At 33.0% G+C, this 142,738-nt stretch overlaps 15 protein-coding genes, 1 long non-coding RNA gene and 1 pseudogene across 45 annotated transcripts in view; 12 read left to right on the top strand and 5 right to left on the bottom strand.

Moving 5' to 3' along the window:
- The window catches only part of LOC107621325 (aluminum-activated malate transporter 8-like), a 2,169-nt gene extending 813 nt beyond the window's left edge, over nt 1–1,356 (top strand). Inside the window, exons 3-5 of the mRNA XM_088485016.1 lie at nt 1–336; nt 403–546; nt 630–1,356. The exon at nt 1–336 is cut by the window's left edge and continues 44 nt beyond it. Of these exons, the coding sequence (XP_088341142.1) occupies nt 1–336; nt 403–546; nt 630–1,211 (1,062 nt within the window). The 3' untranslated portion in view covers nt 1,212–1,356. The remainder of the gene's footprint in view (nt 337–402; nt 547–629) is intronic.
- A 3,840-nt stretch (nt 1,357–5,196) lies between these two features.
- DGD1 (UDP-Glycosyltransferase superfamily protein) lies at nt 5,197–11,577 on the bottom strand. 2 transcript variants are annotated; one of them, XM_088485011.1, is made up of 8 exons: nt 11,390–11,577; nt 10,063–11,310; nt 9,388–9,420; nt 8,800–8,887; nt 7,158–7,636; nt 6,803–7,069; nt 6,315–6,664; nt 5,197–6,076 (listed from the first exon to the last, which is right to left on the bottom strand). In XM_088485011.1, the coding sequence occupies exons 2-8, from the start codon at nt 10,708–10,710 to the stop codon at nt 5,545–5,547; spliced, it is 2,397 nt and encodes a 798-aa protein (XP_088341137.1). In that variant the 5' UTR covers nt 10,711–11,310; nt 11,390–11,577; the 3' UTR covers nt 5,197–5,544. The 2 variants fall into 2 exon arrangements, with proteins under 2 accessions (XP_088341137.1, XP_016180009.1); XM_016324523.3 differs by having other exon boundaries at nt 10,063–11,436.
- A 20,695-nt stretch (nt 11,578–32,272) lies between these two features.
- LOC107622272 (receptor protein kinase TMK1) lies at nt 32,273–36,182 on the top strand. The gene is made up of 2 exons (XM_016324141.3): nt 32,273–35,030; nt 35,378–36,182. The coding sequence occupies exons 1-2, from the start codon at nt 32,678–32,680 to the stop codon at nt 35,884–35,886; spliced, it is 2,862 nt and encodes a 953-aa protein (XP_016179627.1). The 5' UTR covers nt 32,273–32,677; the 3' UTR covers nt 35,887–36,182.
- Nucleotides 36,183–42,171: 5,989 nt separating this feature from the next.
- Nucleotides 42,172–45,341, bottom strand: LOC107622273 (mediator of RNA polymerase II transcription subunit). 2 transcript variants are annotated; one of them, XM_016324143.3, is made up of 8 exons: nt 45,008–45,341; nt 44,681–44,846; nt 43,841–44,288; nt 43,563–43,622; nt 43,402–43,470; nt 43,254–43,297; nt 42,968–43,163; nt 42,172–42,875 (listed from the first exon to the last, which is right to left on the bottom strand). In XM_016324143.3, exons 1-7 carry the CDS (start codon nt 45,297–45,299, stop codon nt 42,989–42,991), a joined length of 1,254 nt encoding a protein of 417 aa, XP_016179629.1. In that variant the 5' UTR covers nt 45,300–45,341; the 3' UTR covers nt 42,172–42,875; nt 42,968–42,988. The 2 variants fall into 2 exon arrangements, with proteins under 2 accessions (XP_016179629.1, XP_016179628.1); XM_016324142.3 differs by having other exon boundaries at nt 42,172–42,861; nt 45,008–45,335.
- A 141-nt stretch (nt 45,342–45,482) lies between these two features.
- Nucleotides 45,483–53,786, top strand: LOC107621326 (uncharacterized). Of its 2 annotated transcripts, none has more exons than XM_088484997.1 (18): nt 45,483–45,898; nt 46,504–46,673; nt 46,801–46,950; nt 47,526–47,669; nt 48,388–48,448; nt 48,600–48,910; nt 49,480–49,611; nt 49,694–49,813; nt 50,516–50,602; nt 50,734–50,865; nt 51,014–51,137; nt 51,221–51,346; nt 51,535–51,669; nt 51,985–52,124; nt 52,269–52,409; nt 52,723–53,049; nt 53,178–53,363; nt 53,492–53,786. In XM_088484997.1, the coding sequence occupies exons 1-17, from the start codon at nt 45,652–45,654 to the stop codon at nt 53,259–53,261; spliced, it is 2,631 nt and encodes an 876-aa protein (XP_088341123.1). In that variant the 5' UTR covers nt 45,483–45,651; the 3' UTR covers nt 53,262–53,363; nt 53,492–53,786. The 2 variants fall into 2 exon arrangements, with proteins under 2 accessions (XP_088341123.1, XP_088341121.1); XM_088484995.1 differs by having other exon boundaries at nt 53,178–53,370.
- Nucleotides 53,787–59,452: 5,666 nt separating this feature from the next.
- LOC107621328 (uncharacterized) lies at nt 59,453–62,367 on the bottom strand. Its single transcript, XM_016323358.1, has 4 exons — nt 62,171–62,367; nt 61,599–61,683; nt 60,710–61,505; nt 59,453–60,618 (listed from the first exon to the last, which is right to left on the bottom strand). Exons 1-4 carry the CDS (start codon nt 62,365–62,367, stop codon nt 59,453–59,455), a joined length of 2,244 nt encoding a protein of 747 aa, XP_016178844.1.
- On the top strand, nt 61,996–67,759 carry LOC107621981 (thioredoxin domain-containing protein PLP3B-like; annotated as a pseudogene). Its single transcript, XR_015898298.1, has 7 exons — nt 61,996–62,557; nt 63,634–63,717; nt 63,960–64,007; nt 64,102–64,339; nt 64,515–64,576; nt 67,242–67,339; nt 67,407–67,759. The product of XR_015898298.1 is annotated as a thioredoxin domain-containing protein PLP3B-like (transcript).
- A 1,487-nt stretch (nt 67,760–69,246) lies between these two features.
- On the top strand, nt 69,247–71,847 carry CTF7 (protein). Its single transcript, XM_016323839.3, has 5 exons — nt 69,247–69,709; nt 69,786–69,881; nt 69,968–70,036; nt 70,369–70,703; nt 71,573–71,847. Exons 1-5 carry the CDS (start codon nt 69,290–69,292, stop codon nt 71,760–71,762), a joined length of 1,110 nt encoding a protein of 369 aa, XP_016179325.1. The 5' UTR covers nt 69,247–69,289; the 3' UTR covers nt 71,763–71,847.
- Nucleotides 71,848–77,237: 5,390 nt separating this feature from the next.
- LOC148582003 (uncharacterized) lies at nt 77,238–78,568 on the top strand. The gene has a single exon (XM_088497713.1). The coding sequence runs from the start codon at nt 77,341–77,343 to the stop codon at nt 77,980–77,982; it is 642 nt and encodes a 213-aa protein (XP_088353839.1). The 5' UTR covers nt 77,238–77,340; the 3' UTR covers nt 77,983–78,568.
- Nucleotides 78,569–81,808: 3,240 nt separating this feature from the next.
- LOC107621329 (uncharacterized) lies at nt 81,809–85,803 on the top strand. The gene is made up of 4 exons (XM_016323359.3): nt 81,809–81,927; nt 82,056–82,298; nt 83,554–83,713; nt 85,500–85,803. Exons 1-4 carry the CDS (start codon nt 81,829–81,831, stop codon nt 85,622–85,624), a joined length of 627 nt encoding a protein of 208 aa, XP_016178845.2. The 5' UTR covers nt 81,809–81,828; the 3' UTR covers nt 85,625–85,803.
- Nucleotides 85,804–86,487: 684 nt separating this feature from the next.
- Nucleotides 86,488–87,409, top strand: LOC148582002 (uncharacterized). The gene has a single exon (XM_088497712.1). The coding sequence runs from the start codon at nt 86,529–86,531 to the stop codon at nt 87,312–87,314; it is 786 nt and encodes a 261-aa protein (XP_088353838.1). The 5' UTR covers nt 86,488–86,528; the 3' UTR covers nt 87,315–87,409.
- Nucleotides 87,410–93,486: 6,077 nt separating this feature from the next.
- LOC107621330 (hydroxyproline-rich glycoprotein family protein) lies at nt 93,487–94,713 on the top strand. The gene has a single exon (XM_016323360.3). The coding sequence runs from the start codon at nt 93,616–93,618 to the stop codon at nt 94,498–94,500; it is 885 nt and encodes a 294-aa protein (XP_016178846.1). The 5' UTR covers nt 93,487–93,615; the 3' UTR covers nt 94,501–94,713.
- A 5,547-nt stretch (nt 94,714–100,260) lies between these two features.
- LOC107623665 (uncharacterized) lies at nt 100,261–104,747 on the top strand. 23 transcript variants are annotated; one of them, XR_015881034.1, is made up of 12 exons: nt 100,261–100,405; nt 100,512–100,853; nt 100,944–101,095; nt 102,025–102,049; nt 102,330–102,359; nt 102,513–103,042; nt 103,324–103,374; nt 103,486–103,592; nt 103,709–103,779; nt 103,931–104,031; nt 104,109–104,400; nt 104,505–104,747. It is a non-coding gene; the product is annotated as an uncharacterized LOC107623665 (long non-coding RNA). The 23 variants fall into 23 exon arrangements; XR_015881030.1 differs by lacking the exon at nt 102,025–102,049; XR_015881033.1 differs by lacking the exon at nt 102,330–102,359.
- A 4,003-nt stretch (nt 104,748–108,750) lies between these two features.
- On the top strand, nt 108,751–111,493 carry LOC107624199 (syntaxin-121). Its single transcript, XM_016326682.3, has 2 exons — nt 108,751–109,406; nt 110,689–111,493. Exons 1-2 carry the CDS (start codon nt 108,878–108,880, stop codon nt 111,042–111,044), a joined length of 885 nt encoding a protein of 294 aa, XP_016182168.1. The 5' UTR covers nt 108,751–108,877; the 3' UTR covers nt 111,045–111,493.
- Nucleotides 111,494–126,858: 15,365 nt separating this feature from the next.
- LOC107623674 (TatD related DNase) lies at nt 126,859–131,108 on the top strand. 2 transcript variants are annotated; one of them, XM_016326020.3, is made up of 12 exons: nt 127,652–127,789; nt 127,869–127,889; nt 127,973–128,073; nt 128,358–128,415; nt 128,498–128,541; nt 128,625–128,705; nt 128,986–129,056; nt 129,176–129,286; nt 129,663–129,745; nt 130,023–130,239; nt 130,419–130,502; nt 130,732–131,108. In XM_016326020.3, exons 1-12 carry the CDS (start codon nt 127,768–127,770, stop codon nt 130,796–130,798), a joined length of 960 nt encoding a protein of 319 aa, XP_016181506.1. In that variant the 5' UTR covers nt 127,652–127,767; the 3' UTR covers nt 130,799–131,108. The 2 variants fall into 2 exon arrangements, with proteins under 2 accessions (XP_088341079.1, XP_016181506.1); XM_088484953.1 differs by lacking the exon at nt 127,869–127,889 and having other exon boundaries at nt 126,859–127,789; nt 127,957–128,073.
- A 398-nt stretch (nt 131,109–131,506) lies between these two features.
- Nucleotides 131,507–133,665, bottom strand: CP33 (chloroplast RNA-binding protein 33). The gene is made up of 4 exons (XM_016326209.3): nt 132,934–133,665; nt 132,732–132,833; nt 131,964–132,272; nt 131,507–131,866 (listed from the first exon to the last, which is right to left on the bottom strand). The coding sequence occupies exons 1-4, from the start codon at nt 133,339–133,341 to the stop codon at nt 131,756–131,758; spliced, it is 930 nt and encodes a 309-aa protein (XP_016181695.1). The 5' UTR covers nt 133,342–133,665; the 3' UTR covers nt 131,507–131,755.
- Nucleotides 133,666–135,355: 1,690 nt separating this feature from the next.
- On the bottom strand, nt 135,356–139,449 carry LOC107623411 (nuclear transcription factor Y subunit A-10). Of its 3 annotated transcripts, none has more exons than XM_016325658.3 (6): nt 139,257–139,449; nt 138,348–138,615; nt 137,214–137,323; nt 137,058–137,126; nt 136,784–136,924; nt 135,356–136,235 (listed from the first exon to the last, which is right to left on the bottom strand). In XM_016325658.3, exons 2-6 carry the CDS (start codon nt 138,580–138,582, stop codon nt 135,813–135,815), a joined length of 978 nt encoding a protein of 325 aa, XP_016181144.1. In that variant the 5' UTR covers nt 138,583–138,615; nt 139,257–139,449; the 3' UTR covers nt 135,356–135,812. The 3 variants fall into 3 exon arrangements, with proteins under 3 accessions (XP_016181144.1, XP_016181143.1, XP_016181145.1); XM_016325657.3 differs by having other exon boundaries at nt 139,090–139,356; XM_016325659.3 differs by lacking the exon at nt 139,257–139,449 and adding an exon at nt 138,777–138,908.
- Nucleotides 139,450–142,738: the final 3,289 nt, after the last annotated feature.

Below are 142,738 nucleotides of genomic sequence, written 5' to 3'. Positions count from 1 at the left end.
AGATATGACTATGGAGTGGTGATATTTATATTGACGTTCAGTTTAGTAACAGTGTCAGGATTCAGAGTGAATGAGATATTGGAGCTTGCTGAGCAGAGACTCTTAACAATCTTGATTGGTGGAGCCACTTGCATGGTTGTCTCAATATTGGTTTGTCCAGTTTGGGCGGGTCAAGAGCTTCATAACTTGGTTGCTTCCAACATACAAAAGCTTGCCAATTACCTTGAAGGATTTCAAGCAGAATATTTTCACTGCATACAAGACAAACAAAAATCTAAGTCATCTCTTCAAGGATATAAAAGTGTTCTTGGTTCTAAAGCATCTGAAGAGTCCTTGGTGAGCATGAAATATTCTTTTTCTTTTTCTTTTCATTCAACATTATTGTGATCAAATATTCCACAGGGGAATTTGGCCAGGTGGGAGCCTGGACATGGCGGTTTTCGTCTTCGTCATCCATGGAAGCAGTACTTGAAGCTTGGTGCACTTGCTAGAGAATGTGCTTACAAAATTGAAACTCTCAACACCTATCTTAACCCTGAAATCCAAGTAATAATAAATTGTTATTTTTCTTTTTTAATTTTTAGTAGCAAAAATGCTAGAAGCTAACTAATTGGTTGAATATATTTCAGGAATGTATGGAATTAAAGTGTAAATTTGAAGAACCATGCAAAATAATGAGTTCAGAATCAAGCAAGGCACTGAAGGCAATATCTTCATCAATGAAAACAATGACGGCTCCTTCCGCCGCTAAATGCCACATAGAAAATTCTAAAACTGCCACTAAATTACTCAAAGTTGCACTGGAAACAATTTCACTAGAGGATGCTCAACTCAGAGCTATAATCCCAGTCGCCACCATTGCATCAATACTAGAAGAAATCACTAAGACAGTTGAAAAGGTTTATGATTCGGCTTCCGAGCTTTCTAATTTAGCGCATTTCAAGAATGTTGAATCAAATGTCTCGCCGGAGAAGCAGCCACCGCACCTACTCCACCGTGGCATGGTAAACCCTCTTGTGGTGGACATTGCTAATAATAATAATAACAATAATAATAATAATAAGAATAATATTGACCAAATTGAAATAAATATCCATGACATAATAAGTTCTGAATCACCTGAAAAAGTAGAAAATGCACCACCAAAATCTTGTGCAGAAAATGCACAATCAAACTCTTGTGCAGTTGTAAATATAATTGTATGTCATTAATTAACTACTTGAGTGAATAGCATCCAACGAAAAATTTTACCCTTGTAATATATAATGCTTATTGTATCAAGGGGAAGAGGATTTTCATATTCTTCCCCTTTTATTTGTAGATTTCTTCTTTTTTGCTGTTTTTATGTTAATTTTTTAGCCCCACTAAAATTCGACTTTTTTCAATTAATATATATTAGCTAACTTTTAGATTTTTTTTAATTTTTAAATTCTAAATTTTAAATTTGTATTTTAACTGCTAAATCATAATCCTAAATACTAAATTTTCTAAAAAAAAAAAATTATAATAAAAAATTGACTAATATTAATTAATTAAAAATGAATTTTCTATCCTTATTCTTAATTTTAATGGTGTGTTTTGTTGTATTGGGTTATAGCAACCTACCATCATTTTTTGTTTAGTTTAATTAACTAAATTAAAGTATACGGTTAAAAGAGCAGTGATGTTATATATGACTAAGTCATTTTGATAATTAAATTAGTCCAATAACTTGTTGATAACCAAAAATTTAGTTGAAGAAAAAGAAAAAAACATATTAAAAAAAAAAGACTTCATTAGATTTACTTACAAAAATAATTTGTTTACTTGGCATTTTTTATTGAACAAGAAAAAGAAGAAGCAGCAGCTAATGGCTGGCTATGATCTCAGCCACATTTTAGTGCTTTGCTTTTCATGTTGTATGAGAAGACTTTTGTTTATGTATTTGTTTTGTGCCATTTGACAATATTTTTCATTAAAAAGTCACAAACAAAAGTGCATCAAATCAAGAAGTTGAAACAAGTTGAGAAAAAGGGTGGGGAAAATGAAAGGGTAAAAGGGAACAAAAGTATATTTGCGAGTTAAAGCCTTAAAGGAGATCCACTAATTAAGAACCGTATGGAGTTACGTACGTTGGACAGAATACGAATATGTATGATAAATGTACGTACGAATTAATTAATGATGCAAGTATGTTAATTTAACAGCATACCAAAAAAAAAAAAAATCGATGCTGTTTTAGATGCTTAGCTAAATTGGGTATATATGGCCAAAGTTAGAGAGAAATGTTTTTGGAACATTACAATCATCCTTGTATATTTACTAAACTCAATCTATTAATTATGAGAAAGTCTCACGGACCTGTATTTTCATTAAAATTTAGTCAACATTTAATTATAAAGAAAAGAATGTATAATTTCACACTATTAGATGTAATCTCATACTATTAAAATACGAGGAGGGTCAGTAATTTTTGTGTTTTGTAACCATCAATTAGCCATCAATAATCTTTTTAATGGTGTGAGATTACATCTAATGGTAGGAGATCACTCACTTTTCTTTTGATGGTTAAGTGCTGGCCACAAAATATAAAAATTGCTGGCCCTCTAGACTTTTCCTTAAAATACTAATGATGACTATAAATCACAAAATGTGCTGACTCCTCCTTAGCATTGCTTATTAATTATTTTGGTCATTTTTAATTTGTTCTTTTTGACTAATATGTTAAACTCTTCTTTATCACTTTAAAGTGAATTGGTTGTAATAAGCATCTATTTTTTAGTGTATAGATGATAACATATCTTGATCTCATGACTAGTGGATTTTACAATTTACATGGCCATTGTGATTTTGCCTTATTATGCGTAAAAAAGAATAAAAATAAAAAAGTGCTAGTAGAGTAGTAGTAGTGTAGTACATTATTGTGTTCTGTCTTCCAATAACAGAGACAAGCAGCGCAGGGAATAGAATAATACAAGAGCTAAAGACATGTCAAAAGCCGAACATTCTCCTGTTACTAAATCACTTGGATCTTAAAAAACGACGTGGAAACCTTAAAAACATTAATATAATAAGAAAAGGTAATTAAATGCATGAATTTCCCAAAAGTATATTCGGAAAAGATGCTCCAAGTTCAGTACAGCTTTTGACCCCTTTCCCCCCCTCATATAATTTGCTAGAAATCGGAAATCAAAGAGACAATGTTGACTTTGGCAGTTTCTTTTCACAGTTTTAATGATTCTCTTTATGCTAGCTTGCAAGAGCATGAGCATGACCATCTAGTAGGGTTCAGTATATAACTATATATAGGCGAGTGAATAACCAATCCATTGTATCCTTATATATGCATGTATGTAGACACTACAACAAATTAGGGCTGTCAAACGGGCTAGCCCGGCCCATTTAGATCCGGTCCGTTAAGCCCGTGGGTTAAACGGGTTGGCCCGTTTAAGTCCGATTTATTCGCGGGCCAGAATTTTTTAGTCCGGACTGTTTATAGTCATCAGTTCAATGAGTTAAACGGGTCATTCCATTTATCATTTTATTTTATTTTTTTAAAAATATTTTTGACAAAAAATATTATTTTTAGGCCAAAAACCATTAAAAAATAATATTTTTTAATTGATGGGTCGGATCGGGTGAAATATTAGCTAAAAGTGCAACTCTTTTAAAAAAATGTAAAAAAAAATAAACGGGCCACCCGTTTAGCCCGCGGACTAGCCCGTTTAACCCGTCATTTTTTTCGGGTTAATCGGGTTCAACCCGTTTAGTACAAAATTTAAACGGGCTTAATTTTAGAGACAAAACCCGCCCATTTAAACGGGTAAACGGGCTGGCCCAATGGGTTTAGCCCATTTTGACAGCCCTACAACAAATTATACATAACATTTGATTCGTATTATTATTATTAGGAGAAAATTCACATGCATTTGTCTTTACGTAGAAAACCGTTGATTGATTTAATAGATTTGACTAAATTAAATTTAAAAGTTCTCCACCATCAACTTCACATAAACACATTCGAATACACACTAATATAATTGAACATTGAAGTGTCTTTAACAGGTACACACGCTGTCTCTATATGGATGAATGCTTCAGTTTCTATAATTTATTGGACAAAATATGTTTCTATAAACACACATAGATCACCAACTTTGATTAGTTGCCATCCCTCTAGCTAATAAGAGTAAAAACTAAAGAGACTGCTAAAAAAAGTAGTGCATGCGTTTATTTCTGTACAGAAACACTTACTAGTACAGAGTAGCAGAAGCAAGTATGGGCAAATAATAATAATAATAACAGATTATTAGTCCCAACCATAAAGTATTAGAGGATTCCAGTACATACCTGATACGAACCATACCAAGGTGGAAGAAGTTATCTTGAAGGAAATTAACCTAAATTGTTAGTTAGACTTGACCAATGGGAACCACATGCATGCACCATAAAATTAATTGAGCAGTCATTATTTATTATTCCCTCTCTCTTAGAACTTAGAAGAATGAGTATTTTAATATGTTTGATTTTGAAAAAGAAAATAAATAATAAATATACTTTGCATGCACGTGCACCGCACGCTATTTAATGGTGGGATGTGAAAGTTTTTTTTTTTTTTTTAATGTATATATACATAAAGGTAACTTTGTCATTGGCATGCATAATAACTTCAATGTATGTACTTAGCCATCGGCAAAAATGAAGTCTCTTTTTTAATTTCTGAGAGTATGTTATGTGCATTAGTCATGATTTGCTCAGATGGTATATAATATAATATAAGATGTCAACTTGACATTTCACAAAGAATATCTTGCTGGTCACTGGTCAAAAGTTAATTAGCTAAAGGAACAAATTAATTAACGGACTTGTTCTCATCAGATAATAATAATTAAAAAAAGTTATTGTAAATAATGACTAAATGGTAGCCTGTGAATTTGCCTGGGCTAGATATCCTAGACTAGTAGACTCCAGCTTGATTATCATTGATTTACTTTCAGCTCCAATCGCGTAAAGAAATTTTCAATTACATTAAAAAATAAAAAATTAAAAATCATTGAATAGTTGAGATTTTTATCCTTGTTCCATACTTCCATGGCCTGAACATAACATCATAAAGTTTACCAAAAAAAAAAAAAAAGGAACAACAAATCCTTGTTCCTTCTCAAATCCTCAAAAGCTATAAGACCAGTTTCATATTCGTGAATCTGAGTCGTAACATTTTACTTCGTATTACGTGGGAGACGTTCTTCTTGCCATTTCATGGTGCAAAGTACAAACATAGATTAGCATTCTACATATTATTTGTTTGTAATGAACTACATCACTTAACAAAAAAGAAAAAAACAAATAAGTTACAAAATTAAGGACCCAAGACTTACAGGCTTCTAATTACAAACAAACAGAAACTACAGATTCAAGCTACTAAACCTATTGACCAGACATTCATAAAATTTTCTACCTACAGCCAAGAGATATGAACCCTTTTTTACAGTACTGCTTATCATAATCTAGCGTCTCTAATATTCCTCCTCCTCCTCCTCCTCAAATTCGAACTAGCCAGTTTATTCACCAGCCATAGATAGGATTTTCTACCTGTGGAGGCAAGAGATTCAGGTCTTTACAATGCTGCTTGTCATAGTCGCGTGTCCCAGGTATTGCTCCGGTACATAATCTCAGGAATTCATTTCCTGTGAGACAGTAGTGAGCGAATGCTAAGCCACCATCTACTGCAGCCGACAGATTAGGCAGTGACATGGACTTAGCCATCATTCTCTTATCTGTACTTGAGTTTGCCCCATCCTTTTCCTTGTTCAGGATTTTGTCAAGCTCAGAATATTCCATAAATCTATGAGTAGCAGCCTCCCAAGAAAGTTGATATCTTTGCTCAGGTGTCAGAGGATGAGGCTCATTTTCCAATGCTTCTTTTACTTTTGCAACGAAGTCTTCTGATGTCTTGTAAGTCAAACAGTTGGGGAATGACCTGAAGAACTCGTTTGACGGATGATCCGCACAAACTACAAATTTCCCCATGGCAAGTGCCTCAGCCGTAGCAGTGCATAGCACATCGCTAATGCTTGGATTTATGAACACTTTGTACCTTCAAGAAAGTAAATAAAGTGTCAAAGAAGAACCGATTTCATAAAAGCAAGTTCGCTATCAGCATCTGCTTGCATGAAGCATGATGATGGAAAAGATAAAATATATCTCATGTCCATGTTGCAACAGATGCAACTAAAAAGTTATTATTCGCCCCATTTAATTCAGAAATTCACATAACATTCAGCTTTCCAGTTAACTTATTATTAAATGAATCACAATTTTCAAATAATTCTTACCCATGAAGAGTGTCATCTGCATGGTCTCTTCCTCTCTGGAAGTTGAGGTTCAAGCTTAACCTTCTAGCTGCACTCTGCACTTCAGTAGCATCCTCACCATTTCCAAATACATCCAACTTGAAGCCATCAAGGTCAGTCTTATGTTTTGCCAATAAATCTATCAACTCCTTATATCCCTTCGCCCATACCATCTTTCCCAAGAAATATGCTCCTTTTGTAAAGGCTTTTTGCCCTAGCTCCCTTTCTGCAGCAATCTTTTCTCCAATTTTTAAGAACTTGGGATTCACGCCATGAACATTGCAAATTATAGACTTGGGCATATCCTGAGTGGCAGCTGAGAGACGAAGAACCTGAATATAACATAATTTGGTTCCTTAGGTTTAGTTTAATTCTCTCTTGATACTAACAAGTTCATCATGAGAAATGCCAAAATTATTTCTAGTTATCATCAAAGTTTATCCAGTCTAACTGGATGAAAAGTATTATACCTTGTTGCAGTACGCTCTGGCAACCCAGTTGTTTATGTGTTTTACAAAGAAAGCTTGGAGCGCTCCATTTTTCTCCCTCTTGATATATTCTAAATAATTTGTATGGACAACACCAACAACATGGTTGAATTTGTCTGTCCAACGCTTACCATGATGATACCAATTCAAATGTTCCGGTTCTTCCAAGATAGCAATATCGGCATCCCTGGATGGTATAAATTGAGAAGTATCTCCGGCAGGAATAATACTTCGTCTTGCTTTTGAAAACTATGCACAAGTAGGAAGTGTAAGAATTGTAAGAATTGACAGTAATAATACAAAATCTGATAGAAAACTAACTTGATGAAAATGTTACCTTCCCAGGATAAAAAGAAATTTTGAAGTCTGGCCGAAAACCAATCCTTTCCTCAAGCCAGCTACGTATATAAACTTCTTGCTCTTCTGGTGAAGAAAAAGTGAGATTGCTGGGATAAACAAGTTCTTGATCTGATTTACAAAGCCAAGGAACCAGCAAAGTAACTTTCTGCTTTGCAGATTGTGATAAATATGCGGCTCGAAACAGTGGATTTACAGCTGTTCCAGTCATCCAAGGAAGACTAGCAGTTGTGACTATTGCAACATGTCTTTCATTGTCCAATGGTTTTCCACGGTCTGTCCACAATCCACCATCATACCGGTGACCTGTGCTCTGAAGGACACTTGCTATTCGCAAATCCAACTCGTCATTTATGTTTCCATTCTCAAGAACAGAAGATTCATCCCCAGAAAGAGACTGAAACAGAAGTTGGTTCTTGCGTTTGCTATACAAGCTTTCCACTATCTTGTCACATATGTCTGAAATGCAATCATATTTGGACAAATCATCAAAATTAAGTGGCAGATAAGATCAAACATACCATAGCAAAATAACATATTTGATATATCTTAGTTTCTAGAGCTAGAACACTATAACCAATAAAGCAAACATATAATTCTGCCTACCCATGCAACATTGATCTGGCCCCAAAATATTACAACATTTAAGTAACTAAAAGAATGTAATCAAGCAATATATATTTTCATTTACAAAATCATGTGACAAAGTATTTTAATTTTAATGGAGGAAAATGGAGTTTCGTAGTAGAAACAGTATGGATTAACGAAATTTTATATCCATGGTAAGTGGATCTACGTTTTCAACTTGATAGTGGTTCTGTACAGTAATACTAAATGATTTTGAGAAATCAAATCATTGACAAATAACTAATTAAATAATCATCTGGATCTAACATGATTGATGTCACTTGAAAAGTATGTTTCCTACATTATATTAGGGTTACAAACTGGTATGCAACCTTCTGAAATTACTTCTAAACAAAGTTAATTGTGGTTTTTTAGTGTCCTTGAGTATGGTCTCCATCTACTCACCAAGTACACGCCCCTTGTTAGAAAGTTGCACCAAATGAGTGACTATGCTAATTCACATTGTTGAATAATTAAGCAACGAAGCAGCTAACAATTATATCAGAAGCTGACACCTTCTGGCTTGCCAACCACACAACAAGAATAACACTGTGATACAGCTTAGCAAGATGAATGCCAAAAAGAAAAAGGCGGAAGAGGGGGGGGGGGGGGGGTGGGAGAATTATTGCAGTTGAAATATATCAGGAAACAGTGCATATGATTTATTCCATACATCCAATTTCCCACTATAAAGTTCTACACCAAGTGCTGAAGGAGGACATTTAACAACTTCTGCAGATTCTTTCCTTCCGGTTCTATTATTCCGAGACCAAAAAAACTTATATAATTGTTGAAGACTTAAGAAAGGAAGGAAATCTGACTTGGTGATTGAATAATTAAAACAATTATGAGACTGAAAAACACTTTCAAGTACAAGAGAGGATGTTGCTAAAAGGTATCACTTATCAAAATAAGATACATACCAACAATCCACATATGATGTATAAAGTGAGAAAGCATCGCAAAATCACATACAAAATAGTAGAATCATGTACCTCTTCTAACTCCAAGTTGATCCAAAAATGGCCCAGATTGTTTAACGAAGTAGGCCAGAAGTTCTGGTACGTCCAATGGTGGCACTTCCTGCAACAGATGAACATAAAAGAACCAGTACAGAGAAAAAGTTAATAATTATAACACAAGGAGAAGAATGACAATGACACCCTTATCATGAAAACAACTATTTGAAGATAGCATTTTTATCATGCTTGAGTTTCTCATCCCCTATTTCGTTTTGCACCTCTTTTATTTATTTAATCTTTTCACAACAAATCCTAATGGTGTAATGATGTCTCAATTAAAGATAGCCCCCCTCACATGAATACGATACCAGCTGAAAACTTTATGCCCATAAACATAAGAGACATTTTTGGACACAACTAAAAAAAATCCAAGGAATAATGGGTTTGGGAACATGAGCTAGTGTATTCTATGAGGTATCCTACATTCCTATATATGCAAGGAAAGGTAGAACTTCCCAGTTTCCAGTTACAGGATTTTCTAATATCCTTCCACAAAGTTGCACAATATTTAACATCAACATTTATATAAACAAAAGAAATTAAACGCAAGTAGTCACAAACCTTTGAGTCTTGATGATCCCAGCGCATTGATTTCTGCAACAAAAGAAGAAAATAGTCCTTAGAATGAAACAGTCATCAAATTGATGTTCAAATGAGCAAAATCCAACTCTGAGGAAGTTAGTTAATGACATTCACATGTATATACACTTGACATGTTATTTACAAAAAACTAAAAAGGACTAAGAAAAAGAAAAATCACAATATCCACTCCATCCCAGTCAACAGACGCATTGAACTCACTAATTGCATGCGAATGGATAATAACAAGAAATAATCCTCCTTCTAACAGTAAAATTAATCTAACACTACAGATAATTTTCAGTAGAATAGCTGCTTTGATGAATACACACATAAAGACATAAATTAGAAAGTCGACAGACCCTCTATCGAATTCTTCTTGCAAAAACTACTCTCAGACAAAGGATTATATGAATATCTGTACCCCATGAACAAAAAACCCCGATGAAAAAAAAAAGAGAGGTGCATATAGAAATTGTGAAAAAGCTAAACAACAGCCAGTTCCTAAAAATAGTAAGTGTGAAAATAGAAAGAACAAAAGTGGAACCTACTTGCAATTCAAGCTGAAATTTAACTAAACAAAGAAAAGAACAGAATAAAGAGCATAAATTAACAGTATTGAAGTTGCAGAAAAAGAGGAAAGAGAAGGAAGCATACCAGGCTGGACTTGACTTTCTCGAGAAATTCACTGTTCTTGAAGCCATCGAAAATCTCAGAGGAGGAACTACGCTTCTCAAAGTCCTTGAACCTGCTCTTCAAAGCTCGAATTGGTTCCCAATCACCACCACCACTACCCTCACCTTCAGCCTCCCCAACCCACTCGCCCCAAAACTCCTTCAAGCTCAACCTCCGCCCCCTCTTCCCCCTCTCAAACCCCACAGTAGTATCGCTATCTTCGTCTTCCTCCTCCACCTCCGAAACGATGGCGTTTCGAATCGCAGAAAGGTCAATCCGAATCGTTGCCCTGGGGCGCCACTTCTCCAGAACCTTCTTGCTGAATTCAGGGGAAGAGTACGCCCTCCGAATCTCCTTGAGCTTCGGCTGCAGCTTCTTCACGAAATCGATCTCGGCCGGCGGGGGAAGGGGCCCGGCGGTGCGCATGGCCGGCACGGCGAAGGGAGGCGGCGCGGAGTTGAAGAAATTCTCGAGCTCCCTGTCAAACGACGTGGCTAGATTCTTGAACGAGTTTGCTCGGTCCCTCATAAGCCTAAGATCCGCGTCGGCCGAGTCACGAACCTCCCTCCAACCCTTGGAGAGGAACGAAAACGCGTTCGACGAGGTGGAAGGTTGCCGCTGGGTCGCCATGAACCCGAACCTCAACCTCCTCCCAAACCTAAACCTCTACCACAATTAAACCCCAATAATTCCCCTTTTTTTTTTTTTTTTGTTCTTTGGGAGAATGCAGAATATGCTTTACGAGGACGAAGACGAACGAGACGAACACGGAAACTAGAAAGAGAAAAGAGAGTATCCGTTTGGAGGGTAACTGTGATTTAGAAAGGGGTTTTGAACGGTTGGGATTTGGAGACAGTTGGGAAATTCTCTGGAAGCCTGCATGTACACTTGTTCTTCCACGTAGGACGCCTACGAGATTTCCTGTGATGACGTGGCGTTCTCGGGGTGGACGAGGTGGTGATAATAGAAGGAAGATGGTCGTTGCGGTCTACTTAGTGCAAGAATATTCTATCGCTCAAGGTATCTGTGCTTCTCTGGAATTTGTAAATAGTGCGATTTCCAATCCCAAAACATGTAATTACCAATTGGTTAAACACAGACAAAGTTAAACACCTCTTTAATGTGTGATTTGTTGATCAAAAGAACGGTAGTGAATTCACGTTGATTGGGCCCAGATGTCATGTGAGTGACAAGGGACAGCAAAAGCAGAAAACTAAACTGACTTAGCTCCTTATAAAAAATATTTGATTTGGTCAGGGATACAAAGTTCTTTTTTTTAATTACGCTACAGGCTCTCGTACTCACACACACTAAAAGGAGTCCTTGGACTCAAATTTTCTATCAATACGAAGCCTCATCTGCGTGAGGGTAGGCTTCCTTCTCTTTTGATGGATGCAATTTGGCTACTGTTCCCAACCATACCCAATTTTCCACCCACATGTGAACGGTGAACCCACTACCATTTGTCCCATTGTGTTTCTTATTTTATTCGTTTTTGCTGCTTCCTTCAATCACCCACCACGCGTCTCTACTTAACTTCTTCCTATGTTTTCCTTCTCTTCTTATCTCTCACTATCAGATTACTAGGACCCAGGCACATATTCTCCTATACGTGGCGTATCCTTCTCGCTCATTTCATTCATTCATTTGGGCCTCTCAATAATCCGTGTGGCCTAATCCAACTATAAAGGCCCAAAATATTGTGAGTGACTATCAAAGTGATGGCAAGCATGTTGGGCTATTCTTTTGTCATACTCCAAGTTGCATTATTGGACTGGGGCCGTATGAAACTTAGAAGCCCAATCTCATACTTACTCTGTTTACAAAAAGAAACGAACGGCATGCTTCCATTTTTCCTTGCTTCTGAGTTCTGACCAAAATATAAAAATATTTATTTGTTTAAAAAAATCTGTTAACTATGACCCCAAAAAAAAATGAGGAAAAGGTTTCCCAAAATCAAAGTGAAGTGGTCCGAAATCCGAATGCAATTTGATCTTTCAATGAAGCATTATATTGAAAGCAACTTATAGTGGTACAGCTCTTGCACTTTTTGTTCCATTAAAAAGGTCCCTGAAGTTTTTAGATCATTTCCAGAAAAAAAAAAAAAAAAGTCTCTATTGCTATGTATAATGATGAAATGTGTGCTAAATTGATCTTTTGCAAGTTATTATTTTCTAATGGAATATTATGAGTGTGCTTGTTAAGCTTTTGTTTATTGAAAGCAAAGTGTATATTTTCATTTGTTTTTCTTTTAATTTCATAACAACTAAATTTGAAGCTATAAAATTCTTTTTCTTTTTTTAAATCTAAATGTAATGTGCCCTATTTAATGCTATGTACATATTCAACTTTTTTGGTGTACGTATTCAACTTATCAGGTGTCACATATTTGAACGGGGAAGAGTTAATGCAAAATCATTAATAATTCAAAGTATAGCTCACTTTGTCGGGAAGAAGAGAATGGGGTGCCAAAAAGAAAAATGATATCAACTTTTTTTTTTTACAGTATCTTGTCGAACAAACTAAGAACTAATTCGTTGTAACCAATGAGTTACTCCATACACAAGATGGAATCTGAACAAAACAAAAAATAATATTAGATTATTTTCTATTTGATGTGTTTTAGTATGTAATGATCATACTCATTTTATACTCATAGAAAATGACCTTACTTAATTACTTTTATTTTAATTTAAGGCTAATTTTATAATATCTAATTTTTATTTAATTTATTTTTTAAATTAAATATTAATTTCTAACATTTTTTAATAAATTAAATACCATTTTTTAGACACCATAGCAATCACGTTAATTTAATTCAATTTTGTTTCACGTGAATAATTAACTAGATGATGTGATTGTAATTAAGGGAATAGAATTAACATGAAAGGAAAGGTGCATGGAATGAAGTTGTAAGATAAGGTCCATGCATGCCCACATAGAGGGAAAGGGATAATATAGAAGCATAAAAGTATCTAACTTTTTAGTTTGTATAGCAAGTTGACAGCAGAGCTTTATTTCCCTTCTGATTGTTGGAACTGAAATAAGCGGTAAAGATACTAGCTAGGGTATATAACTATGAACATAGCATTATTATTATTGGATTGAATTCCAATGCCATTGGGCCAACCATTATAGTTACACTACATAGCATATATAATATATGCCACACCAATAACAATGATCAGCATATATGCATAATAAGACTTATCCGTCCCTTCAAGTTGGTTCTCTCGTCTTTGTAGCATGTGAGAAGTGGTCTCCGAACGTGTTATGTTATGTTATGCCTTCTCCTTTTATCGTCTTTTTATCTTATCTATTATTATATGGACCCTATAGTTTACTTTGCATATCTGGAGAAAATGTTCAATTTGATCCCTAAAATTATACTCGAGTATCAGTTTAATTTTTAAAATTTTAATTGCTTCAATTTAGTTTCTAATTTTTTTAAATTTAATCATATTAGTCTTTGCGGTGATTTTCGTCACAGAGTCAATTAAAAAATTTAAAGACTAAATTGAAACAATTAAAATTTTAAAGACTAAATTAAAACTCAAGTATAATTTTAGATATCAAATTGAATATTTTCTCACATATCCCATTTGATATTATTATTCAACTCTTCATCCTTTTTCCAGCTACGGAAATGGATGTGTGTGTTGTTCGTTCAAAATATCATGATTTAGTCCAAATTAAGAATAGAAATGTTGACCCACAATTTATTTGTAAGTTTTGGTGCAATGCTAATATGGCTAATGACAAAAAAGAAAAAAAAGGTTGATGCTTGTTAGATGAATAGGTGCATTTTTTAATTTAGATATGGAAGGAAAAGTGGTGTAGAACGTAGTTATGAAGTGTATGGATGTTTTACGTAATTGTGGTGTCAAGAGCAAATTGGACCGTCCGATTTGTGTTTTAGACAATTAAAAAAAATTAATATTAAAATCGGACAATCCAATTTTTATTTTTAAAATAAAAAAATTTAAAAATACAAATCGGACTCTCCAATTTTTCCTCTCACACAAATCGGACTATCTAATTTGTGTTCTTAATTTTTTTTTTTGTCGGTAGATTGGACAATCCACAATCCTAAGTACACAATACACACCCACACACTCCTCACATACTTACCAATTTTCTTCTTTTCGGTTGTAGCTAGTAGGACTCAAACCCGAGACTTTTGAGATGGAGAGGGGGCGGAATGCCGTGTGAGCTATGACTCATTGGCAACAGACATAAAATTTAGAATTTGGATCCTCTAAATTTTAAATTTTACTTTAAAGAGTAAAGTGTGATCTTTCACCATTAATTTTATAGGTAAAATCAAAAATAAATATGAAAAAAAATTATTTAAAAATAAAAAATCACACTTTACTTTCTAAAGTGAAATTCAAACTTTAAAGGATCCAAATCTTAAAATTTATATGCCCAAAAAATTGAGCCGAATAGGTGCGGTGACTTTGGAGATTAAATACTTGAATGATTTGACTCTTGACTTTTTGACCGCCGCTGGATTGCGATCCGTTTTTAATAATTTTGTAAAGCCCTTTTTTCCGGCACACTGATGCAAAATCTATGGTTTACAAATTACAACCCACCAACAAAGATCTATAAAGATTTTTTACAAGATCTAAAAAAAGAGAAGTCATGTCCAAAACAAAAATGTTAATTTCACAAATTAAAATAGGATGCCGCAATTCAAGTGGGTGTTTCGCCGATTTAAACTTCGAAATTCAATTAAAAATATTTGTATTTAGGGCACTTGTTAAAGCTTTTATGACCAAAAACCCTGACATGTTTAAAAGGCAGATTTATTTACGTAAGAATACATGGTAATTACTAATTAATTTAGTAATTAATTTTTTATGTATATATAATACTTTTTATGAGAAAGTTTAAGAGATTAATATTTTTATTAAAATTTGGCCAACACTTAACCAACAAAAGAAAAGTAAATAATTGCACACTATTAGATATAATTTTATATCATTAAAAATATTAATGATGACTAATTGATGACTACAAATCACAAAACTTGCTGTGGACTATAAAATATTAGTGTTACTCATATTTTCCATGCATTAGTTTATGTTTATTTTTATACTGTAAAATCACTTTTTTTTTAATTTAAACTAATAAAAAAATATAAATAATTATATCTTTAATATATTTTTTGCATATGACAAATAAAAATGCTATATTTGCATATAAAAATTAGCTATTAATATAAAATATATGTCAAAATATAAAATACATATTAAAAATAAGTTAAATAATGTATGTATTTATACATAAATACATAATGACTAATTCTAATATATACTTAATATGATTATATTTTAAAATTATTTTTTAAAAATTTTAATCGGATAAGAGAAAGCAAGTGATATGAATTTTCACAATGGTGAGTTGCATGCAGATTTTAGAGAAATAGCTATATAAAGCGGTTGCAACTTTCGCCTATTTGGTAGTTTGAGCAAAGTACATACTACCATGCATACACCATCTTCAATAATCACCAATCAATACAAACAAATATGGTGGCCCAAATTATGGTCCCTCATCTTTCTTTGTGCTCTGAGGTTCATTACAAAGCCAACTTTGCACCCTCAATAATGTGACATGGACTTACTCTCCCACCATCATTGTGAATTTAGCTGTGTGCCTTACCCCACACAGCACAAAAAATAAATAACAAAAATGATGTAATGTTTTTAACTAAGAAAATAATTTTTATATATGATCGATGATAGATTGAGACATAGAGTGACCCCCACATTGTTGGTATGTTTGTTGAACATGAGTATTTATTAACGATTAATTATTAGTTAAACATGTACAATGTAGAGATGATATGATGCATAACATAAATATACGAAATCAAGTAAGGTACTCAAGTAGATATCGCTTTAAAGTCGTTAAACATCTTGGATCAATTACTCTGCTGTTGCAACATTGTTAACTGCCGCGCGAAATATATACAGGATTTTATCTATTTTAGTATTTTGTATGTTAAAAATATATATTAAAATTATAAATTTTATTTTTGTAAAAATATTTAAAAAAATAAGTTTTTAATATTTTTATTTTATATTTATTGAAAAAATTTTAAACAGTTCACTAATAATAAATTTATTATATATCTTAAAAATATTTCTAATAAAATATTTTTAAATATCACTTTTGATACTTTTAAAAAGTAAATTAATTTAAAATTAAAATTTATATTAAAATTGATTGATAAAATAAAATTGATATCATTTTAAAGATACAGTATCACCTTAATAAAAAATTAATAAAATTTTGTCACTCATATAATTATGTTGATGAAATAATTAAAAATAATATAAAATTATAATTAAATTAATACTAAATATTAAAAGAACAAATTTCACTTTTAATTTCAAATCACTATTTTATAACAAATAATTTCATAAATATTTATGTATTATATTGTAGAATAAAAAATAAAATTATATTTAAAACTAATATTAGAGATACTCTAGGTAGTGTTTGGTGGAGAGACAGAAACGAAAAGACTAAGACTGAGAAAAGAGACTAAGAGACAAATATTGAAACAAATTTCAGTATTCTGTTTGGTGCAAAGTGAGAGACAGAAATTAAAACAAGAATAAAACTCTAATTTAATTTATTCAAAAAGTAAAATTAGAATTAATTAATTGAAATGAGGATATTTTAGGTATAAAATGTTATTAAAGTTTCGGTCTCCATTTCTAAAATTTTAGTCTCATGTGTTCCTACTTTTTGGAGATACTGAAATACTGAAATTTTAGGGATAGAGACAGAAATTTTAATACCAGTCTCTAAACCAACAAATATAATACTGAATTTTAGTCCCTCAATCTATATCTTAATATCTCAAAACAAACGCTACCTAAACACACATGTTAACTAAATCCCAATAATTTTTACAATAATTAGTGTGTTTAATCCACGAAGAAGAAGACATGGGGAAGGAGCAGTATATATGAAGTATGAACTCCAGCCTGTCAATTTATAAACTTTAGGAAGCGTACGGACAATGCCTTTCTTTCCCCCATCAACCTAAGACCATCATCATCCATTCTTCTTTGACTAGCTATACTTCCATAAGTTAAACTATTATTTTTATTTATTTTATTTATCTGGTTAAATTAATTTTTTTATAAAAATATCTTTTATTATTATTATTTTTTTTTATTATTATTCTATCATTTTTATTTTTAAATTATTATAATAATCACTATGACTACTATAATTGTAGTTTTTATTGTTATTTAAAAATTTATAATAAAAAATATTTTTGGAAAAAAGATAATTTTAATTAAAAATTAAAATAAAATAAAATAACATATTTGAGATAAAAATAAAACTTTTTAAATATTAGGACGGACATAGACGGATCCAGAAATATTATTATGGAGGCCAATAACATATATAATATTAAAAAATTATACAAAAAATTATATAATGTAATTACAAAAATATACCGATAGAGAATATATTTTAAAATACAAAAAAATGTATGTTTTTTTATTAACGAAGTGGTCGATTTTTTGTATCATAAAATTTATCGATAATAGAATCTGTGTCAAATTTTTCAGCAATTTTCTTTTTAATATAATTAAAAGACAATTAGCAAAAAATTCATCTTTCATTTTGTTTCTGAATTATTCCTCACAACATTCATAGCTGAAAAAGATCTCGCAATTGTAGTAGTTAAAACATAAAGAATTAATAACAAATGAATCAAGAAAGATACTCACAAAAAAAAAATCTACTTTATAAAATTTAAAAAAATTTATTTAGTTTAAAAATATTATTAATAACATCTTTTTATATTTTTTAATATTGTTACTTACTTTTTAAATATTAGAAATCATTAATATTTAAATTAGATTATATTTTTATTTATATTAAATTAAATACTAAATACATTTTTTTAAAAATTAAATTATACTTAATAACTTATTAGTATTAATCTTTTTTTTAAAAAATTGGAACATGGATTGAAACCTCCACTTCCCCAGTACGTCCGTCCCTGAGGGCGGAGATTATAATAATATTTTATTCCTACTATAATATATACGAAGAAATTCATGCCAAGATTAATGAGATATTAAGAAAAAATTAAAGGGACGAATAATTGATGATGAAGGGCATTACCCGTAACATGATTTTGAATATGTATATGTATAATGTATTGTTATTCCTATATTATTTTTATTTTAATTTAATTTCTCCACCGACAGAAAGCAACACAAATCTTCAAAATTAATCAGCTATCTAATAGCTACTACCCAATATATTGAAGCTGATTAATGAGTATTTAGTAGCATTAGCTTTATCCATTTAACTTTCTGCAGCTATTACCAGTTACCACCAACTTCCATTATATAATATAAATAATATTGAAGGAGTGTGGTACTCGACAAATTAAAGTAGAGACGATTCTAGCTATCATTTTCTTCCCTTAAGCAACATTTGCAAAATTTTATTACATGCACCATTGATTACTTCATTACTATTATTTAGTTATACAAACATGGAAAGGATCGTATTCTTCAATTTTGACCAAACTACATATATATAATGTATATTTAAAGTAATATAATACAGCTAGCTGGATTGCAATCTTAATTAGTGACTTTAATTGTGGAAATAATAACCACTGTATCCTTGTCTGCACACTGAAGAATTTTTTGCATATGTTCCTTTTTTATCACAAGTCATGCAAAAACATATCTCAAATAATCTTTTTTTTTTTTAAATGTAGATATGGTTGAAGAACCTTATTTACTTTTCCTGATACGGAATTTTTTTCTTTCCTTTAGTTTCATCAAATTATTCTATTAATTTCTATAATTATTTCATCAAATTTTTAATTAAATTTTTATATTATTTTTTTAATTTAGTCTTTACTGTAACAAAAACGTTTAGATTAACAGAATATTTCATTCACAAATTGAATATTACCAAGATAAAAACGTTTAGAATAATTTTCAGTAACTCTAATTATTCCATATTGACAAAATAAGCAAATAACCTTTACCGCTCCTCTTTCCTTTTTATTCAGGCAAAAAAAATCCTTGCTCTTCATCCTCTCTTTTGGCCTAAACGTGAGGTCCAAGCTCTTTGTAGGCAGTGTACGACTTTTATTGGTGACGAAATGCCATCATCCGAATTTCTCGTGAAGACGTAGGAGGTGATACATACAAGAGACTCTGATGTTTAAGTTAGTAAGAGTTTAAACAGATTTTTAGTTGATTGGGTTTTGAATATATCTGAAGATATCATTAGTGTATTTATAGGAGAATAAATAACCACATTTTAGTGTAATTTCACTTTTGATGGTAGATAACTATTCTTTTTTTAAGAAAGTTATTGAGATCTCCCTTCTAAATAAATGAGAAACATCTTAGGAGTCAGTTACTTATTTAGATAAGTAAGCTGAATTGTTATTGTCACGTGACTTCTATAAAATCGGGTAGATATAGTAAAAATAGGATATTTTAGTTAGATCTTTATTCATTTTGAGTTTGACTATGTTTTTTGGCTAGAGTATGAACAATATGTATCAATAATGTTGATAGAGATCATTTGAATGGAGCAAATAAAGGCTTAAAAAATGTTATATATCCAAATTTTTTTTATAAATTAAAGTTAATTAAATTAAATAATATAATATAATTTATTTATTTGACTTTAATTTATAAAAGAATTTAGATGTGGAGCGTTTAAAGTTTAAAGAGTTGGTTTGGGAACCATACAATCAAGTCTGGCAAGGCAGGGTCACCAAAATCCATTGAAGTATGACCTAAATTCGTATAGCTTTAAATCAACTGCCATTTTATTCTCCCACACAAAAAGATACATTAAACACCAGGTTGTTATTTTAGGCATCTTCATTCACTTTAAAAAAGTTGATCGAGTGGACCTTATAGGCTTATATTCAATTAGTGGAAGTGAATATATACACTGAGCAAAACAATTATAGCATCATTAATTATTATTTGGGAGGTTTAACCATTGTTCTCAATGCTGTAATGGCATCTGTCTCTCAAACTCTATTGGTTATTATTCTTAATTAGTTAAGACAAGAAAAACATAACAATGAATTTTCCATTAATTTCTTATCTACTGAAATGTTATTGGCTTATCACTAATGTTTGAAAGAAAAAAAAATATAGTTCAAACAATTTAAATTTTTTTTTTGTTTTTCTAATATTATTATCTTATTAATTGTCCTAAATAATAAGAACGAACTAAGAACACTTATTGTAAAGTTAAAATAAATAAATAAAGATAAAAAATTTACATAAAATTAATATTTAAAAATTATTAAATAATTTAATAAATTTGATTAAATTATTATTTAATTTTTTTAATTATTAACTTTACATAAAATAGATAATAGTACCAGAATCTTTACTATAAAAGTATAAATAAAATAAAATAATAAACTTTCAGTTCATGCATGGAGACTGTTCGAATTTACCTATTTAGCCATGTCTGGCTGTCTTTGTACACTTCACAAACCCAAAAAAGAAGATATGCATGTCCGCTCCATAAAATTTCGTAATTCATTACGTTTATGAACTTCTTGTTTTGATGAACTTCTTTATCTTTTCATGATATATATAGCGATGGAAATTTATATATATTTATTTTTATATAAAATTATTAATAAAAAATTATTAAATAATTTAATATATTTGATTAAATTATTATATAATAACTTTCAATTTTTAACTTCACACGAAAGACAATTATATGCGAGTATTTACCGTATATAGGGGTGGCAACATGTACCCTACCGCGGGTATCCAATCCGACTCCACCCAGTTGAATAGGGTTGTCAATCCAATCCGCAGCAAATATATATAAGATATGGTGTGGGTAGGGTTCTCGTGCGGGTCGGGTAGGATGCAGGTTGTACCTCAACCCTACCCGACAAACCCGCATTCTATATATGTATATGTTATATACTTATATAAAAATATGTTTTAAGTGGATGTTGAACCAAAGACCTCTCACTAAATACAAAAGATCCTTAGTCATTAAAAGAAGATCATTAATTGATAATTTTTTTTTTTCTACATAAAAGTCAATTCTATTTTAAATATTATCAAGTTATATAATAATGTTGCATATTTTTTTGTAACCCGCGGATAAGATCGAATACCCGTGAGTTAAGAGCGGATATGGTTAGGATTAAGATATTTTCAACCCGCGAGTAGAATAAAATTGAATTTATATAAAAAAACTCAATCCACAAGTAGAATTAGAGTTAGCTGCAAACCCTACCCTACCATATCTATTGTCACTCCTAACTGTATACATTATTTCACTGTTGCCAGTTGAGAGCGACTCTTTTCCCCTCTTAAAAATATCATAGCATCACGCACATGATCAAATATTTAAAGGAAAGAGTAATAATGTAACCATAATAAACTACTCTTACACTTAGTTATTACTGAAGTATTGTATACGAAATGGTTCAAGATAATTATTGTAAGATTGACTTGTTCACTCATGTGCTTCTAATCACCGCACTATATTTTTTTTTTAATTATATATATATATATCAAAATCAAAATTAATTATTATTAAAATATAAATACACATTAAAAATAAATTAAAATATATATATATATATATATATATATATATATATATATATATTTATACATAAATATATTAATAATTTATTTTAATAGTTAATTCTAATGTATGAATAACATTTTTATTTTTATTTGCTTTTTGCACCCCAATTAATTAAACAAGATAATAATTCGCATTATTTTACGAAAGTCAAGTTGAAACCTATGGCTATAACTTTATCACTACATTTCCACAAGTTTCAGCTCTCTTGTTTATTACTTGTGCAAAATAGGTTTTGGAACTGATTTTTTTTTTTTCACAATTTTAGACGAGAATTTGGATCCTCTTAATTTTGAATTTTTATTTTAGAGGGTAAAGTATGATATTCTATTTTTAAATAATTTTTTTTATATTTATTTTTGGTCCCATCTATGAAATAAATGGTGAGAGATCACACTTTACTCTCTAAAATGAAATTCAAAATTTAGAGAATCCAAATCCTTTAAACGGTGACTGATTTTATTCGTTTTCTACAAATAATGTATTATTTTTTGAAATTTAATACTAAAATATTATTATTATAAAATTAATTACTCATATGCTAATTTTTTTATTATTATAATGAATTATAATTAAAAATAAAATAATAAATTAATTGCTACTTAATAAAAAAAGTAATATTTGGAGAATTAGTTTTAAATTTAAAAAATAATATTTTGATAATAAATTTCTGAAAAAAATTATACGTTAATAAAATAGTTCATATTTTGCATTTTCTAGGTCAGATTATTATTATTATAATACACGGACGTTTGCAATGGACATGGGACTACTGCCCAAACATTTAGGGGCTCCTAATTAATTATCCGTGGCAGATTTCTCTTCTAATCAATCGAGATTTGTGGCAGATTAAGTTCCTTTTAAACCAAACTCATGATTAAGTTCATAACATTTCCCGTTATTAGCTAGTAATTATTACTTGTGCAAGCTAAGTGACATTACTGCATACAATGATTAACTAGTGTGTGGTGTTGTGTTTGCAAATCCAGAAACACTATAGCTATATATGGATAGAGACACATCAACGATTTTTTGGACGCGAGTTAATTAAATTAAAACTATATATTAAAACGAAGAGCTGGATCATCTCATGATGACTAGAAATATTTGTCTGGATCATTTAAGCACCTCCTTGTGTGGTTGCACATTTAAAAGTATTTTGTTACTTAAAATATTTTGAATCTACAAAAAAACGTAACCTCCTTTTGGCACTAACAATTATTATTTGGATTTGGACGCTTTGCATGGTGATGGTTGTTCACTCGAGCGATTGAACTGAACACGCATCATGTGATCATGTGAGTGCTCATCATTTGACCACCTTATTCTTTCATTTTAATAATCTTCTAGATCTTATGTCTTAATGAAAAATGATTAAAAATTGTATTCCAAATATATACATGATATTCAAATTACGGAAAATTTTTAATCCGAAGAACGTAGATAGATGATAGAATAAAGTAGCAAGATGAAAAATGTACACTAGACCAGAGACTAGCGATTTTTTTTTTTGGGTGACAAAGACAAGCGATATGCATCTATTTAAAGGATGTGTCAAAATTTGAGATAGAATTAAGACCTCTTTATATACTTTTTAAAGTAAAATTTTAAAATAATCTTTAAAATTTATTATTATTTTTAAATTAGTCTCTTTTAAATTTTAATTAACTCAATTTAACTCTCAAATTTTTTAAACATAGTTTACGTTTGTTTATGGGGCGATCATTGTTAACTTCTAACAAAATGATCTACTTGACCTGGAGAACACCATGGTCCATGGTAGAAGGATAATAATTAAAGAATTAATCTCTACATGCAAGTCATTTAACCAACTAAGTCTAATAAAGTAGCTTTAACTTAATTCACTTCTATTAGTTCTATGTGTCACTACCTCTAACAAACTTTTGACTTAACGTGCGAATATATATAAACTATCTTTTTCATGCGAATTTTGTTTTCTTTTTCAAATTTTTTCAACATTTTCTGCGTTTTCTATGTTCTCTGCATTTCTCTTCATTCTCTATGTTCTCTTCGTTCAAGATCAATGCTCTTTTATCTGAGTTGAATATTTGGATCAAAGTTTTTGAAATCAAGTTGTAAAATAAGTTTTTGAACAAGTATTTTATTTTTGAAGACAATGAATGATTCAACTTTACACTGTCAATTAAACCAGGGTAAATTAGATTATTGTTTTGAATCGAATCAAGTGGTTGAGGTGTGGTCTGAATCCAGTTAATGTAGTTCGTTAGTAGTTCATGCTTCTGTAGTTGAATAATTTTGTTATTGTTTGTGAAAATTGTTGTTCATGGTTGATTGTTTGAATTTGAATGTAATGTACGGGTTCTGAATCTGAATTATTATTTTGATGAATCTGTTCCATTCCCAATTTCGATGTATTTGGAATTATAAATTGGCGTATTTTGAAAATGCATTCGCTGTATTTTCAAGTTCAGACGGTCAATTGAACTATGACGAATTGTATTATTGTTTTGAATCGAATCAAGTGGTTGAGGTGTGGTTCGAATCTAGTTAATGTAGTTCGTTAGTAGTTTATGATTTTGTAGTTGAATATTTTTATTTTTGTTTGTGAAAAATGTTGTTCATGGTTGATGGTTTGATTTGAATGTAATGTACGAGTTCTGAATCAGAATTATTATTTTGATGAATATGTTCCGTTCTCAATTTCAGTATATTTGGAATTATAAATTGGTGTATTTTTGGAAATGCTTTCGGTGTATTTTTAAGTTCAAACTGTCAATTGAACCAGGACGAATTGTATTATTGTTTTGAATCAAATCAAGTAGTTGAGATGTGGTTCGAATTTAGTAAATGTAGTTCGTTAGTAGTTTATGATTTTGTAGTTGAATAATTTTGTTTTTGTTTGTGAAAATTGTTGTTCATGATTGATGGTTTGAATTTGAATGTAATGTACGAGTTCTGAATCTGAATTATTATTTTGATGAATATATGTCGTTCCCAGTTTTAGTGTTGGACTATGCCAGTAAACCTCGGCTTCAGAATCTTTGACCGAGTATAACAAACAACCCTGGAATACTCGGAAGCCTAATCGAAACTGAGATTCCCGTCTCAACAAACCACGAAAAATTCCGAAGATCAACTCGCCAACTCTGTGAGATGTTACAGAGACGTACTCACTTATGTCTATATAAGAAAAACGGCCACTCTCAGAAGAGGGGACGAGATGTATGAGAGAATACTACTCACTCAAGAGAATAGCAACAAAGCCTTCACTAAAACATATTATTTTATTTCTTTCTCGATAAGAAAAATCACTGACTTGAGCGCCAGAGTCTCTTTTGCAGGTTCCACGCCGAGCTCTGATGAACCACTATTTCGTGGTATATTTTAGGCTGAATTGAGTGGATTTTATCCATTATTCTCATACTAATTCATACAATTCGCATGTTTTACATTTTTCTTCCTAATGTTGTGCTGTGATTAAAAACATGCTTCTTTGGTCTTAAATTTGCTAATTTTATTTCTCTCCTATTACCATTCGATGACGTGATACGTTTGTTAAGTGTTTTCAGGGTTTATAGGGCAGGAATGACTTAGAGGATAGAAAGGAAACATGCAAAAGTGGAAGGAACACAAGAAATCAAGTATTTCAGAATCTGGTAGCGATGCACACGCATGGACGATGCACACGCATGACTGGTGCATTCGACATATGACGCGCACGCGTGGATGATGCGTACGCGTGGTAAGTGAAAAGTTCAGCGACGCGTACGCGTGGCTGACGCCTGCGCGTGGCAGAGCGTCACGTACTGCATTAAACAGAAAACGCTGAGGGCAATTTCTGGGCTGCTTTGGACCCAGTTTCAGGTCCGAAAATACTGATTAGATGCTGCAGAGTGGAGCTGGAAGGGGAAATCAATCATTCACACTTTCATTCATACAATTTTAGGTTTAGATGTAGTTTTCTAGAGAGAGAGGCTCTCTCCTCTCTCTAGGTTTAGGGTTTTTAGTTTTATCTCTTCTAGAATTCAGATTTCCATCTTGCTTTAATTTAGTTTCTATTCTACATTCTATTATTCTGGCATCTTAGTTTATCTTCTCTTGTTGACTTTTACATTCTCTTAGATTCAATTTTCCTTTTAATGCAATTTGAGGTAATTTATGTTTATTGCTTCTTTCTTCATTTGTTATTATTGATTTCTTGCAATTGTTAGTCTTAGATTTTACATTCTCTTATTACTTTTCTATGCTTTTATTTTATGCCTTCCAAGTGTTTGGTAAAATGCTTGGGTGGATTTTAATTTAAATTTTTATATTCTTAGCTTGGATTGAGTAATTTGGAGACTCTTGAATTGTCAAAGTCTCTTGTTGGTTGGTGATTGAAAGTTGCTAGTTGGCTTGAGCTTCACTAACTCTAGTCTTTGATTAGGACTTGTGAACTCAAGTTGATTTGCTCACTTGACTTTCCTTTAATTGTTAGAGGTTAACTAAGTGAGAGTAATTTGCAATTACCATCACAATTGACAATGATAATGAGATAGGAATTCCGATTCTCAACCCTTGCTAGGACTTTTCTTAGTTATTAGTTTATTTTTCTTACAATCTATATTTTCTCTTTCCTCATTTCAAAAACCCAAAAATATACTTTCCCATAACCAATAATAAACATACTTCCCTGCAATTCCTTGAGAGACGACTCAAGGTTTGAATACTTTGGTTGATTTTATAGGGTTTGTATTTGTGACAAACAATTTAAACATTGACCGAGGATAATTTGTTGATTAGAACTATACTTGCAATGCGACATTTTTGTGAAATCTTTACCGACATTTTTCCTCCATCAAGCTCCCCCGTTCCAAGGATAGTCTTTCCGAGGGAAAGGAGTGCCGCAAAAGTGTGCGCGTCCGAGCTATAACCCGGAAACATATCCTTTGATAGAACATTTTGGCACCCACTCTGGGGCCCGGAAGAAAAAACCCCACTGACTCTAATTCCTTCTTAGTTGTGAACTTTTCTTTTTATAGCTTACCATACGCCGAGGATGGCAAACAACGGGATTCCGCAATCTCGAGAAGACGAGCTCTCGGCACAGATTGCTGAACTCTAAGCCGAAGTCCGCAAACTGGCTGAACTGTCATCTAAAAGTCAGAATGGAACAAAAAAACTAAAGGAGATCCCAAGGGGTCGAACTCCTCAAACACATAGCCTAATTTGACGGAGCCATAAGAGATTACTCCGCCAAAGGAGAAGCTTACACTCAACAAAACTTTCTCGGAAGGTGTCATGAATTTTCAGATGCTGAAGAATTTCTTGTTGCCCATTGGGCTCAAACCATACGAAGGGTTCGGTGACAGCCACGTCCACATCAAAAAATTTCAATCTATGATGTTCTTTAACGGTGCCTCTGACCCTATACTCTGTTGATCTTTTCCAACTTATTTAGATGGTGCTGCTTTACTTTGGTTTTCTAAGATTCCTGTAGGTTCTATCTCTTACTTCAAAGAATTGGCCAGATCCTTTATTGACTATTTCGCAGCTTCGAGAATATATGTGCACGTGTCCGATTACCTCAGCACCAAAACAAGGTCCTCAAGAAAGTCTGAAGGACTACATGACAAGGTTCGCTAAAGCAACCATGGAAATCCCAGAACTCGATCCCAAGGTGCATCTCCACGCACTAAAGAGCGGCCTCAGACCAGGAAAGTTCCAGGAGACAATAGCTGTAACCAAACCCAGAACGTTAGAAGAGTTTTGTGAAAAGGCGGCCGGCCATATGGAAATCGAGGAGCTAAGAGAGGCTCGGTGAGCTGACAAACAACAACATCGGCAAGAAGAGGAAAGACATCCCAAAACACCAAATCACAAAGACAATAAGAAATCCTTCAAATTGACACCAAAGTACGACGCTTACACGCAGTTTAATACAAGAAGGGAGGACATCATTAAAGAAATACTGAACGCGAAAATCATCAAGCCACCCAGCAGAGCATGCTCGTACCAAGACCAGAAATACGTTGACAAATCGAAGCATTGCACCTTCCACCAAAAATTCGGCCACACCACCGATGAGTGCGTCATTGCAAAAGACCTTCTGGAAAGGCTAGTAAGGCAGGGCCACCTAGATAAATACATAAGTGGACGAATACAACAAAATCAACGAAACACATCTGATGCTTAGTCTGAGCAAGACCCAAGCGTTACAGAGAAGACCAGGTTCCAACCCTCACCAACTAGGGGGGTCATCAATTGTATCGCAGATGGGTTCGCTGGTGGAGGACTCACAACCTCAGCAAGAAAACGCGGTTACCGAGCAATGCTGATGGTCCAAAAGACAGAGGAGGCGACACTCCAATCACCACACATACCCACCATCGCTTTCGAACAGTCCGACTACCAAGCAAGAGCAACCAACTTAGACGACCCTGTCGTCATTTCTATCCATGCAAGAGATCTCCTGGTCAGTAAAGTCCTACTAGACCCTAGCAGCAGCGCAAACATTCTCTTTTACCCCACCTTGAAGAAGATGAAATTGAGCGAGAACTTAATGCAACCATTCTCGGGAGAATTGGTTGGATTCTCAGGGGAACTAGTATCTGGCTGAAAACAATGGGCGGCCACCCCCTTGTCTAAAATAATGGACGTGCAATTTTTAGTGGTCGACTGCACCAGCCCTTATAATATCATCCTCGGTAGACCCTCTTTAAATTCTTTTGGTGCTATTGTATCCATCGTTCACCTTTGTGTTAAGTTTCAGGTACAAGACAACCAGATGGCCACGGTTCATTCCGACCAAATGAAAGCCCGGCAATGTTACAACGAGAGCCTAAAAATAAGATCAGAAAAAACACCAAAATCCGAGTTACAAAAGGAGAGCTTCAATGTGTCAAATATCTCGGACACTATTGATCTTGACCCAATAGAGGACCTCTGAGACAGACCCTCACCGACACATGACCTCGAAAAGGTAATTCTAGACAATAATGATAATCACTTTACTTATATCAGTCATTCTCTCCTCCCAGGAACCAAAAAACACATCATCAACATACTGCGAATGAACGCCAACCTTTTTGCTTAGACCTCGGCGGACATGCCAGGCATCGACCTAAACCTCATATGTCACAAGTTACAAATTGACCCAAAGGTCCGACCTATAGCTCAAAAGAAATAGAACATGGGTGATGAAAAAAGGTCGGTATGCCTAGAAGAAACACAAAAACTCCTACAGGCAGGATTCATAAGGGAGCTACGTTTCACAACATGGCTCTTCAATGTAGTAATGGTAAGGAAAGCCTCAGGTAAATGACGAATGTGCGTATACTTTACTAATCTAAATAAAGCATGTCCCAAAGACGCCTACCCCCTCCCGTGCATTGATAAATTGGTAGATAATGCATCAGGTTATAACGTCTTAAGTTTTTTAGATGCATATTCAGGGCATAATCAAATTTCAATGCACCCAAAAGACGAGGATAAACAACTTTTATCACCAAACTAGGGAACTATTGTTATAAGGTTATGGCTTTTGGACTAAAGAATGCAGGTGCCACCTACCAACGACTAATGGACAAAGTCTTTAGCAAACAAATCAGAAGGAACTTAGAGGTCTACGTCGACGAAATGGTGGTGAAACCAAAGCAAGACCGAGGCCATGGAGCCTACCTCGAAGAAATCTTCGGGCAAATAAGACAGCACAATATGAGACTTAATCCTGAAAAATGTGCCTTTGGAGTAAAGGGAAGCAAATTCCTCGAGTTCATGCTCACCTCTAGAGGGATCGAAGCAAACCCCGAGAAATGCGATACAATCATAAAGATGAGAAGTCCTCAGATAATAAAGGAGGTACAACAATTGAATGGCAGGCTTGCTGCACTTTCTCAGTTCCTACCGGCCATATCCAACCATTGACAACACTTCTTCAACATACTCAAGAAGCAATAAAACTTCAGTTAGAGTCAAAACCGAGTGTAACAAACAACCCCGGAATACTCGGAAGCCTAATCAAAACCGAGATTTCCGTCTCAACAAACCACGAAAAATTTCGAAGATCAACTCGCCAACTCTGTGAGACGTTATAGAGACGTAGGACGAGATGTATGAGAGAATACTACTCACTCAAGAGAATAGCAACAAAGCCTTCACTAAAACATATTATTTTATTTCTTTCTTGATAAGAAAAATCATTGACTTGAGCGTCAAAGTCTCTTTTAAAGGTTCCACGCCGAGCTCCCCCGTTCCGAGGATAGTCTTTACGAGTGAAAGGAGTGCCGCAGAAGTGTGCGCGTCCGAGCTATAACCCAGACGCATATCCTTTGATAGAACAAGTGTATTTGAAATTATAAATTGGTGTATTTTAAAAATATTTTGAGTATATTTTCAGTTTCTGTGGGATGTTGATGAGCAGCTTGTGCTAAAGGTTGGGATGATTTTTTACACGCTTGAAGAAGTTAGAAAATTCTACAAAGATTATTCTAAAGCTTATTTAAATCCAAAATACACGAAATTACTTAATGATAACTCGAAACTCCTTCTCCTCCTTCTTTTTCTTTATTATCATCATCATTATCTTCTTTTCTTATCCATCTTCTATTTCTTGTTTTACATTCTCATTTTTATTCTTATTTTACTCTCTTAACAAGAATAAAAATAAGAAAAAATCAAACAACGAAGAAGAAAAACACATAATGCTGCAAAATCAGTAGGAAGAAGAGGAACCTACATTCATTCAACTAAATAAAATTGTAATAATACACATGTTTATTCGAATCTAATACGAGAAACGATGCTCTTAAAAGAAGAAATAAGAGCAACAAAAAAAAAGAAAGAAAAAATAATAAAAAGAAAAAATACAGAATTAAAAAAGACATTTTTATACTTTTGTAGCAAAATTTCAGTGTAAAAATTAAGAAATATATGTGTTATTGTTAAAAAATTTCGGTGTTATTTGTTTTGATAAATTTTGCATAATTCAAAATTCTTCTTCTTCTTCTTCCTCATTTTCTACTTCGTTTTCTTCTTCTTTTTTTCATTTTTTTTTCTTCATCTTCTCCTTCTTATTTCACTTTCTTATAATTTTTTTTGTTTTACTCTTTTGAGATAAATATAACTAAGAAAAAGAGAAGAAAAATCAAAAAAAAAAAAATAAGTGACTACAATAACATAAAAAAAAGAGAAAAAAAAGAAGAAACAAAAATAAAATATAACAATATAACAATAACACCAATAAAAAAAGGGAGGAGGAGGAGACGCACAAAGATAGAAATTATTTTTCATATTTTTTAAATGCGACACGCAAAACATTTATGAAGTGGATATTTCGTTTTTGTTAGTGAAGTGCATCCGTATACACTATGTATAATAAAAATAATTTTGTTAACTTTAGGCTAATTTAATTAGATTTAATTATTCAAAAAGTTTAGATGTATAGCGGATCTCGTAATTAAATAACTTGACGAAATTTGTTTCTTGCTCAATATAGCTCTTTCAATTGCTTATAAAACCTAAAACGAGTCTTAAGTTCTCCAAAATTAAGGTTGCTATTTTTGTTGAATGGAAATTTTTATTAATAGAAATCACCACAAAGACAAATGTGAGTTGCATTTAAAAATTTGAGGGGTTAAATTGAGTTGATTAAAGTTTAGAAAACCAATTTAAAGACAATCTCAAATTTCATATACTATTTTAAGTATTTATTCATTTTTTTTATTATTCTTAATGTTTATGTATAATATTTTTAATTTATGTTAAAATTATTTTTAGATGTTAATTATGCCGAAATCGTTGACTTGAGTAATGTAATACTTAAATTATTTGCGGATACTTTTAATAAAATTAAATATTAAAATTATTTTAATAAAATAAAAAAATTAGAGACAAAATATAGTATTTTACCCGTATCCGTAATTTTTTTAATCTAAGTATATTAGTTACTAGTTACTACTGAAATGCTATGCTATGGCTGGCGTGTCAACATAGTTATCCAACAAATTAGACAAAATCGCAAGAGAACGTAAGATGCATGACTCATGAATTTAAGGGCGTCCGTGAGGGAACACCCGTGGTCTTAGGACGCTGTATTGTCGCTGACTTGGAATTCAATTCAAGTCGATCCAATCTTTTCCATCCAACAAACTTCTAATATTAAAAAAAAAAAAAATATTTCCCAGCATCTGATCCTTTTTTTTTTTGTATCGCGACTACTACAAGAGTACAAGTATGACAATCATCTTCATATTAAGGTGCTGAATTTATATTTCAGAGAGAAAAAGTAATGACCAAGAGCAAAAAAGAAAGGTAATTAAAATTCATAGTCATCGGTTTGAGCATGACAGGCTTGTGTTGTGTCAACGTTAAATTTTAAAAATCTATAAAATTTCTCTTATTATTATAATTAGAAGCTAAAATAAAAAATTTGAAATGAAAATTAAATCCCTCCCGGCCTCCCGGGCCTTGCAGCTGGCAGGCTGAATAATGACACATATTATTTTATTATTATTGTTTGTGATACAAAACAAACACATTAAAAAAAAAACCATAAAAATAATGATATAAGGTGGCGACGTGGCGTGGCAATATTGTGAGAGATGAGAAAGCAATTCACCGTAGCAGAAGAAGAAGAAGAAGAAGGAGGGGAGAGAGAGAGAGAGAGACAGAGAGAACAGCAGGAACGGGAAGTACGAATTTGGAATCTGAGAATTGTTTCCCCCACTCTCAAAAGCCACAAAAAGAAAGAAGGAAAAACCCTCTCTCTCTCACACACACACACATTATTCAATAATTCCCTCTTTTGTCTTTACTCTTTACACCCCTCCCTCATCAGTTTCACTCATCACTAACCACCTTTCTCTTCTTCTTTCTAACTTTCCATAATAACATGACTACTTTCTCAGTGTCATTTCATCAAACACCTCCTCCGCACTCTCTCTCAACCTCATGAACCTCACTCATCGCCGCCATGTCCACCGCCTTCTCTCTCTTCCTCTCCCTCTTCCTCCTCGCTGTCCGCCATATCCTCGCCGAAACCGACCCCAACGACGTTAGCATCCTCCACCAGTTCCGAAAAGGACTTGACGACCCTAAGCTCCTTCCATGGCCCGAAGATGGCGGCGACCCATGCGGCGCTCCTCGCTGGGACTACATCTTCTGCGACGGAAACAGAGTTGCTCAGATTCAAGCCAAGAATCTCAACCTCTCTGGTCCCTTGCCTACCACCTTCAACCAACTCACCGCACTCACCAACGTTGGCCTCCAGAATAACCGTCTCAACGGTCCTTTACCCTCTTTCAAGGGTTTGAAGGACCTCAAGTACTTGTTCTTGGACTACAACAACTTCGATTCTCTACCATCAGATTGCTTCGACGGTCTCGATAGCTTGGAGGTTCTTGCGTTGGATCACAACAACCTCAATGCCACTAATGGTGGCTGGAGTCTCCCGCCGAGTCTTCAGGGTTCGACTCAGTTGACCAATCTCTCTTGTATGAGTTGCAATTTGGTGGGTTCCTTGCCGGATTTTCTGGGGAAGATGAACTCTCTCTCGTTCCTGAAACTTTCCGACAACAATTTGACCGGAGAGTTGCCGGCGACACTAAACGGCACCGTATTGCAGGTTCTGTGGCTGAACAACCAGCAGGGTGAGGGGCTTACTGGGACAATTGATGTGGTTTCCACTATGGTTTCACTGACAAGTTTGTGGCTTCATGGAAACAAGTTCAGTGGGTCGATTCCGGAGAACATTGGAGACTTGGATTCGTTGAAGGATCTTAATCTCAACGGAAACCAGCTAGTTGGGCTTGTACCTGATGCATTAGGTAACATGAAATTGGACACTCTTGATTTGAACAATAACCATTTGATGGGTCCTATCCCTGATTTCAAAGCTGTTAATGTTACTTTTGATAACAATGATTTTTGTCAAGACAAGCCTGGGATTCCATGCGCCTTTGAGGTCATGGCACTCTTGCAATTTCTTGGTGGGTTGAATTACCCTTCTAATCTGGTGGATTCTTGGACTGGTAATGACCCTTGTTCAGGTCCATGGTTGGGAATCAAGTGTGATACTAATGGCAAGGTTTCTATGATTAATTTGCCAAATTTTAAGCTTAATGGGACGTTGAGTCCTTCTGTTGCAAACTTGGGTTCTCTTGCTGAAATTAGGTTGGGTGGTAACCATATTGGTGGTGTGGTACCTAGTAATTGGACTAACTTGTCGTCTCTTTCGTTGTTGGATCTGAGTGACGATAACATATCCGGTCCAATGCCCAAGTTTCGCCCCGGAGTGAAACTTGTGACTGTTGGGAATCCTCTGTTGGATCCACACTCCCAAGCTCCTTCATCTGGGAACAATAATCCGTCAACTGGATCTGGGAATGATGAGCCTTCAACGGGGTCTACACCTGCACACTCGAATAACAATCCAAGTAGTTCTAATGAAGCAAAGAAATCCAAAGGCAAAGCATTGGTTACTATTGTTGCTCCCATTGCGGGTGTGGCGGCTGCAGCTTTTCTGCTCATTCCAATTTATGTGTATTGTTTCAGGAGAAGAAGGAAGGATGCTTTATTGGCTCCTAGTTCACTGGTGATTCACCCAAGAGATCCATCTGATTCGGATCGTATTGTAAAGATTGCTGTTGCTAATAATACCAATGGAAGCATCTCAACTCTAACAGGGAGTGGGTCTGGGAGTCGAAACAGCAGCGGGATTGGGGATTCTCATGTGATTGAAGCTGGCAATCTTGTGATATCTGTTCAGGTTCTACGAAATGTGACCAAGAATTTTGCCTCCGAGAACGAGCTTGGTCGTGGTGGGTTTGGTGTTGTTTATAAGGGAGAATTGGATGATGGCACAAAAATTGCAGTGAAGCGAATGGAAGCTGGTGTCATTAGTAGCAAAGCGTTAGATGAATTCCAGGCTGAAATTGCAGTTCTATCAAAAGTTAGACACCGGCATCTAGTGTCTCTTTTGGGTTATTCCATTGAAGGGAATGAGAGAATTCTAGTTTATGAGTATATGCCTCAAGGTGCACTAAGTAAGCATCTTTTCCATTGGAAGAGTTTTGGAATGGAGCCACTCTCTTGGAAGAGGAGGCTCAATATTGCCCTGGATGTTGCTAGAGGACTGGAGTACCTTCATTCTATGGCCCACCAAAGCTTCATTCACAGAGATCTTAAGTCGTCGAATATTTTGCTTGCTGATGATTTCAGAGCAAAAATATCAGATTTTGGATTGGTAAAACTTGCTCCTGAAGGTGAAAAGTCTGTAGTGACCCGGCTTGCAGGGACTTTCGGATACTTGGCACCAGAATATGCAGGTGATTTTTTTTTTCACTAGTTCTTGAAGAAATTACATATACTCTTTATTTAAATATTTAATCACCAACTTCTTTAATATGGAATACTTAATATCTCTAGATTGGTAACCTTTAAGCTTGTAGTTTTGGGATTGCTTTATTGCTTTGGAGTTAAGGTTTAGTTCTGTTGGTAAATTAACTTATTCTATGGGTATTTAGTTTCTTCAATGTAACTTCTTTCGAGTATGTTGATTATACTTCATTATATGCATGGAATAATAGTGGGATGTGGTGTCTCATCCAAAATGATTGAAGAAAATCAGTCAATATTATCCTAATCCTTGCTTCTATCTTTCAATATATTTCAGTGACGGGAAAAATCACTACCAAAGCAGATGTTTTCAGCTTTGGGGTTGTGCTAATGGAGCTGTTGACGGGATTGATGGCGCTTGATGAGGGTAGATCTGAGGAAAGCCAATACTTGGCAGCATGGTTCTGGCATATAAAATCAGACAAGAAGAAACTAAGGGCTGCCATTGATCAATCCCTTGACATAAAAGAAGAAACGTTCGAGACCATCTGCGTCATTGCCGAGTTAGCTGGACACTGCACTGCCAGAGAACCAAGCCAACGGCCTGATATGGGTCATGCTGTGAATGTTCTGGCGCCACTGGTTGAAAAATGGAAACCATTTGATGATGACACAGAGGAATATTCCGGCATTGATTATAGCCTTCCTCTTAACCAGATGGTGAAGGACTGGCAGGAAGCAGAAGGAAAGGACTTGAGTTATATGGACTTGGAAGATAGCAAGAGTAGTATCCCAGCAAGGCCTACTGGATTTGCAGATTCTTTTACTTCAGCTGATGGTAGATGAAAGTGAAATGGTTTGTTACTTTCTTGATTGTACCTTCTTTTCCCTCCTTTTTTATTTTTAATTTTCAATAGGTGTAGATAATCATGCTTTTTTTTTTCTATCTCAAAGAAAGCCTTGCAAAAAATGTGTAACATCTGTGGTGTAATATGGGTCAAGTCTGAGATTTCATATGCTCTTGAAATCTCATTTGTATGCTTTAATATTTGTACTATTTTCAACTGTGACATTTAAGTGTTAATGGTTGTAGATAGTGAGGCACGATCAATGAGAATGCTTGCTACTTGTTCATCGATTTACATTTCAAAGTTTTAGATGTAATCTTTGTTTTTGGTTCTGCCAGCTGCCTGCACCTGTTATTTTTAGTTTTTCATTTTTATTTCGACTTTTTTTTCTTATTTCTCGACTTTTTCTAAACTGATAAGGACATATTTGCATTTTAGATTATTACATACAATTATGTGTCGATGAATGAGATAAGGCACACAGCCACAAGAACATTGTTAACTCTTTGATGGTGTCGCTTTTGAACTACTATTACGGACACTTTCTTGATTTGTTGCGTCTTGTCGAACATATTTTGGACACAATATTTATTGATACTTGTTTGAAATGAATGTTTTTTTGTGTTAAACGGTATCTTAATAAAAATAAAAAAAATTTTATAAACATGTTTGGATATATTTAAATACTATTTATATATCGATTTTATTCTTAATTTATATTTTTAAAATGAGTTTAAAAATAATATATATTATTAATTATTAAAATAAAATATTAAAATATTATTATAATTTTTTAAAAAATATTTTATATATATATATATATATATATATATATATATATGTATATATTATGTCTTCATGTCTTATAAAAATTTTAAATTTGTATTTTTATATATTAAATATCGTATTTTGTATTAGTGTCTAGGCATCGTAGCTTTTGATACTTTGCAATCGCAACAAAAATATAAGAGCATCTTTTGTCTCGGTTAAATATGAACAAAAATAATTTTTAGAATTAAAAGCCTTATTTTTTTATACATATTTTCCTATTCATCTCAGGGTGAGAATATTTGCGTTATTTGTTCGGTTTCAATGTAATGAAGTTTGGTGACGAAATAAAATGATCGTTTCGGTGCTCCAATTTGTAGTAAAACCCTTATCCGCAAGTACATAAAATTTAAAGATAGAGTCCAACAAAACTATTATGCGTAATATTAATTGTATAGTTGACTTAACCTCAACTAAAAAGACTTAACCTCAACTAAAAAAGAACCCAGCTAATCCTCTACGTCATTTACATTTACTTGTATACAATTTTTTTTTCTCTGCCACCAATTTCCATTTAATTTGCCATAAACTGAAAAATATCAATGAAAATGAATTGTTCAATGAACTTGATACGAAGAAACTATTAACACTAAAATATATTGGACACGCGTCGCATATTCCTTACACCATATGTTAATAAGAACATTCAAATGTGAAAATCTTTTGACCAAAATCTACTTCTACTAGTTTGACAACGTAGTTGTTTTGGTAACACCGTGTCTTAGTCACTCTCAGCGACAGTAACGGAATGGATTCCTCACTCCCCGTTTTGTGATCATGTTCACATAATGTGGAGAGAGATTTGAACTCAGCAAATGAGTATTAAGACTTAAGTACAGGGTTTACTATGTCTACAAGCTATTGTCTACTTATTAAAAAATATTAAATAACTAATCTAAATTTAAAAATTTAGAAATTAAAAAATTTTAAATATTTAAAAATTATTATAAAAAATAAATTAGACAAAATTAGATACTAAATAAAAAACATCATAAATTTGTTCATTGAGTATATAGAGTTTTGTGGGCCCCTTTGTTCCCTCTCTCCTTGCTTGCTTGCACAGAAGCCAGCCAAGTATGTTTGTATTCGATGTAGATTAGTATTAATTATTGATTACTGATTTTAATTTCACATGGCATTGGCATAGCTTCAATTCATTGCAGCGTCATGGAGCTGTCAATACATGAGAAGGGAACTGAGAACCCTTCAAATCATTATACACCAGACTCAGTGCCACACATACAAGTTCCCTAGCGAACATGAACATGAACATGGTGTATAGGAGAACGTGAACTATCACTTGATTCTGTTCTATTAGCGAAACTAACTAAAAAATATTATTGTGTGTACTAGAGGTGTACATGGTCGGGCCCCATCGGATTTGGCTTAATCCAGATCCGACCCGAAATATAGAGTGGGCCTAATTTTTAGACCCTAATCCGATTCTAAACTCGATAAAACCTACGTATCTTCGGGCCGGATAAAAATCGGAAAAAAACCGGATAAAAACTGGGTTTTTAGCATGTAAAAATCACCTAATCTCCAATTATTATTTCACAATTCACATAGTAAAATTCACTTAAAAAATATAACAAGAACCAACTATTCTCTAAAATTAAAGCATGACCATAATCAATACTAATATTGTCTAATAACACCAAATATTTAAATCAATACAAATAACACAATATTATTCATTAGTCTAAAGTCTTATGTATTTTAAACCTAAAATATTAATTTATAATCTTATAATGACTAATAACACAAAATATTAATGTTTACAATATTTAAATTCTACATAAGAATAGCCATCATCCATCACTAATAACACAAAATATTAATTGTGTATGATGACCAGGTCACCGGGCCGAGTTCGGTGGTCCGAGATATGCCCCAGATCCGACCCGAAATAATGACAGGGTCTATTTTTGAGATCCTTACCCGGCCCTAAACCCGATAAAATCACACTAAATTAGCTCCTAAAATGTTCGGGATCGGACCGGGCCGGACCATGTACACCTCTAGTGTGTACATGTACATGAGATATATGCTTCAATTAATAAAATAACAATTTCCTATCATGATCATACCATGAGTTTTTCTTAGCTAGGCAAAAGTTGATGTTGTTCATCATATTTAATTAGCTCAATTAGTTTAGTAGTTATTCTTTTGAAATAAAATTTTGCATTTCAATCTCAAAATGAAAGGGAAAAAATAGTTGCTAAATATTTTAATATGAAATGCCAAAAAGTAAAAAGTAATGCTAGATAACAAATTTTTTAGCTAATATTAATTATTTTTAAAATTATTTTATTTATTTTAAATTCTAAAATTATTAATATTAACTAACTAAAAATTATTTTTTCATATTTTTTGATAATAAAAATCGGATAAATAACATAAACAAATTAAATAGGCTATAATATTACACCAATGTCCTAAAACAAAATAGTTTACATGTATATCTTGAATGATTCTATATAAATGGGATCAATTTTTTAGTAGTAAATTAAATCAATTGGATTATATTGAACAACACAGATATAGTAAATCGAATCAACTTGATTCAATTTATTATTTGTATAGAGTATTGACATTTACTACTTTTAAGTTAATTGTTTATTTATTCTATATTAACTTTAAAACATAAACGTCAATAAAAAAATATTTTTCATTTGGATTCAAATAAAATATCAAAAAAATTATTATCGAAAATTTTGATGTTGAAAAATTAATATAAAGTATAGCCCTCTGAAGTAGCATAGGAGTTAAAATTTGAATTTTTTTAAAATCAGAAATAACATATAGTTATACAATATAAAATAATTAAAATATTATATCAATTAAATTATTATTTAATTTGTAAAATTAAGTATAAAACTTATCCTTTAATAACATTATGCTATGAAAAATTTAAGTTTGAATTATAATTTAGAAGTAACGTTATCAGAACAATAAATTCTATACTTAATTTTACAAATTAAATGATAATTTAAATGATATAATATTTTAATTATTTGTCAAATTAAATTATATATTGGATAAATATAGTTAGTTATTTTATATTATATAATTATATTTTATTTTTTACTCTTAAAAAATTTAAATTTAAATTTTTATACTATTTTAAAAAGTTATATTTTATATTAATTTTTTTAAATAAAAGACCTGATAATAAATTTTTAGATATTTTATTTAAATTTAAATAAAAAATATTTTTTTGTTAATATTTATATTTTAAAATTAATATAAAATAAATAAATAATTAATTTAAAAATAATAAATATTAATACTCTATACAAATAATAAATTAAATTAAGTTAATTTGATTTATTATATACATATGTTCGTATATATGCTGTTCAGATTCGATTTACTATTAAAAAATGTTGACTTAATTTATATACAATCATTCAGAACATATATGTAAGCTATTTTATTTTAGAATATTAATATAATATTAGAGACTATTTAATTTGTTTATGTTATTTATCATAAACAGAATTCGGACGACGACCAATTACCTCATAACTCAATGATGAACCTTGCGGCTTGCGCCACGCATGTCGACAGCTGGCTTATCACTCCTGCTCGTGACAAATTTTATCTCTGCGTATTTTATGAATTGGGTGAATAACAGATAGATCAATGAACGCAATTATTGATTTATTTTATCTAATTATCTTTTTGTTTCTGTGTGGAATTCATCATCGATCTTGTCGGAATTCAATTTCAATCCACCGAGTACCAATCACACTATCATTTCTCCATTTCTTATTCTTTTGAAGTACCCAGCTGTTTCGCACGAATCACCGTCAGTGTTACTTTTGACTGTTATGCAAATTTATCAATAAAGTCAATTGTCGGAAAGTTAATGGATCAGTATGGTATTATTTTTCTTTGATAAAATTATCCAAAGAGCTAAAGCTTATTTATTAGGGATGCATGGTCAATAACTTGCATGACATAATTTTTTACAACTTGGGGCTTTCAAATCTTTCAAACTGGGCAACACTTGCCATTCTGAAAATTGACTATTTATAACGGACAAGCAAGAAAATCCCAGGTTTCTCGTTAGAATCTATTTTACTTAGGCCCAGTTTAGGTAACTAACTTAATTAAGCTCTTTTTGATAAAATAACTTAAACAATAAATAATTCTGTTAAAAGTAACTTATAAATAAGTTATTTTGTGTTTGAATTTTTAACTTTAAAAGTGCTTATTTTAAAGAAATGTAATGAAAAATAAAAGTATTATGAGAGAAGTCATTTTTTTAACTTTTCTATAAGTTCCAAAATAGCTTCTTAGAAAATTGCAATTTGGTTTTGAAAATTGCACCCGACATTAATACTACTACTTTTCATAAGTCAAAAATTAAAAAAAGCTACTTCTAGAGTTTCCAAACGGGCCCTTATTCGTCTTTATCCTATGGCTGGTTTCTGACTTATCCTTGTATCCGATGAATTGCATAACCGAGAACCACAGGAAAATTCATTGAATATGCTGACCGAATATAAGATACAAACATTTGTTATCAGTTTTGCCCATATTGAACAAGCAGGATTGGCCTCTGCTACAATCTACTAAATATATTTCTTTATTACATTTTTTCGTGACTAGTAGTTCACTCCCTAGAAAAAGGCAACTTTTTGCAAGCCTGTGTGCGTAGTATAGCAAGAAGAATTATAGGGCTAACAATGAGTAGGGTAGGATAGGGTTTGAATTCTACTCTAATCTTACCCGCGGGTTAAAAATCTCTCAACCCTAACCCTATTCGCACCCTAAAGTTCTAAATCCTACCCTACCCTACTCCACCCGCAGAAATATCAAATTTTTTTAAAGTAAATATAAAATTCAATCATTTCAAATTTTATACATATTAATAACATAAAAAATAAGAAACTAATGCTCTAAATTATTAAATTAACTAACTAGTTTAGTGATTGTTCACTTACCTTAAGTCATTATATAAGGGAGGTTGTGAATTCAACTTGTACTTCTTTCACTATATACCTATTTTTATAATAAAATGTGTTATATATGAGATTAGGGTAGGGTAAGATAAGATACACCCTAAACCCGTACCCTACCCACAGACATACCCGGATCGTACTCTACCCTAGAATTTAGCCTCCTTGGTTTCCATTTCTCTCCCTATTTTCTTTCTGTGCAATGTTAATGGGTTTTAATTTCAACGTTACAAGGGAAGGAACTAGTCTTGGGATAGTCAGAGATAGGAATTGTTTTGGTGTCGAGTTGGGTTTTGGTCCGGTCGGGTTTCCTGATTTCCAACAAAAAAAAAACCCACAATTGTATTGTCCTCAATCATCACACAATAATACTCGATTTCGGCCCAGTACTCAGACACCAATGATAAAGTATAACGGCAATATCCATACCAAAAAAAGGGAAAAGTATACGGCAATACATGTCCCCAAAAAAAAAAAAAAAGGTATAACGGCAATAAATTCTCCATATACATAAAATCCACAATTACGCACAATGAGTTTACAGTACTTGGGAACAGCAACTGTTCTTAAAGCAGCAAAACTTGAAATTTTTCACTAATTACAATTAATTCAACTCCTACGATGAAATAGCTAATAAAAAAAGCTAATTTTGTAGTAGTGTACAACTATGAAGCTCTGCTGCGATGGCTTTAGAGAACCAGTACATCATCGACTTATACAAGAATGTTTATAGCATCCATCACAATATAACTGTACAAGCGGTTCAATCCTAAAGACTGGCCCCCCTTAAACTTTATATTTGGATGGAGAAACTAGTACATGCAGAGCAGGTAAGAGTTGAGTAGGAAGTATGATTCTTTTTTTTTTTTTTTCTTTTGACAGGAGAGTAGGAAGTATGATTCTTAAAGCAGATATATATTCCTAAACATACAGTGTAATAATTTTCTTAAGCTAAAAGAACTTCTAAAATGTAAAATCAGCTGGCATTTCCATCGTGAACTCATGAAAGTCATAACTGTCTTGTACTAACCGGTTGTCGTGAGGTAATGATCAAACTGGTTAGGAAATTTCTGGATCCAAAAATTCCTAGTCTTTAGATTAACATGATATAGATCGTTCATAGGTGCTGTTGCCCGTTTGATGCTCATACAATATGCCAAGCACTGATCAGCTTCCTGAAGATCAGAATCTATAAGATTTAAAAAAAAATAAATAGAAATACAACAATGAAATTGGAGCTCTTACTCTTTGTAGCTTCAAATATAATTGGGCTGAGCTTACCTAAATCAATGCTGTACACAATCATAATTCCTCGGAGAAGCAGCCAACATGATAAGCAGGAGTGATATCTGAAGTATGGTCTTTTGAGGAAATTGTTGACAAAATTTTTGATAAGGAAAACTGCCAATAAGGACGGAGCACTGGAGGCAGCAGAAAAGCTGATTGTTTATCTGCGGCAAGTAGCCGGGAACATTTGCTGCACCACAGGAAAAAAAAAAAAAAAAAGGGCTTGTAATTCTACACCAAGATATGAAAAACTAGATGTTCTGGAAAATGCAAATGAAACCTGCATGGTCTTGAAAACAGAGTCTGGTAGCTGCAAATCCAGTGCTACAACAAAAAAGGTAGAAAGCAAATTATACCATGACAGGAATGAACAGCTTCTAACCAAAATAAGCATTTCATTATTTGTAAAAGCAGAATAGTTTCCATACCAAAAGACAATACAGAGACGCTTCAACTTGGTTCCCAAGAAAATATTGCAGAGCTGTGGCTGCATAATCCTACAATGGAAGACCAAAAATACCTAAAATAAGAATGACTTCAAGGAGTTGTTAAACGGATGCATGAATTGGTTAGCAACAAAGATCATTACCGTGATATGTCTAAATACATGATGCACTGAAAACCCCCTGGCATGCACATAGCTTCCGCTCTGTAAAAGTTGTACAGTTTTAAATAAACATGGTCTTAAAGCAATGACACAACAGTGGAATTCATGGATGCAAAAATTTCATTAAAAAATTTTAATAATGGGAAAACTCAGAGTCCAGAATATTAAAAAAAAAACATAAATAACCAACAAATTCACATTCCAATTAAACATTATTTAAGTCATATTGATTAATGTCACGGTAACGTTACTTAGTATACCTCCTCTGGAGCAAAGAATGCAACGGCATCAGGATCAGTAGAACCAGCAGGATGCAAGGCAATAACAACTCTGAATGTCGATGGCACCAACATCTCTATCACCGCAATTTTCTCAGCAGCAACATTGCCCAGTGATCCTAACCTTAGCTTGTTAGAACCAGGATAATTATGTTCCAAAGAATTCTCATTTGTAGAAGAAGTAAGTGTGGAAGCTCTTTTTAACCAGTCCAATCGCTCAAAAGTTGAAATTTTCAAGTTTGGTACTTCCTTTTCTACTGATTTCAGAACATCTGGCAGGATCTTAAGAAAACTACTTTCTTCCTTAGGATCCACTGTACTTTCTACTGATCCACAACGTTTTTTTGAGGCTGATTCATTAGTTTCAAGACCATAATCAAGATGAGGGAAAAAACGCCTCTTCTGATCAGTGAAGGCCTTGAGAGCTAACCTGAAGTCATTCAAAAGTCAAAGTAAGCAGCCATTGTAGCAGGAGTTAGCAGCACTGGGAAGTGGGAAAAGAGTACGATATTATAAATCATAATACACAAAAAAACACAATAAAGAAGACATTAGAAGCTAATTTATCTTCCACTTGTTGAAGAAGAAAATCAACACAATGTTGTACTGAAACTGCAGACATGATCTTAGAGTATGCATGAATCAATCATTCCCTGCATTTACTTCAATCTTTCCTCTCTTTCTAACATAATGCAACACAATTCAAAACAAAACACTAGATGGTTGATTCCATTGATTTTCACTCCATTCCTTTTCCATATTATTCGTCCAACTGAACTACAAAAGATTAAATTCCTGTCTACAGCAGAAATAAAAACAAACCTAGTCCTGTCCACGGCGGAAGCACCGGCTTGCCCTGCAAGCTGTCGTTTCCAAGCGTAAGCAACCATAGCACCATCAGGACAAACCAGCGGCATATGCAATCCCCAAAAATCCTTTCGCGACCGAACTGATTCACTGAGAACTCCAGATTCCTCCAGCTCCTTCCCTAACAAAATCAAAATCAAGCTTAAATCTCTCACGTGCAAGCTCAGAAACAAAAATCATGCAGAAACTAAAATCCTAAACTCCTAAAACCCTAATCCAGATAGCAAGGAACGAAGATTCAATAAAATGCAGTAAACGGAGAAAGGAAAACAAAATAAGTACCAAGGGATCGAAGGTCCTGAAGGTAGCGGCGCATACAAGCATCTTCTTTGAGGAAGAGCTGAAGAGGCTTGGTGCCGTGGTGAGGCTGTGAGGCGGCGACGAATAGAGCTTCGAGGACTCGGTCGGCGCCGATCCTGATGTCGGCAATGATGCGTTCGGCTTCCCCGAGCTTGTCCATCGCGAGCGCCACCTGCTTCGGCGGAGCCTCAGCCGCTGAGCCACCAGTGGACGACGGAGGAGCAGGAGGAGGAGTAGAGGTCGAGTGTGGTGGGGCTTGCTGACTCTGTTGCATTTGCGCAGTCTTCAGAGCTTCACATCCCAACAAAGAAAACTTGGATCCTTCTCCGTTAGTACTTTCGTACACCTAGGATTGGGCTTAATGGGCCATCCTTATGGGCTCAATAGCCCATTAGGCCCAATTACTTATCACTTCCCTCCGTCATTCGATTAAAAACGGCGCCGTTTTAGTCCTAATGCTGAAATAAAATACCTAGCTGATAATCACCTTCCTCCTCCGTTGTTGTGTCGTCGCGCGAAGTGGTGAACGGTGTTTGCTGTTGAAACCTGAAACTGAATGCATTGAGCTTCCATAACTGTTTTCTGAACTAGTTTCGATTCTTCTTGTGCTTTGTTAATAACCTAAGATGACTCGTTCCAAAGCGAACTCGAAGAAACCTCGTGGTGTGGACTTCAAGAAAATACGGCGGAAGATTGGGAAGAAGCTGCCGCCGCCTAAGAATGCAACGAACACGGAAATAAAATCTAAAGCGATTGTTCTTCCGGAGCAGAGTGTAGCGGCGGATAAAGCCGGCTTAGCGGTGAACAAGAAAGGTTTAACTTTGAAAGAGCTTCTTCAGCAAACATCTCATCACAATGCCAAAGTTCGGAGAGGTATATTTCTCATTTGATATGTGTTTTAATGATCTCTGCCGAATGCATATTGCACCTTGGAGAACAGATAACGTGAATTTTGTATGAACTACTTGGATAATTCTATGAATTACAGAATCGTAAGGTGTATTGTGTTATTATGAGTAATAGACTAGTGTTACAGATTGAATGAACTAAGAACATTGAAGTTGTAACTGGACCCTGAACCAGAATCATTGATAGGATTGGTATGGTAACTTCCAAGTTCCCGTGGTATGGTTGTTTTTAAAATCCAAGTATCAACTAAGTTGAGTTTGGTTTGGGTTAAGGCTTTAAGCCTCAAATGAAATCAGCCTGAATCACTGTAACTGTATTTACAATTATTCCACCGCCTGCCAAAATGAAAATTAAGATGGCAGTTTATTTTGCATTTTTGGATACTCAACCTATAAAAGTTACACTGACTATCTCTTTGAGATGGCGATCCTATTCGAATATACTGTATACTTCTTCAACCTCTGAAAATAACCTTTAGCCCCTTTCCTTTGACCATGTTTGAATATTCGTTTAGGTTGTGTAGCTCTCATGTACTGATATTAATATTCTACTTCCCCCTTAAAATACAGATGCATTGGTGGGTATTAAGGATTTATTCAATAAGTTTCCAACAGAGATGAAGTTGCATAAGTATGCTGCCATTGAAAAACTTCGTGAGCGTATTGGTGATGATGATATGGTGGTCCGAAAAACTTTGTATGATCTTTTTAAATCAGTGATTTTACCTGGGTGTAAAGAGGTACTGTCTAATTTGTTTGATAAATTAATTTTCTCCCGAATTGTCATTAGTTTATTACATGAAATATTACTGTCTTTTGAATTGCATTCACCTTATTTTATACTTTGGTTCTTTTGGTGTTTTGTAGGATAATCAAGAGCTGATCGTTTCTTTATTGATGGCTTACATTTTTAATGCTATGACACATTTTTCATTTGACATTCGGATCATGGCATTTGATTTCTTAGACCTCGTCCTCCTGTTTTATCCTCCTTCCTTTTCTTCTTTTGCAGAAAAGGTATATCATTAATAAATTTCTTTAACAATATGCTGGGATTGACACGAGATTCATATGGATGTGTTTTGTTTTAAGAAGCATCCATTATTATAGTATAATATAAATATATAGTAGTAATAGAAACATAAGTTAATGCTTCAATATGTCATGTCATTTGATAGAAATTCGTTTAGTGGCTAGAACTAAAATCTGGCAAAAGATTAAAATATTTTTGGTGTTTATTTCCTTTTATTTTCAACATATTCTAATTTTTTTATTATTCATAGTGTTCTTTTAATTGAATTTGGACATATTCGGCTGGCAAAAACTGTGAAATTTGCTTAAGATAGCATTGCCACAATTTTCTTATTGGTTGTAGAATGCACACTACATTGCATTTGTACTTCCTTTGGCTTATAATAATTAGATTTTGTAATATAACCTCTTTATCTAATTCCTATCCAGTTTTATTTACCTATTGACTCTCGTACTTTTTTCCTTCAAAACCTTTCCTGAATTTTATTTTGCTGTTGTCTTTGTCCTATTTCTGGATTATGGGGGCATAGAATTTACGTTACCTTGGTCATGGTTAACAGATTTTTCAGAATTATGAGGATATTCTAAGGAAGAACCAGTACTTTTCCCAGGACCGAGGAAAACTAAAGGATGCCCTTGCTGGATTGATCCGCTGCTTGTCACTCTTGCCATGGAATAAAGGAGAAACTAATTTGGTTAATAAGGTATCTTGTATTCATTTGATTTGGTGAATATGCTGTCTATTCCTTTTGACATGGATGAACTATGACATTGTAAATGCATCATTCTTGTTTCTAAGCTTCTGAGCTTTAGTATCAATCTATATGTGGCATAAACCTTTTTGGCATTTTTGCAATTCTTCTCTATCCATGACATTTTCTCCTTGCAACTTTATTCTTTAACTGATTAAATTACATGCGACTGGAATTGACAACTCTGAAAGTGTGTGGTACATTTTGATGCAATCTTTACACATATCACGATACACATTACTAGCTTGAAATTTGTTAAAATGAACTGAGTATCATGGGTGATATGTTTGTTTCGTATTCTTAAAAAGATCATTTTACAACTTAACCGTTTTATACGATTGTAAAATCTAAAATCTTATTTTTCTCAGAAGCTACTCTTACCAATTTCTATAGAAAAGATGAAAATATTTTCTTCCTTTTTTTTGAGATTTGGATTATTTTCCAAAAATTTCACAAATATGGGAAAGGGTAATTTTTTACTACAAAAATCACAACAAAACACATCCTAAATTCTTGGCTTTTCAGATGCTGGTAGGTTCCTTTTTGGAAAAACTCCTCATATTACTTGCTTTGTTTTTCTTGCTGTGATTTATGCAGCCTTTGTTTCTCGCCAGTCATTTTTGGCTTTTTTGCTTTACCAATTCATTTATGATGTGTTCTCTTTTAACAGAATGAGAATGATCGAATATTATTGCATGCTTTTCATGATGACATGCCTAGGAGCTCCAATGGTATGAAACCGCATTTCAGATTTTGAAAGGATAATAATTAACTGGCATTACATCAGTTTGCTTAGTTTCCAATGTCTAAAAGGTTTTGTTGGGCCTTGTATTAGTTATAATTTTTTGACTGTTCTGTTCTATGCTATACATTTTTGTGTAGGTTTTTCCCATATCATAAAGAAATTGAGGGATATAGCGCCATTATTAATAAATAGTTTCCTGGAATTTACTCCATCGATTACTGCTATGTCAAGTATTGAAGGAAAGTCTTTTGGCTGTATGCTATCTATTCTTCATGGCATAGATCTTATAATCAGGTCATTTGTTTATGGGGCTGATAAAGATTCAGAATCTCCAAGTATGGAAGGTGAACCTAATGGGGCTATGTGGGATGTTAAAATCTCTTCTATACTGTTGAAGAAATTATTTCCTCTCTTCCCCCTCAGTCCAGCTCATCATCTTTCAGAAAAGGTATACATTCTTTAATTTGTTTTCCTCAGATTTGGCAGGACACGACTAGTTGTCAAATTGGCATTTAAAGAGAATAAAATTATTCAGAATAGATAGTTTCCTGTTTTTTAACCCATTCAGTGTAAACCTGATTTAATTTGTCAAAGTAGTGCTTTTTTGGTAAGTTAGTTGTTTATTTATTGGATTTACTAAGTTTCTTTTTACCTCTCTTTGATAAGGACCAGTCTAATGTTCCAACTGGTCTGCTAATATATGTTTGTATATAATTGATGCATTCTAGCCTTGTAACTTCATGAGTAATTCGGAAACTAAATGATGCAGTTTTGAATTCCTCTTCTTGTATGTATATGCATTGAACATATGAAGTTAGAACTCATATTTGGTCTGTTAGGGATTTGAGGCCAAGTACGTTTAAAAATTAAATGTAGACTTTCTCCCTATAAATTATTCTGTGTATGTGTTTTTTTTTTTTTTTTTTAGTAATCCCCTTCCGTTTGAGGCATAAGATGGGAAGGAGCAGGAATTGTAATTTCAAATAAACTAACTCTTTCCTTTACTGTGATTTCCAGGATAACAATAGATTGGTTGACTTGAACATGGCTGTTGCAAAAATATTTTTTGAATTAAATGAATGGATCTGTCTTCCTCCTGATTTGTTGGAGAAATTTCTTGAGTTTATGGAACATGCACTGCTCGGGCAGGTTCAATACATAATTCTAAGTTTCATGAATTTGAAAAGTGGTCATTCTACAACTGAATTTGACTGAAATTGTTAGCATGCAGGTATGTGAAGGTGCACGATCTGATAATGCTGTCTCGGAAAAGCGTTTGATTCAGCTCCTTCCTTTTATTCCAAAATTTGTTTCACGTGGGGCAAGCTATTGGACAACTCGTCTTCTTCAGGTTTTACTTCCTACTAGAATTCTGAAGATCAATTTTTTTATGTTGGAAGCAATTTATTGAATACAGTGAGTTTCTGAATATTTAAATTCTATGATTTCCTATTTTCCTGTACCATGTTTAAGTCTTTTTTTTTTTTACTCCGCGTATTTAAGCGTAAAGCTCCCAGATATAACAGGATGTAAAACACAATTATGGTAGAAGCAGTATACAAATGCAGTAGGAATTAGTAGAAGAGAATAGAAATAGAAGACGGTGGAATACAGAAAAGTGAGTATAAGTGTGATAGTTCCTAAATTAGTGAAGAATTGTATTATGTTAGTGTATATTTGCGTATGTATAAGAAATAACAGAAACAATATTTGGCATTTGAGAGGCCAATTCTCTCCCCAATTCTTACTCTACTTTTTTCCTAACCTCCCAATTAGTCCCTCCTTTTTCTATTTATACACCTCAAACAAACTCCCTAAAACTTGGTTCCTCCTACTCCCTGGACCTCATTTTCTTCTTGCCCCTCCTCCTTTTCATAATTTGAAAAGGAGTATTTTTCCCATTCCCCCCTTGATCTTCCTTGCTGCTGACATGTGTAACAGCAAGTGTAGATTTCCTCCCTCTCCCTCCACCCCCAACCTCTCTCTCCTTTAATATTTTTATAAAAGGTTTGCATGTGTTCTATTGTAAATTGGAATTCATGGGAACTTGCAGGCATTTACGTATATATTCAGGGAAAGCAAACCGGGTTCCTTATTGAAATTGGCCTGTCTATCTGCAATCGAAGACATGCTAACTCCTGTAAGTTTAACCTTGTCTCTATCTCGGAGAGAAATATTTGGAATTCTTGGGTCAAGGACAATCTTTGTATTGGCAATTCTACGCATCTCTCTTTCTAAAGTATTGCTCTTTTATTTTTGGTTGAATTCCAGATCCAAGCCATGCTTTCTCTGGAGACAAGCAATCCAGAAAATTTAAAACTTCAAGAATCTTTAATGGCTTGGATTGCGGAGCTACCTCTTTTGCTGATCCAGCTTGGAGATAATCACCCAGCCTGCTCTGAGGTAATCGTTATTTTTATTTTGAAAATGAGTTCTCATCCTTGAGTTTGACAAAATTATAGAGATTAATTATGCTGTAGTAATAGCATTTATGATCTGAAATTTCCAATTTAGTACTTATTGGCCCTAAACTGTTAAGTGTTCGCTCTAGGTTGCTTTGCGTCTTCAACTTCATATAGGACAACGTGCTTTTTCAAACTCATCACTTGCTTGCATGTATGATGACATCCAAGACAAGTTGCAAAATTTTTATTGCACATGTCAAGGAGAAGAAGGTAAACATGCTGTTGCCATCACTACCAGTAATACACTACCCACAGTTATTAGCTTCCAATCACAATGCTTTTTCATCTTGCAGGAAAGAAATGCTCCGGTTCTTTTGTGAGGCTTCCTAGAGAATGTCAAGAGCTCTCTTTGTGTTGCCTTTACTATCTCTCTCATCTGGACTTGCCTATTTTAAAGTCAATAGCTTGTTGTTGCTTAAGTAAGCTCACCATCCCTGTTTAAAACTTAGGGTCAATTTCTTATTATTTTAAAATCCAACTATGAACAATTATTTTGTCCATTTCTTTTCTTCACTACATCCTTTAATTTGCAATGTAGCCATTGCGACTTTTGTAGGATTCGGCTCAAAGCTTATGATGATACTTATTGTTCTTTTGCTTATTGCAGGTCCTGAACTAGATCCGTCTGTGTTATTCCGTATCATTGAGATTCTTCATTCAGCCTATAGGGAAGGGCATATAAAAATTGCAGATCACTTGAGTATCTTCATCACCTTGGTCCTTCGTTTTAAAGTTTCTCCTGGTAGTTTACAGACTCACTTAAAACGTTTGATAACATATATTCTTGTTTAACATATGAAAACTAGTTATATATATATATATATATATATATTTACTTTTTTTATTTGTGCTAGCAAAGTCATTGTAATGTGAAAAATGTTTACTCACTGACATCTTTTTATAACAATGCTTGGTAGCTTATGTTGACTTCCATACTGAAATCAAATGTAATTCAGTCATCTAGTAGTATATAATTGAATTAGCTATGCTTATCAATCTTTTAACTAATGTTCGAAATCTTATGGCATCAACAATGTTTCTCTTCTTTCTTTTGCAGAAGGTTCTTCTGGTTTGAAGAGTGACATATTCTGTCAAACGATTAAGTCAATGACAACTCTTCTCTGCTCATATATGGCACAAATTGGTGGCAATTATCTTGTTCTAAATATTATAGAGAAAGTCATAATTGATCATATAGTAAGTTGACACACAAATATGTGTGTGACACTGATTTTTGTTGCTTAAGAACCTATTATCCTTTGACGGTTTCCTGGTGTTTTTTATTTGCTCATTCAGATGCTCCTTAGCAGCATCAGTTCTGATAGCAGTTTTTTATTACAGCTGCTAAAGCCTCCTCTGGATAACAGTTGTTCTCTCCTAAGAATGATTGTTACAGTTGATTCCAAGCCAACGAGACTTTCTGAACAAAGTATTATCACACTAGGCACTTATCTTTCCCAATATCTGATTGATGCTGCACAAGTGAGTAGCTGTCGAAAATCCTGTGACCATCAAACATTATATGATGATGTTGTCACTTGATGTTGCCACTTGCCTTATTTTGCTGCTTCTTATTTTTGTTTTAAAAGTCAAAATTTTTAGATCTTTGAAATACATGACTGACTGATATGGTATCTTATCCTATTTAATAGGGATTCGCAATTTGTTTTTATCTCTGTTTTCCATTTCCTTCAACCCTTGCCTTTTTTGTACAAGATCTTCAAAACAGTATGTCAACTTTTGAGCATAATAATGGAATCTAATTTAGCTCATTATGTCTTTTACTGTCCCACAGTGCCTTCCAGAAGATTATGATGAGCAGTGCAAATCTTCCACTCAATTAACCACTGTCCATTACTATCTCCTACCTTGCTTTTTCTTGTTTGATCGGTGTCATAAACTTCTGAATCTAGTGTTAAAGACAATGGGATCAGCTGTAGCTGAAAGTAGTTTGTGGCCAATATCTGATAATTGCACTCAACATCCCAATAACTGGTTGGTTAGGGTGAATGCTGTTGCTTCAGTACTTCTGTTGATAAACAAGGATCTCAAGATGCAACAGATAATGTCTTCATGCAAGGAAGGTGTTGATAGCGTTATACAGAATGTTAGTTCTTTACAGGTATGTTTAACACTTTGATGAAGATGAACATCCTTATTGATTGCTGGTTTTAGTTTTCTTCTTTTTCTATTTTTTCCCTCTCCCTCCAGTAGTGTCCTTCCTTGCTTATTTTTTCTGTCTTTATGCAGTCATCCGAGAAGATAAGTATGACAATTGAAGAAAGGCATAAAATAAAATGCACATATGATCGACTAAAAATCTTATTGAGATAAAGGATGCTTTGGAGGGAGAAACTGGTTCATGTGATTTTTTTTTTCAAGCTGCAAATAGTTTGTTACATACTCCTCATGGCAGGCAGAAGGATTTGGAAAATGGTTTGTGGTAAATAAATCTATAATTTGCATTCAAGTTACGAACATAACTGACTTAGTTTCCTATATCCTCTTCTTTCTTTAAACCTTTTGGATTGCTTATGTGTAATCCTTTCGTCTTGATTTTACAGGGAAACTCCCAGATTGGAACTGATTAAGGATAGACTTCGCCGGAGGAATTTTGGCATCAGTTTTACGAAATCTGAGTTCGTGCTTGCCACTATCAACTATTCAACTGCCTATTAGTTTTTCGAAAGTTCGGTTTGTTAGCAATTTTGAGGTATGCTAGCAGTTTAGGGTTTAGGGAGTAGCATACGTGTGGAATACTGGGGAAAAAAATCCCATTTCTGTATATACGGAATGTGACTAATTATCTCTTGCTGTGCTAGACTGCTAGTAATTATTTATAAATATTTATAACTTAAACGGCATAGTTTTCCATACTCACTTAGAGGTCGTAGGTTCGAGTCTCCCTATTCCTGTCTTTGGTAAAAAAAAAAAAAACAGTATTTAATTTAAAATAAAGATAAAACATTATATTCAAAGTATTTTTATTTTCAAGCATAATTTTAAATTTTATATTAATTTATTAAATTATATTTAATTTTATTATATTTTTAAAATTATTAATTTATATTATTATTATTATATTTTTTATTGTATCACACTATTATTTTTTCTTATTATTTATTTTCTATACTCATTATCTTATCACAATTGTTATATTGTCTTGTTTTTCTTTTTCATTTTCTTTTTTACCTCCCATTTTCTCTTTAATTATTACCAAATACTATTATTACAATTTTATATATTGTCTATCACTTTGATCTATAACCATTCCTTCTATTAACTTTTTATGAGTTGTTAAAGTTTTACTAAAAAAATTTGTTTGTGTTTTTTGAATATCTAGATGTATAAAAATAATAATTTTTTTTATGTCTGTGTTAAGTAATTTGATTGTTCTATTAAAAAAAATTTAAAACATAAAACATTAAAATTTTTGTTCAAATTATATCAAAATTTAATGTTAGTAATCTTAAAAAATAATATTAAAATATATTATTTTTAGCTAATATAATAAAAATAGTATATTATTGTAAATTTTTATTTAATAATTATAAATTTAAATTACAATTTAGTATAGTATCTTAGAACAGAAAATTGTTATTGCTTTTCATATTTCACTGCTATAAGTTTTACATTTATTTTATTGTGCACATTAATTAAACTATATTTTATTATTTCATGTTATATGTTTTGAAATAATGACTGCTATTATATAAGTTTCACATTTTTTTTATTGTGCGCATTAATTAAATTATATTTCATTATTTCATGTTGTATGTTTTAAAATAATGTAATTGTACTATAAGGATGATATTAGTTTTCATAACTAATACGAATCTTCTTACTATTTTGTTTGTTATTTAAATACTATCTATAAAAAATAATTACTTAAAGTAAAACACCATAAAAAAAAGAGAGAAAATTTTTGAATTTATTGTTCTGGTTTATTTCTTAATTCTCACTTGATATTACTCAAATTTAATAGGTTGATGGTGGTGGTAATTCTTTTTTATTAATTAAAAAATTTCAACTGTCTCTCTTAGTTTTATTAAATAATTTTTTTAGGTAACAATATTGTTAATTTTCTCTATATATTTTTTAAATTATCTAATAAATAAAATGTCACATCTTTTCATTTTAGATTAAAAATTTCATATTTTTTTATATCAAAACATTACAGTTTATTATATTATTATATATTATATTTGTACCACAAAATAAAAAGTAAGATTTTATATCTTCTTTTGTTATTTATTTTATTTTATTTTGATTATCTAAATTAGCATGTATACTATTCACTTATTTTTTATTATTTATGTAATATTTTTACAATATTTTTTTCTATTTCCAATCAATATTCATTTAAAAGATCATCTTTAAATCCTAAGCCATGTAACTCAAAGATCATTGTATTCATATTTTCGAAAGTTTTAGAAAAATAAAAACTTTTTGTATTTTTGTAGTTAGTTGAATGGATAAATAATAATGATAACATTATAATTTTATAATGAATAAAGCAAAATAATTTATCAAATTATATTAAATTATTAATTTTAGTTACACTTGTGAATAACACTTTATGTGAATCAACATGTACATAAAATATTATGTGAAAAGAAATATTATGTGAAGAGAAATATAAACATTAGGATAGTCAATAAGTAATTATGGAAGAATAAAAAAGAGAAAAAAATAAATGGTAAATTTTAAGAGTTAAAATAGTAAAAAGAAGGAGGAAGAAAAATTTAGATATTTGTTGGGTTATTTTTCTTGAATAGGATTGAGTTGAGTAAAAATGTAGTGGTTGTAATTTAAAAATATATGTAAAGACAAAATTAAAAAATAATTTGAATATTAAATTGATAGTTTTTTAAGAGAATTTTGAATAAATAAATAATATTAAAGACAATTATATAAAAATTAAAGAGATGAAATGCAAGTAAACAATAAAAAATCATTCTTTTAAAATTGAACTTATTTATTCATAAGTAAGTTATGCCACAAAAAAAAAAATAGATTATTATTCTTAAGGATATGTGAAGTATAAACATAATAATAAAGTTGTCATTTGAATATGTAAAGAACCTAAAATAAAAATAATTGTACACATAAATAAAAAAGTAATGTGATTTGTTATTTTAAATTAAAAAACATAACAAATTAAGTATTGAAAAAAAATTTCTTAGGTTTACACATTAAATTTAACTAATATATTTAAAAAAGTAATAAAAATATTAAAAAAAATAAATAACCTTAATAATTATTCTTAAAAACAACGAAATTTCTAACAAAACAAATGTTAATTCTAGTTGGTTTTTATTGGATAAATTAAGAGTTTAATATATTATGTAAACTTATTTCTTTTTTCTTTTTAATATATTTAAAAAAGGTAATAAAAATATTTTAAAAAAAAACTAAATAACCTTAATAATTATCGTTAAAAGACAACGAAATTTCTAACAAAACAAAAGTTGTTAATTCTAGTTGATTTTTATTGGATAAATTAACAGTTTAATATATCATGTAAACTTATTTCTTTTTTCTTTTTATCGAAAATAGAAAGATTCGAATCCGCGACCTCTTAGGTGAGTATGAGGAGACTATGTTATTTGAGCTATAACTCATTGGTCATGTAAACTTATTTCATTAATATATATAAAAAATATTGACAGAAAAACTAATCAATCTCACACAAATAAATATATAAGAGACCAAAAAACATATTTTTGATTGGGAACCTCGTTGTCTTTTAAAAAAATTGTTAGGCCATTTAGAATTTTTTTTCTCTACTTTGAATAATTATTTCACGATCCTTGCCACCGTTTCCTATGCATCAATACAAACAAGTAACAGAGGTTGGTTCTTCCTCCCTCGTCCTTTCGCTTCCCAATTCGCGCATTCATAACACAGATCTCAATCGTCCGAGCCAGAGCCTTCTCGGCTTTTTTATATAAATAAATATTCAAAAAACTTTAATTCCGAAAATACGCACCGAAGCAAATTGTTCCACAAATGCGCAGGACCAATTCTTGGGGGCCGCCTGCGAAATGGGATTGCACTTCAATTAATGGGTGGAGGCAATGAAATGGAGCTAACACTGGCAAGCATCACCATTTCGCGGCTGGCATCCACGAAATGCCTCATTCCAAGCCTGGCGCGCACGAAGTGGACCACCTCAAGGACAGCGGCAGCAAAATGCTCCATTGCGCAGGCAGCGGCCACGAATTGGAGATCTTCGTGCGTGGTGCCCACAAAGTGGGTGGTCAAAGCAGCAAGCAGCAGAACCCGTACCTCACATGCATTGATTGTATTGGGTGGCAGGGGACATTTGGGAAGGGAGTTAAGACAATTATAAAAGGGTGTTGAGGAGGGACCTCATGCTAGGTTGAAAGGAAAAAGAGGTGATAAAAAAAAAGTGTGGGTGGTAAAAGAAAGCTGGAAAGAGGTATTTGTGTGATGCTATGTTTGAAAAAAAAATTAACTTAACATGAGTGGGGGTGGGGTTAACGTGGAGGAGAACCTGAATCGGTTGGACGAACTTCACATAGCGGCACATCTGCTCCCTAAGGTTAGTTTACGTCGTTAAGCTAATTGATCTTGTTAGCAATGTCCTTGGAACTAATTTTTCAATATAAAAAATGTTATAGTATTTATAATTATTTTCTTTCTTGCTATATTATATTACAGCCCACACGTGTTCTTACTCTTCATGGCACACTCGTCGACGTTTTCATGTCAGATCCTGCAAATCTAAGCATGGAAATTAGGCGGCAGAGGCATGAGCCTTATTTGAGACCGTTAGGATTTTACCATGCCTCTTTGATAAAGCGCTTCGAGTATGACAATCCACTTATTAGCGCCTTTGTCGAATGATGGCGACCCGAGACACACATTTCACCTCCTTTGGGGTGAGTGTACCATAACCTTGGAGGATGTTGCAATGCAGTTAGGTCTACCTGTTGATGGTCAGCCTGTCAGTGGTACTTTGAGGTCATGGAGCAAGTTTCACCAAAGAGATATTTGGGAATGGTGTCATGAACATCTAGGTGAGGTTCTTGCCGGTCACGTAGGGACAACAAAATTCAACATCAAGTTGAAATGGCTCAGGAATCGTCCTCAGCAAATGCCGCTTGACTTAGAAGATAATGGTCTCACGCAGTATGCACGTTGTTACATACTTTACTTGTTGGGAGGCGTGCTTCTTCCGGACAAGGCCAACAACACGGTGCATGTTCGATATCTGCCGTTATTGGCTTATTATGATGCCATCCGTACCTACAGTTGGGGTAGCGCCGTGCTCTGTTGGTTATATCGTGCTATGTGCCTAGCAACAGATTACAATGTTGAGGTTCTGGCTGGGTGTCATACATTGCTTATGTCGTGGATATACTACAAATTATTTTTTTGGGCACCGAATGTCACGACACCATACAGCTTTCCTTTAGCCACGAGGTATGTTATGATTCTTCTCACTTTGTGACTTTTTTAGCTATCATTTGAGGTTGGAAATAGATTTATTTTAAAGTTGTTGTTGTCCACTAGGTGGGTGAGAAAAAAGGGACAAAATGACTATGCTGAGCAGCGCCTACTGAGGCACCGTCTGAGGTTGGACAATCTGCAGGTGGATGAGGTAGGTGGTGGTTGTTATTAATTTCTTTTTAATAAGTGCGTAAATACCTGTAGTGACGGGGTTCCTTTTCTGTGTAGTTTGTTTGGCAGCCGTACATGGACTCCCGAATTCTGTATAGAGTTCCTGCTAAATTTTTCGGCCACCCACATGGAGATTTTTATACGGCGGTTGTGCCTCTCATATTTTTCAGGTGGATTGAGGTCCTTAATGTTCACCGGGTGTTGCTTCAATTTGGGGGAAAGCAAGGACCTCCAAACCCTTCGATTAATATTGATACCTTCCATCGACAATCGGCCCGCAATGATGACGGATGGTGGCCGGTGCGACTATCCGCGTGGTTTGAAGTATGGGCTAACCGGCGCACTGAGGCATACCGGCTGTGGATTGATCATGCAGATACATTGCGTCCCAGCCAAAATTACTATAGGTGGTACTGCGACAGAACAAGGAGGTTTTTGTCTGCCCCTACAGCATTGCATGATCTGCGAGTTGACGTTGTCCCCGCAGGCGCGACATATATTGTTTTAGTTGCTTCCATTAAGTATTGTTTTACTTGCTTATCTTCATATGATGTACATAGGTAGTTTTAGTAATGATGGTTCCTCATTTTCTTACGGTTATTCAACAACAACAACAACAACAATGCGGTAAAATAAACAACAGACGCAAATAGCATTAAATAAAGCAAGAACAAACAGTTGACATTTTTCAGTACAATGAAGCTCAAATACTGCACTAACTTAGTACAATAAACGAAATTGGTGGCTTTTTAGGTGGCAAAAACATTCGGACAGTGTCGCCTTGTATGTCCTGGTTGCCTGCAAAGGCTGCACTGTTTACCTGGTCCCGGCTCAATCTCGTCCATCTCATTCTGAATCCTCGTAGACACCGGACGTCATTCCATTGTACGCCGTAAGAGGGGGTTGGGACGAACACGTTGTCCTTCATACGGGGGCCACATCTCCTCGTTCGGCATTGGCTGGAATTCCATTTCGTAGACCCGAAATACGTTCTCAACCCGGTAAACCACCTCGACATATTGTTGCCACTCCAGTCTCGCATATGCGCAAGCGGCCAGAGCATGAGCACAGGGGTAGTGTAACGCCTGGAAGTAACCACAGTCACACCTGCGACGCTCAAGGTAAACCCAAAATCGAGACTGCACCCCTACATCTGCTATCTCATCGACTATGAATATGGAAGTAGCTCTGTCGTACGACGTCACTAGCATCTGAGAAATTCCCTCACGGTTCGCTAATATCACTTTTTGCAGGAACTGCGAGAACACCTGACCGCATGCAATCTGCGCTTGTGCTTGTCGACCCTTGATGACGAATAACTCATTCAGGCGATGGTAGGTAGACTTGACAATTGCACAGACTGGTAGATTTCTAGTGCCCTTGAGGACGGAGTTGATACACTTAGAAAGATTGGTCGTCATGTGACCATATCGTCGCCCATCATCACGGTGCTGTAGCCATTTAGGTGGCTCTAACCCTCGGATCCAGGCCATCATCTGCGGAGATGTTATGGGATCCTCGCTACTGATTAATTCCAGATAGTACTGCGCCTGCTCTTGCGTCTTCGAATACGCGGCATTAACCAGGTGTCTTTTGGCTTCCTTACTCTTGAAACTGGTTGCAAAGTTGGAGGCAATATGTTGTACACAGTAAACATTGTGTTCCCATCCACACCCATCCCGCTCCAATGCAGCCTTTATTGCTGCATGCCTGTCAGAGATAAGCAAAACTCCTGGCTGAGTCGCTACATGCCTCCTCAGATTGGTAAGGAAGAAATACCATGAATCTGTATTCTCTCTTTCCACAATTGCGAAAGCGACGGGTAGAATGTTGTTATTTCCGTCCTGTGCTATGCCCATGAGAAGGGTGCCCGCGTACTTACCATACAGGTGTGTTCCGTCCACTGAGACCAGGGGCTTACAGTGCTTGAAAGCCTCAACACATGACGGGAACGACCAGAAAACCTGATGAAACATGACACTATCACGGTCTAGAGTGTTCCCGACATAGTACGGCCGCATTTGGAGGTCAACAATTGTCCCTGGTTCGAAAATGCTTACTTAGTCAAACATATAAAGGACTAAATGGACAATGAATAGCAAAGACCAATAAGAGTGCAATGCAAGTTATACCTGGGACAAAAGCTTGCAGCGCATTGAAGTATCTACGCAACTGGTCATACGAATCGTCCCAATCACCATAGATTCTGGCGATTGCCTTCTGCTTCGCGTGCCAAACCTTTTTGTACGACACCTTGTACCCATATGCTGACTCTACCGCTCCTTGCAACACCTTTACACAAATCGTCGCATCAGCAAGCACCATGGGGAATATATGTTGGCAGATGACATTGCTATCAAGTTGAGCGTGATCTTGAGACATCGAACTTGCCAAGCAACTATGAGGCCCTTGGTATTTTCGAATTTCCCAAAATCTAGAAGACCTTGTCTTTGCGACCCGTACCATCCAACGACATTGATCCCCAAACTGCTTGCATTGACACACATACCTACTTTGGTCTGACTCTACTACCTTGTATTCTGCACTCCTACGAATGTTGTAGTTTTTGACTGCCAGTATTGTTGTTTCCCTGTTGAGAAACTTCAACCAAATCTCGAGCTCCATCTCGCCTGACAAAGCGTAGCTGCTCGGTCTGTCTTCTGCGGTACTCGAATGCATTGCTTCAAGATTTAAAGACAGGTAGTGTGCTGGTGTTCTACAGGATACACCACCACCTCCCGATGCGACATGAGTTGGAGGAACAAAATTGCCATAAAGAGGCTGGGTTTCCGGAACGGCTTCTGCCTCATCACCGCTGAAATCTTCAATCTCATCTTCGTCAGACGTTTCTGCAATACCAGAAGTAGGATACCTATCGAACCCAACAAGGGTGGAAGGGGAGGGGCGTGCTTCACGAATATCTGCATTCTATTCCCGCGTTACAAACGCATTAAAGCTTGGACTACGGGCCCTACTGGTATCCCGACCCGGAACAAAATCAGCCGCTCCCAGATTTCTTACACCCTCCACATTATTGGAACTGGATGAGCTTCCACCAATATCTTGAAGATTCAGACAAAGCTCCAACGAATAAATGCTTCCTATGCTGCGATGATAAGAAAACATCATTGAAACATACTGATCAGATTTTATCTGCATTTTTTTATACGCAAATGAGTTGGCCATTGCAACTGACATCCTGTAAGTCAGCTTTGTGATTTCTTTTTTTCCAACCATTCCAGTATGCATCAGAATCTGATTCTTCAAATCTTGCAACGATGTCTGTGGCATAATTATTATCCAAAGTGGATCATCACAAATAAATGTAATAACTTCTGCCGAATGAAAAATTTCTCCATTAGGATATATAATCACATAAACGTTCTCAGAAGCCATATATACAGCAAACCAAACTCAATACCCACAATTTTTTGAGAGGAAGAAGGTTGTGACGTTGAGAGCAATTTTGGAGTTGGAGGAGAATGCAGATAAAATGGCTCCTTCCGTGAATGACCCACAAGCGTTTATATAGGCAAATTAAGATCCCACTTCGTTGGCAGTACACATGAAGTGCACCATCTCGCGTGTAGTACCTCTGTGTTGGAACCAATTCGTGGCCGCCTCCCCTGATATCGTCATTTCGTGGACGCCAGCCACTAAATGGCTGCGCTACCATTTTGTGGGCGCCGCTCAAGAGGTGGCCCCTGTTGCTGTCAGGCCCATTTCGCGGGCACCACACCTGGATTGACTTGGAACTCCATTTCGCAGGCGCCGGCCTTAAGTTAGCCATGCGCAATTGTGGAACAATTTGCTTCGGTGCTTATTTTCGGAATTAAAGTTTTTTGAATATTTATTTATATAAAAAAGCCAGGCTTCTCCCGTTCCCTGGTTCGAAAATGAATCCGAACACAGTAAAGTCCACTTTGTCAAATCTTGCCTTTGGAAACGTAATGGCTGCAGCCGCCCGTGATTATCAGAAGGTTCATTATCTAATTCTTCTCATTACATTTTTTCATTTTCATTTTCACTCAGTCGTTTCCATTCAATAGCTGTATGAGAGATCCTAGGGCATTTTCCTTGTCAACGAGATATCAAGTGTGAGAGGTGAAGGTCATAAATCCATTGCCTTAAGGTTTTAGGTGAAGATTTGGCATCCTAACCCTGTTTTAGTTAATGGCTTAATCCGTTGGTTGAAGTCGCCGTTGATGTTTCTAATACTAGTTATAATATTTTTACAGTGCTTTGGACATTTTTCCTTTGATTCTGTAGTTCAATATTTTTCTCTGAGACAGTTGTTTTAAGTTACCATAAATTATGTTAGGGACATTATGTGTCCACGCGCTGAAGCTTTTGTGACAGCATATACAGTATTAGGGCTTCTATGATTAAAAAGTCTAAAAGTTTGATCTTGTGCACCCAAAAGAAAGAATTTTAGCAATTTTACAAATAAAAGAGAGAGAAAATAAAAAAGCCTATACAAAAATCCACACAAACCTAAAAGAGGTTCTTGTGTAAAGAGGCGAGCCTGAGATAAATTATTCATGTATCTTCTTCTATCAGTTTAAGCTTTTGGAACAAGTGATTTCATGGCAGATTATTTGTTAGAATTGTGTGATTTGGTGGTTCTGAAATTAATGTCTTGCTGCAGTTCATCTCGCACATCCACCATACAGTATTTGACTGTTCTTTTTAATGCTTAAATTCTGCTATACACTTGAAATGTATTTTTATTTTCTTGCACATCAAATCGAACTAGGTGTCCATGGAATTGAACTGCCTTGTTTTTTCAATAATTTGAACCTTTGATGTTGTTGAAAACTTGAAACTGTTCTGCAATTATCTTTTTTCTTCTTTTCTTGTTAAGTTGTTCTTATGGCAAAATATTTAAGAACCTTACCATAGTTGATGATGAGCAGCTGATTAATCTGTATAGGCAACTCTTATAACCACAGTAACACATACATTCTGTTATGGCATTCATAGCACACACCTCACGCTCATAGCACAATAGGTGTTTCATGCTGATGTGATCTGACTAATATTATGCTTCCTGCAGGAATTGCTTGCACAAGAGAAGGCGCAGGCATCAAGTTCTTCTAACCAGGAGGTTGACCTTGATGATTTAATGGATGAATGATTTGTAAACTTCTCAACCTTGTCATATATGTTTATTCGTGTACACCTTAGAATAGATTTTCTCACGTGAAGTTTTCACATGACCTTGCCATGTTTTAGTTTGTACCTTCAATTAGATGCTGATGCAGTCCCTTGTTCATTCTTAATTAGTGTTGAAAATCTGTACGTGACAAGATCATGTGAATATTTGACATGAGAAAATCCATTCCCGATATTCTCCCTTACTAATTCAAATGGATATATCAGGATCCTGAGTTGGAAAAATTGCATGCAGATAGAATTGCAGCTCTAAAGGTATGAATATTTGTATTCCATATGTATCAGGATTCATGACAATGTTATTATTTATTAAATACCTCAGTACTAATTACTAGATTTGTCTTGTTAGAAAGAAGCAGAGAAACGGCAGGAATGGAAGAAGAAAGGTCATGGGGAGTACAGAGAGATAACTGAAGGGGATTTCTTAGCTGAAGTCACCGGAAGTGAGAAAGTGATTTGTCATTTCTACCATAAGGAGTTCTATCAGTGCAAGTATGTTTTCTGGGTTTAGACTTCAAGACATCTCTTGCCCCTTCACCCTTTCACCAAAGCACATAGATACGAAGTTCATCAAGCTTGATGCAGAGGTCAGCATTAACACTTACATTATTATTATTTGCAGTAGAGAAGATTTTATGTTTGACTGTTTTCTCATCATTAAGCCAATCTAATTGTGACATTAGTCTTATTACTTTGACATCACTGTTTTGCTCTTGGTAAAGAAATCGCGTAAAAGTGTTCTTTGTTGATAATGGAATTCAGCATGCACCATTCTTCGTCGCAAAACTGGCAATAAAGACTTTGCCTTGTGTCATACTGTTCAGGTGCGGCCTACATCTGTTACCTCATTTAATTGAGTGCTTTTAATATTCACAAAGCATATTGTGTGTTGCTGATTTCATAAAAATTGAAATACAAATAAATAAAAAATGACTATCAACAATCTTTACTCTGCAATAGACTTTTTACATTCCAAGTGCCTAAGACAATCATGGTTTTTCCTTAGTGACTAATTGTTAGTAGCTTTGTAGAAACAAAAAGGATGATGTTGTCAAACCAGTTTATACTTCATCTATTACTTATTATCTAGGGTTAAAAGATCGCTCAATCTTCAAATTGTTCCCTAAAAGATTAAATTAGTCATATTAGTCCTGAAAGATAAAACTTAAGTCAAATTGATCATTCCGTCAGTTAGGACGTGTCACATTAAGTGTCACATAGCATGATGACATAGTAGGTTAATGTTATCATTGTTACGTGTCACAATATGATTGGTTGACGTGTCAAGTCAGTGACACGTGACATGCCACGTGTCATCTAACATGTCATAAAGTTATTTAGAGTCAAATTAGTCTTTGAAAATACACACATAAGTCATCTTCATTTCTAAAATTTTAAAAATTGATCAAGCTAGTCCTCATATAAATCTCTTTTGTTTTTTTTCATAATATTAAATTTTTAATATTTTTTAATACTACTAATTTTAATATTATTTTCTAAACCTTAATAAACAAAATTCTCTTTGCATAAAATAATAGAAATATAGATTATTACAAAGTTATTTTGTCATTTATATTTTAAAATTTTATATTTTCAAAAATTTTTTTGTAATGAAATTTTTTTATTTAAATGCTTTTATCAAACTATTATTAATTATATACTTACAAATTTAATTTTTTTGAATTTCACTAAATAAATATAGTAGTTATTTTAAAATTTAAATCTTTTATTTTATTTTTAGAATTTAAAAATTTTTTATTTTTTAATTTATGTGGTAGAACTTAATAATTGAAAAAGCAGGCTTGTGCGTTCACTCGTTGAATCTTATTATGTAGTTCTTTTTTAATATCATTACTATTTAGTTATCATCATTTCTCTCTATCTTTTTAATTGTCAGATTTAAAAATAAAAAATTGTTAAAAAGAATTTTAAACTAAAATAAATATAGAAAGATAAAAATGGACAACTAGTGATAGATTGAACTAAATTTTGGGTGAGATCTAAAAGATTAAAATTTTAAAATACTACTATATTTATTTAGTGAGATCCAAAAGATTAAAACTTTTAGTATATAATTAATAATAGTCTGATAAAATTATTTATATAAAGAAATCTCACTACAAAAAAACTAGAATTTGAAAATGTAAAATCTGAAAATACAAATGAGAAAATAACTTTGTAATAGTTTGATTATTTTTATATTTTATCCGAAGGAAATTTTGTTATTAAGGTGTAAAAAATGAAATTAAAATTAGTAGGATTAACAAATATTAAAACTTTAATATTATAAAAAAAATAAGAGACGTTTATATAACGACAAATTTGATCAATTTTTAATATTTTTGGGACGGAAATGACTTACATATGTATTTTTAGGGATTGATTTGATTATAAATAAATTTATGACATGTCAGATAAGTCGTAGCATGCCACGTATCAATGACCTGACACGTCAACTGATCATCTTGTAACATGTGGCATTAACCTATCGTGTTATCGTGTCACGTGGCATTTAACATGACACGTCATTATCTAACCAACGGAAGCACCGGTTTGACTTACGTTTTATCTTTCAAGGGCTAATATGACTAATTTAATCTTTTAGCTTTTTAGGGACCAATTTGAAGAATAAATGATTGTTCAAGATGAATTTGACTATTAATCCTTATTATCTAATATCTATTATCTGTTACATATGTATAGGGGATTCTCGCATTTGTGTCAAAATCCAAAAATGATCTCTCTTTAACTTCCCATCTTTTTGTTAAGAAGTTATTTGATGATGTAACTCAACAAGACTTACACATGTGAATAACTTTTTATAGACTCAGTTTTCTCATTCATCTGTTAAATTAAGACATTTTATCATATAGATTAATTTTGCAAAAACATAAAACTTCATTTAATTTTGAAGTATAATATAGTTTTAAAAGTACAAGTAAATATCTACTTTAAGATAACTCATTTATTGATGTTCGAATTTCTCGAAATTTGATGAGTTTGATTATCAAAATAGTATGACATGATTCAATGGTTGAATTGATGAAATTTAGAATACATTAGTGTTTCAGCATTGTAAGTCAATAAGATTTAAATATGGTGTAAGTGGACCCATAGTATTTTAAAAATAACTGCCTATATGAACTAGCTAAAATAACTACCTTTTTTTTTTTTTTTAATACTAATTTTTACCATTTTCAACTAAATAATGATATCTTTTTTATCGACTGATATGCCTATCAGTCCACCTTTGTAATGTGTATAATAGTAATAATTATGGAATAGTCAAAATAGCAAGTACTTTATTCTTCTATTAAGAGGTCTTAGGTTCAAGTTTTATAAGAAATAATAAAATGTTATTTTATTAGTACATGAGAAGGCTATTCTATGGAAGAAATTGAGTACTAAATTCCCCCGAATCACCTTTATATATAGAAGATTAACAACTTAATATCTCAATATATTGGCTATGGTGTTTCTTTTTCTCAGGCAAGGCATTGCGGTGGATAGATTGATAGGATTTCAAGATTTGGGAGGGAGAGATGATTTTTCCACAAGAACACTGGAAGCTCTGCTCATAAAAAAAGGTAATGTTTGCATTGCATTCCTTTCACTTCTTATGGACTGGAAAGTTCTCTAACTGTTGGTTGACAGGCATAATTGATGAGAAGAAAGATGACGATGATGAAAATGATGGATATGATGAAAATACACGCAGAATGGTCAGATCATCGGTCGTTGCTGATTCAGATTCTGATTAAAATTAATCCATTAATGGGGTCATGAAAGTTTTAAAGTCAAGATTTTGCCTTGTTCATGTTTTATTTTTCATGATCTCTTGTATAACCAGTTTGAATTGCTTTAGGGCCAAACCAAGTTGAGAGATGTCCACCCAGTCAAAGTAGGATTGTTATTTGAAAGTTCCTTATTAAGCCATGAGTACAACATTTCATATACTAGAGTTTAATTTAAACTTTTAAAAGAGTTTTTCATGGTTACCCATTACCAATCTGATTCATGCGGTTAGATTTAAATAGTGGGTTTAAATAGTATATGAAAATTAACCTTTTTATTTAAGGGTAATGTTATTGTATAGAAAGAATTTTTTTCTACACATGTAGAAGACAACGATACATCCGAATTTACAAAAGGTCAGGGTCGTGTGTGTTTAAGGGGACAACCCTTGCATTACCCCAAGGAATGTACATGTTGGAAGTGGTGATTAGCATATGACTAGATGTATTTAATATTTAATAAACAAGTTTAAATTGCCATTACTATGTGGGAGTGGATCTTCTCCGGTGGAAAAAAAATTAGATAGTGTGTAGTGTTTGATCTCACTATTTATTGTTCTCTTTCTCTTATTAATTTCTGGTCTCACTTATAGAATTAAAAGTGAGAGATCACATTTTATTCTCTCCAGTAAAAAAAAATGGAAAGGATCTATTTCTTTAATATAATATGCATCTTCTTACGTGGCAACATTAGGATTGAGTTTGGTTTAGAGAATAAAACAAGACACTGAGAATATGAAACAAAAAATAGAAATACAAAAAATAGTATTTTTATATTTTTTTGGTGATAAATTAAATATAAAATAAATAAACAATAAAAAGTTCAATTGACTTTTATTTTTTTCACACAATTTAGAATAAAAAATAAAACAATAAAAAATATAATCATAAAAATTTGATAGTGATAAATTGATAATAAAAGAAAAATAATGAAAAAATAAGTTGTGTTTTTATTTAGTATTTTTGTGTCCTTTCTAACAAAAAAGACAAAAAAAAATACTAATTCAATATTCCAGAATATAATATTTTTGTTTATATCTCATTTTTGTCAAACACGATTTTATGTTTTTGTATTATATCTCAATATTTTATCCTTCTAAATAAATGCACCCTTGTTTGTTCTTTGTTGGGCCTAAGTATATATACATATTTAAAAGTTCAATGTGCATATTTATACACATAGTTACCATAACCAAATTAGTAATCAAATTGGCTAGACTACTAAATCATCAAATTATTAGTTTAATTGGTGAGTGATATATTGAACTGATTTAATTATTATATATTATTATTTAATTATTGAATTATTGGTTAAATAATTATATAAAATTTATTTTTTAATTTTCATAACAATTATTTTTTTATTTTTATATTAAATTAGCTATTATTTTATTTATTAACTATTATTTTTATTTGATCTCTTTATTAAATGCATTTACAATAAAATGGATCAATTTAAAAAAAAAAGAGAGTCTAATGACATCTTAATCAAGATAACAACACTGACCTATAATAAAAGTTATAAATTCAATTGTAATTATTCTCTCATTTTATTAATTTTTCACTGGAGAATAAAATTAATCTTCTTTATTCAAAGATACAATACAACGAGCGCGGGAAACAAAAACTGGCAACCTGACTCGAAAATTTGATGGTGGTTTTGGCGGCAAATATGAATCACAGTGGGTGGCTTCAGATTCTGAACTTAGAAGAGAATGTGCATATTCCATTGCAAGAGAAGAGATGCAGTCTAAAATAAGCGCTTTCTTCAAATCTTCTTCTTCCTCTTCAGCTTCAGCTTCAGCTTCTGCTTCTGTTTCCCATCCGAAACCCCTTCCCCACGACAATGACGATCTTCTCACCACGTGGGAGAACACGAAGCATCACATCTTCATCACTTACACCAAGAGAACGCGCCCCAACCCTAAGGCTGCTTCTTCTTCCTCTTCACCGTCCACCGCCGCCGCCGCCGCCATAACCGGAACAACTGTCGTTAAAAACAAGAAGAGGAGCTACGCCCAGGTTCATCTCGATTTCGGTCAATCCGATTTCCTCTTGCGAACTTGTTCCACCTGCGGCTTCAATTTCACTCCCGGCGACCTCGACGGCGAGAAGTCGCACAACGATTTCCACAAATGCTACACTCAGGGGATCCCTTTCAGAGTAATTTCAATTTCAATTTGTACTTGTGTTCATTCTATTGATGATTTGATTCCTAATTGGTATGTTTTGTGTTTAGGGTTGGAGCAATGAAAGGGTTCTGATGATGCCAACCCTCAAAACGGGTCGAATCGTTTTGGTCTTGGACACTGACCCTCCTGCTCACAGAAACAAGGTACTTTTCGATGTTTCTTATCAACATTTTCACTCTTCTTTGCTGATTTTTGGGTAGCGTAATTGGGATTTTGTTGGTGGTGGCAGGTTGAAGATGTGGTGAGAATGATGGAAATTGAGCTTGGAACTGGATGGATTCTTCATCAACTCTGTAAGGTTGACCAATTCTTACTTCCGTATCATCATTTTTCCCCTTTCTCATAGCTTGAGAAGTAATGTTGAATCTGTTGACAAAAATTGAAAATTTTAAAACGGCTAAAGTTCATTTTAGTAAGTAGATTGCTATTGTTACAATTCACCAATTCAAGTGTAATTCATAAAAAGCGCTTGTGTAACCTATTACTTCTTAGTAGTTCTTACAAACTTATGCCTTTATTTTGCTTCTGTTTGAAATTCTGTTTCTATTGAACAAGTATTGGGGATACTATAATATTGAGTGAATATATCTCAATGATTTGTTCATTGGTGTACTCTATGTATTTGTGCAGGTCTATCTGTTCATATCTCAGCATAGGATTGTAGGGTGTCTAGTTGCTGAACCAATCAAAGAAGCATTTAAAGTGATCTCTTCTTTTACCGGACATTCTGATATTGGAAAGAAAAGGGAAACAAAATCAACCACTCTCCAGTTTGGGAGCATAGTTTTTCAAAGAGAGGTCAAGAAAAGAGCAGTTTCAGCGAGTAACTCTGATGTGATGGAGCTTGGTGGGGCAATCTTCTGCGAAGACAAGGCAGTTGCAGGTGTTTGTGGCATTCGAGCCGTTTGGGTTACTCCCTCCAACAGGAGAAAACACATTGCAGTCCATATGCTAGATGCAGTGAGGTAAACTTATAATAGTTATATAGTAGGTCTATATCTCATGTGAAATTATGCTGCGTTTGTTTGATGACATCAAACACTAATACATAGACACGGTGGTACACGTCCATCGTTTGTTTGCTGAGACACGGATTTTTGAAGGACACGGTGACACACAAATATACATAAAATACATGTATTTTGTGTCTTTAAAAAAAGATGAGACACGGAAACACATTGATGAGACACAAATATTTACTCTTTTATCCTTAGAAATTTACTCTTGTCCTTATTCCATTGGTGATGATATAAAGATAAAATTGATATTTAGTTTATATTATGTGTCTTGTTTAGTATCACCAAACACAATAAAATTTTTTTGTATTTGTGTATATGTCTCTTTGTGTATTTGTGTCTGTGTCTATGTATTTAAAAGACAATAAACAAACGCAGCTTTAAAGATCATTTGAACCAACTCATGGCAATTCATTAACCAAAAGTTCCAACCTCCAGTACATGCTAAGAATGATGGAATAAGCAATACTCCATTTTCTTTTGTCTATTAACTATGGAAATTTGGCACATTCTTATATCTATGTACCAAATTTTCACAGTAATAGATAAAAGAGAACGGAGAGATTATTATGTTTCCGTACCCTAAAAGGAAAAACGATGTCACATTTTACAAGTTTTAAATACTACCTTTTGTTTAGGAGTGGATATTGCCACTCTCAATTTGACAAGATTTTATTGTAAACGTTTGTTCTTTTGTATTGAGAGTGATAATATCCTCCCCCTTGGATTTAATCTTGTTTATTCTTAATCTTAAATAAATTGTACAGAACATTGATTTGTTTTCTTTTGCCAATTTGCCTGTTTTGGATTGATGGCAGGAAAAGCTTCTGCGCTGGCTCTGCACTTGAGCGCACTCAGCTAGCTTTCTCTCAGCCAACCTCATCTGGAAAGGCATTAGCTTCTAGTTACACTGGCACTGGATCATTCTTGGTGTATAAAGCTGATAAAACAGTTGTAGATAGAGAAAAAGGAACCCAACAAACAACCCATACTTTGATCACTGATTAGTAATTAAAAACTACCTCTATTGTCTGTTTACTTATACTAATTTATGCTATTATCCTTCCATATAATTTTGCTCAATTTTCAATCAGTCATCACTTTTTTTAAGACTAGCTTATCACTGACTTAATTTTGTTATTAGGGAAACTTTTATAAAATATAAAATTTTTAATTTCCAAAATAAATTAAAAACAATTATTTTTCAAAATTCAACTTTCTTGTGTTTTTATAAAGTTCACCCATCACATCTATGAACTTGCCTATAAGTTTGGCGAATTTACTTATGTTTTTAGTTTTTATAATTAATTCAATTTTATTTAAATAATTTAAAATTATAAAATTTTTATAATTGGAATTAACAATTTAATTTAATTTAATAAAAATAAAAATATTTATACTATTGTTAATTTTAAATTAAAAAATAAATACATTTATATTATTTTTAAATTAAAAGAAGATATTTCTTTTAAATGATATGAAGATGTTTATTTAAATTAAAATTTTTAAAATAATAAGAATACGTTTATTTAAAAGTTTTTAACATAAAATTATGAAGTTAAAAAAATACAAGTTCGTTTATTTTTTAAGTTTAAAATTAACCTTTCAAATGGTTAATTTTTTTAAACCAATAAGTTATAATTCAAATGACATATTCTTTTTGTATTCATGTAAGAGGTAGCGGGTTTGAGTCTTTCTATCTTTGGTAAAAAAAATAATTAATTTTTTTAAATTGAATAAATATGATTAATCTTATGAGTATAATAATATGAGTATATTTAATTTTATCAAATTAAATTATTAATTTAAATTATATTTATTAAAGCTGAACCCATAGATATGTAAACAGGTAAATTATGTAAATGTAATTATTGAAGTTCACCTATCTATTATTAGACTAAACTTTATGAAAAAACAACAAAAAAAATTTTTTAACTCCTGACAAATAATGTGATTTTAAGTTATATTAGAAATTAAATTTTTTTATATTTTACAAAAGAAAAAAATTTCTTTGATTCGCGTATATGAAAGATGTAGTAAGAACTTGGGTTTATTGACGAATAAAGAGTCAAGTGATGAATGACATAAGTTACAAAATTGAATTATTTGTACTCTGCAATTCATTTGTCTATCAAAAGTAGGATATATATATATATATATATAAACTGAGATTTATAAAAGTATGTTGATCCAAGGAATGCAAAAAGATTTAGGGAGGATATTGTAATTACATTCACATAAAAAAACACTTTAAATTTATGTATATGGAACATATAGATAAGAACAAGGGATTAAGCAATGAATGACATAAGCTATAAAGTTGGATTATCTGTACTCTGCAATTCATTTGTCTATCAAAGGCCGTGAAAGTGGGGTAATATATATATAATAAACTGTGATTTATGAAAGTATGTTGATCAAAGAAATGCGAAATATTTGGGGAGGATACTGCAACTGGATTCATATCCAACACCAAAAAATCTTTAAATTTATGTATATGAAACGTATAGATAAGAACTTGGACTTTTTAATGAATAAGGGACTAAGTAATGAATGTTAGATTATCTGTACTCTATAACTTATTTGTTGTCTATCAAAGGCGTAAAAACTCTCAGGTGATCACACTTTTGAATTATGAGAGTATGTTGATCGAAAAATGTGAAAGATTTGATGAGGATACCATGACTACATCCAACAAAAAAAACACTTTAGATTTATGTATATGGAACGTATAGACAAGAACTTGGATCTATTAGTGAATAAGAAGGTGGTGAGGATAGTGTGATTGGATTCACATCCAACTAAAAAAATACTTTTAGATTCGTGTATATAGAATGTACAGATAAGAACTTAGACCTATTGGTGAATAACGGGATGGTGAGATACTGTGACTGAATTCACATCCAACAAAAGAAAACACTTTTAAATTTATCTATATGGAACGTATGGATAAGAACTTGGACCTATTGATGAATAAGGGGGTAGTGAGTACTGTGACTGGATTCACATCCAATAAAAAAATACTTTAGATTCATGTATATGGAACGTATAGACAAGAACTTGGACCTATTAGTGAATAAGGGGGTAGTGAGGATAGTGTGACTGGATTCACATCCAACTAAAAAAACACTATAGATTCGTGTATATGGAATGTATAGATAAGAACTTGGACCTATTGATGAATAAGGGGGTAGTGAGATACTGTGACTGGATTCACATCCAATAAAAAAACACTTTAGATTCATGTATATGGAACGTATAGATAAGAATTTGGACCTACTAGTGAATAAGGGCGTGGTGAGGATAGTGTGACTGGATTCACATCCAACTAAAAAAATACTATAGATTCGTGTATATGGAATGTATAGATAAGAACTTGGACCTATTGATGAATAAAGGGATAGTGAGATACTCTGTGACTGGATTCACATCCAATAAAAAAACACTTTAGATTCATGTATATGGAACGTATAGATAAGAACTTGGACCTACTAGTGAATAAGGGCGTGGTGAGAATAATGTGACTGGATTCACATTCAACCAAAAAAATATTTTAGATTCGTGTATATAGAATGTATAGATAAGAACTTAGACCTATTAATAAATATGGGGATGCTGAGATATTAAGACTGGATTTACATCCAATTAAAAAAAACCACTTTAGATTCATGTATATGAAATATATAGACGAGAATTTAGACCTATTGATGAATAAGGAGTTAAACAATGAATGACATAAGTTGTAAAGTTAATTATCTGTACTCTGTAATTTATTTGTTTATTAAAAGCCTCTAAAAATTCTTAGTAAGATTAAAGTTTTAATATATATATAAATTGTGATTTATAAAAGCATGTTCTGAAAGGTTTAATAGAACATGATCTGATGTTAATCACCCTTAGGCTTAGTAAGGATTAGGATAGATACACTAGTTTGTTCTTAGATTAGATTTAAGTAATGGATCGAGGGTTTAAACAGCATAGCAAATTGTGAATAATTAAATTGTCAATGCAAAGAAATTGTAAGTTTGGGAATAAACTTGCATATGGTTGGTGCTTGCATTGGAAATACCATAACTATTTCAAGAAATTTGGAAACAAACAACTCAAGAAACAGAAAATTTTCTTTATAACTAAAACTTCTATCGAACCTGTTAAACCTGGCTCAATTTTACTACACATATATATTTATATACATTAATGTTTATTTTTTATTTTAGTAATTCTGTTTAACCATGGGAAATTATCTTATTTATAAAAGTGGATGAATTTTTTATTTATATTTTTTAAATTTTTTTTAGGTGGTTTAAACAAATGAGAGGAACGAAACTAAGATTCTAAGAAAAAACAATTAATAATATTAAATAATTATTTTTTATTAATATCAACTACTTGTTAAAAATTATTTTAATTATCTTAAATTATAAAACTTTAAATTATAAATTGACTAATATTATCTCATTATAAATTATTTTTCATGTACTCTGTCATTTCGCAATGTATTGTTTGTTGTTACTCCATTCTTTTCTCGTGACACACATATAAGGTGACAAAAGGAATTACAATTTCCTAGCATCTTCCCATCATGCCAAATGCTAAGGCCCCAATTTTTACATCAGAGTTCTAATATATATATATATATATATATATATATATATATGCACCTTAAAGTGAAGATTACATTGTTCTAATCTCTACAAGTTAACTGCTAGCAGCAGCAGCAAATCCACCTTTGTATTCAATCAAATTAAAGGAAATTTTCCTAGTTTGAAGACTATAGAAAGTAGTAAAAAAAATTATAACCAAATTGCAGAAAATTTTACTATCGAGCAATGCTAGGGACCAGCAACTTTTGTGATTGGTAGCCATCAAATAACTATTAATGATGATTTAATAGTGTGAGATTGGTGTGAGATTTCATCTAATGACTCACCTTTCTCTATTGGTTACATGTTGGCCAAAATTCAATAAAATTGCTGCCCCCTAAATTTATTTTTATTATTATTATTTGCACAAATTATTACTAAACTTGACCTTATTTATTTGGTTTAAAACCTTATTATTTAACTAGTAGTCTAGTAGTGAAGGGTGTGTGGATAATACGCATGAAATTCTAATTTTAAATATTATTACTATTACTATTATTGTATGAAAAAACAAAATTAACTTTTTGTATATACTATCAATTAACATCCCATTGTATTTTATGTATGAAATTTGAGATAATTTTAATACGAATTCAATAGATTTAATAACATAACGTACAACATTATGAGTAATCTCACAAAATTAAAATATTTTAATAACACATGACCTTCAAAATTAAGTGTTAGACCACACAAAAATTAATTATAATTTATTCTTTGATGCAAATCTAAGATTTATCTAGGAGGTGCATGATTCTCTGTGTGTTTATTATATTTAATTTTAATATCCTTTTCAAAGGGCCTCTATAAACATCAGTGTTAGCAAGATTGATTGGAGACAAATACTTTTCGTCTAAATTAGAATCCCATTCAATTATTTTGTTGAGACTATAATTCACTTACTATGTCAATGTACCTCTTTCTGTGGAAATCTTATATCTTATAATATGATTTTAAATTCTACGCTGTTAAATTTACAAAGGTTCTATTTGAATGCCACATAAGTTTAACTTTTAAGAATAGGGGTGTAAAAATAATCATTTTTATCTATATTGAAGAGCTTAATTAAAATTTCGTTTAAAAAAAATATTACATTAACTTTACATACAAATACACACTTATATTGAGTTGATGGTTAATTTTTTTTTTTTCATATAAATTTAGGAGTTTTATATTCAATTTACATCCCCTTTCTCGTATTGCTTTTGATAAATTATTATTATTATTATTATTATTATTATTATTATTATTAACCTTTCCAAATATATAAAACTGTATCAATTCTATTATGTCTATATGTTTTATAATAAATATTGTTTTTATATCATATTTTTTTTAATAATTAAATACAAATTTTTTATGTTATTAATTAAAAATTTTTTTTTTATACTACTTCCAAGTGTTAAAGTATGAATAGTGTTTTTTTTTTTAAAATACTAATGTCAATCAAGAATTAAAGAAAATGTAATTTATTCATAATAAATAAATAACAAAAACTCACCTACATTTATCTCTATACAATATTAATAACTGAGAATTATTAAATAATTTAATAAATTTAGCTAAATTATTATCTAATTATATGGTTTTTTTTTGGGTAATTATACGATAAAAGATGCGCATTTTTTACCTAAATAAATAGATGATCCCATGGGAAGCCCAGCAGCCCACAAAAAAAAATTCGATTTTGCCTTTTTCTTGACCCCCAAGTCACCAATTCAGTCTCCACATACTTCCAATTCCAATGTTACCCCTACCGCCATTCTCAAATTACTAAACTGCCATGGCACATTCTTTTACCCCGTATTTATTTATACGTTTTATTCTTTTATATATATTCGATTAGTTCAGAACCCTCCATCCCTCTAATTCCCCCCACATACTTCACTCCTTCAATCATTCCTCTCGCGTCGTCGTCACTTCAATTTTCATCCCAAAACACAATGTTCGACAGCGAAGGTGCCCCCATCTCCGTCGTCTACTTCGACGGCGACACCGAGTCCACCCTCGGCCAATTCACCGTCAACGCTTCCTTCAACTTCAACAAGTTCCTCTCCTTCCTCAGCCACAAGATCGGAATGTCCCCACACCACTTCTCCGTCTATCTCGCTACCTTCGGCACCAATCGCAAAATCCCAATCACCGCAAAGGTTAACGTTGCCGCCATAGTCGCCGCCGAAAGCTCCGCGGCCGCCTCATCCTTCTTCTACGTCAAGCGATCCCGGCGTCCAAAGCGGAACCGGACACGCAACAAAGGCTCCCGCAACGGCAGCGCCAACAACATCATCAACCACAACATCTCGTCGCCGGCGAACGTGGTTCTCCTGCGCCGGAACAACGTCGTTTCGTACGCCGGCGCGGGGGTTTCGGTTTTGAGTCGAGTGGAGTACGAGAAACGGTTGATGGAGTTACAGATGGAGAAGGAGAGGTTCGTGTTGAAGATGGCCACTGGCAGCGGTGCGGCTTGCAAGCACTGTTCGGCGGGAATGGATAGCGGTTTTCATTGGTGCGTTTATGATGCGGTGACAGTTGGGTTTAGGTCACCGGCTGGTCCGGTTGCCCGTCCCGTAAGGGGTTCCGGGTAAGAATGACGTGTTCTAAACTTCAAATTTCTCTTTATGCCTCTCAGTGGTGGCGACTCGTATGGTATGGTGTGAATATTAGTTGAGCATAGATGGAAAAAGCTCGGGGGCTTTTTCGGAAACTAAGAAAAAAGCGAGAGTTATCGGATGCGGTGTGGTTTACTATAGCAAACGGAAGGTGTAACTTCCACACTGCTTTTTTTGACATTGATTATACAATTAATTAATAATTCGGTGAACATTAGTCTATAGTATTGATAATTGGTTATACACTTTGGGCGTAGGACGATGGTTTTTGTGACGGCTTTGCCCCTTGCTTGGAGAGAGGGTGCTTTCTGTTATTTGATCAATTTTCTTTTCTTTCTTTTTTGTTTTGTTTGAGGTGGGAAAATTGGTCGTTATGGTTTATGATGGGAAAGGATTATTGTGAGTTGTAACAGAATGGTGGGCGTGGGACAGCAAGGGCTGCTTTTTTATATCATTCTTCTAAGTTGAGAGATGGTGATTTCAATCTCTAGGTTGAAGGCAAATCCAGCAATAATATTTAAGAAAAAGATGCTGCTTTTTCCCCCTTTTGGGGTTTTTTTAATTTATATTGTTTTCTTGCGTTTAACGTTTCATAAATTGTTAGTTGAAGATTTCCTGTGTGTTCTCCATCGTTTGGCTATTGAATGTGTGTCCGTTAGCATGTCCAACTCGCTGACATTATGGATAATGGATTAATCAGGTTGTTAAATCTCATTTAGCATAAAGACCTTAAAAAAAGGTAGATGAAGAGTTTAGGAAAACAAATTCTCTTGATTGAAATACCAATGTGCGAAGTTGCGGAAATAAACGTGAGAGGAAGAGAGAATCAAGGAAAGGAAATGAACATTATTATTCGTACTGTACGAAAATAATTTTAAAAAATATATATGCTTGAAAAAATTAAAAAAATAATTAAAAAAATTTCTTAACGAAAAATAGGGAAATGAATCCTCTCCATTGTTAAAAAAAAAAAAATTTGAGGGTGTAAAGTTTGATCTCTAGCCCTTTATTGTTTTTTCTCTCATATTTATTATTGATCTCACTTACAAAATTAATGGTGAGAGATTATACTTTACTCTCTTAACAAAAATTGAGAGGATCCATTCCCCGAAAAATAGAGAGATTCGAACTAGCGATTTCTTACATGAATATTTTGAGTTATAATTCATTGGCTAGAAAATATTTTTTTAACAAGTAACAAATATATTTTATATTTAAAAAATTGTTTATACATTTAATTAAAATTGTGGTGAGAATATTTAGATGCATATTTACAACGAAAAATTGAAAAAAAAAATCATCTTAAAAATGTATATTTATTATTTAATATTTGCTGATTTTTAACATATTTTAATTTTTTAATAATTTATTTATTCGTTTATATTATCTTTTCGGTACAGTAAATTTCTAAAACCCTTGGTCCAATACTCCAATTCCAACTTCCAAGAGAGCACTCGTGTCATTAGCAGTTAATTGCTGGGTGCATATCCGTCATTTATCTCTAGTTATCTACCACTAATATAACTAGGTAGCGGCAATAGCACCAAGCAGGCAAGCACTACTATGTGGTGGCCTTTTGAAGTGTATATCTAGCGATTTAGCTAGGCTTTGCAAAACCTAATAAGACTGAACAATTCAGTTTTACCATGTCTTGCGATATATAAAATCCTATGCTTCAATTAATTAATTATATAAAATTATTGCAGCCCCTTCACAAATGAGTTTCTATGTTGCATTTTGCACATTGCTGCAATGCATAGAAAGATCTAGATTCATCTGGATAAATCTACAAGTAAAAGAGAAATATAGTGCAACAAAAGCCTAGCTAAAAAATCTAGAGAAGTCAAATGATTAAGCATATGTAACCACCATGTTATGAAGTATGAACCATGAAGCAGTATTAAAACCTTGTATATGCACCCTATTTGGGTTAAGTTGCATACTTGCATTATTTTCTACATTAACTAACTTCTGAACTAATAATTTTTCTTTTTTGGTCTGGAACTTCTGAACTAAATTTCAATGTGTGGTACATGAGAGATACTTCTTTTTAATGGGTTCACGGCCCAAAGGCCTATAAACCAAGAACAATACCGAAAACAAAAACACTAACTTCCAAAATAAGATCCAACAATACCGTTTTGTTACAAATCAACTTGGTTAGTCTATTAGTTAAATAAAATATTTCTATTAAAAAAAATAAATTATTTATTTTGTTTAAAAGCTAATAATATTTTACTCATCATGTGATAGTAACGGACACACACTACTGTAGATAACGAAATACATAGACAATTTTATTTTATTTTATGCTATCTATTAATAAAAGGACAGATATAATAACTTAATTGATATTTTTTTTAAAGACTAATTAATCCTAGATAAAATTTAATTGTCATTTTAATTTTTTTTTTTTAAATAAAACTAAGATCCAGAAGAAACAAAATCAGTGTGTCGTAAGTCAAAACTATACGGGACTAAGGAATCATTGACCAAGCCCAATATGAAGAGGGAAAAAGTTCAATAGCATTAATATGCCTAGATATTCTTAACTTTTTAGGAAGAGTTGAGTTTATGAGTTATATAAATTTATCATTTTTAGTATATTAAGTCAATTTGTTTTTTCTATTATTTGATAACATAAAACATAATTTAATTGATTCATTATAATATTTAATACGAAAATATCATATATACGTAAAAAACAAATTATTATATATTTATGTATAAATAAATATTTTTTTAATTTATTTTTAATATGTATTTTATATTTTAATATATATCTTAATTATACAAATAACAAATTTGGTAATTGATTTTTTTGTATACACGTAATATTGTAGTATTTAATATTAGTAAAATTTGAGTCAACTTAGTAATCAATAATAAGCAGGGGCAGAGTTAGATAAAATATTAGAAAGGGACCAAAAATATTTATACAATAAACTAAGACTAAAATAAAATTTTAAGGGGGAGTAAACTAAAATTTATATATAATTTACATGTAAAAAATTAAAATTAGGGGGACTATTACCCCCTTTCCTACCACTTGGCTCCGTCCCTGATAATAAGTATTAACAAGAAAGTTTTTCTCTTATAGAAATTAAATTATAAATGTAAGATGGAAAAATTGTTTTATTAATTTAAAATATTGACCAAATTAAAATTAAACAAATTATTTAAAAAAAATTATGAATTGATATTGTTTAACACAAGTTTATTTATATTTTCTTTTTTTTTTATTTAGTACTTTGTTTGAATTTACGATTATATAAAGACTTGGCATCAATAATATATATATATATATATATATATATATATATATATATATATATATATATATATATATATAGTTTAAAGTTAATATTCCTGTATGTTAATTAAGATGATAAATACTTTACATTCTAATATATATATATATAGAAACTATTGGGGTTAGTAATTTTTAATACTAACATAAATATTAAATTATTTTTAACAAATAAATTTTATTGATTTATTTGTGAAAATTTTTAAAAAAATATAGATGCAAATTGTATGTGTACAAAATTTTGATAAATATAAATATAAATTATATATTATTTATATGTAAAATTTTTATAAATATAAATACAAATTATTATTCACTAAATATTAACAAAAAATAATAATATTTACTGATTATATAGTATTATATAATAATAATAATAATAATAATAATAATAATAATAATAATAATAATAATAATCATATTTGAAGAATTGGTGTGAAATTGTATTTGGTTCCCAGCTTTATATGTGAGTGAGTGAGTGTTGTCCGCGCACCTTGTTTTCCAAATACCTTATGAATATGGCGGAGCCACTCCCACGACCACAACACTTTTCTCGGATATCAAACCCTGTTCCGCCGCTACCACCACCACCACCACCACCGTATCCACAGGTTTGCTTCCTTCTCTCTTTTTCTCTCCTCTTTCAAGACACAGCAAGTAAATGAGCTGAGTTGCTACTGCGTAGGCGCGAATTATTTATTTATTTTTTCTTTCTTTGTTTTGTGATTGGTTTTGATAGGGACCCATAATTCTGGCACCGCCGCTAGCAGCAGCTGGGCAAATTGTTTGGACTATTACACCAGCACCTCTTCTGCCGGTAGCACAAATTCTGCCGCTACCACCACCACCACCACCATCTGGTGGTTTTAGTGGAGTTGCACCTTGCAGTTACAGTTATCAATGTTTTACGCCAACTCATCAGCCACTGCCTCCGCTGACGATTCATCCCATCTCACCGCCTCAACGCCCTCAACCCCTTCAGGTATTTTAAGCCAATAACCAAACCAGAACATGCACTAGATTGTCATATTCTCTTTCTTTAATTTCTTCTTTTTTTTAAGGCCTTTATTAGGCCATATTATCCGGAAATCAATTGTTCTGTTCACCTTGTTTCGCTTAACCTTCATTTTTGGCGTTTTTGGCTTCCATTATTGCTTCACTCCTTTATTCATTCATGGTTATATATATTAAATAATGAAGGGAAATTAGTGATATTTATTCCATCTTTTGGTATATGCAATATGAAACAATTCTTTTTTTTTTTTTACTTTATACACATAATAATTATTACAAAAATATTATGTGCATATTATAAATTTCTCATTAAATTAATCACTATATAATATTTGTTTATAGATACATATCATATTTAATTTATTTTTTATGTATATTTTATATTTTCACGTATATTTTATAAGATAACTAATTCAATAGTTGAATTTTAGTATACACATAATATAATTGTAGTTATTGTATATTATAAATTATAACTATTTTATTTAAAAAATTATACTTAAAAGTGGTGCTATACAATATATAACTTAGATCTCAAATATTATTTTTAAATAATTTGTAGAATATTAATTATATTGCCTTTTGGATAATAATCTTGTTTCGGGTAGGTAATAATATATTGTTTTTAACACTAAATACTAATTTGATTAAAGCATAATTTTATTATTTCTATTCATTTAAGTTATATTTTTTCTATTTTTAACGTGTAATTTTATATTTGTATTTATTGTTTAATAATATAGGAACATTAATTCTATGACAATCAATTTCAGTCAACATATAACAAATTATTAAATAAATTTATAATAAAATTCACTAAAAATAAATTTCTATTAAGTTTAAATTTTAAATATTCTTATTTATAAGATTTTTAATATTTTTTCTTGTATTAAATATTGACTTCAAATGTGGAACGTTGACTCAAAGACTTTCCCATAGATTTAACATCACCTGTGTAATACCACCGGGCCAGCAACTTTTACTTTTTGTGGCCAGCATTGAACCATCAAAAGAAAAATAAGTGATTTCTTATTATTGGATATAATTTCATACCATTAAAAATATTATTGATGGCCAATTAATAATTACAAAACATAAAAATTGTTGGTCCCTAGCATTTCTCTACTGTATATTCATCTATTTTCCTGAATATTGTAAAATATTTTCGGAATATATATGAAAAGATATAAACACAATATGGGTATGAATGGTTCAATGTGTAGGTAAATGGGAAACAACAGACAAGTGGCTCCTTCTCTGACTCATCAGGTAGCCGTGGCACTGGTGTGTTTCTTCCTCCTCCTCATTCTTCAACCCATCATCCTCCACTTCCAATTCAAAAGTCACACACCAACCATAATAACAAACTCACCCGTTGCAAAGGTTAGTGTTCTCGTCATTTCATATTACCGAGTTTAACTTTTCTTTTTCTTTACCTACTTTAATTTATTTGTACTATTCTATTTAATATATTTGCTTTGATACACAATTTTATTATTAAATTATCAAATACTTTATGTATAAAAATTATTTGACTATTCTTTCCTTTTATTAAGAATTATTTTTTTTTTTTATAAATAATCGCTCATTTAAATCAAACAAAAAAATATATATATGTTTAGCCTTTCAAACTAATAATGCAAAACAAGAAAATTTCTCCAGGACACATAAAATTTAAGAATGGCATACTAAGCCTATTACCTCTTTATGTTAGGTATATATATATATATACTCAATCTTCTCTAAAATAATATATAATTTATTCTTTATGATGTGTCAATTTTTAATTAATTGATAATTTAATTTAATTACTGATTATACTAGTAATTTAAATTACTTAAATTTAATTAAAATTAATATTTTAACCATAATAGAGATCATTTATAATTAAATTATAATTTAAAATAGATCATGATATAATTTTTAAAATATTAATAAAAAAACTCCTCCCTAAATCTTTTTCGCTGAAGAAAAAGAAATTATTGAAATAATATCGATAGAAAAAATTATTGAAAAACTATTACAAATTTACTAACTTAAATATTGGTTCTAATTAACAATTAATTAGACTTTATATAGCTAGAACAGAGCATAAAGAATCCGTCTCAGTATGAAGGTATTTAGGTACAGTTTTAGAGGTTTCTGAAGATTTCTATTTAATCAGAAAACAGTGGTCAAATAAGAAAAGAAATATCATTCTTAAAAAAAGAAATAATTCATCGATCATTTATATGTATAAAAAATTGTTATTATAATAATATTCGGTACGATATCATATTTGAAAGTACATCATCTTTTGTTAATTTGATAATCTTGCAACAGCAAGTGTAGGCTCTAATTTGACGACAACAAAAAGTTTATAACTGAAAGTGATGTTAAAATGGAGTGAAACTCATGAGAGAGGGGTAAATTTCAAATTATTAGTATATTAAGTAATTAAAATATCAACCAATCAAAAATTAATTCATTAAAAAGAATAAATTATATGTTATTTTAGAAAAGATTAGATAGAATACACATATATATGAATTTTAATCTTTTTGCAAGTTGTAACTAATTAGAAAAGATTTAGATCTTCTAAAAAAAAAGTTAATAAAATAATAAAATGAAAAATTAATTATCATTATTTTATAATTTTATAAAATATATATCTTATTATTGTTTTAATTTAAAAATAATTTTAACTACTCATTTTACCAATTATCAAATTTTTTTTAAAAGATCTTGATCCGGCCAGAAAATATCAAACAATGTTGCTGGAGTGAAATCATCAAGATTTAGATGAGTTAAATTGATTGTACAAAATTCCGTCCCTTTACTAACCTGACTAGATCATTTGTTACAACTCCAATTTATCCAAATTAATTGCAATATTTGTGATGAATATCATGCATAGACATTATTACCCAAATGTTTGCTTACATAAAAGGGGTTTATTATTCTAGCTTTATTTGTATAAAAATGGCGAAAACGCTTCGTTAACCAATGTATTTAAAATTTGATCAGAAGTTTTTATAGATTTTTTAAAAAATATATTAATTTCAATTAATGAGACGTGTGACATATCTCCAACCACAAATAATATAAAAGAAAGTAAATAAATAATATAGTAACAGTGATATCCTTAAAGAGGATTATTCATCACTAATTATCTTTGGTGTTATGGCAGGAATCTGGAAACGCGTAAACAAAAACGATGATGAAGTGGTGAAGCAGCAAATGGAAGGGCAGCAAAATACTACTGTTCCTTCTCCTCCTGATCTTATGGGATTGCCAAAGGAGTGGACATACTAGCTCAATTTTTGTGAGTCTAGAAAAAGGAATTAAGTCTTAATTAATGGCCCAAATAAAGAGGAAAATACAAAGATGATATAAGTGGTTTTTTTTTCTTTCTTTCGAAATCTGGTTAATAATAAAGGTTTTGAACTTATCGATATTTACTCTGATCTGCATAATAAATAAAAGATAAATAATATAGCTCCCTTGATGATATATCCTTCTATTTTACACAGATTCTGGGTTGAATTTTTTTACTTTAAATTTTAGTCTTCGAATTACTCTAGAACAAACTCATGATATTTTTTTAATTCTTATCACACTAAACTATATTTTCCATGTGTGCTTAACCAATAATAATTTACTGTCATTATTAGCAACTTGAAAACAAAAATCATTAGAGCTACACCTGTCCACGTATCAGCTACAGATAGGATTGATCAATGGAGGCTAGCCATTGTAATTAATTACCAAACAACCATTGGCACCACAAACCGCATTATATATAATATAAGAGGAATGTTAGGAGCAGCAATTTTTGTGATTTGTAGTCATCAAATAATCATCAATGATGGTTTTAATGGTGTGCGATTGGTATGAGATTTCATCCAATGGTTCACTTTTTTTTACTGGTTACATGCTGGACAGAATTTAACAAAGTTGCTGTTTCCTAAACTTTTCCATAATATAATATCCCACATTAATTAATATTAACCAGCTGTAAGAAACTAATTATTATTACTGGACTATAGTTATTCACATTGTTTAAACATGTTGGTCTGGGTAATTAATTACTATATGAATTTATAGAAATAACGCCTCTCATATATAGCTATTAATAATTAGCTATTATTGTTGTATCTCTCTGCATTTGTTTTCTCCTCCCCTTGGTACGGCCGTGTTCATCAAGGAGCCAATAAGCATGGCCTCCGCCGGCGAGCCCCAAAACGAGCGAGACCATGCTTACAGGTTTTCCCCTTTGCCTCAATCAGAAACCCAACATGATGATGATGATGATGAAGAAGATGAAGGCTTGTCAATTACCGTGGAACCCAAAGCCCCGGTGTTACCAAAATATTACCGCTTGGACGAGGAGACATTGTATGAAAGAACATGCGAGATGATTCAAGACATCTTCTGCATAACCGTCTTCATCGTTCTCATCTTCTTGCCTATCTATAGGAGCTTAGGGACACCCACCCAGGACCCTGTTCCACCCGTTTTTACCATCAATTCCATGTACCTCTCCAATGGAAGCCTCGGTGCCACGTGGCACGCAAAGTTTACCATCATCAACACCAACGTCTCATCCATTTACTTCAGAACCATTGATTTCACCCTGTTCTACAAAACCAACCCCGAAGACGTTCTTTCTTCCGCTTCGTCATACCCTTTTTATTTGGACAAAGGGGAGTACGTCAAACTGCGCGTGAACTTCGAGAGGACGACGGATAGTAATAACGATCAAAGTTTGGTGGAGGAGATAGAGAAAGATAGGGTGAAAGATGGGTCTCTTAATTTCGGGATGCAGATTAAGGTTGAGGCAATCTATTATGGTGAAATATGGGTGTCGGATGTGGAAATGAGTCCCCGTTGCGAAGACTTGAAGATTCAATTTCGGAATGAAAAAGATTATTCAGGAAGGTTAGCAAACCCTAACAGGAACTGCACTGTCCCTATGCAGTGGAAGCAAATGTCTTTCTTCTGAACCACATGGATCCCATGTCTTTCTTCTTCTTTAATTTTTATATTCTTTCATTCGCGATAGCCTACCTTCTAATTTGCTTTTCATATCTAAACTTGTACAGCCAAACACAAATAAAAAATGTATGTAAGGTTCATGATGATTGAGCAATAATTCTTTACTCATATCTTTTCTAGCTCATTCACGTTTATAAAGAAAAAAAGTATAAAACTAATTGCAGCAATAAAAATTTTAAAAAAGTATCGTGATGTTTGAGAATCGTCACACTCTAAACTATAAAGAATACAGCATATATGATGTAGCATTTTCAGTTTTTTCAAATTCTAACCAACATGTAACCAAAGAAAAGTGAGTTATTGGATGAAATTTCATACCAATCTCACACCATTAAAATCATCATTAATAGCTATTTGATGGTTACAAATAACAAAATTACTGCCCTAGCACTCCTCTTTTAATATCACACAAAAACATTACTTAACAATAAAAATGCAAAGAACACTACACTTTAAATTTGGACATAGTATTTTATTTAAAAAATATTATTAAATACTAGTCTATATTATACCACAAAAAATGTAGTTAATACTGTTAAATTTACTGTTGAATTTAGTGATAGATATTATCAGCAAATTTATAGATGGATTTTTCGACGGTTACTAGTAAAAATTCGTCTCTCAAATAAATTATTGTTTTATTTAAAATTTTGTAACTAAATCCAACGGTAAATAAAGACACAAAAATTAATTTTATTAGCGTCAAATTTAACTTGGATTTTTATCAGAAATTTTCAATGATAACACGATTTAGTAAAACATGACGTTTAGACAACGACAAACACCTTACCATCGAATTTTGGGATAAAATTCAATGTAAAATCTCTTTGGCTCACTTCTGCAAACCCTCTATTCTCTTTTTCTCTTTTGTCTCTCCATTGAAGAAGGTTGCTGCATCTAGGGACAGACATATGGGGCTTTTTTTTTTTTAAATTAATAGTAATAAGTTATTAAGTATGATTTGATTTTAAAAAAAAATTATTTAATATTTAGTCTAGTATAAATAAAACTCCAATCAATCCTAAATATTAATAATTTTTAATATTTAAAGTAAGTAACAGTATTAAAAAATATGCAAAAGATATTATTACTAATATTTTTAATTAAATAAATTTTTTAAATCCCATAAAATGAATTTTTTTCTTTTTTTGACCGTTTTTCTTGATTCATTTGGTATTAATTATCTCTGTTTCAATTGTTATAACTGAAAGATCTTTTTCAGCTATGAATATTGTGAAAAATGACTCAAAAATAAAATAAAAGATGAATTTTTTGCTAATTGTCTTTTAATTATATTGAAAAGAAAATTGTTGAAAAATTTGACATAGATTCTACTACCGATGAATTTTATGATACAAAAAAATGACCATTTCGTTAATAAAAAGTACACACATATTTTTTGTACTTTAAAATATATTCTCTATCGGTATATTTTTGCAATACATCTTATATTATATAATTTTTTGCTTAATTTTTTAATATTATATGTTATTGGCCCCATAATAATATTTCTAGACCCGTCCCTGACTGCACCACCAATTGGAGTTACCGTCGCTTCCGCTTAGTCCTGTTGTCGTCACAGATCAGCACGTCGCCGTCATTGCTACTAGAGTCTCCGTGGAAAATCTCTGTCTCCATTGCTAGTGTCCCTTGTCATTGGAAGTCGTCATCGCGGCTAAGGTACACCGCATCAAAGGTATGTTTGTTGTTCATTTTTTTTTGTTGTTTATTCTATTCAACCTTAGCTCTACCACCGTAAATTTTATTGTCGCTTCTTGTCATTACTACGCTTTTACTATCCTGCAATCACCATCAGAGATAATTTTTTTATAATTTTTGTTTCTTTCTTTAAATTTTTTTTGTTTAGGATTTTATTAAGTATTTTATTAAATTTTTTAATAAAATGTGTGATTAGAGTTTGTTATATTAATTTAGTGTAATTAGAAATTGAATAATATTAAATTAGGTAGGGTGTAATTTAGAGTTTGTTTTGAGTTGATGATGTTTTTTATTGTTAATTTTTTTACTTTATTGTTATTTGAGTTAATTATTTTTTGAATTAACTAGTGTTGATTATTATTAATTTTTTGAGTTAATTTTACGAATTGATTCTTTTTCTTGGATGAAAGATAATATAAAATAATAAAAAAATAATACAAATAGAAAGTAATTGATATCTGTAAATATAATATAATTGTAACATGTATATAAAATTAACAGTTTAAAGCTAAATAAATTAGCTACAATATGCACATTTATATGATTACGTTAATGTAAATACACTTATTTTGTAAAACCAATTATATTAACCTTCTATGATTTTATTGCTTTATTTACTAATTTTTGTCAGACTTATTTATCATTTGTTTTACCAATTACATGTTAGTACCAAATAAATTAAATTAAAAAATGTACGTTAACTAATCAAATTGAATTGTTATATAATGAATTAGTTATAACTGATAAAATAAATGACTAAACACCAATATAATATAATGAAGGACTTAAAATCTGTAAAATAAAAATACTAAATTAATATAATTTAGTATTAAAAAAAATTGAATAAAACAGTCAAACAACTTTTATATAGATAGAATTCAATTTTTTTTTCTTTAAATATGGCAAAATATTAAACTACTTGATTAAAAAAAAATTATACAAAACCTAAAAAATGATAAATAAAAAAATTATAAAATATAGAAAAAAAAAAGATGATAGAAGATAGAATATAAAATATTATTTGAATATTCTAAAAAAGTGAAAGAAAAATTAAATATCATTCTAGAAAAATGAAAGGCATGAAGACTATTATATAGTAATGGAAACGCAAAGTTATATGTAAGCACAAATAATGTATTTTAATATGATTAATTTCACCTCAAATCATATACTTGATATAGTAATAATTAATTATAATTAATTGTAGTTGATTTGGTTTAACCAATTAAATAAAATAAAAATATTCTCAAGATGAAACTACATTTATCATTTTTCTCATTATTAGTTATAATTGATTTAGGATTTAGTGTGATATATGCATTAATTAAATCAATTAGTTATATAATTTATTTATTATAATTGATTTGATTTAATTTATTTATTATAATTAATTGATCGATATAAATTATAATAAATTGTGTGATATTTAAATATCTAAATAATCTAATCAAACTAATTAGTTGATATAATTAATTTATTGTAATGAATTAAATTTAATGAGTTAAAAAAATAAATAAATAAATATCTTTAAAAATATATCATGTCAACTATATCATTCTAATTTCTATTGAATAAAATAGATAAATAAATGAACTCAATAATTCTAAAAAATTGAATCTTCTCGGTTATGTTAGGCAGATGCTAATGAATTATTTGAACTTCTTAAAAAACACAATTATTAGAAGTAATAAATAAATTAGTAGATTTCAGCTTTTACTTATTAATAATTTCACACAAAAAATAGTTAACCCAATTAATAAATTACTATTTTAAATATAAATTATTGATATAAAATATAATAAATAGTGAGTTAATATTTGTTTAATTAAAAAGTACAATGCTACTTATTTAATAAATAAAAAAATGTTTAAAGATGAACAGTTATGACGGTTGCGAAACTTAAACGCATCTCACTTTTAGCAACATAGTAAAGCACTTTAGCACTTTTTTATCTTTGATAAAATATTTAATTAATTTAAATTATATAATTTAGCAAATATTATGAAATTAAAGTTGGTTTTTAAATATTACAAAAGTTTGATAAATGAAAAATGTCTCAAATTTTCCTGATCTTTAGATAGAGAAACACAAATATTTTTATTTTTTTAATTTTTTTAGGATTATTATGTCGAGATTCACATTTTGTTTTTGTATTTAACGGATGAATCTTTAAATATTTTGGCAAAACTATTCTTAAAACCTGATAAACAAAGCATGAGTATAGAGGCGGGTAGGCAGCCAGCTAGGTCCACAAATTGCAATGAACTAAATATTAATAAGACTAGATTGGACATGACCAAAAAAAAAATAAGACTAGATTGGAGGAGTGAAGAGAATAATTGAATAATGACCTAGTCTTTCTCTTCTCACTTAAAGATTGAGTTGAGTATTACCGGTTGTAACTGATAGAAAAAATTTTATAATTATTGCTGCAACATATAGTAAACATATGAGGATCGGAATGTATTATGTAATACCTAAAATTAGAGATTATCTAATTTATGTGACCAAAAAAATGAAATAAACATTCACATTGCTTTAGTACAGGATTTTATAGGGCCTAGTTAGCCTGGTCCATATGTGCTTTTTTTTTCCCTCTACTTTTTCCTTTTAAATTATTATTGTTCTAATTTGTTATTAGACAAATTTTTGGTGCCTTTTAATTTGGTACCAAATTTATTAAATTTATTTTTTAAGATAAAAATTATTTCATTTTATAATTTTAAATTAAATATTAAATATTTTATTTTTTTAATAAATTAGATACTATTTTTTAAACACAGTAATAATTACTTTATATTGGTTGTTTATGCCTTAAAAATTAAAAAATAAAATTTTGATATTTACTACCGATATTAAACTCTCTAATTGTTGTTAATTAGCCCATATCAATACATTTGTTATTAATACATGCGCCTAAAGCAAGCTAATAATGGATTGGGCAACAAAATTGAAAAAAAAAAAAGAACAGAAAAATTTATTGAAAATCACCAAATCGGGAATCACCTTCTGGTTGAATGAAAGAATCTAAGGGCGGGAAAGAAGTTGACGGCGAAATTTAAAGTACGAAGACGACAACAACGACTAATTTTGGGACTGGCTACTTTTTCCATCGGCAACGACAAACGCGAGAAGGCGCACGACTAAATGCGAGACGGTGAGGAGACATGGAGCGACGATGACGACCAGTTCCAGGACTGCTGCTACTGCCCCGGCGACAACGAGCTCAGAGAAGACGTGCGAGCACGACTGAGTGCGAGATGGTGACGACTGGTGACACAGAGAGCGACGAGAACCTTAAATGCGAGTTCGGAGACGAGAGAAGGAGAAAGTTTGAGATTGCAAGAGCTAGTGAGCAGAGAGATGAGAGAGTTCGAACTTTAGTGGAAAAGAGAGACGAAAAAGACGCTAAGGCCTAAAGGATATGAGTTTTTTGGGGTCATATTCAAAGAGTAGTGAGACATTGAAATTAGACTTGGACTTGGGTTAGGGTAAGGATTTAGGGTTATGATTTTTTTTGTTCAGACACCTACTTATATTTTTTAATTTTTATGAATTTAAATGTTTGCGAATAAAAAATTTAAAATATATATATATATATATTTTAAATTTAAACATAATTTGATTCGGATTATATAAACTGATTGAATCGAATCATAATTATAATAAATCAATTTCATTTTAGTTTATTAAAAATAAATTATTGACTAATTTAATAATAATTCGTTCAATAATAATATAACACAAATAACATCTTTAAAAAAAATATTTTTAATGTTTTTATGGAGTGGTGGCCTATTAATAATAGGCAAGATGCCAATAGTGAAGTTTTTTTTTTTTTTTTTTTGTTAGAATACGAACCCAAATAATAATAAAAAAAGGTTACAAAAATAGAGGGTAGGAGGAAATGAAATAAAGAGCATGCAGATCCAAAGAATGTAGACAAGCATTGGCATTTACACCAAATTACAATGGTATTGGCCAGCATCTATTTAGTTTCATAATAATAATATCGGTACCAGCCAAATGTTAACCCAAAATCTATATGTAAATAGTATTTATATTAGACATTAGAATGTTTTTTTTATTAAGTATTAGAATGTTTTTTTTTATACTAATTAGATGTTCTTTTATATATTTTATAAATTTTTTTATATACTAAAAATTGAAATTGTTAAAAGTTTTATGATTCTCGTCTCTATTAAAAACAAATAAAATTAATTAAATATAATTATAAATTACTTTAAGTTGTTTACTTTTTTTGTGGTCAGTTCCTTGTTCATATAATTTTTCTAATAATATTCCATGGGAAAGTGAAGAAATTAAAGCAAAGTCACGTACGGTCTTCATGCATTGTTAACCATTTTATCTATTTCTTGTTTTCCCCATTCTCTCTTTGATATCATCCACCTGATATCTAAAGAAACTACTTCCCCCTTTCTCTTCCATTTCCATCAACATCCAATCTCTCTTTTCTCTCTCTCTCTCTCTCTTAAGAATATCACTGGGAGAGAGAACCATTATTATACATGGACGACCCATCCCATAGTGGAAAAGGAAAAGGATCCAAAGACAAATCAAAAATCAAGGATCATCGCCCCTCAACCTCCTCCTCCTCCTCATCTGACAGCGGATCGCCGCGCTCGCCACACAAGGGCGGTGCGCATCCCAATTGGGGCGCACCGCCCAACATGCCGTACCATAATTACCCTCCAGGAGTGGCAGGCTACCCTCCTCCTCCGCCATATCCAGGTTACCCTCCTCCGTATCCTAACGAATACGGCCATCAACACCACCACAATAACTACTACGGTCACCAACCGTATGATTACCCGCCAAACCGCGACGCCGGTAGATCATTCGTCAGAGGCTTCATACTCTGTTCCTGCATAATGTTCACCGCGTTCTTCCTCGTCACTATCGTCGTCGCCCTAGCCATGCACCCCACACTCCCCAAATACCAGATTACATCCATGAGCGTCGACAATTTCGGCACCGTGAACACGCTGACCGGAAACTGGAACACCACCATCTTGCTGGAGAACCCTAACGACAAGCTCACGGGGTATTTTGGGGATTTCAAGGTGGTTGTGTTGCACAAAGGGAAAGAACTGACCGGTGGCTACGCGCCGGGTCTGATCCTGGGCAGGAATGACAAGAAGCAGTTCATGGTGACCGCTGCCGCCGCCAATTTCGGGAATTCGCCGGATCTTGATGCCATGGGAAGGGAACGAGCTTCTGGCTCCGTTACTTTCGATGTCCTTATAACGTCCGTCACGGAGTTAAGGTCTTCCACTGTTTCCACTAGCACGGAGGTGCTAACGGCCGTTTGCGACGGCTTGAAGCTTGTGTTTCAGAATAACTCCACCACTGGCATCTTGGGCAGCCCCGTTGATTGCGAAATTCGTCTTTGAGAAATTACACAAAAGCCCATTTCTCTCTTATTTTGGGGACATAGGGTTTTATTTCTTTTCAATTTATTTCTGAGGTTAGGGTGAAGCTTAAAATTTTCGATACCCCGATAACAAGTTTTGACGCCTATTTAATTTTTTGATGATTTTGCTGCTTACAAATGCCTTGACATACATTTGTAAACAATGTAAAGTTTAATTCAATTAAGATCTATGCATGAGACGTCAATTATCTTTAATTTTTTTTTTTTACCAATCATAGAGAGATTTGAATGCGCGACCTCTTAAATGAATATACGAAGACTATGTGCGCGACCTCTAGGGCTGCACACGGATCGGATCGGATTGGATATAGTCTAAAATTCTATCCGATCCACACTGCACTCATCGGATACGATATCCGCATTTTTTTAGGCCGGATCCGATCCGCATACTTGCGGATCGGATCGGATCGGATATCGGGTATATCCGCATAATTAAAAAAAAAACTATTTTAAGATTTTATTTGACTATTTTTACAAAAAAAATCCAAAAAATTCATTTTTTATTTGTTTAAGTCTATTTACTCCTAAAATATTATCAATAATAGTTCTTTTGAATAACAAAAATAAAATAATAACACAAGATTTAAGTTTAATTATTCTAAGTTGAAGTACAACATAAAAAATTAAAAACAAAATATCATAAAATTCATAAATAACACACTAAAATTCATATCACATTAGGGTTTATTTTCTTAAACTATGCTATTTATATGTGATGTGCGGATATGCGAATTTGCGGATCGGATCCGCGGATATCACCGCCAAATCCGCAATCTGATCCGACCATAGTGCGGATCCGATCCGATCCGATCCGATGGCTCTGCGGATCGGATAATATCCGCAAAATTCGGATCGGATGCAGATAATTACCGCGGATATGCGGATATTATCCGATCCATGTGCAGCCCTAGCGACCTCTTAAATGAATATATGAAGATTATGTTATTTGAACTATAACTCATTGGCCAATTATCTTTAATTTCTTAATTAATTAGAAACATAGGAATCTCATAAAACCCCTTATGAGCTAGTTGTAAGGACGACACGATTATTCGTTATATATGCATGCTTATATACATATACTCTATGCTTTGATCTAATGATGTTATAATTACACGTATAATTTAATTTGTGTGCTAGTGTTCTTTATTCAAATATTGTTCTTGCCATGAATCATGAAGATTGTTCTTTATTCCAGAAGACTTTGGGACTTTGAGCATTTTTTTTCTTTGGATATTTTATTGTTTTTCACGTTTCATTCATCACTCTTAATGCTAAAAATTAGAAATATAAATATATATACAAAGAATTACTCTTTAAATATCGTCAATTATTGCTAATTTTTTTTCTATATGGATCAAACATGTGTGTAGTGCATTGTTATTGAAAGTTTGGATATTTTTCATTTATATGGAATAATTTTTTTTAAATTGGTATAATTTTTTTTAATTGATATTAAATAAATTAAACTCTTCAATTTGTTATTGAAGGGAGACAAGTTTAAAATCGAATAGTCCGATTTCAACCTTATATATTTTTTACTTTTTAATTTTATGAAAAATAAAATTGGATGATTCGATTTAATTTAACAAATTCAAAAGAAATAAATTAAAGGGTCCGTTCGGTTTTTTATTTTAAAAAAAACACAAATTACTGTGTCTTATTTATGCTAAACACCATTTATCAAGTGAGAAATTGGTGCATCAGATTTCAGAATTTCACAATAAAATAAAGCATATCTAGTCACCATTTTAAGGTGATACACTCCAAGCACAACCATCTTAAATAAAATTTTCGGTTAGTTACCTCTATTTTTACTTATTTTTAGTGTTTCTCTTTTGAATAAACAATATCGATCTTTCCTAAAAATAGCATTACTCAAATTAGTAACGTTAATAGTCACTAGCTAGAGCCATCTATATTCCAATTAAGAACAGTGACACTTTCTGTTGTAGCAGGAAATCGTGTTTGCTTTATCATATCGATTTGATGGTTTCAGTGTTTCGGACTTTCAATGTGCCAAGCATTTATGTTTTGGGATCTGTCAAGGGAAGGTGATACTTACATTTAGAAAAGTTGCATTTCATTGCATGTGTTGGTCACAAATCACAATCCCAACTACCTTATACGCACAAAAAAAAAGGTCTATGGCTACGTTTTTTTCTTGTTACGTTTTAAAAATGTAGCCAAAAGTGGTCAATGGCCACGTTTTTATGAGGACGGCGATTGATTAGAGATTTTGCCATATTTTTTTTGCTGCGCTAAAAAAGCGTGGCGAAAAGGATCTATGACCACGTTTTTATGAGGATGGCAATTGATTACAGATTTGGCTATGCTTTTTTTGCCACGCTTCAAAAACGTGACCATAGAGAGAAACAGGGATGCTTTTAAAGCGTGGCGAAAAATTTTTGATCTTGGTGCGTTTTTAAAGTGTCCCCATTTTCAATAACTCTATTGGAACCCCGAAAAAAGTGTGACGAAAAAGTTTCCACTAAAAAAAAACCTAAATTAAAGTCCCAAACGCACTACACTAACTCATCAGACTCTTCTATTCTTCTTCCCTAACACTATTACACTAATGCTCTGAAAACCCAAACACTCAGACTCTGTTGCTCATCCCCTACTCAGCCAGAGCTCATCATCGGCGCTTGCACTCTCTCCTCTGCTGGCGCTCCCTCCATATTCTCCCCTAACTTGTCTCTGCTGACGCTCGCCCTCCCTCGGCGCTCACTACTGTAACACCCTATCACACGAAACTTTACGCTTAAGCCGTGAAATAGAGGTGGTGTGGTATTACGACCTCTAAAATAAAATGTGTACATATAATAGCAAAAAGAATAAAATAAACTAGGAGCCTTGAAAAACAGATGAAATAAAAATCGCGAAATAAAAGCGCAATATTCAGAAAACGAGTTATCTTGCGTACTAAGAAAGCTATAGATGTCAAGAATAAGATAACAAAAGTAGAAATAGAGGACCAAAGATACAAAATAACAAGCTCCTAACTCAGCCCGCGAAGTCAAGGCTGGCCGGAGAATATTTACGCATATATATACATATCCAAAACTCAAATTTACATAAACAAAATCCTGTCTCTCCATAAGCCTCTAAGAGGGTCAAAAGGAACAAGTCATGTGGAGAGAAAACTAAGTATATATATATATATAATAAAAAAGTAACCCGAAAACCACTTCGCTTCAGACGTCCAGACGCCTAACAAGGTGCCTCTTGACCTGCATCTGAAAAACAACAACATAGTATGGAGTGAGAACCAGAGGTTCTCAGCATGGTAAAGGTGCCACACATATAAGATATAAGGTCCTGGGAATGCCATAGGCAATCCTAGAACGCCGATACTCAAATTATAAAACTTAAGGTATTAAACAGAAACCATAAAAAGGTGGTTTTCTAAGAGTATCTAAGCCTAACTTAACTTAATCTTGAATCTAAGTCTTACCGCATTTCCTCCATACCTCCATATCCGACAACATATCACAGACAAATAAACAAATAAAGGCAAGCACAAGAAGGTTATAAGTACTGCAGGTAACAAATATACATTTAGCATAGCAAGTACACTTAGGCACACCCAATTAATGCACAAACAAGTAATTCAAGTAATATGCACATGATGCATGCCTGTCCTATGGCTGATGAGTCTCATCTGTCGGTTATCAAGCCAACCCGACAAGTCCGGTTTGCTAAACTCTTGGACTGTCCCTCGGCGTGCATCCCCACAAGTCTATGCATAGTTTTTTTCTCAAATAATTATAATTGCTCGATGGGGTTAATATTCCTGGGAATTTATAAGTACCCGGTCACCCTTACGTTGTAGAGTCAACAGAGTATTGAGTTTCGACCTAGTACACGTGGTGGCAAGCCACGGTACTTTACTCAAGGAATCTTGTATCTCAGATCATTTGATTATTTAAGCCATGCATTATACACAATCATTCATAACACTTCATAGTCAATTCATCACTTTTTTCAGCTTTACTTCACCTCCAAGTTATCCCCATTTCCTAACCTCATTTGATTATCAGACTTAATGTTATTATTCATGACTAGAAGAATGAAAATAAAGGTTTAGAAGCTTGAACTCATTTCGGAATCACAAAAATACGTGTGCTAAGAAACAGGGTGTGTGCGTACGCACACTTGTGTGTGTGCACACACTTACGTAAAAATCCAAGGAGAAGCGTACGCACCAGATGGTGCGAGTGCTCCCAGTAGCACGCATAATTGTCCCTGTGCGTACGCATCAGAGTGTGCGAGTGCTCCCAGCAGTGGGCCTTCCCCTGTGTGTGCGTGCGCACTATAGTGTGCGTACGCACGTTTTTCTGAAAATTTGCAAGGGCGTGCGTGCGCACAGCAGTGTGCGTATGCACAAGTGAAAACTTGATCTGCTCAGAGCACGCGCACAAGTGTGTGCGTGCGCACACATACCGAAGATCCTGGTTCTGCCAGAACTGAAAAGAAAACAACTTTTTGTTCAAATTTTCCGACGCCCATAACTTCTTCGATTTAAAATATTTTTCACCTGTTCTTTAAACGGCGTAAACTTCACGAACCCAATTTTCATTTAAAACAAGTTGGAAATAATTTGAGGGTCCGGAAGCCAAATTATAGCTCGCCGAAATTCGGCCCAAAACCAAAATTTTACAAAACTTCCCAAACCTCATTTTCATTCAAAAATCCCATCCCATTCATCACCAAACCTGCAATTATCAACATAGTATGTTCTTCTTCATCATCAAAACAACCACCACAATAAATCATACCTCAAATCCACAATAATACACATACACTTCCCAAATCCATCAACCAAAACCATAGCTCACAAATTTTTGGCTTATATGCTTATGTCCTCAAATCATTAATCAACAATTCATCAAATTACCAACTAGTCAACAAGCTCCAAACCAAAACATACTTCTCAACAAGATACTAAGCAACAAATATATACACATACATTCCAACCTATCCTATGGTCATCTAGCATAAGTTTTCACAGAACATTATATATTAAATGCAAGAAACCTAAACCATACCTTGACTGATTTTTATGTAGTGATCAAGGCAACTCACCAAAATAAACACAGCCCCAAAAGTTCAATAAAACACTAGTGCTCAACCTCCACCAAGTTCCAACGTCCACAATTTCAAGCTCCAATTATTTATTCACAACCTAATACATATTCATAACACATGTACACCCAAATTTAATACTCAAAGCACAAATTCAGAAAATTAAATAGAGTTATGGTATGCTCACCTTACCTCAAGCTAATTGGATCCTAATACATCAAAAAGCAAAGAAATTCAACACCACTACATAATTTTTGAAAATTGGGGGAAGGGGAGGCTGAGAGTAATTAAGTAGCTTACCTATGAAATTGTTTCGGTAGAATCGTAGAGCTCGACGCAGTGGTCGCGTGGCCGCAAACGGTGCGGCGATCGGAGCTCGGATTGAAAAGTTACGGTGATTGGAAATTGGAATAAGGGTTCGGAACCCTTCTCCTCCCCTTGCTGTGTTCAGCGTTGCTTTTGCTGAATTGGGGGAGAAAAGAAGCTTTGGCTCATTTAAGTGTTGGGCCAGTTGGGCCCACGGATCCGGCCCATTCAGTCCAATCTTGGACCGAATTCTTTGAAATTAGTATCAAAATTCTCGTTTTGATGAGCTTTATCATAATTTAATATAATATTCATATTTCTAATTTTCTTTATTAAAATTTAATTTATTGACTAATTATCTACTAATTTAACGGGGTTCACAACTACTCATCACGTCGGTCAGCCAACGGAGGTCGCCTTTCCTTCTTCCACGCTGCTAGTCTATCGTCTCTTCTGGATCTGCTTCAATGGTTCTCTCTCTCTCTCTCTCTCTCTCACACACACACACACACGCACACAGAGCTCACTGTGTATCTATGATGAATTAACTTTTGAGTATGTGTGAATGTAACATAGGGTCAGGGAACAGGGAGCTTTGGTAAGAAGAAGAACAAGACTCACACCCTCTGTGTGAGGTGCGGTCGCTGCGGCTTTCACCTCCAGAAGAGTCGCTGCTCCGCCTGTGCTTTCCCCGCTGCACGCAAGAGGAAATGTAAATCCTAATTTCTTCCATTTTCATTCACGATTTCTGATTCTACACTTTTTAGTTTTAATTCTCACGATTCTAGTACTATTTTTTCAAATGAACTCTTACATATAACTGGAGCGTGAAGTCCATCCGCAGAAAGACCACCGGCACCGGCAGGATGAGGTACCTCTGCCAGGTGCCTTGCCGATTCAAGAGCGGCTTCAGATAAGGTACCCCCACAATCTATATTCAGATCTTCAGCAGTTGTGTTTTTCATCAATCATCATTTCGTTAATGCGACCTTGTTTCTGTTTAACTAGGTACTGAAGCTGCACCAAGGAAGAAGGGAGCAGCCGCATCTGCATAAGCCTTTTAGATTGGAAGATCGATGTTTGGTGGTTACCGAATTAGAGTGGCAGATTGTTATTTTTGTGTTGTTGACGCATAAGCCCTCCTGGTGCGGAATCTCATGGTGAGTTGGATTATTTTCTCGCATAATTTATATGTGATTCGCTCGTCATAGTCTATTACAATATTGTTGTACTCAATAGTCATGACAAAAGTTGGTATTCATCCATAGTTTATATGTTTTTATGTTTAGTCAAATTTTCTAATACATAGTTTCAGGGAATTGCGTTAGAATTGTTGTAGATGACCCTCTCTAAAATATTTTAAATCTAGTAACTTGTAGTTCCGAAACCATTTTACATTTAAAAATGATGTGGGATAGAATTGAAGAATAAATAAATAAACAAAATACCAAGATTAAATACAGAAAAAACAAACATGAGAATTTTTAGACCTTCATGTGTATTATGAAATTCAACTGGAACAAACGAACACTTGCATCCTCAAGATGTAGAGTAGTGGTTAAGCTTTTGGTCTGAGGCTCATTACAACTCACTCTATTTAATTCAATTCAATGTAGAATTGTGTTGAATGTAAAATTTCTTCTTAAGATTCCACTAATAGGAGCAGAATTTTGGGACTTGGAGATTGGAGTTCATGGAAATGGCAATCCATTGGAAAGTTTGATCTGTATGTTGCAGCTACTAGGATAAATCCTAAAGGGTATATGTGCAACATTTTTCATTTATTATTTCTTTCAAACTATTCAAATATTGATGAAATTAATAGCTCTAAGATGTCTGTGTTAAAATATCCAAGTTTTGGTTTAAATGTTATGATGAATAATACTTAAAAAGCATTTTTTTATCGAAGTTGCTTTTCATCATAGAGTTCGCACCGTGGGATGATTCCGTTGCCGTGAATGACATTGTTTCATGTCTAAAAGGATTGAGAGATGATGATGTGGAGCCATTTTCTTTTGATTTGAATGCAGTTGAGACTCAAGTTTGTTTGTAGATATAAATAATTTGATTTTTTTTCTTGTTAATGTAGGATTATATACAAGTAACTCAGCAAGGTAGTGAACTTAAATTTAATGCCATTGACATGAATATATGATTTTATTGCATTGATCTTGATTAGAACGAAAGTAGAGTATTTTCTTCTCTTTGTTTTTCATACAAACAGTTTTTGACATGAATTCACTTGTTTTCTTGTTTGTTAATTTAGTATGACTTCAGTGACTATTTGATTAAGGAATAAATAGTTGGTGGCTCTTGGGGGGTTATAGTTATTTGTGTTTTGCCCTTTTTACTGAATTTTAGTTGTGTGGTTTTGTGCCTTCTCTCTATATATAGGGCTGCATGCTGCAATTCTAAGAGCCAAAGGTGGGACTCTTCTCCAAATGAAATTAGTTTAAAATCACTTGGCCCCTCTCCTTTTGTTGTTCTTGCAATGGATGGATTGTTCTTGTACATGCTTTCTACATAGTTATCTCAACTTGTTCCATATACTCTAAGCTTTTTTTCCCATCTTTTCAGCATAAAAGATTATGGCTGCCACGTCAATTTTCTAACTGGATTTTTGGATCTGATCTTTCATATACTCTATCTTTTCATGGCCCTTTTTCCTCTATTTCCTACTTCTCTTAGCCTTCACTGGCCATTCAAGTAAGTCTTTCTATTTTTGAAGTTTCAAAATTTATAGATAGCTGCTGATCCATGTATGTTTTCTCTGACATCATGACTTGCTGATATTATTCGAAATTGCTCCCACCAAATATTCCTAAGACTCTTTGAGAAATTATGCCTATTCTGATAGATACTTTAATTTCATCCCTTGCATCATCATCCATCTTCTAAAAGACGGCAGGTGTGCACTTATATCCATTTTGACTGATTTTCTGCCACAAGTTGTGGAGTTTTTGTCTTACCTTTGCTCATTCTTATGCAGGTTAATTGCCAGACGATCATTGGGTGAGCTAGTAAGCAAACTTGGTGAATGTGTGCTCCCCTTGATAATCCCAATGTTATCCCAGGGCCTGAGTGACCCTAGCAGCAGTAGAAGACAGGTGAAAATAGTTGTTGCTGCTGAAATTTGTTGTTTTGTTATGGGTGTATCTATGTGCTGATAGCTCATATCATGTAATTTGATTAAATTATGGTTTATGTTGCATGTGTTAGTCTGAGTGAAGTTATGGTAAGTGCTGGCAAGAGTTAGTTGTTGAGTTTCATGAATGAGCTCATTCCCACTATTCGAACTGCGTTTTGTGATAGGCTTGTGTATTTTAAGCCTTTTTTTGGGAAATTTTTACATTGTATTTTTTGATAAATTAGATCAATGTATTTACAGTTTGCTTGAGGTTCGTGAATCAGCTGGCTTGCATTCAACACTCTTTATAAGGTTGCACTCTTTGCTGTCTACTTATTCTTTCTTTATGATGTTTTAGTTTGTGGTATCTTAGATAATACTAGAGTTTTTACAACACATTTCCATCCGAATCTTGCAATGTAGAGTGTTGGATTGCAAGCTATTGATGAAATTGCTCCCACTCTTCTACATGCACTAGAGGATGATGAAACTTCCGATACTACACTTGATGTCCTTAAATAAATTCTAAGGTAACTTGTTTGTTGCCATCATTGCCATGGAGATCGTGTATATTGATGTTATTGTTTGTAATTTCTTGTTATCTTACTATTTGTTTCATCTTATTTATTTATTTATTTCATCTAAGGTCCTAGCCTTAACTTTCATCTTGGTACTATGCTTCCTCCTTTGCTATCAACAATGGGCGATGAAGATAAGGTAGACCAAAATTGCATATTTTGAAATTCTTAATAAGACTTTCCATCTTCATACATGCTCTTTTTTCAAGAATTATAAGTGTTCTTGTTGATTGTGGATGTATTTCAACTGATTCAATGCATAATTTGATTTTATTTCTTTTATATTCTAGGAGGTTCAAACTTCAGCTAAGGAACAGTGGTTTTGGTCATTAATGAGGAAGATGTAGAGTCACTCATATCAGAGCTTGTGAAAGGTGTTAATGACAGTCAGGTACTTTTCTTTTCATTACTGATAAAATGGCTCTCTCCTCTCGACTATTTTTTGTTGTTGACAATATTCCTCTCCAGGCTGCTATCAGAAGATCATCTGCATATCTTATAGGATATTTATTCAAAAATAACAAGTTATATCTGGATGATGAAGCTCCAAACATGATATCAACCCTAATCATTTTGTTGTGCGATCCTGATTCATCTTTTAAAAAATGTATTAGATATATTTGTTGAAATTAGAATAGGTCAAATGGATCACTATAGGAATGATTTTGAAGCAGCCATGCTGAAAGATACTTCTGCTTATTATTCTCGAAAGGCTTCAAATTGGATCCTAGAAAATTCTTGTCCTGATTATATGCTTAAGGTACTATTTCTTTGTGCTGATTACTGTACGTTGAAATTTTAGTTTCATTATGTTGCTGTGTGGTTTCTATTGAATAGTAATCTATTTGATGTTGTTCATTTCAGGCTGAGGAATGCTTAAAACGAGAGAAAGATAGGGTTGCTTATTACTTGCACTCCAGCAGTGAGCCAAAGCTGTTTTAGTCTTCACACAAGAACAATTTTCTTGTTCTTCAAATCTCAAATTTTGACTTTTCTTTTTACTGTGGCTTTAATGATGTATATGTTGTATTTTTTAAATAATAAAATTTATTTTTTTGTTGACAAATGTGATGAAAGGTTATAGATGTTAGATTGGTTAATCTAAAATTATATAATTTTTTTTCCATTATTTAAATTAGTCATTCAAACTATGATTTAAAATTATATATCAATTTTGCAGTGTTTAATTAGGAAGATTCATAAACAAGTATAACCATAAGTATTTTGATCTAACTTATAGTTATATTTTCGGCTATTGGCATGCTTTTTAAGCGTAGCCATATCTTCTTGTAATCATCAACAACCACGCTTATCAAGCATAGCTATATCTTCCTCTATTGACACGCTTAAAAAGCGTAGCCATATCTTCCCCTTATCGGCACGTTTTCGAAGTGTAGCCAAAACCACACCACTGGGCATGCTTCCAAAAGTGTGATGATATGTACACTTTTCAGTACGTTTTTAAAGCGTAGCTATAGGTTAATACATATGGCCACGCTTTTAAGCATGGCAAGAGATAAAAGCGTGGCAAAAAAGAAAGCGTGCCGGTTGATCCACAAAAGCGTGGCGATAGAGCAACGACACGCTTGCGAATGTGATCCTTTTAAAAGCATGCCAATAGTTCAAAAAATATTGCGAAAAACTATCGACATACTTTTTTGTATTTTTCGACACGCTTTAAAAATATAGCAAAAAGTTTATTTTCTTATAGTGCCATCAAACCCTTTCTTCTTCGCTTCTTTAATTTTTCTTCTGTTTTCTATATCTCTAACAGAGTTAATGAATTCACCATATAATATAAGTAAAGTGAGTGCCAATAACATATATAAGTCATGATGTGTGAATTAGAATGCATGATTTCAATGGGATTCTATGAATGATGAATATAGATGTGATGCAAATAGACAAATAATGCCAAATAAATTAATATTTTGAAAAGAGAGTGGAGTTATTTATTTATTTATTTATTTACAATTGAGTATATTAATATTTGTTTACAATTTATACAGTTTACTTTTACTGTATTATTGAGGTTAATCTTAGTGAATATTTTTAAGTACAGTTAGAAATATTTTTCTTCTTTATATTTGAGAATTGATTTTTTTTATATAAATTTCATGATAATGTGAAAATACATTATATCAAAATTTCACACACACTTTGATAAATAACAAGCAAACGATAAACTTTTTCATTCATAAAATTGTAAGTATATGTATTTTCTTTTTGAGTGACGCTGCAATTTTGTGTGAGCTCACATATCTTATATATATATGAAATGTTTCTGCAACATGGAAATATTTTAATGTTAAGAAAAGACGAATTTGATGATGGATTGAATTGCAAATGTGAAAAGTCCACGCGCATTGCTATTGTGGTGCACTATTTCTGAAATTAGTCTCCACGAATGGCAATTGGCGATTCCCAGTATTTTTAGAATTTTCAACATAATTTTCTTGTTGGTGAAGAAAGATATGTCTCCTCATTAGAAAGTATTCAAGAGAAAAACCGTGTATCTGGAAATTACAACGCGGGTTTTCTCTTTGGTATACAAAGCACATGTCTACGATCCCTTTTTTATTTGCCCGCTATTTCATTGATTCAAAATGTGGCAGCATAAAATTTATTAAAATAGAGAAATACTAAAGACTCAGTAAAATTTATTATTTTTTATTATTATTTTTAATTATTAGTCAAATTTTTTTAGTCTAATAATCTAATAATATATTTTTAACTTACACTTTTAAGTATTAATAACTAACGAAATTTATTAGATAGACAATTATTTTTGTGAATAATGTGAACAATGAATTTTAAAATTGGTCCAATAAAGTAAAAATACACTACACTCCTAAATTACCCGTCTAAATCTTAATATTAACATCTGATATATCAATTATTCACATTGTTTAATATTTTTATCGTTTATCTATACTTTTCTATAACTAATTATTGATCAAAATAATAAATTTTGCTGACCCTCTAACATTTTTCGTTAAAAAATATCACTTGAAGCAAGAACACCGAAGTTCCATTTATTATTAGTTATGAACTAGTAGAAGGCCTCCTGTATGTATTATGTAGGCATCTTAATTATGTGATACTTCAATAAAAATCTTATAATTATTATTATGTAAAGATATTTTATTTTTTAAATGATAAATTTTAAAGTTTAATTTTCATATACTATAAAAATGTTATTTTTATTTAAAGAATTACAAAATAAATAAGTCACACTTTTTAAATTAACATCGTCATAAAATTAAAAGATATTTTTTATATTTTTATTGGAATAATTGCCTCTTAATTATTAGGCTCAAAGGAAACTTATATTTCAAGTTTTTCCTTTGTTTATTTCTCTATTATTATTCATTCCAAATAAAGTTAGCTAAATGGCATCACTTTAGATTATTTTAATGGACTTACTATTAAACAATTCTTAAACTACATACAATAAAGTTTGTTTTAAATATTAAATGATGCATCAACTACTTTGCTGTTATGAGCTTAGTTTAAATTCAAATACACGACAAGTTATTTTCAAAATAAAAAATAATATGTGCTATAAACAATCATTCATTAATTAGTTATTTTATATTTATGTATAAGAATTTAAAAATTTTATATTTTAAATTATAATTTAAAAATCAATTACGAATATATTTTAAATATAAATTTTATATTTTAAAATATATTTTATATTAATAATAACTGATTTGATAACTAATTGTTAGTACACACATAATTTAATGATTCTAAAATTTAAAATGGTTTTTATATAATAATAATAATAATAATAAGAATAATAATAATAATAATAATAATAATTCACCATATATGAATAAGATTCAAGATTTCAAATCAATTGCTATCTTTGGTTGTTAACTTACATGCACGCTGATAAGGATTAGATTTTTGAATGATTTATCTGAATATTGCTATAGATGGCAATTGATTATAAATAAATTGAGATAAATAAATAATTAAATATCCAATGGGAGGCTAACAACAAAGACACATAGGAAACTTCCTCCTTGGCGGGTACACACACAGGATATATAGGAGAGGAGAGGACCAAACTACTGCAACAGATTTAACTACTACTATAAAGTAATTAACAAGTAACCGGAAAAGTTTAACGATAATCCTCTAGAAGCGTACCAATTATCATAGCCCTTACCCTCATTCACTCCCCTTTCGTTCTATTCTGCGTATCCGCACACCAAACTTCTTAGGTATTTCCCCTTTTTACTACCTTTCCAATCAACTATTTGTCCATTCCATAATAATAATATCATGTTTATCGTGTAAACTGTAAAAAATAAACTATTAATTATTCGTATAAAATATATATTAAAATATAAAATATATATTAAAAATAAATTAAATAATATATATTTATATATAAATATATAATATAAATTTAATTTTAATGCGTTGTTAGTATAAAAAAGTACACAGTATATTTAATTATGTATCGTCACATCAGTATAAATAATTATTTAATTACTTTTTACGTTGGCTGTGTGAATAGTTATCTAAAAGAATAAGGTAGCATTTGTTTTAAAGTATTAGGACGGAAATTAAAAAACCGTAACTCAATATCTATGTTTATTAGCCTAGAGAGTGGTACTAAAATTTTAGTATTTGTCTCAAAATTTTAGTATTTCTGTATTTTAAAAAAATAGGGGCACAGGAGACTGAAATTTTTAAGGATCGATACTGAAACTTTAATAACATTTTATACTTAAAATATTCTCATTTCAATTAATTAATTCCAACTTTACTTTTTGTACAAATTAAATTAGAATTTCATTCTTATTTTAGTCTTTGTCTTCTACTTCACCAAATACAATTGAGACTTATTTCAGTATCTATCTCTCAATCTCAGTTTATTTCAGTCTCTATATCTCTTCCAATTAAAGGTACAATTTATTTAATAATTGAGTTTTTATTTATATATAATATTTTTATAATAATATAATCTTTTTTTTTTCAGTTTGTATCCTCTTTCAAGTCATCATGTACATGGGTTTGAATTTGACCTGGTCCCAAATAATTAATTTTTCGATTTTTTAAATATGTACCGTAGTCTTCCATGAATATAATTAGAAGCGAGCGGCAGCCCATAAAAATAAAAGAGCCCAATATCGCAGTCCATCTAATTTCCTCTTAATCTCCATTCAAAGTTTCTTTCAAACACAAGAGAGAGAATAATATCTTGAAAGAAATTAAAGATGAACGACTTGCTCTCTCCACCGCGGGACAAGAACCAGCATGTCATCGAGATGGCCGAAACGACGCCGTCCGTCGAGAACAACCTCAACAAGTTCTTCGAGGAAGTTGAGTCCCTAAAACAGGAGCTGAAGGAGCTCGAGAACATCCACAACAGCCTCCGAGTCTCCAACGAGAAGAGCAAGGCTCTTCACACCGCAAAGGATGTGAAGGACCTTCGCTCTCGTATGGATGCTGATGTCACCACCGCCCTCAGGAAGGCCAGGGTCCTCAAGGCCCGCTTGGAGGCCCTTGACCGGGCTAACGAGGCTAGTCTGTCCGTGGCTGGCTGCGGGCCTGGCTCTTCCTCTGACCGGACACGGACGTCTGTGGTCAATGGACTGAGAAAGAACCTCAAGGAGTCAATGGAGAGTTTCAACAAACTCAGAGATCAGATATCGTCGGAGTATAGAGATACCGTACAACGTCGCTACTACACCGTCACCGGCGAGAATCCTGATGACAAAACCATTGACCTTCTCATCTCTACCGGTAATTAGCCCCTCTTTCTTATTTTCTTTTTTTTTTTTAACTGCCTACTGGGATTAATCATGCCTCCTGATCAAATTATTATTATGATTATATTATAAATTACTTGAGTTTATTCTAAAGAGATAAACAGAAGTGAATATAATATTAAGGAGAAGGAGAGAAATAATCAAATAACTAATGAGATTTTTAAATGATTTAAGGTGGCTTGGGATTTAGGTGTTACTTTATTTAGTTAGTTTTAATATGTGTGTATTTTGAAACTTTGAATTCTTTAACAAGCCTCACGGAATGAAAGGATATCTGGTTACTACTTACTATTCTAGGAAATTTTAAATTTAAATAATTTAAATCCTCTAAATTTTAAATTTGTAGTTTAGAGGGTAAAGTAGGATTCTACTCTTGAATAAATCACATTTTACTGTTAAAATGAAATTCAAACTTTAGAAAATTCAAATCCAAATTTAAATACTTTGATGATTTTGAAGTTTGGTTATACTCAAATTAAAGCGCGAGCCTTAGAGTTTCGCATGTTAACTGAATACGGAGAAATTCTAGCAGGAATAACTAAGGAGTAGTTTCCGTTAGTTATTTTCAATTAAGAAGGAAAAAAAATGTTAAATTCATTTTAGCATACATGGAATATCTTACACCACCATTTAAAATAGTACAAATCTTAAAATAACACAATTGACAACAATTTAAAAATTCACCCGACGGAGATAGATGTACTATAGAACTACATATCATATAAATTCTAATTTAGTTTAGTATGAAAAAAAAAAATCAGATGTACAAAATACGAAAAGATATACAGAAAGCTCTTTTATTCTTCCATCACACAAGACTTCAGCATTTTTCCTTGGCATTTTCCACTTTAACAACCACGTACTTTGTACCACATTCCCCAAATTGATTTTTATATAGTACGTAGAATAGTTTACTAAAAAAGTTTAACTACACGTAAAGTTAAATTTCGTTACACGACAAAATTAAACTAGAAGCCAAATGTCTTGTATAATTTAGATGAATTCTAATATGACTATAATATGGTGGATACGATGACTGTGTAAATATATTTAAAATTAAAATTATATTTTTTATGTTAATTAATTTTAGTGAAATTTACTGTAACAAACGTAATATAGTTATACTATAATGATCAATAATTTTTTCTGGGTTTGTCTACATCAATGCAAAGAATGCGGTCATTATTATGATCTTGCGTGCATTATTTATTATGATGATTATGAAACAAAATTGCATAACATTGTGGTGGATTCAGGTGAGAGTGAAACTTTCCTCCAGAAAGCAATCCAACAACAAGGGAGAGCGACAGTGATGAACACAATTCAAGAGATTCAGGAGAGGCACGGTGCGGTGAAAGAGATAGAGAGGAACCTGAACGAGCTTCACCAGGTGTTCTTGGACATGTCAGTGTTGGTCCAAACACAGGGTGAACAGCTCGACGACATTGAGAGCCACATGGCACGTGCTAATTCGTACGTTAGGGGTGGTGTACAGCAACTCCAAGTTGCTAGAAAGCACCAGAAGAACACCCGCAAGTGGACCTTTATTGCCATCATATTGCTTCTCATAATCGCCTTGGCTATAATTCTTCCCATAGTTTTGAGAAACTGATGACTCACAGAATTGAAAATATATGGTCAAATTGAATGGGTTGGTGTTGTTAATAGTGCTGGCTGGCTGCGAATGTGGAATCAATCAAATGTCAAGTCAACTCAAGCCACCTTGTTGACCTAAACGTCTTTGTGATTATCATTCTTTTCGTTCTCGTGTTTAATTTTGCTTTTCCCTTGCCGTTATTTATTTTTTTATTTGTTTTAGTATTTGTTTGAGATTCTAGAATCATTTGACGTGGGAGAACGGGGGCACTTGTTCATGGAAAGTGTGTGTTCCGCGTTCCACATATTTTTTTCTTTTTTTTCTTGGGGTGGTATCTTATAGGAGTCATTCATGTACATATGTTTAATTAAGTCGGTTTATTGATGTTGCTTTTCAACGACTTTATAGTTTATACGATGTGTGGTCGGTGAATTACCATTATATCTGCTCATATATTGAGTCAATTATCAGTGCCAAGGTTTCTTCTTGTTTATATGTTGGTAATTGTTCGTTTGTTCGGGTTCTTCTCGGATCGGGTTGAAGTGGTTCCTCAACAGATGCGAATGGGGGTGACAATGGGTAAAATAGGGTAGAATTTTGATCTAATCTTAACCCTACTCATGGGTTGAGATTTTCATATAAACTCAACCCTATTCCATCCGCAGGCTGAGAATATCCCAACCCTAACTCTATCTGCTCTTAATCTGCGGATATTCGACCCTACCCACGAGTTACAAAAAATATACAACATTATTATATAACTTGATGATAATTTAAAATAAAACTGATTTTTATGTAAAAAAAATATTAAATTATCAATTAATGATTTTCTTTTAGTGGTTAAGGATCTTTTGCATTTAGTGAGAGGTCTTTAATTCAACATCCACTTAAAACATATTTTTATATAAGTATATAACATAAACATATATAGAGTGCGGGTTGGTCGGATAGGGTTGAGACTCAACCCGCACCCTACCCGATCCGCACGAAAACCCTATCCGCACCCTACTCTACCCGCTGCGGATCGGGTTGACAACCTACCCAATCGGGTGGGGTCGGGTTGGGTACCCGCGAGTAAGGTACATATTGCCACCCCTAGATGCGAAGGAGGAGTCGGGACCTGAGCACGAGTTGGAGGATGGAGCCTGGCAGCAATGTTGATTGGACGGCCAGTGAGACCACCTGCAAGAACATTTCAATATCTAAGTCAGAGCTCGTACAAGAAGACAGCTAATTAAAATTAGAAAGAGTGACTAGAGAGAAGTAGGTTCCTCCCGATTTATATTCTGTATTCGGGTGGACCTTTTGTGACGAAACCCACCTTTCTAAAAATTTTTACTAGCTGTCCAGGTTCTTCATGACAAAAGAAGTAGTACATAAATCATCTACTAAATCGAGTCGGAGTCACGTCAGGTCATCGACTTGTAACCGAACCCGAATCGTTGGTGGATTGGGTCGGAACAGTAATAAATCATTATCATTAAAGTACTGTACTAGTACTATTGTTCAATCTTTTTAAGTTGTTATTAAAAAATATATAATTAAGCAAGTTTAAAACATGCGCGGAGTGAATTCTATTGAGAAACATGAGATATGATATATCATGTAAGTGAACTTGCTAAACAATCTCTGAAATTGACCAGTTGAATGAGTTGAACAATGAGTTTGGATCCCTGCTTATATTCAATCTAGTTCTATAGATCACCCAACAGCATATATATTTCTGATTCAAGTGATTCCATAAGAAGGCACTTTAACTTAAAATAAAAACAATTAAAAAAGGTTGTCATAACATTACCAAAAATATAATTTCGGGTTATGGCTTATACTTATATATAAATAGAATAATAGATTTCACACCCAATTTAATAGGAAAGAAAAATGTATCAGGTTAATGCGTAAGTTAAAATGACTAAAAATATTTTTTGTTTTTCATTTGAATAAAAAATGAATGTTTTTTTTTTTAATTTTTAACTGTATAGTTCAATAAATTAAAGAATAATTTATTATGAATCTAAATTTATTTAAGAATTTATTGTTAATTATTGTATACATAAAACAATAATCAAAACACTTACATTTTTTTTGTTTAAATCAAAACACTTACACTTATTTAAAATGAGTAAATTTTTTTTTTTGGTAATGTAATGGGGCTGTTGAGTTTAAAAAACTTGAATCTAATTAAAATGATAATCAAACATTATTAAAATATTATTTAAAAAATTATTAAATTGTTATTTGCTTTCAATAGGTTATTTAATATTTTTGTTAGTGTGCAGAAAGTTTACGATTGGGCCAAATTGAATCAAGTCTACTGTGATTAAAGTTTGTTTAGTCTTTAAGCAAAATTATTTCATTTTAAGTGGCTGAATTTTTAAAGGGATAGTAAAACAATTGGGCTAAGAAGCTAATACAAAGTCCAAGTCAACATTCTCTTGGTCCAACATCATTATTGATCTAAACTAGAAGAAGAAAGAAATGGATCAAGGCTTGGTTCAGTTACCTACTCCCTTGTGATTGGCATTCAAAATTCAATTTGGTTAAATGCATTCCTTAGTAACCGAAACTCAAAATTAAATTGAGTTTATTGTGCATTGAAAGCTTCTCTCTTCTCTCTCCTCTCTCTTGCTTTCGGTCATGTCAATCCATCAGAGAAGAAGATAGAAAAAGCTATCAGAAGAAAAAAGGCTATGAAATAGAAAGGCTATTAAAGATCTTTGCTTTAGAAGGAAATATTTTGGAAGATGACTTCAAGATTTTGATGCCAAGAAAAGAAATAATTTGCCTTGACGAAAAAGCAAATCTAAGTTGAAAAAATTTAGTTCCATTTTTGTTCATCAAAGAAAAAAGATAGCCGCTATGCTACACGTAGGAAGAAGCAAAAATAGAAGGCAAGAAGCTATCTTGGGTCAAAACCATATCAACGATCAGAATCCATTCTTGGGGCCAAAGTCAAGATCAATGGCCAAGATGGAAGAAGCTTGAAGAAAAAGGGTGAGAGTGATGAGGAGAAGAAGGTGCTGGGTTAGAGTTTCAACTTTGGAAGCTTCCCCTTCTATATTAAGGGTGAACGGCCAAAGGTTGAGATCAAGGAGAGAAAGTGAAAGCACAGAGTTCTCATAGCTACCCGAGCTTCCTGAGTTCTTCTCCTTCAATGGTGTTCATTTTGTTTTCTTTTCCTTAGTATTTGTCTGTCTGAGTCTCATGGTGAAAAAGACAAACATGGTGAGGTTTGTAAGAAAAAGCCAGTGAGAAGAAAAAGAAAGTGATCAAATTAGAGAAAAAGCCAGAGATGTCTCAGAGTTTCTTTGTACATCTATCTGTTGTGTTTCATGATCCTGTGGGGATTCCCTTGCAAGTTGGTTTAGCACTTTGCTGTTGAAAGCTTGGTTTGAGTCCAAGTCAAGTTTAGATTGTGGTTAGAATCTGGATTTGTCCCAGATAAGAATGGGTAGTTCTTAGGGAGAAATTGGTGTTTGTAATCCTGAAAAAGAGATAGTGAAATTCCATCATTGTTGTGATAGAGACTGGATGTAGGCCACATTGCACCTAGTGGCTGAACCAGGATATATCTGGTGTCAATTCTTCTTCTCTACTCCTTTCTCTGTTTCTGTTAACCAGGAGACAAAAACAAAAGTGTCTCTCAACTCAGCACGAGACAAAACAAAAGTGTCTCTCAACACAGCACGAGACAAAAGTAGACAAATCTCCTGAAGTTCCTTTGAAAAATCAGAAATTAATATTCAGCAAAAAGGGGTTAAGATTCAACCCCCCATTCTTAGTCACTGATTACCATCAGGGCCTAAGCCCAACACAAAAAAGAAAACTAATTAATTTGACTAGTGGGTCTGGAGACCCTCCAATCTTGCTCCATGAGAATTTCTAAATTTAGCTCAGGTTTATCAATGAAACTATATCCAAATGGTTTGTTCAAACTATGCTTAGCCATCCAGTCGGCATAGGTGTTGCCTCCCTTGAGAATATGCAGAACTCTAACTTTCCAGGATTTTGCCAACTGATTAAGCAGTCTAACATTTTTTTTGACGGGTTGGATAACCAAACTAAACTAAGACCCAAGCCTAGAATAAGAAACACAACTCCTAATACTAGCTCCCTAACTACTCGATTGAATTGCTTTCCCTCCCCTGTAACCATACTACTATAAGGAAACACAATTGACGCTAAATTATGAGACCAAATAAAAACTATGGATCTGCTTCGAGGAGTAAAATCACGGTACGAGATGCATAACAATCCAGAGTGTGGACGATCCAGAGCAGGAAGCTGCAACTCTGCTATGAGCTTGAGTAGAAAACAGGAGGCAACATTAGAGACGACTGTGAAACCCGTCGCTGAACTGTCTCAGACATGGCGCCACTGATGATGGAAAGGTAAGCCTAACTTCTCATTTCTAATTATCTCTGCAATCTGTTTGGGCGGGTTAGATGGCCAGTGATTAGTTAGTTGATTTTGCAATTTTAGAAATGCCAAGGTGTGAGTGATAAACCCCATTTGCAATTTCTAATTCACCTTGATTCCATTAGATGCCTTGATATGTTTGTTAAGTGATTTTAGATTTAGGAGGCAAAGATTGGATCAAGGGAATGAAGGAAAAGCATGTAAAAATGGAGAACTCATGAAGAAATGAAGGAATCGCAAAAGTTATCAAGCCGACCTCTTCGTACTTAATTGACCATAACTTGAGCTACAGAGGTCCAAATGATGCGATTCCAGTTGCGTTGGAAAGCTAACATCTGGGGCTTTGAAATGACATAAGATCTGCTATAGTTACATCGCGTTTAAAGGTGCACACGCGCATGGTACGCGTACGCGCCAATGGTTGCACATGATTCACTTAATGCAACTCGTGGCCAGCGAATTCTAAGGCATTTTGGGCCCAATCCAACTCATTTCTGATGCTATTTAACCCAAGAATTGAAGAGGGATGAGACATCTAGTTAGTTAGTGAGTTTTATTTTAGTTTTATCATGCTTTAGTTAGTTTCTAGATAGAAAAGCTCTCTCTTCTCTCTAGAATTAGGAGTAGGTTAGATCTAGATTAGGAATTCTTAAATCTAGGTTAATTTCATGCTTTGATTTACTTTTTCTTTTGTAGTTCTTATTTTTCTACATCTCTTCTCTCTAGTTTAGCATTTAATTCTTGTAATTCTCTACTTTTATGTTGATGCACTTTTGTTCTTTCCTTTTCTTTTTAATGCAATTTATGTTTTCATGTTCCTTTATTGTTCATTTGATTTGTTGTTGTTTAATTCCTTGCAATTGAGTAGTGTAAATTTACTTTCCTTGCAATTTTACTATGCTTTTCTTTTATGCCTTCCAAGTGTTTGATAAAATTCTTGGTTGGATTTTAGAGTAGAATTTTATGCTCTTGGCTTGGGAAGGTAACTTAGGAACTCTTGAGTTGCTAATGTCCAAGTGATTGACGATTGGGAGCCATTAACTCTAGATCTCACTAATTGATTTGGTGGAGAACTAGGACTTATGGACTTGGATTGATATAGCTCACTTGACTTTCCTCTACTATTAGTTAGGGGATGACTTAGTGGGATTGATCCTTACCAATTCTCATGTTGTGGTTAGTGATAAGGATAGAGATCCTTGACCACCAACCTTTGCCAATACCTTTTTAGTTGTTAGTTTATTTTCATTGCTATTTACATTTCATGTCTCTTATCCCAAAAAACCCCAAAACATACCTCATAACCAATAACAAGATACTTTATTGCAATTCCTAGGGAGAACGACCCGAGGTTTAAATACTTCGGTTTATAGATTTTAGGGGTTTGTACTTATGACAAACAAATTTTTGTATGAAAGGATTATTGATTGGGTTAGAAACTATACTTGCAACGAGAATTCATTTGTGAATTCTAAACCGTCAAGAAACCCAATTCATCAAAATGGCGCCGTTTCCGGGGAATTGCAATTGTGTGCCTTGTTATTGGTTATTCTATATATGTGAATATTGTGAATAGCTTTATTTTTGGATTGCTTGTTAGTTTTTGCTAGTTTTAAGACTTTGTTTCATTAGCTTTTGTTTCTTATTTTCTCTTTTCACTATGAATTCTCACTTTGACTATGAGTTTGGTTCTAACTATGTTGTAGGAAATGGGAGCTACAATGAGAATGTGTATCAAAGATGGGACAATCAAAGGTGGGAGGAGCCATATGCATATGATCAATCTTCATGGCAACAACCTCCACCAATGCACTATGAAGAAGATCTATTCTATGATGCATACCAATCCAATGGCTATGGTGAATCTCCTTGTGACTTTCAAGAACCACCACCATATGAGTCATATCCTCAACATGAACCTCAACCACACTCACAAGCCTATTTTCACTAAACACCCCCATATGAACTTGATCCATATCCACCATACCAACCACCTTTTGAACCACATGAGCCATATATGGAACCACCATTCCAAGATTACTACTCCCAAGAACCACCTCAATATACACCACCACTTTACCAAGAAGAACCACCTTCCTATTATGAACCCTTTCTCCAAGACAATGAACCCTCTTACCCATCCCAATCCTCAATGGATGAAATCCTTGGCCTTATACTTCAAGGGTAAGGAGAAATGCAAAGGGAGACACTAGAATTTGTGGCTACCTTGACCAAGGTAGTAAGCACTTTAGCCTCCCAATGCTTGAGCACTCAAAGCACTCCCATGGTCACATGTGGAGAATTAATTGAAAAGCATAAGGAGAGATTAAAAACTCTGGTGGAAAATGAGGGATGTTATTTTGTATTAGAGCAATTGGAGAAGCCTATGATCATTGAAGAAGAGGAAGAAGTGGTTGAAGACTTAGGAGATGCGGAACCTCCTTGGAAACCTAGAGTTGAAGAGAACTTCTCCAAGAAGAGTGAATTTGATGTTGAGGACGAATGTGCACAACCTCCAAGGCATATTCCATATGAAGACTTGGAGGGAATGAAGCAAGAATTGAGTTTCCTTGGTGATGAAGACCATGCATCCATTCTTCTTGGTGGTGAATCCTTTGAATTTGAAGAACCTTCTTCTAAAAAGATGGAAAGCAATGTGGAGGTAGATTTTTCTCAACCTCCCATTTATGATTTGAGTGATGGAGAAGAGTTAGATGAAAATGATGAACAAAGGATTGAAAATGAAGAAGTTTGTGAAGAGGTGGAGGCAATCAAGGAAGAATATAAGGGAGTAGAGCTTGCAAGGACATTGGGAATACCTCTCCCCAAGCCATCACCATCCATTCTTTCATTCAAGTGGGTAAATTTCTTATACTTAAGCTTTATTATTCCCCTTGAATATGGTTTGCTTGAGATGGATGGTCAACTTAGACATATTTGTGGCTTTAAGAGTAAAAGGGAGATGGCTAGTGGTTGGAAACATTATTCTAGGTTCATTATAGTTGCATGTTCAAAGTTTGATTGCAAGACTTGGTGTAGAACTAGAGTGCATGGGTCTAGGAGGATTGTTGGTCACTTTATTGAGAATTCATCTTGCTTGCCACCCGAATGGACCAATAATGATCAACTTCAAGGCGGGTGTGAAAATAAAGTGTGGGATCCTGGATCGCACAAGGAGAATCAATTTTGGGAGCCCCAAGCTTGTGAAGAACTCCATCAACACTTGGTGCAACAAATAAGGAATCTTGGGGCACAATGGAGAACCAAGCATTGGTGGATGTTCAAGGATAGCTTCAAGCACAAGCCACCTTGAGAGGAGCTCCCTATAAGTCCAACTTAAGGACAATAAACAAAAGTGCTAGGTGGGAGACACCCTACCATGGTAAATTCTTTTCATTTCTCCTTTTGTACATTTTAATAGAATTAGTTTAATTTCATGTTGTGTTTAGTTTGTTGAGTTTATTTGGTAGTTTGGTATGTTAAATAAGATTTTAGGGTATTTTGGTAGCTGTTTGGAGGTTTGGAAGGCTTGGTTTGGTGCAAGAACTTGGAAAATTTTTGAAAAATAAGGCACCAACCCATGCGTGCGCGCACCTGGCGCGTACGCATGACCCAAGCATTTTCGCCCATCAGCGCGCACGCGTACATGGCGTGTACGCGTGGATGCAAAAATTCCATTCCCCAGCCAAAAACCCGAGAGTTAGGCATGCACTGTGTGAATATTGGGCCTAAGGCACAAACCAACCCACGCGTACGCGCACCTGGCGCGTACGCGTCCATCATGCTAATTTCGCAATGCGTGCGTACGCACGCTGTGCGCGCGCGCGTCGATAGCGCCACCTGCCCTCCTGATACATTTTCCAGAGAGTTGGGCCAACCCTGGGCTGACACTGTGCCCTGCGCCCAACCTAACCCACGCGTGCGTGCACCTGGCTCGTACGCGCCCTTCGGCCAATCTGCTTATCGGCGCGTGAGCGTGCATGACGCGTCCGCGCCGGTAAAAAAAAAATTTCCCATCTTCCATTTTCTTTTGTCTATTGCATTTGCCTACTTTTATTCTTTACATTTTCATTTTGTTTTTATAGCCTGTTTTTACTTTATTTTTTTTGAGTTTTTTATTTTAATAATGGTGTTGAATTCTCTTACTCAATTGTTGAGAATTTCTTGCATTATTTTGGTATCACTTGACTTGTTTGATATTGATGGGTGATGAAATTTTTAAATCAATGCTTCATCTTGTATGACTCTTGTATCCCTTGTGCATTGATATGAGCTCATATTATTTTTCATGATCCACTTTTTTTCTTATTTGAACTTGATGCTCAATATGCTCTTCATGCTTTGACTTTACTCTTGCATCAAGCTTAATGATATGCATTAGCTTACATTGTTTTCTCACTCACATGTTGTAGCTACCATGTGGATGAGAACCTTACTCTTATTTGGCATTAGCCCCGACCTATGTTCTCTTGCTTTGCTATCTTTATTGTAGGCTTAATTTTTCTTTTTTTTTCTTTCCTTTTAGGTTGGCCACCAAGAAGGGAGAAAAGGAAAAGATTTTAAATGGGACAACAAACAAGTCCACCCGCACAACCCTTTGAAGAAGCTCATCAATTGTAGCAACCCATCCATATTGCTCTTCTTTGCATGCACCGAGGACGGTGCGATCTTCAAGTGTGGGGAGGTCGTCCGACCGATCTCCATTGGTAACAATTTTCTTTTTCAACACCAATGTTAGTTAGTGGTTGCATTGCATATTAGGTTGCATGCTAGTTAGAATTTGTACATATTTTGTCACTTCTTTTTATATTAGGACTACTTGGTTAGGGTGATGATTTCTTTTCCAAGAAACTGTTTTTAGGGCAACCTACCAATTTGAAAATATTTTTGTTGAACTTGCTTGAAAGAATTTATTTTGGAACATGGTTTTTGAGCTAAGAACACAAGCTTGTGAGATTTGAGTCTAATGACGTGGTTACATCTTATAACCACTTATTTTCCTTCTTATGTGTATTATTCTCTTTCTATGATTGTGATCTTTGATTTGTTTGATTCTTTATGTCCATTATTTTGTGTATTCATGCATTTATATGATTGAGGCCATCGTTTCATTTAGCTCACTTACCCAAATAGATTTACCTTTTATCTTCCCTTGTTAGCCAATTTGAGCCTATGATTAACCCACTTGTTCATAATTTTAGCACATTATAAGCCTTAAAGCGAAAAATAATAAATGTCTTTAATTTAGATCTTTGATTGGCTTAGGCTAGTATGTGTGTATCATTCAAATGTGGGAAACTTGGGACATTGGTTGAGAAAAGGGTAGTTTTGTGTTTTTGTTGGTACTATTGGGAATTGGGTACATGCTCATGTGTTAATTAAATGTAAAACCATATGCATTGATGCTTTTGTACATATTTTATTGCAAAAAAGAAAAAAATGTGAAAATAAAAAGAAAGAAAAAATATACGTAGATATAAAAAAAAAAGAAAAAAAATAGAAAAAAAGAAAAAGAAAAGAAAAGTAATAAAAAGGGGACAAAATGTCCCAAGTGAAGCTCAATAAAATCAATGCATATGTGTTGTGATCAAGAAAAAAAATGCACGAGTATGTGAAAAAGTGAAGAATGGGTAGTTAGGTTTGTTTAGAATTGTATAGGTTGCTATATAGGTTAGGTGGGAAGTCTAAGGTAATCAAAGATTCAAATTTCAAGTCCACTTGACCAAATATGCATCCTTACCTTGACCCTAGTCCCATTACAACCGATGAAAAGGCCTCATAATACTTGTATGCATGCATGAAATAAATGTTTTGTTAGATGAAAAACAAATCTTGGAAAGCATGATTAGGAGATAATTGAGAGAATCGACCCTATACACTTGAGCGACTAGAGTGCAAACACTTCCGGTGAGGGTTCGATGCTCAATTCCTTGATTCCCGGCTTTCATGAGCGTTCTTCTTGCAAGTCCACTTGAACTTCATTTTTATATTTGAATTGGTAGGATTCATGAATCGTTATATGATCTTGGCCCTACTTGTGCATATATGTCTTGGAGGATTGATTTATTTTTAACCAAGTAGGTAGAATCATTTTGCATTTAGTTGCATTCATATAGATAGATGCATTTAGGTTATTTGCATTGAATAAATGTCCATACCCCTTCTCTTATCCTTCTTGGTTTAAGCATGAGGACATGCTTGGTTTAAGTGTGGGGAGGTTGATAAGCCCCATTTGGAGGGTTTATCTTGTGTTGAATTTAGAGGATTTTATCATCTTTTCCCACATTTATACAATGAAATAGCATGGTTTTGTAAATTCTCCTTTAATTGTGCTTAAGAGTGAAAACATGCTTTTTAGGTCTTAAAATAGCTAAATTTAATTCACCTTGATTCCATTAGATTCCTTGATATGTTTGTTAAGTGATTTCAGATTTAGGAGGCAAAGATTGGATCAAGGGAATGAAGGAAAAGCATGTAAAAATGGAGAACTCATGAAGAAATGAAGGAATCGCAAAAGCTGTCAAGCCGACCTCTTTGCACTAAATTGACCATAACTTGAGCTACAGAGGTCCAAATGATGCGGTTTCAGTTGCGTTGGAAAGCTAACATCTAGAGCTTTGAAATGATATAAAATTTGTCATAGTTGCATTGCGTTTAAGGGTGCGCACGCACATGGTACATGTACACACTGATGGTTGCACATGATTCACTTAATGCAACTCGTGGCCAGCGAATTCTAAGGCATTTTGGGCCCAATCCAACTCATTTCTGATGCTATTTAACCCAAGGATTGAAGAGGGATGAGACATCTAGTTAGTTAGTGAGTTTTATTTTAGTTTTATCATACTTTAGTTAGTTTCTAGAGAGAGAAGCTCTCTCTTCTCTCTATAATTAGGAGTAAGTTAGATCTAGATTAGGAATTCTTAAATCTAGGTCAATTTCATGCTTTGATTTACTTTTCCTTTTGTAGTTCTTCTTCTTCTATATCTCTTCTCTCTAGTTTAGCATTTAATTCTTGTAATTCTCTACTTTTATGTTGATGCACTTTTGTTCTTTCCTTTTCCTTTTAATGCAATTTATGTTTTCATGTTCCTTTATTGTTCATTTGATTTGTTGTTGTTTAATTCCTTGCAATTGAGTAGTGTAGATTTACTTTCCTTGCAATTTTACTATGCTTTTCTTTTATGCCTTCCAAGTGTTTGATCAAATGCTTGGTTGGATTTTAGAGTAGAATTTTATGCTCTTGGCTTGGGAAGGTAACTTAGGAACTCTTGAGTTGCTAATGTCCAAGTGATTGACGATTGGGAGCCATTAACTCTAGATCTCACTAATTGATTTGGTGGAGAACTAGGACTATTGGACTTGGATTGATATAGCTCACTTGACTTTCCTCTACTATTAGTTAGGGGATGACTTAGTGGGATTGATCCTTGCCAATTCTCATATTGTGGTTAGTGATAAGGATAGAGATCCTTGACCACCAACCTTTGCCAAGACCTTTTTAGTTGTTAGTTTATTTTTATTGCCATTTACATTTCATGTCTCTTATCCTAAAAACCCCAAAACATACCTCATAACCAATAACAAGACACTTTATTGCAAATCCTAGGGAGAACGACCCGAGGTTTAAATACTTCAGTTTATAGATTTTAGGGGTTTGTACTTGTGACAAACAAATTTTTGTATGAAAGGATTATTGATTGGGTTAGAAACTATACTTGCAACGAGAATTCATTTGTGAATTATAAACCATCAAGAAACCCAATTCATCAGTGAGCTAGCATGTTCCCTTCTCAAGAAATTCAAGAAAAACCACAGTTTGTGAGTCTCTTCTGAATAGCTTTAATGTCTTGAATTATTGGTTCTACTTCTACTTCCCAAAATATTTTTTCTTCTTTGATTGCTTGAATTAGTTGAAAGCAGTCGGATTCAATGGTTGCATTCTCAATTTTGAGATTTTCTATTAAAATGATTGCTTCTCTTATGGCAGTTGCTTCTGCAAGGATGCTGGAGTTCGTTTGAATTTTTGAAGTTGTCCTTCCCATGAGGGCTCCATTGCAATCTCTAATCACTTCTGCTACACTTCCTGATTTGGTGTCATTGGAGAAGGCTGCATCCGTATTTAATTTGAGCCAATTTTGAGGAGGGGCTCTCCAGATTATAGGTACCGTCCTTCTCTTATTTGATTCTTTGGTGCTATTATGTTCCTTTTGTGTTGCCTTGAAATATTCTAGTTCAAGATTTTTTGCATAGTTGATAGTAGACTTTGGATTAGGCTCTGTGTCATGAAAATTTTTTTCATTTCTTGTTTTTCAAATTGCCCACATTGTGATACCAATTCGACTGCACATTTTATTTGCTCCTGTTCTGCCTCCTTGGTTGCATTTTCTGAACATTTTTTGTAACTACATCCCGACTGAGCTTACGCTTTCCTTTGTGGGTGTACATTGAGCTTGCGAGCCAAACCATACTGCTCTTGTCCATTCACATAGAAGTAGAGCATGTTCGGTAGTCTCCTATGCCTGCAGACAAATCGGACATAGATTACTGTTAGTTATCTTTTTCTTAATCAAATTGGCTTTTATCCGGAGGATATTGTGGATTGTCCGCCATAGGAACATCTTTATCTTTTGGGGAGTTCTCATATTCCAAATTTCTAGCCAAAGATCCTCTAAAGGTGTACTTGTTGAGGGTTGTCCTTGGAGTATTTTTCCTCTTCTACTTTTTTTGCTATATGATATCCAGTTTTAACAGTGTAGTTGCCATCTTGTCAGCACGGCCAAATCAAATTGTCTTCTCTTGCTATTATGCTTATTGGAGTTCTGATAATTTTTTCGGCTATGACTGAGGGAAAGAAATTTTTAATTTTTGCTTGGTCTCACTCTTTTGAACTTGAGATCAAATCCTCCACTCTTAAGTCTTCATTGTTTTCTTTGTCGAGCGGTTGATTCAAGCCATATATGCAGTTATCCTTCCACACTTTTACTCTTTTGCCTTGGCCTATGTTCCATTTAGCTTTGCTCTTTAACAAATTTCTCCCCTGTAGAATGCTATTCCATATCCAAGACCCTCTTTGATGAGTTTGAGCTTCCCAAAACTCACAGTTAGGGAAGTATAAGGCTTTCAGAATTCTCACCCAAACAAGCTTCTGGATTTTTGATAATTTTCCATACTTGCTTAGCCAGTTGTGCTGTGTTTTGGTGATGGAAGTCCTTGAATCCTAATCCTCCTTCTTTTTTACTCGTGCAAAGCTTTGTCGAAGCCCTTCAGTGTATTCCTTTTTCCTTTCCTTGACCTCTCCACCAGAATTTAGCCACTTTTGCACTTAATTTTTTGCAGAATGATTTAGGAAACTTTAATATACTCAAGGCGTATGTTGGTATCGCTTGAATAACAGCCTTGATGAGCACTTTCTTCCCGGCTTGATTCAAGAGATTCTCTTTCCACCCTTCAATTTTTCCATCCACCTTCTCCATTATCCAATCTAAAGACTTGTTTTTTTTATCTTTTTCATTGTGTTGGTAACCCTAAGTACTTTTCCGGTTTGTCCCAAGTTGAAATATTGAGGATCTCCTCTATGTTGTCTCTGGTTTGGATTAGGATCTGATTACCAAAGGTAATTCCAGATTTTTCCAAGTTGATCACTTGACTAGAAGCTGAGGTGTACACATTGAGTATTTGGACTAGCTGATACACTTCCTCCTATTTAGCTCTTGAAAAAATGATGCAATCATTAGCAAATAATAAATGTGTAATGATAGGAGCATTTAGGGCTAATTTGACCCCAGATATCAGATTACTATTAAGCGCTTTATACATTAGAATAGTAAAAACTTCTGCAGCAATGATAAAGAGATAAGGTGAAAGAGGATCTCCCTGTCTAAGACCTCTCTACGGGGTTATCTGTCTAGTTAGAATTCCATTAGTTTTGAACCTGTATGTCACACTTTTGATGCACTTCATGGTAAGCTTAACCCATTTTTGGTGGAATCCTAATGCCTTGAGCACTTCTTCAATAAACGTCCATTCCATCCTATCATAATTTTTGGGATAAGTACAACTTGTGTTTCATTTAACTCCTTGGGAATGTAAACCTTTTCAAAGAAAATTTAACCACTGCACAAACATCTTTTTGAATAGTACTTCAGTACTTCTGGTAGAACTGACCACTAAGACCATCAGGTCCAGGAGCTCTTGTACCATCCATACTAAAAACTGCTTGTTTTATTTCCTCTTCTGTTACTTTATTTAAGAGATCATTGTTTATAGACTCAGTCACTCTCTTGGAAATATTCTTAATACAATCCTGCAGGTTGGTACTTCTTTTTGATGTGAATAACCTCATGTAATACTCTTCTATTAACCTCAAAATATCTTCTTGTTTGTGAACCCAATTTTCTTCATTGTTTCGTAGCCTATCAATTCATTTCCTGTCCCTCCTTTGTAAGGTAGAAGCATGAAAGAATGCCATATTTTGATCACCTCAATTGAGCCATTTGATTCTAGCCCTTTGAGCTCAATATTTTTCTTCTTGACTCCATAACTTTTTGATTTTTTCCTTTGCCTCTTTGATAAGAATTTGCTGATGTGGGTTGTGAGGAAAATTTTGAAGTGACTGAATCTTGGATTGTCACCATGCGATCTCTTTATCTACCATTCTGAAGTTAGTCCTATTCCACTCCTTAAAGACCTTGATGTAATTCTTTGTTTTTTTTTATCAAATTTTTCCAATCATCTCCATTGTTGTTTCCTCCAATCCATCCTTTCTTGATTACTTCCTTGCAATCTTCTCTGTCATCCCAATAGGATTCATATCTGAAGAGTTTTGAAATTTTTTTGTTCAGCCTCATGTCAAGAATAAGGAGGCAGTGATCCGATGAAATGGCTGGTAGAGCTGTGAGTCTAGCATGATTAAACATTTGTTTCCACTTCCAATTAACCAATGCGCTGTCTATCCTTTCTCTTGTTACGACACCGTCTCTTGGGTTGCTGAACCAAGTGAATTTGCTCCCTTTTAGCTCCAAATCCATGAGGTTGTTTTTGTTCACCAAGTCTCTGAATTCCTCTATTTGGATTGGCAGCTTCAGGTGTTTTCTAACTTTTTCATCTTGATTGAGAATGTCATTGAAGTCCCCAATGAAACAACTCGGCTCATCTACCATGTTTTTTGATTCACCTAATACTTGCCAAGTTCTTCTTCTATGCTTAAAAATTGGATTGCCGTAAACAAAACAACACTTCCAATCAAGATAATTATTACTCTTTATATCTGCAAAAATAAAATTTTGACACCATAAATAAACAGAAATATTAACTTTTTTCATTCCATAACAAACATAGACCTCCGGACAAGTCTCAGAGTTTTACATAAAAGACATTTTTAAATTAAAGCTTTCTTGCTATTTTTCTTAATTTTTCCTCCTTAGCTCTAGTTTCCATAAGGTATACTATGGCGGCCTGTGTTTACTGCACAGGTTTTTCAATTCGAAAGCTGTCGCGGCCGCCGCCACACCGCGACAGTTCCAACTTAGAATAATCATGGCTGAGGTGGGGGCATGATTAGGCCCACCTCCTTAGCCGTAGTTGCTATTTCTTATTCTGTCCTGAGTCTGCTGCTTCCTTCCTGAACAATATGGTTCTTGTTTCTTTTGCTGTTTCTTGATTCATGGTCTTCTTCCCAGCTGAACTCTATGATGTTCCTTCCTCCACTTTCATCTTTCTTTCTTTTGATTTTCAGATTATACTGCATCCTTATGCTCAAGATTTCTTTCCATATCTTCAAATTATTGTTGAGTTGATTGCTTGCCTTTGATTCTTCTTCTTTTTCTTCATCTAAAACCAGTTCAACATAATAAATCTGCCCTTTTTTATTCTTGTAAAATTATTTCTCTTTGCTTTTTCCAACATCGATTCATTTCTCCACTTCTTCTCTCGTGGCCTATTTTAGGCCAAATTCAATTTTTTTTTCATCTTCTGAATATTGACTCCACGAGTCTTGTTGATTGTTGAGCATATCAGCTTAGTTAACGTTTCCTTGAGGAAGAAACCGTGTGTTGTGGCCCCTAAGTTTTGTTTTTGGTTAAGCAGTCAACTTAAGCACTTATTAATCCAGAATTTCTGGGCCTAAGTTTTGTTTTTGGTCCAGCAGGCCTTAGTGTTGTTTTTGTCTTAGAAGGGCCTGAGCCATTAAAGAAAAAGGAAACAATTTCTTGACCCAAAAAAAAAAAGAGACAATTTGATGCAGAATAATATGAAGACGGCGCGTGTGTGGTCCTGACAGTGGTGTAGAGGAGCGAGTGAGCTGAAAGCCGAGGGAGGCATGGCCGGCATTCGAATGATAGGTAAATAATGATTTCATTAGGTCTATTCAGTTTCTTCGAACTTGAACTAATGAACTCGCACTGTGTGTGTTATGCGCAGATATAGCCGTCAACTTCACAGGTTAGGCATTTCATCAAACAATTGTTCGGCATTTTTATGTATCTATCTATCTATCTCCAATTCTAAGTGTCTCAAACACACAGATGGCATGTTTAAGGGAATCTACAACGGCAAGCAATGCCACCTTGCAGATTTATCTACGGTTCTCTCCAGAGCTTGGGCTGCAGGCGTCGACCGCATCATTGTATTTCCTCTCATATTCTCTCTCTCTCTCTCTCTCAATTTTTACATGCTACTTTTCCATTTCTCAAGAATGCTTTGATGCCTATAGTGTCTACTCCAACTTCAATTATCTATTACTTCATCAACTGCCATAAAATGTGAAAATTCTGATGTTAAAATAGCTGACTTCTGGGGAAAATTACAAAATTTGCCCTCAATCAGAGCACAAGCTTCAATTTCATTGTGATTTGTGAATAAAATTATTGGAACTTTCACGGTTAGAAGGACTTGCTTTTTGTGTTGCAGGTAACCGGTGGATCCTTCGAGGAATCGAGGGAAGCACTTGCAATTGCTGAAACTGATGGTTTGTTACATTACCATCATTTTCTCTTTATGAATCTCGGATGCCAAATGTGGATAATTTTGTTGTGTTTTGTGTGTCATAGGACGACTGTTCTGCACAGTCGGTGTGCATCCGACACGTTGCAAGGTTGCTTTTCTCTGTGGAAGCTCTTCTTTGGAGAAGTAGTTTAGATTGAAGTGTATATAACCATCATTAGTGTATTGGTTCAGGAATTCGAGGAGAGTGGAGATCCAGAAAATCATTTCCAGGCTCTTGTGTCGCTAGCTAAAGAGGGAATTCAAAAAGGAAAGGTATTCTTAAGTTTAACTGGTTATTTCTGAATGCTAACCTGCGTGGCTTTGAATCTTAAGTGACTTATTCATTAGGTAGTTGGTATTTAGTATTTAAGGTAAAATAGTAGTTGCCTCATTTCTAATAAATGTTACCCCCAAAACGTTTTCATCTTGTATGTTGTTATTCCATATGGTGGCTGAAATTTTGCTCTAGTTCAGAAAGTAAAAAAAAATCCTGCCCAAGTAACCATTTGGAAATAATAGTTATACACTCTGCTTTCTCTTCTTCACATGGTAGGTCGTGGCAGTTGGAGAATGTGGGTTGGACTATGATAGACTTCATTTTTGCCCTGCAGAGATTCAAAAGAAGTATGCATTTGCAACATATCCATTCTTAAAACATGTCACATAAGATCTCTTTTCCCCCTTTTCTTGTACTTGTTTCCCTAATATGTTTGATTATGTGAATTTTTTTGGGTGAAAGCAAGGTATTTCGAAAAGCAGTTTGAATTAGCACATATCACAAAACTACCTATGTTTTTACACATGCGAGCAGCTGCTGCAGACTTCTGTGAAATTGTTGAGAAAAATAAGTACAGGTGCGGTTGTTGGACCTCATATTTTGAAATTATTAATATTCATATAGGGCTGCTTTAATATCTGCTTTGTTTGGTTTATGATTCTATCTGGTTTGAGAAATTAGTTTTAAGGATTAAAAACTGTTGTTGCCATCCTTGGCTATGTTGTTTCTGCTTTGGAAATTACATAGGGTGTGGTTGCTTGGAGATACTTATGCTTCATTTCAAACCCTCAAGCTCTCATTTGAAGGATGAGGCCTTGACTATACATATAATCACTATGAATATATGAAAAGGACTCTCATATGGTTCATTTTGGCTTATTCCTTGCACATGATGGTGTACTGTAATCACTATGATATATGAAAAGGACTTATAATCTCTGCTTATATGTCAGGTTCACTGCTGGAGTTGCACATTCTTTTACTGGTAGCACGGATGATTGCAATAAGCTTCTTTCCTTTGATAACATGTACATAGGTAATCCATAGTTGAGCTTTATTATACTTGTTAACCATTTGAAGTCACCTAGACCTAGGTATGTCTAATTTAAATGTTACCTGTCTGTAAATATAACCACAACTAATTTTTCGGTGCCGATTACAAGCTCTTCGGGGTAAAAATGATATATGTACTTTGGGAAAGCTGTGTTTTCTCATAACTTTTTATCTAAAAAGTAGAAGATATGAATGGCGTGTTTCCCTTCTTGCTCTTGGTTTGATTCAATATCTATTTCTTTTGTTTGGCACTTTAACAGGCATAAATGGGTGCTCTCTCAAGACAACTGAGAACCTTGATGTTGTGAGGGATATTCCTGTTGAGAAAATGATGATTGAGACAGACTCACCGTACTGTGAAATCAAGAATACTCATGCTGGAATTAGTTTTGTTAAATCTACATGGCCTTCAAAGAAGAAAGAGAAATATGATCAAGAGTGCATTGTCAAAGGCCGCAATGAACCCTGTTTAGTTAGGTAAGCTAGGAGCCAGAGCTTATGTTGTGTTTTGTCTATTTTTTTCTCTATTAACAGTCTTATATCATTGTGATTGCTTATTTTTAAACCTAGGACATGTTCTATTCATTTTCTTCTAGATTTATGTCTGAATGAATTTTAATACCTCTTACTCGGATAACATGACTGCAATATTTCAGGCAAGTTCTTGAGGTGGTTGCAGGCTGCAAAGGCATCAATGATGTCGGTAGTCTCAGCAAAACATTGTACCACAATACTTGCAGGTATTTGCAATTTGTCCTGGAACTTAAATATACTCCTCATGCACACACATCAAGGGTTCTTATACCACATCCCAGTCTTGGTTGGGAATTGAACCCAGTGCAGCTCCTTGTGAGACAACCAATAGTTTGCTCAGGGATGCAACCTGTCACAAACTTAAATTAAAAGAATCGTAATTCAATTCCATTTATTTCCCTTTCTAGTCAGGGGTGCTAAAAAAATTCTGTGCAGGGTTTTCTTCCCTCAAGACTTGGATTCTGCAGCTGATGCTCTTCTTGCTGGCGCTAATTCTTCATAAAGACTCATCTGCTTCTTCGGAGCTGTTTGGCCGTCCAATTCCTCATTGTGTTGAGAAAGCTGGGAATCAGTGTGGGAAGCGACATATCATAACGTGTTTTCCAGATGGCAGTTTCCTTAGTGTGACAGATCATTGCATTCTATGTTAACGAACCTGCTACTGTAAACTAGAATGATTTTATACAGCAACAAACCGAAAGACTCTATTTTCATACTCATTGTGTATTTACAAACCTGTTGTTTACAATGGTAGAAATTGATCTTAAAGTATTGTGTTGAGGGTTATTCTGTTGAGAAATGATATTCAGAAACTTTTTGCAAGGTTTTCAATAGAAATTACTAGAGTTAAATGAAATGCAATGAACCTATTCGTGCCTGCATCTAAAAAGTTAATGCATTGGCATGACTTAAATAACACAATTTTACCAAACGTTTATGTAGCTCTACCAAACAAATATTTATCAGTGACAATGTTAATCATAAAATTGCTAGAAATGGGTTTAATTAATTGGTCAGATTTATCAACTTGGGTGATGGCATAATTATAATTAAAATATTTACTGACTTGGAAACGATTTAGGTTTTGGTCAAACTAATAATTGACTTCTGAAAATGCTTTTGCCTCAGACAGACTAGCATTGCATAGAAGCTGTGTTGTGAAACGGTTCGATTGATTAAAATTAATGTGATTTTTCACGAAGGAAAGCACTTTATATAAATCCTTACTTGATTATTACTTGATCAACCTCAGCACGTGTCTTTAGTAAAATACAAAACCTATATAATTAGCAATCAACACTAAAAATGTTCAATATTTGTTCAATAATTGATACATCTCACACACTGCCTGAAGGTTTAGTTGGTGGATACCAATTTGACTCGCACTTGGCAGGAGGAACCTCAGAGAAAAGACCATATGATATGCATTTAGGGGCCAAAATTTGATTAACCATATTGCTCATGTACTGGCACTAGAATACAACTCTGAGCTATCAACATTACTTCTTGGAGGAGATGAAGGTGCTCTCTCTGCAGCCAAATTCAACCTTAAAGGTCGACCTTCAATCTCCTGAACACAGTACAAAAAGAAAGTTGGTTAATACAGCCAGATTAAGATATAATATGAACTTGAAGTTGAAGAACTAATGTGCCGAATTTGTTCTTACCACACCGTTCATAGCATTCAAAGCAGCCTCTACATCCTCTGCAGTTTGAAAAGTAACGAATCCAAAACCTCGTGATCTTCCGGAGTCTCTCTCATAGATGACCTTGGCACTCAATAAGCCTGGCTGCTCAGCGAAGGCATCTCTAAGACCCTCTGAAGTCAGTCTCCAACCAAGGTTTCCAGCATAGAGCTTGTGAGGGCTGTCTACAAAGCCTCTGGAGTTGTTCCGAATTTTCGGCCCCATTACCAACCTTTCACCTCCCTTGGGCACTTCCGGGAAGTTTACCTTAACGGTCCTACCGCCAACTTGCTGGTCACCATCATGGGTCATGAACATTAGTGTTGATACAACCAACAATCAATCATACAGATAAGATTAAAAAGCTTAGTTTCATCAAGTCCTTGATGGGCAAGTAGTTGTACTAAGAAATACTTGCATACTCTTGGAGCACATTCAGGAACATGCACAACTACTTATTTTCATTTATAATGTTTTGAACCTTGAAGTTATTTTAAAATCATTGAAAATGAATGGTTTCCCACAAGATATCTCCTAGAACACTAGAGCAACCAAAGAGGAATCCTATATAATCATCTGTTGCCATTTGCCATATTGTATTAATAGATAGATAGAGATTAACAATCAATAATCATATTAATATCAATGGTAGCAAAATGAAAGAGCACTCTCCATGAGAAACATTATTGATGATCATAATTGACTAGAATTTCTTCATCCTCTGGACTAAATTATATTCTATATACTTACCGAGCCATCAAACATTCGAATTGCTTCTTGAGCATCTCCAACACTCCCCATTGTAACAAATGCAAATCCTCTACTTCTATCCGTGACACGATCGTACACAACCTATAGAATCCAATCAAACAAAACAATATTAGCTTGCTATGTATGGATAAACAGAAGTATGTGAAATAGAATTAAAGGAAAAATAGAAAAGTAGAAAAACCTCAACAGACACAACAGTGCCAGCTTCTCCAAAGAGCTCGGACAATTCGTTGGAGGTCATTGAATATGGCAAGTTTCCAACATAGAGCCTCCCAGAGTCGTTGGAATCTGAAACCCTTTGCTCTTCTTGTTGTTGGGGTGTTTCAGAGGTCTCTTCTGGTTGTGGTTCTTGTTCTTGTTCTTGTTCTTGAGAGGCTTCGAATCCGTCGAATGCAGCGGAGGAAGGGTGAAGAGGGAGAGGGAAAAGATTGAAACTTTGGGGCTTGAGGTTGAAGGTGAGGGGTTTGTAGGAGATGGGTCTCTGAGGGAAGTTGGTGGTGAGTGAAATGGAAGTGTGGGTGAAGGTGGGGTTGTAGATTCTGTTGCAGATAGAAGAAGAAGAGGAAACAGAAGCTGTAGCAGCAGCCATAGCGAGAGGGAGAAGGGATAGACTTCAGAGCTGGCGATTGAATTGAGTTTGGGAGTTAGAGATAACGAACAAGACAACCATTGAAGAAGTTAGTGAGTCAATGAGTGAGGAGGATAAGGTTTTGGTTACTTCCGGTTGGGATCGTATCCAACTGTTTATGCATTTAACAACATTGACAAGCTTAAAATTTTTTATTGTTTTCTATAAAATCTTTCTTTTAGTATTCTTAATAATTGCCGATAATGATACTAGGAAATTTTTAACAATTTTTTTAATCTAACTAAAATCAAATATGAAATAAGGAATCATCGTGTCAATTTTTATAATAATTTTTCAGAAACAAATTGATTATAAGAGAAAGTGTTACCCAAAAAAAATAAAACACTAGCGTCTCTTTGCAATGAGTTTCTATTAGTAAAAATACATCTTAAAAAGAAAATTCAAATAAAAAATGCTATAATTTTGTGCATAAAATATAAATGTATTTGTTGTTAAACTCATTTCTAATGTGAATTTTATTTTTTAATATATATTTTATATTAATAACTAATTTAATAATTAATTTTTAGTGTACACGTAAAATGAGCTAAAAAAACAATTCTTCCATAATCAAATATATGTAACTAGCTACTTTTTCGTTTATCTGCTTATTGTCTAGTTAGTTCAAGAATTATGTTACTATTTACGATTATGTTAAATGAGTGATTGTCCTTTTTCGATTTTTACTGTCCAACCTGAGAGTGGATATATTTAATGTAATTAATTGTTTATTAGAATAATATTCTATATTACAGTTTATTTTAATTAATTAAATTTGTGAATTCCTCCTAATCAACTCGAAATTTGTTCGGCTCAATCAAAACCTAATCTAATAATCCTAAATCTGTCCAATTTCCTCTTTATGCATGGATTTGAAAATGAACACTTCAAATAGAATCGAACTTTCGATTGATCCAAGTACTTGGAGAAATGTTTCTTTTTTTAGTAAAAGCATAACCTTACTTATGATAAAGTAGAAATTAGAATCATTTTTAGGTCAATTAGAATATTTATTTTATTCTGATAAGATGTTAACTGTGTTTGTAGATGATGCATTTGCTAGAGTCTCTTGGCGATGCAATTGGAAGTGGGATCACATGAACGAGCTTTAACAATGGCTCTTTTACGGTTTTTCCCTACTATCTAACATGTCACTAGGATCCATACGGGGTTCATAAGAATTCTTGATATTCATCTGTTCTATTGTTGTAGATACCAGCTAGGGGTGCACATGGGTCGGGTGAAGCCGGGTTTGATGTGACCCAGACCCGACCCGAAATATACACCGGGTTTATTTATTATACTCGAATCCAACCCTAGACCTGATGAAACCAATACACTTTCGGGCCACAATTATACCGGGTGAAAATCAGGCCGTTAATATTACATTACGTTGATACCTTCTTGTAAGCTAGCATGTAAAAATATTCAAATTTCAAAGACTCCAACCATTATTTAACATGGTAAAATTCACTTAGAAAAATATAACAAGAACCAACCCTTCTTTAAAATTAAAGCAAAACCACAATCAATACTAATATTGTCTAATAATACCAAATATTTAAATCAATACAAATAACACAATATTATGCATTAGTCTAAAGACTAATGCATTCTAAACATAAAACATTAACTTATAGTCTTATAATGACTAATAAAACAAAATATTAAGATTTACAATACTTAAATTCCACATAAGAATAGTCATGATTCATCACTAATAACACAAAATATTAATTGTATATGATGACTGGGCCACTGGGCCGACTTTGGGTGACCCGAGCTATGGCCCGGACCCGACCCAACCCGAAATAATGACCGGGTCTATTTTTAAGACCCTTACCCGACCCTAAACCCGATGAAATCACACCAAATTAGCCTAATAGCCTTTAAAGTGTTCGGGATCGGGTCGGGTCTGTGCACCCCTAATACCAGCTATTGTTTCCTATACTAAATATTTTCCAAATGCTAAAGATGATCAACATTCAACATTTGGTCAATAGAGGAAATCCAGACCAATGATTTATTTCAATAACAAAGATCACTCACATGACAAAGTATGCACCACAAAGTCGGATATCCATAATAAACACATGATTAAAACCACACATGAAACTAGAAAATTCACACTTTTATTTTTAGTACAGAGCCAAAGATATCACCATTGTCTTCCGTCTCAGGATGTCAAGCCATTAGCACTGGCAACGCGCCATGCCGCCATGCCAAGACAGTCCTTGCAGATAGACAAAGACAGTAACCATAGGTATAATTTGAGCCAAGGATGGATTGCCTTCGACCAGACAATTGGGACGAGCCGCTGTACGAAACTTGTCACAGTCAACATGAAACTGGAACATAGCTTCTTCATCTGGCCGCAGCAAGGAAGGGGTTTGGTACAACATTGCACCAAGCCCACGTGTCCTTGCCGGTAGTCAAGCATTAAGGTTGCAGCAATTGCCACCAACTGCTGCAACCCATTTGGGGGGCATGATCATATTCATGCCCCGCCCGCCGTCTATCATGTCCGCTAGAGAGTGGACAGTGACGGCAGAACCAAGATGACTGATAGCAAAACTATCGAGACCTCCGCGTGAATACATGCTAGTCACCTCTGACCCGGAAATATTCGGACTGCTTCCATTAGTCTCTTTTGAAGAATTCAGAGTTCCAACCTCAGATTGCAGCACTTCAGAACTCTGAGAGCCACAAGATTGCAACTGTTCGCCAAGAGCTTTGATCACTTTGTTTCCACTTTTATCATTTTGATCATCGGAATTCTTCGTGTTCAAGAAGCGACCGCCACATCCTCTTGGTCGCCGCATTGCATGGAGATGACGTGATTCATGCATATATGGCTGTAAAACATAAAGATAACTATAAAAAAAAACATAATACAATTTCACAAAGGAATACACATGTTGAATAGTTAATAGAAAATGTCTTAATGATAAAATTAAATTCATTAGATAAATTTCAGCTTATTATATAAGTACTTCATCTCAAATCAATCATCCTATTTTCTAATTCCAACATTGAGTTACACTCCATCTAATCTACCTTTTCACTTGAAGCTTCTAGAAACCACCCCCCAAATATACCAAAACCATCTAAAATGAGATTCTATGATCTCTTCTAGAATATGCACTACATCAACTTTATATCTAAAATCTAGTGCATTAATTTACAGTTTTATCCTATTAAGTACTTGGGTTAATCAATAAAAACCTCCTTATTATGTCTACAATATTAGTCTTATTATCTCTATATTAAGCTCCATATAACATGATATTTTCCCTGCACTTTAAAAATGATAATGCAGCACTTTTTGATTCATTTGTTCACACCATGCTATCACTGCAAATAGTTTAAATGCCAATGAGGACATTAGAGGTGAGGAACCTACCTTGCGACGTTTTGTCAATTTGTTATCAAGTACAGCTTTGGCACGGGACTGCCGGCGTCTGATGATTCCATGGTACTGCTTAGCATTCACATAAATTGGTCCATCATCGGATGTCATACTAAGTGGCAGCATTATCCGTCCCTAGATTATTACAGGTGATGCATACATGTATTAGTAGAAAGTGAAAGACTCGCATACAATGCATCAAGAAATCAAAACTGAAAGAAAAGGCATGGTTTTATAGATTAAGAAGCGCGCTGAAGTAACGACAAACCGAAATTTGAGGTCCATAAGGTGAGAAGAGCCCATAAATTTGATCCATATATGGATATTTTGCACAGATCTATAAATGGAAAGATACCAAGCATAAGCAAATCATGTCGACAAAAAATAAATAAATAAAAGTGGTTGTTTTTGTGAGAACTATTACCATTGGCTGGTTGAATCCTAGCTCGAATCTAGTGTTGGTATCAGCAAGTGGTGACTGCAGAGATAGGGCTGCTTGAGGCTTTTGTGCACCACATGGCATTTTACAATCATCTGAAAAAGAAACATTTGGATGGTTATACACATGAAAGTTGAAGTCTCTTTTCTAAAGTGAACAAAAAAAATTGTTGCTTCAAAACACCAAAATGGGGAGAAAAGAAAAAGAGTATCAGATTTTGTCTGATTATATAAAGAAACCAATTACTCAACTCTGGAAGATCATTTCAGCTTCATACTTTATGGAAATCATTATAGAGAAAAGTTTTTAGTGTTTCGTCCATGATTACTCACTAGTTCAACTTCATCCTCTCTCTGTTTCTGCCACTATGTAAATGAAAGCCTCTTGGAGAATATGTCCAACTGATGAAGTCTCTATTCTAAGGTATGTTCGGTTAGAGGGTAAAAATGAGGTGAAATTTTTCATGGATGAGCTCCATGTGTAATTTTACAAATCAAACTCATCTAGGAAAATTCTACCTATTTTTTATCCGCTAACCAAACATATCCTTAGATTATGAATTTTGTTAGTATGTTCTGGATCCATCTTTAACTAGTAGAGATACATTGCCATTTCACTTAAAAGCTCAGCCAATCTGTACACGACACCTTTTCGTTCCACCTGGCAAGATATTGCAATGAGGGCAAACTAGATTTTTCAAGAGATTACCATCCCTTTTGAGGTAATGAATTTTTCTCCAGTTTAAATACAAGTCACTAAGCAGAACACGATTTCACCTTGATATCAGTAAACCCTCTTGAAAGGCTATCTTAAAGTCTTCAGATTTCAAATGAAAAATCCATTTCCTTGCATTAATTGTGACCCGCCATTCATAACAAGAAGCTTCACTAATGCCTTAACAAATAATTTAACTTAACAACAAAAAAAGGTCCTCATATCAGAGCTATCTAACCATGTCACCTTAGAAAAGATGCACTCCAAAGTACTTTCTAACCATCCGCGGCTTAATAGAAAAGAATATTCTCTAATTTGTCTTTGGTTTCCCAAACTATCCATAGCTTTATATATTCATTTATCAATTAACTATTCACAGTTTGGTTTAGAACACAATTGAAATACCTGGAAAGATGGTAAACTGAGTTGTATGTCCTTTCCCAGATATGTTTTCAGCTCCTCTCACCGATTGCTTGCCGGTGGCAATTTGATCAACATAGTTGGGAATCTCCAGTGAAAAGGGTTTCATTTGGCCACAAGATTCCCCATATTGAGATCCAAAGAGACTCCACCAGGGCCCTGAAGAATTGTGTACAATCCCTTCATGTTCCTTATTAGGATAAACACTTTGCTTCGCCATATACACCGTTCGAATCGATCCAAAAGATGATTTCTAGGATCACACAAACAATAAGAATCTCAGGATCAGAAACAACAAACCAACATAAAGTTTTGAAATAACAATTTTCCCCCAAAATAAAAAAAGACAAAAGGGGATAGATAAACTGCATTAAAAGCATATTCTAGTTTTCTATCGTGTTTATCTAGTCTTACTCCTGAGCATATACAATCACAAAAGAGGGTTTGAAGGAAACAGAATATTCTTCACATCAAAACCAGAATTTCAATATCCATAACTAATCAGTCTAATAATAATAATAATAATAATACAGAAACAGTAAAAGCAGAAGATTTGAATGCTTGAAAGGTGACAAAAGAGTGAAAATAAGTAGAAGATGACAAAACAAGAGGAGAGAAGAGAGTTACAATCAAAGAAAGAAACAAACAAGTGAGGAGACAACAGAAAAAGCATATAGAGTGGACTATATATACATACGGAACACAAATACAAATACAAACACAATACCCAGATGCAGAAAACCATGCATGATGCATATATAGAACCCAGTAGCAGCAGCAGCATAAAAAGGAACTCAAAAAGGTAAAGTAGAATAGATTTGAGTAGAAAAGAGTCAAAGACAGTAAACAGTTCAGACTAAGAAGAAGAAGAAGAGAAAGGTTAGAGAGAGGTACATAGATGTGGAATAGAAATCTAACGGAGAGTAAGAAGAAAGCCCATTAGATTGGAAGCATAAACATGCCGGAAGAATAAGAAGCAAGAGAGAAACACTGCACACGCTCGCACAGAAAAGCGTACAAGTGATAATGGAAATACACTCCAACATCCAATACCATTGCCTGGACCCCTCCACTTTTCTTTTTTAAATATATATATATATATATATATATATATATATATATATATATAGAGAGAGAGAGAGAGAGTAAAAAAAGTTGATAAAATAATAAAATAAAGGATAAAATATTAATTTGGTCTACGTAATTCTATTTTAGTGTTTAATGTTAAATTGTCCTATTTAAATCTAAAAAAATTTTATTTAATTTCAATATAGTCTTACTGTGAGGTCAAATAGGACACTTTAAATCTTAAGGACCAAAATAGAATTACGCTCAAACGTAGAAGACCAATTTAATACTTTATCATAAAATAAAATATTAATTATTATTAATTTTGTAATTTTTATGAAATATGTGTCTTATTATTTTAATTTAAGAGTAATTAATTTCTCAATTGATCAACTTTTTATTTAAAAGATCTTAATCTATATATATTCAATTTAAAATCTAAAATTAAAAAGTATGTTAAAATGAGAGTTTAATTATCTTAAATTAAGGTTGTAGAACTCAAACATAATAAATATGAAAATGGTAGAGTTTGATATACACAATTATTTTTTTTATTGATTTGATACTTAAAAATTATTAGATAATTTTATATATTTGATTAAATTATTATTTAATAATTTTTAATTATTAATTTCACATAAAAATAATTAAATATAAAATTATATCAATAAAAATTAATCTTCTATTTATTACTTTATAAATTTCTTTATTTTGAATATTTTTTTAATTATGTTAAATATATATTAAAAAATAGTTACCAAATTAATTTTTTATATAAAATATATGTTGAAATAAAAAAAATATTAAAAATAACTTAAATATAATAATTAATTTGATAATTAATTTTTATGTATATATAATATTTTTTATTTTAATATTTCTGCTTCCATTTTTTTTTTTTTTACTTTCTTACCCTCTTTTTCTTCTTTTTTTTTTTTCTGTAAAATTTTATATTATAACATATAGAGTATAAAATTTTTATTCTATATTGTTTAATATTTCTTTATTTATTATATTTTTTTAAAAATTATATTATGATATAATTCCATTGTGTACCATCATTTACCACGTCTCTCTTTCTCCACTTGCTGACTGGGTAACGGTTCTATCTATTAACAAACAAAAATCTTGCGCTGATCCATCATCCATATGCATGTCTTTACCATGCATGAATTTATAAAAAGATACATACAAGATAGTAAATTTTAAGATAGAAATTTGTTTTATTATTTGTCTGTATAAAAGCTCGGGACAGTAGGATAGGGGTATCCATAGAATAGAAACAAAAATATTATAATCCTGAATTAGTTAGTAACATAAGTGTATTTCTTTTGTACTATAAATAAATTAATTAAGAAAGGATGCAAGTTGGCTTAATTAATAATAAATTAAGTCATTCGACTATTAAGTATTAACTACCTTTTTTAAAAAAAAAAAAAAAAAAACAAGCATATGTACCATCATCTATAAGAGGTGATCTATTCAAATTAATTAGGAATATCTACATTATTACGATTGTGACTATCTTTTTAATAAAATCATTTATATCCACAAAACTCAATCCTAAAATAGTTTTTGTCATACATTTTAAGTTTTTTTGACAATCAAATTTAATTAAATTAGTCTAAATCCAATAAAATCCGTTTCTTTAATGAAAACGTGAATATATGTTCTAATTCCTCATTTATTAAGGTAAATGTGAACGTTTATATCGTTCTTCTTCTTCGCGTTCTTTCTTTTTTTCGCAGTCTTCCTTCTTCTTCTTCACACATTCCTCCTTTTTCTTTGTGTGTTTTCTTCTCGTCGTTCTTTTATTGCTACCATTGTTACTACGTTTTTTTTTTCCCTTTTCTTTCTAGTAATTTTGCAGCATTGATTTTTTTTCTTTTTTTTTTGTTTTTCCTCTTAAAAGAGTGAAATAAAAAGAATTATGAAAAAATGAAATAAAAAGAAGATGAAGAAGAAAAAGATGAAAAAGAAGAAGAAATAATAGAAAATGAAGAAAAAAAAAAGAGAAAGAGTTTTAAATTATGCAGAATTTATCAGAACAAATAATACCAAAATTTCTTAACAATAACACATAAATTTCTAAGTTTTTACAACAAAATTTTACTACAAAAGCACAAAAACACATTCTTTAATGTTGCATTTTTTCTTCTTTCTTTCTTTCTTTTTTTCTGTTGCTTTTATTTCTTCTTTTAAGAGCATTGCTTCTCATATTAGACTTGAATGAACATTTTTGTAATGTATATATTGCAATCTTATTTAGTTGAATGAATGTAGGTTCATCATCTTCCTAGTAATTTTTGCAGCATTATGTGTTTCTGCTTCTTCTTTGTTTGATTTTTGTTTTGTTTTTATTCTTGTTAAGAGAGTAAAATAAGAAGAATCATGAGAAGGTAAAATAAGAAAGAAAAGATGAATCAGAAAAGAAGAAGAAGATGACGATGATAATAAAGAAGGAGGAGGAGGAATTTTAAGTTATCATTAAGTAAATTTTGGTGCATTATGGATTTAAATAAGACGCATTTTTTGTGTGTGCTTGTTTTGAATTGAGTTTGTTTATATGTCGTTATCATTAAGTAATTTTGGTACATTTTAGATTTAAATAAGGTGCATTTGGTCTGTACTTGTTTTGAACCGAGTTTGTTCATGTATCGTCATCATTAATTAATTTCGGTGCATTTTGAATTTAATTTTGGTGCATTCTAAATTTCAATAAAGTGCACTTTTGGTCTGAACTTGTTTTGAACTGAGTTTTTTTGTGTGTCGCCATCATTAAGGAATTTTGGTGCATTTTGAATTTGAACTGTTATACATATAAGAAGAAGACGACGATGATGATAATAATGATGATGATGGTAGAGGAGGAGAAGGAGGAGGAGGAGAAAAAAGAAGGAAGAAATCAAAGAAATTGAAATGAGAAAATAAAGAAGATGAAGAGGAAGAGGAGGAGGAGATGGAGGTGGTGGTGGTGGTGTGGTGGTAGTGACGACAATAATAAAAGAGAAAGACGAGGAAAAAGAGGAGAAGAAGAAGGCGACGATGATGATAATAACAATAATGATAACGATGATGCATGATAATGACGATGATGATGACGATAGAAAAGAAAGAGGAGGAAAGGAAAGGAGAAGAAGAAATTTAAATAAAAAAGGAGGAGGAGGAAGAGGTAATGATGATAACAAAAGAGAAAGACGAGGATAAAGGAGAAAGAAAAAAAGAGGAAGCAACAACAACATGGGAGAAGAAGAAGAAGATGCTGCAACAACATGGATGAAGAAGAGGCGCGCGTAAATTTAAAACAA

This window comes from Arachis ipaensis, chromosome B10 (assembly GCF_059453495.1).
Source record: "Arachis ipaensis isolate K30076 ecotype BB chromosome B10, ASM5945349v1, whole genome shotgun sequence".
NCBI classification, from domain to species: Eukaryota; Viridiplantae; Streptophyta; class Magnoliopsida; order Fabales; family Fabaceae; genus Arachis; species Arachis ipaensis.
This window is presented reverse-complemented; position numbering and strand designations above follow the sequence as displayed.

Coding starts and splice junctions, on each gene's coding strand:
- LOC107621330 (XM_016323360.3), top strand. CDS start 93,616: ATGGACGACCCATCCCATAGTGGAAAAGGAAAAGGATCCAAAGACAAA.
- LOC107624199 (XM_016326682.3), top strand. CDS start 108,878: ATGAACGACTTGCTCTCTCCACCGCGGGACAAGAACCAGCATGTCATC. Junction 109,407..110,688: donor TGACCTTCTCATCTCTACCG/GTAATTAGCCCC, acceptor TGGTGGATTCAG/GTGAGAGTGAAACTTTCCTC.
- LOC107621328 (XM_016323358.1), bottom strand. CDS start 62,367: ATGGCTAACTTAAGGCCGGCGCCTGCGAAATGGAGTTCCAAGTCAATC. Junction 61,684..62,170: donor GAATTGGTTCCAACACAGAG/GTACTACACGCG, acceptor TTATCATCGCAG/CATAGGAAGCATTTATTCGT. Junction 60,619..60,709: donor GCTGCAAGCTTTTGTCCCAG/GTATAACTTGCA, acceptor TTTTCGAACCAG/GGACAATTGTTGACCTCCAA.
- LOC107623674 (XM_016326020.3), top strand. CDS start 127,768: ATGGCCGGCATTCGAATGATAG. Junction 127,790..127,868: donor GGCCGGCATTCGAATGATAG/GTAAATAATGAT, acceptor TGTTATGCGCAG/ATATAGCCGTCAACTTCACA. Junction 128,542..128,624: donor TGCATCCGACACGTTGCAAG/GTTGCTTTTCTC, acceptor GTATTGGTTCAG/GAATTCGAGGAGAGTGGAGA.
- LOC148582003 (XM_088497713.1), top strand. CDS start 77,341: ATGTTCGACAGCGAAGGTGCCCCCATCTCCGTCGTCTACTTCGACGGC.
- CTF7 (XM_016323839.3), top strand. CDS start 69,290: ATGCAGTCTAAAATAAGCGCTTTCTTCAAATCTTCTTCTTCCTCTTCA. Junction 69,882..69,967: donor CTCCTGCTCACAGAAACAAG/GTACTTTTCGAT, acceptor TGGTGGTGGCAG/GTTGAAGATGTGGTGAGAAT. Junction 70,704..71,572: donor CATATGCTAGATGCAGTGAG/GTAAACTTATAA, acceptor GATTGATGGCAG/GAAAAGCTTCTGCGCTGGCT.
- LOC107621329 (XM_016323359.3), top strand. CDS start 81,829: ATGAATATGGCGGAGCCACTCCCACGACCACAACACTTTTCTCGGATA. Junction 81,928..82,055: donor CACCACCACCGTATCCACAG/GTTTGCTTCCTT, acceptor TGGTTTTGATAG/GGACCCATAATTCTGGCACC. Junction 82,299..83,553: donor AACGCCCTCAACCCCTTCAG/GTATTTTAAGCC, acceptor TTCAATGTGTAG/GTAAATGGGAAACAACAGAC.
- DGD1 (XM_088485011.1), bottom strand. CDS start 10,710: ATGGCGACCCAGCGGCAACCTTCCACCTCGTCGAACGCGTTTTCGTTC. Junction 9,421..10,062: donor AGAAAGTCAAGTCCAGCCTG/GTATGCTTCCTT, acceptor CTTTTGTTGCAG/AAATCAATGCGCTGGGATCA. Junction 6,665..6,802: donor CCAGAGCGTACTGCAACAAG/GTATAATACTTT, acceptor TGTTATATTCAG/GTTCTTCGTCTCTCAGCTGC.
- LOC148582002 (XM_088497712.1), top strand. CDS start 86,529: ATGGCCTCCGCCGGCGAGCCCCAAAACGAGCGAGACCATGCTTACAGG.
- LOC107622273 (XM_016324143.3), bottom strand. CDS start 45,299: ATGCAACAGAGTCAGCAAGCCCCACCACACTCGACCTCTACTCCTCCT. Junction 44,847..45,007: donor TCAGGACCTTCGATCCCTTG/GTACTTATTTTG, acceptor TGATTTTGTTAG/GGAAGGAGCTGGAGGAATCT. Junction 43,298..43,401: donor CGTCTCTGTATTGTCTTTTG/GTATGGAAACTA, acceptor TTTTTGTTGTAG/CACTGGATTTGCAGCTACCA.
- LOC107623411 (XM_016325657.3), bottom strand. CDS start 139,146: ATGCTGCTGCTGCTACTGGGTTCTATATATGCATCATGCATGGTTTTC. Junction 137,127..137,213: donor TAGGATTCAACCAGCCAATG/GTAATAGTTCTC, acceptor TTCCATTTATAG/ATCTGTGCAAAATATCCATA. Junction 136,925..137,057: donor CTTATGGACCTCAAATTTCG/GTTTGTCGTTAC, acceptor GTAATAATCTAG/GGACGGATAATGCTGCCACT.
- LOC107621326 (XM_088484997.1), top strand. CDS start 45,652: ATGACTCGTTCCAAAGCGAACTCGAAGAAACCTCGTGGTGTGGACTTC. Junction 49,814..50,515: donor GGACAACTCGTCTTCTTCAG/GTTTTACTTCCT, acceptor GGGAACTTGCAG/GCATTTACGTATATATTCAG. Junction 51,670..51,984: donor TCGTTTTAAAGTTTCTCCTG/GTAGTTTACAGA, acceptor TTTCTTTTGCAG/AAGGTTCTTCTGGTTTGAAG.
- LOC107622272 (XM_016324141.3), top strand. CDS start 32,678: ATGTCCACCGCCTTCTCTCTCTTCCTCTCCCTCTTCCTCCTCGCTGTC. Junction 35,031..35,377: donor CTTGGCACCAGAATATGCAG/GTGATTTTTTTT, acceptor AATATATTTCAG/TGACGGGAAAAATCACTACC.
- CP33 (XM_016326209.3), bottom strand. CDS start 133,341: ATGGCTGCTGCTACAGCTTCTGTTTCCTCTTCTTCTTCTATCTGCAAC. Junction 132,834..132,933: donor GCACTGTTGTGTCTGTTGAG/GTTTTTCTACTT, acceptor TGGATTCTATAG/GTTGTGTACGATCGTGTCAC. Junction 132,273..132,731: donor TTCGAATGTTTGATGGCTCG/GTAAGTATATAG, acceptor GATGGTGACCAG/CAAGTTGGCGGTAGGACCGT.